The 144,179-nt window shown below is 42.2% G+C and overlaps 3 protein-coding genes and 2 long non-coding RNA genes across 6 annotated transcripts; 2 read left to right on the top strand and 3 right to left on the bottom strand.

Annotated features, from left to right (window-relative positions):
- Positions 1-25,876: 25,876 nt before the first annotated feature.
- Positions 25,877-31,035, bottom strand: ASCL1 (achaete-scute family bHLH transcription factor 1). The gene is made up of 2 exons (XM_020804402.3): positions 29,029-31,035; positions 25,877-27,262 (listed from the first exon to the last, which is right to left on the bottom strand). The coding sequence occupies exon 1, from the start codon at positions 29,807-29,809 to the stop codon at positions 29,069-29,071; it is 741 nt and encodes a 246-aa protein (XP_020660061.3). The 5' UTR covers positions 29,810-31,035; the 3' UTR covers positions 25,877-27,262; positions 29,029-29,068.
- Positions 31,036-44,166: 13,131 nt separating this feature from the next.
- Positions 44,167-52,131, bottom strand: LOC144583290 (uncharacterized). The gene is made up of 2 exons (XR_013537002.1): positions 51,240-52,131; positions 44,167-49,961 (listed from the first exon to the last, which is right to left on the bottom strand). It is a non-coding gene; the product is annotated as an uncharacterized LOC144583290 (long non-coding RNA).
- Positions 52,132-52,972: 841 nt separating this feature from the next.
- On the top strand, positions 52,973-109,114 carry PAH (phenylalanine hydroxylase). The gene is made up of 13 exons (XM_020804418.3): positions 52,973-55,999; positions 63,213-63,320; positions 72,908-73,091; positions 82,306-82,394; positions 85,499-85,566; positions 94,911-95,107; positions 95,494-95,629; positions 97,297-97,366; positions 98,411-98,467; positions 100,281-100,376; positions 100,831-100,964; positions 102,648-102,763; positions 104,547-109,114. The coding sequence occupies exons 1-13, from the start codon at positions 55,958-55,960 to the stop codon at positions 104,588-104,590; spliced, it is 1,341 nt and encodes a 446-aa protein (XP_020660077.2). The 5' UTR covers positions 52,973-55,957; the 3' UTR covers positions 104,591-109,114.
- Positions 87,756-93,692, bottom strand: LOC144583111 (uncharacterized). Its single transcript, XR_013536715.1, has 3 exons — positions 88,994-93,692; positions 88,792-88,833; positions 87,756-87,855 (listed from the first exon to the last, which is right to left on the bottom strand). It is a non-coding gene; the product is annotated as an uncharacterized LOC144583111 (long non-coding RNA).
- A 2,790-nt stretch (positions 109,115-111,904) lies between the features above and the next one.
- LOC110084772 (tyrosine 3-monooxygenase) lies at positions 111,905-142,221 on the top strand. Of its 2 annotated transcripts, XM_073000016.2 has the most exons (12): positions 111,905-112,113; positions 114,794-114,968; positions 118,007-118,095; positions 119,151-119,218; positions 121,347-121,397; positions 122,596-122,741; positions 127,783-127,918; positions 130,668-130,737; positions 131,263-131,319; positions 132,581-132,676; positions 137,634-137,767; positions 140,106-142,221. In XM_073000016.2, the coding sequence occupies exons 1-12, from the start codon at positions 112,000-112,002 to the stop codon at positions 140,251-140,253; spliced, it is 1,284 nt and encodes a 427-aa protein (XP_072856117.2). In that variant the 5' UTR covers positions 111,905-111,999; the 3' UTR covers positions 140,254-142,221. The 2 variants fall into 2 exon arrangements, with proteins under 2 accessions (XP_072856117.2, XP_078232338.1); XM_078376212.1 differs by lacking the exons at positions 111,905-112,113; positions 114,794-114,968 and having other exon boundaries at positions 116,307-118,095.
- The last annotated feature ends 1,958 nt before the right edge of the window (positions 142,222-144,179 follow it).

The raw sequence follows: 144,179 nt of genomic DNA, 5'->3' as shown, positions 1-144,179 counted from the left end.
CCCCTTGACCACAACAAGGCAGCAATCCGTGGAGCGGTTCTCATTATATACTGTTTACTTGATATAGTTAGGAATAAAATTTGATTCGTAAATATGTTATATATCAACGAACTATTATATTAGGTTTAGGCCCCTTTGGGGTACATCAGGCATGTGAATACATTTTGTTATATAGAGACAGGTATGTTAAGTTGATAGATTTTGTGTCGGTCTCTCTCTGCATGGTTTTATTTATTTTATTCATTTATTTATTCTATTTGTACCCCGCCTATCTGGTCAATTGGAAGGGTTTGTGTTCTGCTATAGCAGAATCAGATCATGTTCTTTGGGCAGAGCCTGCATACAGTATGAAATGTGGCCATGGCAGATGAAGCAGGCATTTGAAGAAGGCTGCAGGAATGCAGCCTGCATCCACTGTAGTGCTTCTTCTGAAAGGAGTGGGAGGGAGAGAGAGATGAAAAAGCAGCCGGGCACTGCTATTATGAGCCCCTCTCCAAATGAAATCTGTCACCCAGCTGCCTTGTTCAGCCATGACACTATTTATTTATTTATTTAAGCATTTCTATCAGCTTACATGATTAAAACTGTACTTAAATGCTAAAAATAGTAAGTATACAAATATTTAAAAAGAATTAAACAAGTATATTAAAATGGTAACTAAGATCAATATTAAAACACATTTAAAACAAAAAAAACCCTCTCAGAACACCAGTCATTAAAAAAAATCCCACCTGAAGAGAAAGGTGTGTGCCTATTTGTGGAAGGACAGCAAAGATGGGAGGCCAGCCTAACTTCCCATGGGAGGGAGTTGCAGAGTCTGGTAGCATCCACAGAGAAGACCCTCTCCTGTGTCCCCACCAAGCACACCTATGAAAGGGCAGCAGGCAGCAGTACAGAATATGTGTGTCTCTTCCAAGGAGGTGGCAGAGAAGCCTCTGGTCCAAGGTGGAACAGATCTGAGAGCCTCAGACATGTTCCAGTGCTGTCTTTGTGCAATCCAGCCAGGGCAAGGGGTCAAAAAATATAGCGAAGTAGTCATTTTTCTCCTCATGAGCTAATGTGCCTGAGAAGAGCAAGAATGGCATCAGCACTCTGACACTGTCAGTTTGGGCAGCAGCAATGTGGTTGGTGCTAACTGCTATTTGCCATGATCATCTCTCTGCTTCTGGCCCCATACTTTTAAGACACAAGACCCAAAAAAAACTGTCTCTGGTCTCTTGAGAATTATCACTGAAGCCAGGCAGGCAATTCTCAAAAAGGGCAAACGGCAAGCAACCTTTTCCATTCAGTCCAAAATAATCTGATGTCAATTCCACTGAAATGAATATTCTTCTTCTCCAGAGCTAGATCTTAAAATTGGCAGAATGGCCAGTAACATTTTCAAGCTATGCACCCATAGAACTATTTGCCTGTCAACAAGCTATGCTCCCCCCCCCACTTTGGAAACCTTTTTTGTTCATGCTTAAGTCCTTCCACATCCACCCGTCTCTTTCGATGAATCTGAGCACCCAAAAACAAAAACAAAAAAGTGAGTGTCCATTGTGCTGTCTATGGTACTGAAATGTTTGTGTTTGGTCCCAAGCCTTCAATAGTAAGGGCAAGGAGTTTTATAGAAGGCTAGCACTATAAGTACAAAGCTGAAAGTTAGGGAGATATGAGGGAATGATAATATATGTACAGTATAGGAAATTGGTTCAAATGCTTTTTTATTGACTGGTACAGCTGCATTAACAGCAGATACAGACAAGTTAAATTTTTGTTATCCTTTACAATAGATATGTATAATGTTGAAACTTCTTGAGTTTTTTTAAAAAAATGAATAATAAAAAAATAATTGAATTGAAAGTATTTATCCTGGTAAATGGCAACATTGAAATTATGGTCCCTGTGGCATGGATTATAAATAAGAAACAACCAAAATGATAAAAAAAACTTATTGGTCGTTTGTTTCTTGGTTTTGATATTTGGTTTTTGTTTTTGAGTAGAAAGAACAGCTCCTAGCAGTCTACTATACTGATAGCCATTCGATATCTTGATGCAATTCCTTGAAAATACTGTACCCTGCCTTTTTAATTTCAATTGCCTTTTTAATGAACACTAGTCTGAAGACTGTTTACAAGCATTTCATTCATGTTATTTTCTCCATCTTGTTACAAGAAGGAGGAAAAACTAGTGTTCTTTGGAATGATCTTAGTTTATTGAAAATTTATTGACCAAAGGCCTATTGCCATCTATTAATTCTTAGTGGTGCACTCAGCAGAAATGAGTCTTCTACAGTACCACACACAATGGATTTTCTTTAGTTTTTCTTCCCCAGATCAGTGGGGAAAGGTAGCTCTGTAGCAGAGCTGACCTTTGGAGAGGAGTCGGAGACAACACCTTCAGTTCACCTCTCCTCGCTCACAGTTAAGACACATTCAACAAAAAATGGCCTCTAGCTTTAGATAGCATCTTTGGCATGCTGTGGGTTTCTTGAGGATTTACTGACTGAGGCTCTTGGGTCAGTAGAGGCTCTCAAAAGCAGCTGGCATCTAATTTAAAGAAAAGAAAGAAAAGACAACTCCTGCCTTGTTTTTGTAACTGAAAGAAGACACAACGCAAAAAGGAAAGGAAAAGAAGAGGGAAAGGAAAACCACGGAAACGTTGGCACAGGTGCTGAACACGATCACATTCCTCAGTTGCTGGATGATAGATGAGCAAAAACTTCTGTTTTTATGAAATCCAAAACTGAGGGTGGGTAAAATACCTTTATTAAAAACCCCAAAATATCAAAAACAGACCTCTTTTGAGTCTTGTTGGGCAGTGCAGAGCTTGTGCTAGGGAAAGAAATGTCTCAGCTGTGGCATTCTGCACACAGATTGTTGTCCGATTCCATTCTGCTGTCTTGGTCACTGACCTATGCCAGAAGCTCTTTCACATGTATACATTCTGACTTTCTATGAAGGTTCAGCCTAGGCTGATCACTTGAGAGGAATACCCACCAGTTTCAGTGAGAATGACTCTCACGGCCACATAAGTGCACTCTGCATCTCAGCCACTGCCGTTTCTACTGGACCTGGTGTGTGGAATACCAAGCTAAGAAGACAACAGCAGCCTCACTTTCTTCCAGACCAGCCACTCGGCATGCTTTTGAGGAACAAGCCAGGGCACTGCCAATGAATCCAAAGGTCCACCTTGGCATGCGTCTTACTTCAGCACAGCCTCCTGTTGTTCGACGCTCTGTAGGGCGATTTGTGTGTCTACTTTCACTGTACAAATTCCAAGAGATGTCAATCTCTCCTTCCCTCTCTTTAGTACTTTACTAAATGAGTGTAATTTCTCTCCAACCCTTCATACCTCCCCCCCCCCTTCCCTCCAGGCTCCCTCTTCATCTATGAGCAGCATCACTAATTGCTTTTTAGAGTCTCTTTTCTACTCTCTGTTCAAAATTCACGGGGCATTCCCGGGCTCTTTTATGCTTCTGTTCTGAACCTTTTCAACTCCTTTTACAAACTTTGCACTTTCTGGGCCTCCCTCAATTCTTGGGGGGGGGGCGGAGGAGAGTTGATTTTTTTTTCCTTCCAAAAAAGCATCTACAATCATGAAGGCCTTCTCCTTTCTCCCCCTCCTCTCCCTCCAAAAAGCACACGCATTGTCCCGCCTCCCTTTGAATGGGGGGCTTTGTGTGTGGAATTTCCGGAACACAGCCCAGTGCTAGAGACACAGTGTGAGTGGAGGGGCTTTGGGCATGCAGCCTCGCTTAAGCCCACCCCATTACCACGGTCACTGTTTGCCCTGGACCTTCTAAAAGAACCATTGTTGCTTGTTGCCAGGTATTCCCTAGCAACATTGAAGCCAAACTGCCTTCTCTATTTATGACCCAAACTTTTCAATGGTTTCCAAAACATGTGCTTGTCAACTCAGTAGAATACGTTTCAAACAGACACATAAGCGCTCTCTCTCTATCTTTTTTTTTCTCTCTCTCTCTTTCTGCGCACCAATAGCCGCTGGGCTTTTGACTCATTAAAATATGTACGGGGGTGGGTGGTTTTCTTTTATATTTATATTTAAAAATCTTGTCATTTACCTAGGAACAGCAGCTCAAACAATTGCAATTAAAACTTTGCTTATTTTCCCCATCTTCTTTACCATCCACTTCTCATCTATAACTTAATAACATACGCTGGGAGCCCAGGATGATGAGAGAAGGTAGCAGTAATGGGAGAATTATAATTCTTCACCAAAGCTTTACTCCCATTCTTATTTTTCCTCCCCAAGGGCCAAATATTTTTTCATGCTTTCAAGTTCCCTGACTTCAGTTTTCATGTATGTGTTGTAGCTATTCATTTATTTGTTTGTTTATTTATAATATTTTTACCCTACCTTGTTCCTTTAAAAGGGCCAAAGCTAAAAACGGTAAGTATATAGAAATACTACTGGATCTAGCGTATGAAATGCCAAGCTGGGAAGGCAACAGTAGCCTTACATGAAGTTTGATGTAGGGTCAGCGCATATGATTACTATGTACGGACATGAAAACTGGACAAAAAAGAAAGCCAGCAGGAATATAAATCAACTCATATGAAGTGAGTTTTTGGAAGAGAGCTTTAGGGACCCTATGGGCCACCAGAAAGACAAATAAGTGGGTTCTAGAGCACATCCAGACTGAGCTTCCAATAATGGCAAAAATGACCTAAGCTTATGATATATTTGGATACATCATGAGAAAACAATACTCACTGGAAAAGGCAATAATGCTAGAAATAGTTGAAGGTAGTTGGAAAAGAGGAAAAGGTGAGATAAATGAAAGGAATTTATTTTACAAATAAAGCCACAGAATTTAGTTTGTAAGATCCAAACAGTTCTGTGAACAATAGGCCCTTTCGGAAGTCATTGCTTCATAGGATTGCCATAAGTCAGAAGTAACTTGGGGACAGATACAACACATAGATTCTAGTGGCTGAAATTCTGTAGTAAGTTTCACTAGGTCCATTGAATCAGTGCAAATTTGGTGTAAGCTCCCTTGATTTACATTGGCCAATTCCAATTACGACTTACTATAAAGCGATGACAAACTTCGACAGCATCTTAAAAAGCAGAGACATCACCTTGCCAACAAAAGTCTGAATAGTCAAAGCTATGGTTTTTCCTGTCGTGATGTATGGTAGTGAGAGCTGGACCATAAAGAAAGCAGACCGCCAAAGAATTGATGCCTTTCAATTGTGGTGCTGGAGGAGGCTCTTGAGAATCCCCTGGACTGCAAGGAGAACAAACCTATCAGTTCTAATCAACCCTGAGTGCTCACTGGAAGGACAGATCCTGAAGCTGAGGCTCCAGTACTTTGGCCATCTCACGAGAAGAGAATACTCCCTGGAAAAGACCCTGATGTTGGGAAAGTGTGAAGGCAAGAGGAGAAGGGGACGACAGAGGACGAGATGGTTGGACAGTGTCATCGAAGCAACCAACATGAAATTGACACAACTACAGGAAGCAGTGGAAGATAGGAGGGCCTGGCGTGCTCTGATCCATGGGGTCACGAAGAGTCGGACATGACTAAACGACTAAACGAATGAACGATGCTAAGCAACAGGATTTCTCTTTCAGCTTTGAGAATTGGAATCTTCCAGGTTCTTCCCTTTTGGATTTCCCATTCCTGTTTCTGATGCTACACTCAATTTAGCCCTACAGAATCCTCAAAGCCAATCTTTTTCCCCCACTCCAGAGAAAGGACAGGGGGCATCAGTTGAATCCAAGGCTCCTTTATATGACAGAGCCTGGAAAAAAAATATTATTTTTGCACCACACCTCTAAGAATCCTACAGTCAGTATTGTATATCGTTCTGGGAGCTGCAATCCAAAGGAGTAAACTTTCTAAATTCTACATGGCTTAATTTTTAGTCAATGATTAGTCAATAAATCAGGCTCATAAACCATGGTTTGCTCTCATATGTCAGAACTAACCAGAATTTAAACTAAGAAGAGTTCTCCTAATGGGTTAGACTTAGGGTACGTTTAAAAGTGGATGTGAGTTTAAAAGTAACTACCAACTAGCAAATCATGGCCATAGCAGACAGCAGACAGTCTAAGGCCCTTCTATATTATATGTAATTGTGACAGAGCTCAGAAAAGTTACTTTTGCTAATTCTCCAGCTAGCATAGCAGAGACCAAGAAACTCTGAAAGATTCAGCCCTCAAATGTAAGCTTTTCAAGCTCTAAACTTGTTTTGCACTATGTGCTAAGTCAGCATAGTTCCCTTGGTAGGGCTGAGAGAAGAAGATTGAAACATTTTCACAATCACTTTTAAATTAACTAATCCTAATTTATGGAAGCCATTGCCAATATTCTTAATTACCCATAAGCATCATTTCTGATAGCCTAAAAGTTACAGCCATCTCCACAATAGTCTTCAGTTACCCAAATGATTATCCTCATCCATGTCTGCATTTCATTTAAGTAGCAATCATCACAAGATTTGCTGTAGCATAAGCAATTTTTGCACTGGTGGATAAGTACTTTAGCACTTTAGATCCTGCTCCTTTCCTTCTAGAGTAAGCAAGAAACTAGGAAGCAATAACTTTGTGTGATAATATCTGAATCCAACATAAGTTCCTAGACAAGCCCAGGAAATCTAAATCAAGCACAAGTCCTAATTCAAAGGTGGCTTGTGATCCTGTTGTTGTTGTTGTTTTTTTTAAATAAATTTGACCAAAATTCTGGGTTCGAAATGTCATATAAAGCTATTCCTTCCTGTTTTGGTTAGCTACTTGTGTGAAGGGAAATGGTAAAGCAGAAGCAAAATGGCTGCAGGCTTGTGTCTTCGTCCATTCACATGGTGTATTATTAAGTCAGAATGCTGGGCTTAAAGCAACATGTGTGCTGACACCCAGGATAATTGCATCATTGACACATGGTAAATAGCCACATGGTTTAAGAGGCTGAAACAAGCAGCTGCTAAAAACGTCAAAGGATTCCAACAAGGGGCTGCATATGCATGCAATCACTTGAAATAAACGTGAACCAACACTGAAAAAAAGCCCATTCCAGTTTCCTCAAAATATCAAAAAGTGTCCTTGAAATACATAAATGATTTTAATGGACTGAGACCTCACAATACTTTGCTTATGAAGTTGATGGTTTTTTTTAAAAAAATGCACAAATAATTCCCACATGAACATTTTCAAAATCTCCAAATGACACCGGTGTTGGTGTTATTTTGGCAACAAGGAAAAATATATCTGTTCTTTTAAAACATGTGGGGATTGAGGATCTTAGCCAGTGCAAGCTTTAATGCAATGGTTTTAATGCTTTAACATTTTAACTGAATTTGCTTTAGACTGTCCAGTTTAAAATTATTTTAAAGATTTTACTTATTTCAGTTGTTTTATACAGCTGTGTAAGATGTTCTAGTCTGTCTGTATCCTTCTTAAAATGCAGTGTCCAAAATTAGACACAGCACTCAAGATGAAGCCTAACCAGTGCTGCATAGAGGGGAAATAGTACTTTATGAGATTTAGAGACTATATCTCTGTTAATGCAGCCTAAAATAGTGTTGGCCTTTTTTGCAGCCGCATCACACTGTTGGATTATATCTAGCATATTATCTACAATAATTCCAAGATCCTTCTTACTCGTGGTATTACTGAGCCAAGCATCCCCAGTCTTGTAACTGTAACTTTGACTTTTTCCTCCAGGTGTAGAAAAGTTCAAAAAAGTTATTGTTTTGGAGATGACAGCACTCAGACTCCTCCAGATACTGTAGCTAGTGGCCATGCAGGCTAGTGAATTTGGGGAGCTGTAGCCTGAAAAAGCAACTTTTTCAAGTTTCAACTAAAGTTACCACCAAATCAGTTATATTAAAACAGAATAGTTAAAAACAATTTTTAAACTCAGCTAAAAACTGTAATTTCAATTAACAGAACATTGCAGGACATTCTTTAAAGGCCCTGAACTTAGCAATGGGCCAGTTTCCAAAGACCTGTTAATTCCATAAATAGTTTTTTATTGTTCATCACTTTCAGAGGAAAAGTTGCAAATATGTGGGCTCAATAAATGAATATGTAAAATGCCACATGTATTTATAGTCAGCTGTACGTAATGTTGAACAATCTGAACATTTGTATATTAGAAAAAAGGTGAGATAAATATATTTTTAGATTTTAAAAAAATGATGATAATCATTTGCCATCAAGTTATGGTGACCTTTTTTGAGGTTTTCCAAGTAGAGAATACTGAGAAGTAGTTTACCATTCCCTTCTTCTGGGGACACTCTGGAACCTGTGCAGCTTGACCAAGGCCACCCAGGTTGGCTCTTCTCCTAGGAGGCACAGCTGGGAATTGAACTCCCAACTTTTGGCTTCTCAGCAAGATACCTAAACCAATATCCAGCCAGAAGATTTTAAATAATAGTTTATATTTTAAAAGTTAAATGGTACATACCCTATAAGGCCTAACCTGAAAATAAGACCTAGTAGGATTTTTCAGGATGCTCGTAATATAAGCCCTACCCCCAAAATAAGCTCTAGTTAAATGAAACCCAGCCCTCCACCATTGTGCAGCAACCAGATGACGACATGACAGTATTTAAATACATGTAGATGGTTGTACATGAAAAAAAATCCCCTGAAAATAAGCCCTAATGCATTTTTTGGAGGAAAAATTAATATAAGACCCTGTCTTATTTTTGGGAAAACAGAGTAGCTCTTTGTATATACTGATACCAACGCACAATCTTCAGGGGCAAGGAAGGGAAGAAAAGAAGGAAGGAAGTACTATTCTGTCTCTTTTCTTTTTATTAAATTAGGCTCTTTACTCTCAGCCTGCACATAATGTTTGCATCTCAAAACATTTGCATTGAGGACTGGGGGTAGGGAGAGGTTGTTATACTGCATAATTGTCTCTTAGGGTTCTTCCTTGTGCTCTTTCCTCTCTCTTTTTTTTAAAAAATAAGCAAATTATGTAAAAGTTCAGGTCACTGCAGATATACATTCATATATTTAAATGAGAGATTTAATGAAATTGTGACAATCTGCTTCAGAATTACAAGTGAAGTTATAATAAGAACCCTGCCTGGTTTTAAATCTGCTGAGATTTTTGGATTCTGTTTATGCCCTGGGCTTTGCGAGATTAACTTTTCTCTTTCAAATAGCATTAATAGCATTAGGGCTCAATTAATCAGATTTGAAATTTGGAAACAAAGAAAGTATTTTGTCGGCATAATCACTGAGGGGCCATACGCCGGGCTCCATTCTAACCAGCCTTTTTTAAACAATTATTTCAAGTCCTGATTTGGTTGGTGGTTGTTTTTTTCTTTCTTTCTTCCCCTTTCCCATTCTATTTTAGGTTGCAGGGGGTGCGGGGAGGGGGGAGAACTGAGAGGAAAAGTAAAAGAAAGAAACCACTGAAAACTGGGCTTTGAATTTTGTAAATGAGCTTGCTGCCCAACACACTCCTCAGCAAGATAAGGGCAGAATGGCATTTGCTGAAATGCTTAGCTATCTCTCCAACAATCCGTCTGGGCTGTGGGCCCCTTGGTAACAAGCTTGGCAAATCTGCAAAAGGAATGCGCCTATATAGTTTGTGTGTGGATGGTCGAGTCATTACAGGCTCCAAATTGCACAGCAGATCATTAATCATAGGCCAAGATAGGCAATCGCTGCCGAAACCTGATGAAAAGGCGCTCAGAATAATGCCTGCTAAATCATGTTTAACATGCAGACCCTGCCTGCACAGATATGGAAAGGGAAGGGAGGAGAAGGGAAGGGAGCAGGAGGGGAGGGAGGTGGCCTCCCTTTTAGGAAAAGAAAACTTCTACTTATCTTTAATTTGCATTCAGCCCTCCCCTCAATAGTCTTTAAGCCTGTGATTTAATTCATTTGGGTGCCAGGTCCCCATCACAAAGCAAAAAAAGAGAGGAAAAAAAGATCCCACAAGGGCCTATGAAGTCTATGACCACCAGCAGCAGCACACCAGACAGCCTCTCTCTCACACACACATACACACACACACAAACCCTTCACAAACTGCCTGTCTTTTCTTGTCAGTTCTGTGTCATTTGCGCCGTTGAACTCGACCAATTTGAAACGCTGACCTCTTCCATAGGCAAGCTTATTCTCCTTGAGTGAAAGAAAAGGCCGAGGCCTACAAACCACTCAAGCGAGAGACACCAAGGCGAGAGAAAAGTGGTTGACTCATATATCAATTTCCATAGGCCACCCAAAACCTTGTGTGGTGCTGGGGTTGTTCAATAAAGCAGGCAAACCTTTTGTGAGATTCATTTCTATGTAGCATATATACAGTATATATAAAAAATAAAAAGGTAAAGGTTCCCCTTGACGTTTTCAGTCCTGTGTTTTTCTGTTCCTTGTTCTTTTCCCTCTTTTTCTTCCAATAAAATTATGCATACTCTTAACCTACATACATACATATACATACATACATACATACATACATACATACATACATACATACATACATACATACATACATACATACATACACACACACACACACACACACACACACAATCTGTCTGTCTGTCTGTATGCATGCATGCATGCATGCATAATTTTATTGGAAGAAAAAGAGGGAGAAGAACAAGGAACAAGGGGGGTGGAAAACTTAGAGCCAGTCCTGCTCTACTCCTGCAACTCCCCTTTCCAGCTGTTCTCAAGAATCACAAAGGAAACGGCCATGCAAAATATGCGAACACGACTGTCAGGAAGAAGCAGCGACTGAAGAAAAGGGAGTTGACTGCGACAACAACAAAAAGTGGTACTCAGAAGGAAGAAGCGTATTTATAAATCTGTTGGTAGAGCAATGAACAGACCGACATGTGGAAGCAGCAACAAAATGTTGCAGTGTAGATTGTTTCTAGGCTGTCCACTATTCCAGCCAGCAGTATCTATTCCCATAATGCTCAGTTTAATTCCTCCTCCCACTTTCCTATTGATTTCTCCCAGTTCCGTCACCATTCTCTACGCTCTTCGGCTGTTTGGGTACCACCCAACATACAGTACATGTGCTTTAGAGTTATTTTACTTTACAATATATATTTATATTGTTTTTGTGTGCAGGTACATCACTTCCAACATATAACTACAAGGTCTATCATTAATTAGCCTGTTCAGGTATTGGAAACAAAGTCAGGCATATACACACACACACACACACACACACACACTCACTCTCTTTCTCTTCTGTCAGCCTTAGTTACTCAAACCCTACTGATACCTCACTCTTACCTATGCACAGTACTGATATTGCAACATCAGAAATAGTCACACTTGGAGATGAGTTTGCTATTAGCACAGTGGGCTAAACCGCAGAAGCCTGTGCTGCAGGGTCAGAAGATCCAGCAGTCGTAAGATCGAATCCACGCAACGGAATGAGCACCCGTCGCTTGTCCCAGCTCCCGCCAACCTAGCGGTTCGAAAGCATGCAAATGCGAGTAGATAAATAGGGACCACCTCAGTGGGAAGGTAAACAGCGTTCCGTGTCTAAATCACACTGGCCATGTGACCACGGAAAGATTGTCTTCGGACAAAAACGCTGGCTCTATGGCTTGAAGAGCGGGATGAGTGCCGCCCCCTAGAGTCGGACACGACTGGACAAAAACAAAATTGTCAAGGGGAACCTTTACCTTTTATAACACGGTGCAACTCTGTAGGTTTGCCAAACTTACAAATCAAATTAGGAAAACATGGTTGCAGTCCGAAATGGCAAGTTTGCATTTAATTCTTCCTCTACAGAATTCACCCATGTCCTTCTTAACAGCTCAGTGTGATCCATCTCACCACATATGTTTTGTAGCCACTGGAAAGATAGTAGCAGTCAAAAGAGAAAATAAAGCATGCAGTGCTGAGACATCGGTAACAAAGTATGTTATTCTAAATGATGAACTTTCTAAGTGTCATTTTGGGCATCAGATTCTCTTCCATTTAGTGGCATTTTCTCACATATTATCAAAACCCTATTTATGCATTCTTATACGATTAGCAAGGTGAATGTGCATATATTCATATACACAGGTACATATAAACGTATATCTACTTGAGCATATGTACATACAGATTTTTAAGTCAGTATGAACTGGATAAATACACTGCTAGATCAATAGATGGACAGAGAGAAAGAGAAAGATGGTCTAAAGAAAACATTTCTATTCATATATCTGAAGAAATGATTGAAGAAGGTCAAAAAAAGAGCTTACATTAAAATAAAACAATTAGTATTTAAGGTGCCACAATGTTTCTGTCTTTTTATGTTATTTTTTTAGTTTTTGTGTGATATGATTTGTGAATGAAAGAAACCGTTGTATTATGACTATGTCAAATTGATTTATGAATGAAATTGATTTACTTGTATCAATGTTCTGAACACTGAGAAGGATACACATGTGATGTAGAATTGTTCAGCCTTAGAACAGAGTAAGAAAGTGGAAATAAAGATGTATTGCCTGCTTCCATGTCCCTGTGTATACAGTTCCTTCAGTCTGAAGATTGTCTGTTATATACAGACACCTTCTCTTCCATACTTTTGTGTGAGGCATGTATTAACACCAGAACAGATGGGAAGTCTGAGTAAATGCAGTACATTTCAATTAGAGCACTGGTTCTTAACCTTGGGTTACTCAGGAGTTTTGGACTGCAACTCCAAGAAGCCTTCACCACCAGCTGTCCTGACTGGGGTTTCTGGGAGTTGCAGTTCAAAAGCATCTGAGTAACAAAGGTTAAGAACCACTGAATTAGAGCAAACATTTACATTTTGTGAAGTACATAGTACGTATGAGAGAAGAATGGAGGGCAAACATTCTTCTCTCATTTACAGCCCTGATAAATGTAATTACTTTATTTATTATTTATTTATCAATTGATTTAAATTGTTACATTCTGTGGGATCAAAAGCCTTTTCAACCTTTGCAAGCATTTTATATTTCTGGATATTTTCCTATTTTTGATAAACCACGTTTTTTTTTCAGCATCAAGATAGTAAAATACAGTATTAGGCAATAGGATTGTTTAAGTAGAATGTCAGTATTAATACCCAAATGTTGAGTCTTGATTTATCAGTGCTATCAATCTATATAAATGAAGCAATGAAAAATCTTAATTTGCTTTCTCTTTTTAATGGTTATTTGATTTCTAAACATAGCGTAGAACCATGATTTAGGTACGAAGTTATTATGTATAGATGTATGTGATTCTTAACACAAGACAACTGGAAAGAGCATCTAGCAGTGTCTCATAAAGGGACGTGGTCAGAAGCCTCTGTGCTGTAGGGTCAGAAGACCAGCCATCGTAAGATTGAATCCATGCAACACAGTGAGCTACCATTGTTTGTCCCAGCTCCTCGCCAACCTAGCAGTTTGAAAGCATGTAAAAATGTGAGTAGATAAATAGGTATGACCTTGTTGGGAAAGTAATGGCGTTCCATGTCTAGTTGTACTGGCCACATGACCATGGAAACTGTCTTTGGACAAACGCTGGCTGTATGGCTTGGAGACGGGAATGAGCACTGCGCCCTAGATTCGGACACGACTGGACTAAATGTCAAGGGGAACCTTTACCTTTACTTAGTGTCACATAAAATACCTTACTGAAGCAACTTGGACCAAATGACTGTTTTGTGGAATTATTCTTTCAAAAGATTTTGAAAGTATACCTAAATCAGAGTTTTAAAATTTGGGAATATGAAATACTGATTTTAAAATATTGATTTTCATGTTGTTATTCAGCACTGATTAGGCCTCACGTTGGGTATTGTGTCCAGTTCTGGACATGACACTTCAAGAAGGATGCTAACAAATTGGAACAAGTTCAGAGGAGGGCGACAACGATAGTCAGGGGAATGGAAATAAAGCCTTATGAGGAAAGGCTGAAAGAATTGGGCATGTTTAACCTTGAGAAAAGAAGGCTGAGGGGTAATATGATAACACTTTTCAAATATTTGAAAGGCTGTCATACAGAGGAAGGGCAAGATCTGTTCTCGATCATCAAAGAGTGCAGGACACGTAACAATGGGCTCAAGTTAAAGGATGCCAGATTTCAGTTGAATATCAGGAAAAGCTTCCTGTTAGAGCAGTGGAACCAGTTACCTTGGGAGTTGGTGAGGGCTCCAACACTGGAGGCATTCAAGAAAAAACTCAGATAATTACCTGGCAGACATGCTTTGGTTGTATTCCTGCGTTGAGGAGGGGTTAGACTTGATGGCCTTGTAGGTCCCTTCCAACTTCCCTTTTCTATTATTTTATGATTCTAGTAAGTGTGCTTTCCTACAAAATTTCCAAGGATTAAACAATCCTGGACTATGTGGATAGAGCAAAAGTCTAGAGAAATAAAATCCACACCAACTTGTATATAGCAAAAACAGTACATTAGGTTGCACATGCTATTTAATTCAAACATATCAATGCCGAGGGTCTAAGAGAGGAGACCATTAAACAGTGAGTGTCTAGAAGGGCTGGCTTCCTGAGGCTACAAGGGGCTAGTCTAGTTGATCCTAAGCCTTCAGAGAGATGGTGAGATAGAAATGGGAGACTGAGGGTTGTGAGAGAAGGAAACCACAGATAACCTAGATTGCTAGAAAGATAACCTAGTGTGCCAGAAAGACAAACAAGTAGGTCCTAGATCAAATCAAGCCTGAACTATCTCTGGAGGCAAAAATGTTGAAATTGAGTTTGCCTTACTTGGTCACATCATGAGAAGGCAAGATTCTCTGGAAAAGACAATGATGCTGAGAAAGTTTGAAGGTAGAAGGAAAAGAGGAAAACTCAATACAAGATGGACTGACTCTCTAAGGGAAAACCACAGGCTTAAGTTTGCAGGAGCTGAGCAGGACTCCTTGCAGGAGCTGAGGACAGGACGTTTGGGAGATTGCTCGTTCGTGGGGTCACTATAAGGTGATGACATGATGAAATACAACAACAACAACAACAACAACAGATGCAGAATGGTAGTAAATCCATGTGTTGGGTTACTGTGTCAAAAGGGGAGAATGCACCTATTGAGACAACTAAATCAGACATTCACACAAAAGAGATGTGTGCATGCACTACAGCTGTGTTTTGGACCTGCTGAAGTTTCCTGTACTTTCAGAAAGCAGCCCCACATAGAGAACAATTACAATTACGTTACATGTAACTGAGGCATGTGTCTCTGAGACCAGATCAGATCTCTCCAGGGACAGGAACAGCTGATGCATTAGTTTTAATTGTGCAAACACAACTCCTGACACCTTTGTTCTCCGTCTCAGGTAGAAAGCTGTCTTAGGCCACATTAGATGACAGACAGGTTCTCTCTCTCTCTCTCTCTCTCTCTCTCTCTCTCTCTATCTATCTATCTATCTATCTATCATTTCCCTTTGGCTTTCCAAGATTTCTACCAGGAAGACGTATGATTTGCTATGGCAGTTTTTCTGTCTGAAAAACAGGGAAAGGAAGGCGTAAATGACAGATGACCCCTAATTATTGCAGCCTTTTCTTACTCTTTTCTGTAAAATCCTGACTTAAGCAAGGAGCAGCATAACAAAATGGTCCTCTCTCAATATTAAGTCTGTAGATTTTCACAGTGCATTAATTCCCAATGAAATTTCAAGGCACACTTGTACAGTATATCTAACAATGATAGTTAAGAGTCATCTGAAACTTTTAGAACTATTATATTTTGTTTGGCATAAGCTTTCATGGATTATAATACAATTTTCCCTTTGTTGTTTCTACTGCAACAGGAGAACACAGCAACCTCCTTGAAAATGTTTTCTCCCATCAGTTTAATTTTTGGGGAATTGGTCCAGCTGATAAATTTGCTAGCATGCTGAGACAGTGTTAGCTGTACATATGCACACATAAACACAAATACACACCAGTACTTTAACACTGGACTGTGTTGGGCATGTGTAAATAGCAAGGGCAAATGTCTGAAGGGCCAAAGTTTTCCCATCCCAACAGGTATCTGCTTGTGGGAAATGATATATATACACGAGTAAACCTTACTCTGCACACAGAAGCAAAAGAAAGTAAGGATTTTTTTTTAAAAAAATTAACCAAATAATCACCATCCAGAAGCCTGAACTCTCTGGAAAAGAAAAAATCATGAAACTGAGGCTGTTGAACTTTGGGCAGGTCATGAGAACACAAGACCTGCTGAAAAAGACAATAATGTTAGGAAAACATGAATGTAGCAGAAAAAGCAGAAGACCAAGTATGAGATGGACTGAAGCGACAGCCTTCAGTTTTCAAGATCTGAGCAGGGCTGCCAAGGACAGGATATTATGGAGGCCACTCCTTCATACAGGCACCATAACTGGGAGGCAATAGATGGAAGTAGTTGCAGTTAACGCATTGGGATTGCCAGTCTTCCCAGAATGATCTACGTACAATACAGAGGGATAGCCTTAGTTAAACTCCCGAGTATTTTCTTGGCTTCGAACCCTCATCCAAGACCTAGTTGCTCTATAACTGAAGGTTGTGTGAACCTACAGTCGACACCCAACGTCTGGGACTAGTAAACAGCAATCGTCCGAACGAGCACAAGAAGCGCCTTTTTTCTTTTTCTTTGCAAAGTTGCAAAAGTTCCCACTGCCGGGATCGACTGATGATGGCCTTCTTTTTTCCGGTCCGTCTTTTGGAAGCCCTCCCAGGCCATTCTCAACACGATTCGCCTGCCCCGTTTCCCTCCGCCCTCCGTCTTCTCCTTCTCGCTCTCCCCGTCCCCGTCCCCTGATAAGCGCGGGCCCCTCTCTCGCCCCGGTTCTCTTAATGGCAGCGCTGGCCCAAGAGGGGCCTCGGGCGCGCGCAGATGACAGGGGGCGCATGCCTGCAGCCAATCAACGCCGAGCGCCGGCGGGGGCGGGCCCGTAACTTGAATCAATCAGGACGCCAGGCACGCGCCCTTGTCTCAGCCTCTCTCCCTGGGGCTTGGCGTCCGGGAGGGTTCCCTGCTCGCCTACGAAGTTTTTTTATGTCCTGGTACCGAGCGGGAAATAAATAAATAAATAAATAAATAAATAAATAAATAAATAAATAATCAATCAGTCAAGCTGATTGAGGAGTTCCCACCTGCTCCAAAGGAAAACGGGGTGTCTGCGTGTATAGGGGAACCTCTTTTTCTTCTTTTTTTTAAAATAAAGGCATATTTACCACTGTGATAGCTCGAGGCTCCGGGAGCTTACGCAGGAGTAAATTATTATTATTACTTAATTCAACTTTTATACCGCCCATCTGGCTACCAAGGCCACTCTCCGGGCAGTCCGCAGTGCGAGAAAATAATACAAAACCAAAATTAAACATAACAACCCCCACCCCCATCAAAATGACTAAAACCAATTTAAAAAGCAAAAACAAGACCTGGAGCTGATTGTGGCTCTGATCATCAGCTTCTCATAGCAAAATTCAAGCTTAAACTGAAGAGAGTAGGAAAAACCACTGGGCTACTCAGGTATAATCTAAATCAAATCCCTTATGAATACACAGTGGAAGTGAAGAACAGATTTAAGGAACTCGATTTGGTGGAGAGTGCCTGAAGAACTTTGGATAGAGGCTTGTAACATTGTACAGGAGGAAGCAACAAAAACCATCCCAAAGAAAAGGAAATGCAAGAAAGCAAAGTGGCTGTCCAAGGAAGCCTTACAAATAGCAGAGAGGAGAAGGGAAACAAAATGCAGGGGAGATAGGGAAAGTAACAGAAAATTGAATGCAGACTTCCAAAGAATAGCAAGGAGAGACAAGAGAGCCTTCTTAAATGAACAATGCAAAGAAATAGAGGAAAATAACAGAAAAGGAAAAACCAGAGATCTGTTCAGGAAAATTGGAGATATCAGTGGAACCTTTTGTGCAAGAATGGACATGATAAAGGACAAAAATGGAAGGGACCTCACAGAAGCAGAAGACATCAAGAAGAGGTGGCAAGAATACACAGAGGAATTATATCAGAAAGATTTGGATATCCCGGACAACCCAGACAATGTAGTTGCTGACCTTGAGCCAGACATCCTGGAGAGTGAAGTCAAGTGGGCCTTAGAAAGCCTGGCCAGTGGAGGTGATGGCATTCCAGTTGAACTATTTAAAATCTTAAAAGATGATGCTGTTAAGGTGCTACATTCAATATGCCAGCAAGTTTGGAAAACTCAACAGTGGCCAGAGGACTGGAAAAGATCAGTTTACATCCCAATCCCAAAGAAGGGAAGTGCCAAAGAATGCTCCAACTACCTCACAATTGCACTCATTTCACACGCTAGCAAGGTTATGCTCAAAATCCTACAAGGTAGGCTTCAGCAATATGTGGACCGAGAACTCCCAGAAGTACAAGCGGGATTCCGAAGGGGCAGAGGAACTCGAGACCAAATTGCTAACATGCGCTGGATTATGGAGAAAGCCAGAGAGTTCCAGAAAAACATCTACTTCTGCTTCATTGATTCTGCAAAAGCCTTTGACTGTGTGGACCACAGCAAACTATGGCAAGTTCTTAAAAAAATGGGCGTGCCTGACCACCTTATCCATCTCCTGAGAAACCTATATGTGGGACAGGAAGCAACAGTTAGAACTGGATATGGAACAACTGATTGGTTCAAAATTGGGAAAGGAGTACGACAAGGCTGTATATTGTCCCCCGGCTTATTTAATTTATATGCAGAATACATCATGCGGAAGGCTGGACTGGAGGAATACTAAAACAGAATTAAGATTGCCGGAAGAAATATCAACAACCTCCGATATGCAGATGATACCACTCTGATGGCAGAAAGTGAGGAGGAACTAAAGAACCTTGTAATGAGGGTGAAAGAGGAGAGTGCAAAAAATGATCTGAAACTCAACATCAAAAAAACTAAGATCATGGCCACTGGCCCCATCACCTCCTGGGAAATAGAAGGGGAAGATATGGAGACAGTGACAGATTTTACTTTCTTGGGCTCCATAATCACTGCAGATGGAGACAGCAGCCACGAAATTAAAAGACGCCTGCTTCTTGGGAAGAAAGCGATGACAAACCTTGAGAGCATCTTAAAAAGCAGAGATATCACCTTGCCAACAAAAGTCCGAATAGTCAAAGCTATGTTTTTTTCCTGTAGTGATGTATGGAAGTGAGAGCTGGACCATAAAGAAAGCTGACCGCCGAAGAATTGATGCCTTTGAATTGTGGTGCTGGAGGAGGCTCTTGAGAGTCCCCTGAACTGCAAGGAGAACAAACCTATCAATTCTAAAGGAAATCAACCCTTAGTGCTCACTGGAAGGACACATCCTGAAGCTGAGGCTCCAATACTTTGGCCATCTCATGAGAAGAGAGGACTCCCTGGAAAAGACCTTAACGTTCGGAAAGTGTGAAGGCAAGAGGAGAAGGGGACGACAGAGGATGAGATGGTTGGACAGTGTCACCGAAGCAACCAACATGAATCTGACCCAACTCCAGGAGGCAGTGGAAGATAGGAGGGCCTGGCGTGCTCTGGTCCATGGGGTCACGAAGAGTTGGACATGACTAAACGAAACGAAATTTAAAAAGACAAGATGGTGGGACAGATGACATAAGCGCTGAAAAGTTCCCCAGGTGAGGGCGCCTCGGGTCTTTCCAAGAGCAGAGGGGAGTCCAGGTAGCCCTGCTTTTTTTGTGGGCTGCCGCCCTGGATCGTCAGTCGCAGCAAGGAAGACCCTGGTGGCATCTCACAGGGCTAAGAAGTCTGGTTTGGCATAAGCCCCTGTGGACTGCAGCAGGTTGCCTTTGATGCCCCTTGGATTACAGCTGCTGACCTTATGGCAAATAAACATTTGCTAGCCTTCAAGGAGTCAGTGGGGTACACTGGATGGCGTGGCAAACTGGGATTCAGGGTTCAAATCCCCGTTTGGCCATGGAAATGTGCTGCGAGAGGGTGTGGCAGCGGTAAAACCACCCCTTGAATATCTCACATACTTTGGGAATCCTGCTGGGGTTGCCATAAGTTAGAATTGACAGGATGGCACATGGCACATGCCATTGTTTTCTCTGAAAGAGGTAACATCTCCAGCAGTTAGCTATACAGACATAGCTCAATAATTTGATTTGGAAATCATCATGATGATGTGCCATCAAGGGGATTCTGATTCATGGCAACCCCTTCCAGAGTTTGCCAGGCAGAGAATACTTACCAGTGGTTGACCCTTCCCTTCTTCCAGGGGCATCTTGGGATTGTGCAGCTTGCCCAAGGCCACACAGGCTGGCTGACCTTGCAGGAATAGGCCCAACCTCTGACTCTTCAGCCACATACCTAAACCACGGAGCTATCCAGCCAGCTTTGGAAATTGTGCTCTAGGAAAATGTAAAGACTTATCAAACGAGAGTGAACTAGGTAGATAAATCACTCCTGTTTCATACTCCGTTCCACCAGCAGCCCATCTTATCTGAAGGGGCCTCCGGATAATATTGGACTGCAACTGCCCACTGCCATAGCCAGCGCAGGCAATCATGAGGGGTTAAAGGAACTACAGTCTTACAACAGTTAAAATGCAACACTTCCCCCAGTCAGTGAGCATGGTGCAATGAGCACACCATCCTCTTCTCCCACCCCACCCCAAATGAAAGCCAACAAAACTTGCCAATAAAGTGAACACCATCTCTTATGTGCCAAGAATCCTCTTTCTCAGTGGATGACAGTGTGAGGGTTCAATTTTTTAAAACCAAGTCTCCACAAAAACATCCTCAGGCTTAGGTAACTTTGCAACAGGGGAAAGGTTTATTGGAGTGTTCAAGAATTCTTTATCAACAGAATTGCCCCATAACATTTCTCTTGTCACCAACGGGTCCGACAAGGGTCCTTTCGCTTCAACCAAGAACGGGTTTGTTTCTTCAGGATTCCAGCGCCCTGGCCAACCATGAACGGGGTCGTCTTTTAGATTCTCAATGTCCTCTCCTTCCAACAAGGGGACGGTCTCATCCTCCCCTGATCCATCCCACTCAACATCTCGTATGGTGGGAAATAGTGTCCATGGTCTCGGTGGCCCTCCCTCCTTCTCACCTCCTCCACTCTCCATTTCAGTCTTTCATGCCTTTCTCTTTCCACCTTTTCCTTCTCCTCTCTCAGTCACCTCTGCCACTCACGAGCCTCGGGTTCGCCCCAGTACAACAGATGTGGTGGAATCTCTCTTCTCCAATGATAGTCCACCTCTTCCCTGGTTACCCGGAGTCTTTCCCACTCTCCGGTCCAGGGATCTTGTGTCCAGATCCATTCTGGTAATCCCTTTCCTTCCCCTTTTATCTCCGCCATCCCCGCCTCAATCGCCACCTTCTTTTTCCTACCCGTTCCTGCCAAATGTTCTTCTGTTTGAATGGCAACTGTTAACCCAGGCATTTTGACTTCTAAATCCTGGATATTGGTACCCCTTTGTTCTTTTGCAACCAGGGATGGAGTGGGTGAGGTTTGCACCTTTCTGTAGTTGGTGGAAGGGACGGCACTCCAGCGAGGGGCTTCTTTCCCTCGCTTCCTTTCTCACAGACAGAAAGTAAGGCCTAGGGATGCATCCTTAGGGATTAAAAATTTGAAACAGGAATTGAGAAATTGTAGCCCTCCAGGTGTTTTGTACCCCACCCATCACTGAAGACCAAGGCTGCTGATGTTCATAATAGGGATTTTGAGATGTACAGTAGGACTCCCATATCAGTGAGACCAGTATCTGCTGATTCACATATCTACTTCCGGAAAATTTTTAAAAAATTGTAAATAAAAATCCTAGAAATATATATTTCTAAAGAGGAAGTTACCAGAACTGGCCGCTAGAGGCAGCCAAAAACCATGCTAAGTATGGTTTTCGGTATAATCTGCCTTTTTTTCAGCATCTGCGAGTTGGACTTGGAATAGATCCGTGTATCCGGAGTCCTGCTGTATATCTAATGGGAATATTTCGACATTTGGCAAGCAAGGTAAGTGAATGTTCCTGGACGGAAACTATTTTCCTTAAACAGAGCAGAATCCTTTTTGTGTTATGCAGGGCCGGACTGGCCATCTGGCAATTCTGGCAAATGCCAGAAGGGCCGATGGTCAGAAGGGCCGGTTTTTGCCTCAGCGCAGGGCCAGGCTGAGCCCCCCTCCCCAAAAGAGAGCGAGCGAGCGAGCGAGAGAGCGAAAGGGAGCCTTCCCTCCCCGCCCCCTTGCCTTGCCTTGCCTTGCCTCCTCCTCTTCCTCCTCCTTCCTCCTCCTCCCGCCCTTCCAGCTGGGGCATCCTCCCCAACCTCCCCACCCGGCCCAAGAGCGCACCCGCGCCCGAGGGGGGGCAACGCCGAGGCCCGGCTCCTAGCGCGGCGGCGAAGGCGGGCTCCGGGCGGCGGAGGCGATGGCCATGGGGACGCGGCCGCTCCGCCTGCCTCCCGCGCCCGCGGAGCCAGCGGCGCAGCTGCGCGCTTTGTTCGAGGCTAGCGCAGGCAGCCGAGATGCCGCGGCTTCCCAGCCCTGCCTGCCCGCCGGCTGCTCTCGGGCCGCGGCTGGTGCTGGTGGCCGGCGGGAGGGTCTGGCCGGTGCATCGCCCGCCCTGCTCGCTCGCTTCCTCGCCCTGGGTGGAGCGGGAGCAGTGGCAGGAGGAGGAGGAGGCAGCCTCGCCTCGGATCCTCCCCCACCGCCCGCTCACCCGGCCCAAAGGGAAGCGCGCCGCTGGGGGAGCGGGCGCCTCGGCCGGCCTTCCCTGGGCGGGCGGGTGAGGAGGGAAAGCGGGGGGGCCTGGAGAGGGGAGGAGGAGGAGGAAGGAGGCAAGGACTGGAAGAGGTGAGGAGGGCCGATCGGAAACTGGAAGCCGAGAAAGCCTCTCCTCCCGGGCAGGGGTGGCCATGCTGCCTCCCAGGAAAGCCCCTCTGATGAGGCTGGGCTGAAGTTTCGTCGGCAAGCCCAGCCTCGACCGGAGGGATCCTGACCTGCTCCCGGGAAGATCAACTTTCCTGGCCAGTTTTTTTTTTTAAGTGAAAATTTCCTCATCAGAGCTGGGCTACGCTGTCTTTGTTTCACCGTCCCCTGAGAATGTCACAACCCCGCTTTAGATACGAGTTGCCTTCTTATCCTGCTCCTTAGGATGCGCTGCGGCAGAAAAGATACACTCCTCTTGCACAGGGAGGTTCTGTTTATTCGTTTCGTTCATATCCTCGGCTCCCTCCCAAGTTTTATCCTCCTCTCTACAGCCCTGTGAGGTAGGCCAGGCTGATGGCGAGAGCACCTCGCTCAAAATCCCCCCGGTGCATTTCAGGGATCCATAGGGCCAATCCTGGCCCAAAGCCAGGTGGGCCTGTGTCCCCACAGCCGGTGGGCCTGTGTGCTCTAAATGCCAGGGCCGATTTTCGGTCCCAGTCCGGCCCTGGTGTTATGATCCCGTATATGGATCCTAAAAAAGAAAACGTGTCGATGATCGCCCTCAGTATTTATAAAGACGAAGATGGGCTGCACCAGAGTCTCTTTTCTTTCTTTTACTCTATCTCTCTCTCTCTTTTTTTTTTTAAGACTCAGGAAGGTAACCGAGAGATCCACCCATCTCTTTTTGCATATAGACCCCACCATCACCACCACATTGCTTCCTTTTTGCCATGAAAGCCACACAGCACAAGGAACCCAAGGGTTGGTTACACGGACATAATAAACGGCCTCGTTTCTTTTGTTTTTCTTCAGACGCCCCGCTCCTTCGCTTGCGTGTCGGCGGCGGCGTCTGCCCGCTTTATCTCCCCGATTCAAACCTCGAAGGAACCGCCAGGACATCAGGTCCGCTTCCATGACGCGCTCGGGAGTCTGGGCCTGCCTGTGCACAAGATCCGGTTGTGTGCCTGCCTTTCAAAGAGCGTGGATTGAATCGTCCCAGCTTTGTTAACTCGGACCGTCTTTAGAAACAGGTTTTTTTAAAAAAAAACCACGGTCAATGTGTATTTGTGAAGAGCTCCTTGCCATCATCCCACCCCCAGTGGAAACACCCCCACCCCTGAATTTCTGGTTAGTTTCTGTCTCTCCTGTCTTTTTTTTCTCTCTCTCTCTTTTTCACACACACATATTCCCCAGCAAAAACTCTCCCGGTCCTCAAGAGCGCGGGCTGGGCATCTCGGAAACTTCTCCTGCGATCAAACAAGATGCTCCAGATTTATGGAGTTTACTAAGGCTGAATTCGTCTTGTCAGGACCCATCAATAGCCCTGCTCCGAGCTCAAGAAAAGGCTGTATGTTGCTAAGCGATTAGAGCAGATGTAATGAGATTTGCTTCAATCCTGGTTTGCCCTTTTCCTATCTCCAGTAAACTGGTGTGGGTGTGTTGGGGGGGGGGGAGGAGATCTGTTTATATGCCTTTCTCTCTCTTTCTCTCTCTTTCTCTCTCTCTCTCTGTCTCTCTCTCTCTCCGAGGCGTAACTTTGCTCCTTGGTGCAGAAGCGCTGATGTTTTACTACACAGATATGAGCCAACGGGGGAGAACACTGAGAACAGAGTCGGGGTGGGGTGGGGGAAAACACCTGCCCACCTAAGGAAGAGAAATATTGATCTTTAGTATCATAACGTCGCCTTATCTTAATGCTAGATATCCACAGCCATAAATTAACCGGCTAAAAAACTTCCTTTGCATACCTTATCTCGACAACCCTGTCAAAAGCCGGGGAACAAATAAAAAACGAGGCCGCGCTTTTTGAAACGCCCGCACGCACGCCTGCGATGACCCAGAGGAGTCAGTGTAACCGTTATTATTTTCATAATCAAACAGTACTTCCACGATGGGCTGCAACAATGAGGGTTTGTTCTGCGGGACTGGGCAATCGAGGGATTTCTCGTTACCTTCCCTCAGCCTCCCCCCGCCAGCGTATTAACGGAGGAGGGGGCGAAGCGAGGGGGCGAATGTATGGCAATGCGGACAAATTAAATAAAATTCCTCTATAGTCTATTCTTATAGAATGTCTGGATGAATTAATCGCGTAAAGAATCGCTGTTTGTGCTGTATCGTGGTGTGTTTTTTTTAAAGCGACCTGGATATCTCCCCTTCCCCCCTTTTTTTTTTAAAAAGATGCGTTGACGGCCTCCTTTTTAGTTTTATTTTTATTTTATTAGATGCATTTTCCACTTCACTTTCCGCTCGGCTTGGTGCACGCACACTGAATTTGCAAGCGACGCGGGAGGAGCTGAGAAAGAAAAGAGGGGGAAACCGAAGGGTGGCGGCGGGGCGCGCGCGCGGGGGGGGGGGGAGAGAGAAACCAAGGCGGATTCTAGTCACGTCTTTCCTAACTGACAACAAGGAGGCTAGCCGAAAAAAGAAAAAGAGGGGAAAAAGGGGGGGGGGAGAGGAGGGACCCAATTTCTTTTTGAATCTTGGTAATTGGGTACTTTTACACGCAGATCACGCTGTTCGAGGAACGGGGGGAAAAAACCGCAGCAAGCTAGCTAGAACTGCATCTTCAATCCGAGGCGCGCATTTCTGCTTCATTGCTTGTTGGGTTTCATTTTTATCCCCTCTCCACCCGCACTGATTCAACGCGGTTTTGGGGATATTGCCTGATGAACACAGATGACATATTAAAGGCAATCCAGTAGTGGAATGTGGGGTTATATGCCTCTTCTGTTCCTGCCCCATCTCTCATAATTCTCTCCTGTACTCCCTGATTTATCAGGAGATGGACAAAATCGAAGAGACTAAAGATGCAGGAAACAGCTCCCTCTCTGTTAGGATTTATTCTTTGGGGAAAATACTTTTAAGTGTGTAGCAGTTCCTGGAGAGACATCCCTAGAGTAAAGGCATATTTGGAAACAAAAAAAAAGGAGTAGGCTGCAGTGCTATTGTGAATCTTACAGAATCCTTGACACATCCATCCCTCAACACATATTCAAACTGGCTTTCTCCCCAGATACATGGTTTTCCATATTCTCTATTCTCACACATGATTGGTCAATGGCAGAAAGGAGCATGACACACAAAAGGTGCTGCAGAACCAGGAAGACATTATTTAATTGAAACAAAAGTTTTATTACCAAACTAGTTTGTATAAAGCACAGTTATACATGATGACCTTTGTCAGTTGGTAATAAAACAGCATGAAAAGGCAGTGGTAAAAGAGCCCCCCCCACCCCTCCTTTTTATTTTTCTTCTTTCTTCAAAAGGCAGCAGCTTGTATAATAAATAGCTACAATTTTGCGTTTGGACAATAGCTGCATAAAGTTTGTTCACTCTGAACATTGTTTAATAACATTATTAATACATTAGCAAAGTTTCTATAAAAAAGTAAGACACGTTGGTGCTAAAGTACCTCTGGAGGCATTTCCAAGTCCTTTACAAAACCACATAACAAAAACATGGCAGTTGTAAGGTTGCATTGACTACTAATCTAGATATGAAGAGGTAATAAGCATTACATATTTTTTTAAAAAAGTTATCAAGATATACACATTTTAAAACATTTTGTACAAAAAGTTTATAAATTTCTCTGTCTCTTATATACAAAAATAGCTTAATATATCCCCCAAATTGGTTAGGATTGATACAAATAGATTTTTAATATATATAATAAAAAGTTCACAAGAAAAAATGGAAGCATTTTGTGGTGGGAATGGCAGTGGGAAAGCAGACAAAGGGGAGAGGGAGATATTTCAGAGGATTCTTTGAATTCAGCATAGTTTTGATTTGCAAAATCTCCACAATAATAGGCAACTAGGGTGGCAATGCTTTTCACATAGACCTAAGAGAAGGTCTCACTAAATTTAATAAGTGTGGATACAGGAAATCTACACAGCTGCAATCCTAAGGTCAATTACTAGGAAATAAGTCCTATTGTATACTGTTGGACTTACATCTGAGTAAAAATGTTTGAGATTGCACTGCATGTTCAGGAGCATTATCCAGTAGGTAAAACAGTCTTTCCAAAGGGCCAATACTGCATTCATATCAGCAGAAAGGGAAGCTCATTGCTCTATTGAAGACTGGTATGGAACAGGTAGTGCTGTTTTTAAAGTTTTGGGATAGACAATAGACTGAGAGATATCCCACCATGTCATGCACCCCTTCTTGTGTCTATGACCATAGTGTAGACTGAATCTGTGCATGTTTACTTGGATGTAAGTCACACCAGGCAATATAAGGCAAACCTACATACACTTATCTGAATGTAGGAAGTCTCATGAAACATACTGGGTCTTATTTCCAAGTAAACACTAATAGGGGCTGCATGTCATGTTGAACAGCCTGGAGTGCAAAGGCAGAATCTGGGAGTGCTTCAGGTTTCTTGGAGAAAAAGTCCAACTCCTTCTGTGCTTCACTGTCTTCGTTTCCTTTTCCCTTCCCATAATGAGAAGGGAAAGGCGGCAGTAAGATGTATCCATTTTTCAACAAATCCTAGTAAATGAGAGAGAAAAGAGGAGAAAGGTCAGTGTCAAGGCTTAGTCCAATGGGAGTAACTTCCAGACCCACTTTCAAGTACTTTTAGATCACATACTAGATTGAATTATCTGGATTTAACTCAAATACATGTAGATTTTTCAGGACCCTGATGGAACTCCCACTGACTTCAGTGGGGCCTGCTTCAAAATGATGCATCTACCCTAAATACAGTTATGCCCCTATCACATGTTTATTGAACTCGGAGAGAAGCTTCACAATGTTGAGTGGGACTTACTTCTAGGAAAGTGTTCATAAAAACCAAAGCCTTTGACTGAAACCCTAAACACAATATGGAGAAAGTGTACTGGAACACACAGGGTCTTCTTTGTAAACCTCCATTGTCTTATACAGTGGACCCTTGACTTACAGACGGCTTGACTTACAGACTTTTTGAGTTACAGACTTCTCTGGCTGCAAAATTTAGGTTTGACTTGCAGACTGAGATTTGACTTACAGACCAGAAAAAAACCAAAATGGAACAAAAACGGCCTGTTACGGGATTAATCGGTTTTCAATGCACTGTAGGTCAATGGAGACTTGACTTACAGACTTTTACCGCCTTCCAATACGGATTAAGTTCTCAAGTCAAGACCCCACTGTAGTACACGTAATAATTCATTTCATTAGTTACTGTATGTGTGGTTTTCTTTCACATAGACCTCCAGATGGTGTGCATAGGTTTATCTAACACTTACAGCACTTGTGTTAACTTGTGCAGAACTGACATTCAGGATACCAAACACATCTGGAAATCTCAGCCACAGTAGAGTTTTATGTAATAAGGCCTATCAGTTGGAAGATCTGCTGAACTCGAAGGCCTGCTGAAATCAATGCAACTTCTAAATGGTGGGCTTTGGGAGATTAAAATATCACTAGCAGAAATAAAGGTGTGCTGGCTTATGGTTTATAATATTTTCTCCATTGTTTTCTAGTGTTTTATGGGAGTTACATTGTCGTGAGGTGTGGAGTGTGAGGGGAAAGGGGAAACCAATAAAATGCATGAAATAAATTTAAATTTGAGCTGGTTTGGCTCCAATCTTTTAGCCAGACCAAATTCATTGAGATCTTTGGTCGTTGCGGTGATCCAATATTTAGGCCTACTTTGGGCAACATGTTTTGCTGACTGCAGAAGCCCAGTCTTGAGTACCAGGTCATATAATTGACAGCAGCAATGTTTTCCTAATCCAATCCAATCCACCCTCTGGAGTGTTTGGTGGTTTCTAGCAACTCCATCATAGAAGAAGTGGCAGTCCATGCCTAGTAGTAGCTGTCACCTCCCCTAAACTGGCGCTCAGACACACTCCAGTGATCTTGAAGCCAGAGACCTAGTGTCTTTCCCTATCAGTAGGTCAGAGGATTCCAACCTGAGAATTCAGCTCACTGTCATTCCAATCAAATGGAAGATCAGCCATTCCCTTCCTTGGAATGTAGCTCCCCCTGGTCTTAATTGATTTTATTGGGTGGGAATCCATGCCCCCATAACTAGATTTGAACACATTCTCCCTTCCCTGCCCAAATGAATGAATGACTGTAGGATTCTCGGGGCAGAGACCTTTAAACGTTGCTTTCACAGCTTGCTGTCTCTCCCGGTCAGGAAGGTACAAGCGCAGCCCATCTTTTCTTTCCATGGCCTCCGAGGCCGCTAACTCAGCCCTAACACGATCCCTCCTCCACCCGTGCCATGGCACCCCCACCCCAGGCGCAAGCTAAGCCAAACCCACCTGCTGCCAAGTCCCAGCCAAGAGGGCCACCCCAGGCCTCTCAGAACCAGTTGGTGAAGTCCAGGAGCTCTTGCTCTTCCGGGCTGAGGGGATCGTAGGATCCTTCGTCCGAGGAGTAGGAGGAGACAGGCGAGCCTGCCATGGAGTTCATGTCGTTGGGGTAGTTGGGGGAGATGGTGGGCGAGAGGACGCCCGCCTGGAAGGCGGCGCTGACGGCGTCGTGCTCGTCCAGGAGCTGCTGGAGGGCTCGGATGTACTCGACGGCGGAGCGGAGGGTCTCCACCTTGCTCATCTTCTTGTTGGCGGCGCCGTTGGGGACGTGCTCGCGCAGCGTGGCAAAGCCCAGGTTGACCAACTTGACGCGGTTCCTCTCCCGCTCGTTCCGCCGCGCCACCGCCGCCGGCTGCTGCTGCGGGAGGCTGTAGCCGAAGCCGCTGAAGTTGAGGCGCCGCTTGCAGCGCATCAACTCCGGCGACGAGGAGCGCTGCCGCTTGACCTGGGGCGCCTGGGGGGGCGGCGGCGGCGGCGGCTTTGGTCCAGCTGGAGCAGCGGTCGCTTTGGCGGCGCCCGGAGAGGGTTGGCTCGGTTGACTGCCCGGCGCTGGGCTCAGCTGCTGCGGCGGTGGCGGCGGCGGCGGCTGGGCGCTTTGGGAGGCGGCTACGGCGGCCGCTGCTGCCGCGGCTGCCGCGAAGAAACAGGCGGGCTGCAAGAACGGCGGTGGTGGCGGCGGCGGCGGCTGGCTGAGGGTGCTGTCCATCTTGGCGGAGCTGCCGCTGGCCATTGGGTGGGCAGCGGGCCGCGCGAAGGAGGGGGAAAAAAAGGCGCGCGCGGTGGGGCTCGCGGTTTGAGGAAAAAGAGAGAGAGAGAGAGAGAGAGATGGAAGGCGAAGGGAGCTGGAAAAGGGGTAGGAAGTAGGAGAGAGGGAACGAGCGGAGCAGGCGAGCAAGAGCAAAAGCTCAGGACGGCACCGCTGGCTTGCTTTCCCGCCTCCCTTTTCTTTGGAACCGAGGGAGGCTCGTGGCGCTCGCGTGTGCGCAGCCTGCTTCGCCAAAGCACTTTTGCCAAAAATGAGTCCAGAGATTGTCTCTCTTATAAGGGGCGGCGGGAGTGCCTCTTGCTCCCCCCCTTTCTTTTCACACTCTCAGCATCCCCCCCGCGCGCTCTTTTTACCACGCTCGCGCCGCCTCCGCCTCCTTCTATTGCTCCTCGGTCCAGCCACACAAGACAGACACTCCGACAGGCAGGCGCTCTCTCGCTCTCTCTCTCCCTCCCTCTCTCTCTCTCTCTCACACACACACACACACACAGTGCACCTTACGCCTTCCACACTCCCATGCTTTGCCCTCAGCGGCCGCGAGTCCAGGAGTGCGGCCGCCTTTTCCTGACGGGGTGGGGGGTGTGTGGAGAGGGGGGAAAATACAACACACAGGCCCGCGCTTTCCCCCGCCCCGCCACAAGACAGAAGGTGGGTGGGTTAAAAAAAAAAAAAAGCCCTCGTACCCACGCGCTGGCCCGGGCTCCGCCTCCGCTCGCCCTCCCCCTCCCGCGCTCCCCTTCCAAGGTTTGTTGTTGCAAGTGCGTGCGCCCGGCGCGTGCCGTTGGCCCAGCCACTGAATAAACAATTGGGCTCGGCCACCGCATGGGGATGAAGGAAGGCGGGGGCTCAGGCGGGGCCCGCTAGTGCTGATTGGCTGGGCTTAAGAATAGGCGGTAATAGAGCTCCGGCCGGGAGGGGGGGTCAGTTGATTGAGAAAGGGTGCAGGGAAGGCAGAGGGGAAGGAGCCGCAGGCTGCGCGGAGGGAGACGGGCGAAGCCCTGCTCGTGCAGAAGGGGCGAGGGAAGCGGGGGGTGGGGTGGGCTGCGGTATTGGGTCGGGGTCCGCAAAGGCTCTCGTTTTTGTTAGGCGGAGGGTGGTTCCGGAGGCGCCTGGACGTCTTCGGGCGCTCCTCAGGGGAACCAACATGGCAACCGTGTCGCCCAGAGTGCTGGCGGGGAGCGAGAAAACTGGACTCATGAACCGGGGCGAGCCGCCCTCAGGGGGAACCCTGCTAGGGGTAGAAACATGGAAGTGAGAGGGTGCCATTTGGAGAGCCCTGTGGTGCTTACGAGGGAAGGAACACTTCAGCAAAAAGCAGTGGATTCCCTTCGGTGAGAAGCGAATCCCTTTTTAAACGGGAGTCTCCAGTATCTTCCTTTCTGTCCTCCCCTTGTTTCTCTCGCCCGCCTGCCAGTGTGTAGGTTAAGGATAAACATAAATCAGCAGGTGTTTTTTTTTAAATAGAATTCATCGGTGGCAAGACTAAAACGCGCCTAACACACACAGTCCGAAAACACGTGGGATTTTTTTTTTCCTGCAAGGAGAGTACTCGGCTACCCCACTCCCATATCCTTCAAGTTAGACTTAAGTTGAAGTTTTCCCTTTTGAACAACACTTTTGAGGGACAGATTCAGAAGGAAAAGAATGCAGCACCATTTGTGCAATGTACAGCATAAGTAAATCAGTGTTCAAGGAGAATGACTTGCAGCTAAGAGTACAGAACTGCAACTCTGGAACCACCGACGAGGAGTTATTTTTCCAGTTGTGTATTTTTTTAAAAGGCATAGTATAAGTAACTTCAGGATGGAGTTCATACTTCAGAATTATTTTGCCAACTTCAGAAGGAATCTTTCACACACCCCACCCCACAAATCCACAGTTAATGCTTCCCCATCCGCCCCTTACTTTCTTCCACATTGTTGCTCCACCCCTTCGCTGCCTTTGTCTGCAAGCCCATACATAAGGGGGAAGTACATCAACTGAAATGAATAGGACTTATTTCTGACATGCTTAGGGCATCAAGCTGATAAAGATAATGAGCAGCTTGCATGGCACATGAATGGTTTCTCTAAAACTCCCTCTTATTGTGGATAGAGGAACTGGAGGGACTTTTTCACTGAATTTATTCAAGGAGAAGGGAAATTCTTCAGCAGTTTTGTGAGAATGGGGGTCCCAATGGTGAAGCACAGCTTCTTTCGCCTCACCTCTATGCCAGGCCACCGCCATTATGTTCCTTCAAGTGGGCAGTAATGTGCATCTTACAGTGCATCCAGACCTTGCAAAGGTCACTTTTGGAATGCAAATCTCATAATTCCCCAACCAGCATAGCCAGCGGCCAGTTCAGGAGATTCTGGGAGTTGTAGTCCCCAAAAGCACCTTTTTCTAATGCTAGGGTAGTGTGAGATGATGACTGGACCAGACTCTTCAGAGAAACTTTTGCAGAGTGCCATAGACAGCTTGTGCACAGGAGGTATAGCAATCCTCCCTGCCACTCCTGTAACATTCCTCTTTCAAGGGAACAAGTATCACAAATAACTTTTCTCTCCCCCTCAGAAGAGAGTAATCTGATAAATTCTGCCACAGCTTTTCCACTTAGAGAGCCAACCTGTTCGTGAACATATGCCAGAGTAACTCAGAATGTACTGGGTTTTGTTTTTTGTTTTTTTGAGATTCAAAAAACTCTTTACAGAGTTTCCTTTGCTTTTTGGACACAAATTGACTTCCCATAAGTGGGAGAAACATCTCTGAATATACCAAAGAGTATATTCTGAACTGTTCCCTTTACTGTAGTAAAGGGGGAACCCCATTTCTGCAGGTGCCCCATATTCCCTTGGAAATGCACATGGGGGTCTAGATTAAGAGCATAAGGATTCATCCAGTACTTTGAAGTCCTGCTGAAGTTAATAGGATTATAAAACACATTGTTAAGTGTCTGAATCTGGGAAAGTTTAGGAAAGTAGCATGAAGGTCTTAAAATCCCTTCTCGTCTCACTGCTGCTGGAGTATATTGGCAGGCACCGTTTAATTACCTCCCCCCCCCAAGGGCGAGCAGTCCTATGAATTGATCATCAACATTTATGACATAGAATACGTATATTTCTCAAATATTTTAATCCAAGAAGCACTTTACAGAGAACCGACATTGCCCAGTATTGTTATTCCAATTGTTAATTGAATAATTAAGACTCTGCTCTTCATGAGCGGGCTGGCCCTGTCTTTGGGCAGAATGAAATAATTATCTCGGATGCTAGATGTAGTGAGTGGCAATGGCAGTTTCTTGGCTGGACATCACAGCTGTTTTCTCTGCAATACAACTTGTTCTTGGCTCCCTAAATTAGCCTAATGTTTCTGGAACACTGAAAGATGCTTACCCTCCACCAGTGCTGAAGGGAGACTGAACTGCCAGTCCAGCTAGTCTCTGTATATGGAGTGGAGGGAGGGAATCCATCTTGCCCTTGCCCTCAGGCACCCAAGTATCTTAAGCTGACCTTGGCACTCAGCTTGAAGGGTGGTAAGCAAAATGTCTCCTCGTGGGCTGCCCCTTTTGTCATTTGTCCCTGGTATGTTTACCTTGATATGGGGGCAGTTACATTCTTGGATTAAAACTCCCAGAATACTTCCACCAGCATTGTCAGTGATCATTCTGTCTAAGGCAGTGGTTTCCAACCTTGAGTCCCTAGATGTTCTTGGACTACAATTCCCAGAAATCCTGGCCAGCACAGCTTGGTGGTGAATATTTCAAGGAATTTTAGTCCAAGAATACCTGGGAACCCAAGATTGGGAACCACTGGTCTAAAGTGTTCTGGGAGTCGTAATCTAAGAACAATTGGAGACATCTCTTAACTTCAGTTCCCCTATGGAGGAGAAGAGTGGGGCAGGAAAACCTTTCTACTTTATCTGCTGCCTTGAAAAAATTGATTGGTTTATGGGTAACATTAAAATAGCATTCTCCAATTTGTGCAGTTCTGCTCTTCTGTCTCTTATGCATTCGTTTAGTCGTGTCCGACTCTTCGTGACCCCATGGACCAGAGCATGCCAGGCCCGCCTGTCTTCCACTGCCTCCTGGAGTTGTGTCAAATTCATGTTGGTTGCTTCGCAGACACTGTCCAGCCATCTCATCCTCGGTCGTCCCCTTCTCCTCTTGCCTTCACACTTTCCTAACATCAAGATTTTTTCCAAGGAGTCTTTTCTTCTCATGAGATGGCCAAAGTACTGGAGCCTCAGCTTCAGGATCTGTCCTTCCAGTGAGCACTCAGGGTTGATTTCCTTTAGAATTGAATGGTTTGTTCTCCTTGCAATCCAGGGGATTCTTAAGAGCCTCCTCCAGCACCACAAGTCAAAGGCATCAATTCTTTGGTGGTCTGCTTTCTTTATGGTCCAGCTCTCACTTCCATACATCACTACAGGAAAAAACATAGCTTTGACGATTCGGACTTTTGTTGGCAAGGTGATGTCTCTGCTTTTTAAGATGCTGTCAAGATTTGTCATCGCTTTCCTCCCAAGAAGCAGGCGTCTTTTAATTTCATGGGTGCTGTCTCCATCTGCAGTGATCATGGAGCCCAGGAAAATAAAATCTGTCACTGCCTCCATGTCTTCCTCTTCTATTTCCCAGGAGGTGATGGGACCAGTGGTCATGATCTTAGTTTTTTTTTTATGTTGAGTTTCAGACTGTTTTTTGCACTCTCCTCTTTCACCCTCATTACAAGGTTCTTTAATTCCTCCTCTCTTATGCAGCCACCTCAAAAGTCTAGTACTTTACACTGATGCTCATGTGGAGCATGAGCTAATCCATCTCATATTTCTCCACAGGGAGGCTACTGTTCATGTAAGATAGATCACCCTTAACTCAGCTTATCCAGTTCTGGAACCTCAGCAGGAATAGGTCTGGCTAATGCTTGGAGGGAAGATCAGCATGAAAGATGGGAAGTCTCCTGGTGGGGCTAGGAAAACATCCTGTCTGGACCTCTTGACAGCTACTGCCAATCAAAGTTGACAGCACGTCACTAAATGGAGTTCAGTGGCAGCTATGGCAGGTTCCTGTGTTCCCACAAGAGGCAAAGTGGAATCCACACAGAGCAGATGCATGATCAGGACCTTGGACAAGACTAGGGAATGCTAGACTAGGGGCTGGATTTCAGGACCACAGCTAGCAATCCTGCAGCTAAGGCAAGTAGAGGAGTTACCTCAGCTCCAGCTCTGCCCTGGAAGTTTGATGCTCTGGCTAAGGAAGTACAGTAACTGGAAGTGGTGCCTTCATTTGGTTTCTTAAAGGTTAAACCCTTCGAAATGAGGTCTAAATTTGTGGCAAATGAGCAGTGAAGGCATAGCCCTCCAGATGTTTGGACTGCAGCTCCAACAATACCTAACCATTGTCACTGCAGACTAAGGTTCCTGGGAGTTGAAGCCTCAAACATCTGAAGGACCACAGCTTCCCCACTACAGTTTAAAAGCATGTCCTTCATGTGATGCAACTAGGAATATCGTATGATATGCATACAAGTTTTTGAAAATTGCACTCTGCCTTAGTTTGTTGCAGTGTAAAGTATTTTAGATGAGCATACAGAATCCTTGAAATCACAGTCCCATCAAATATACATTTGAATGCATACCTAAACATGTCTGTACTAAAAAAAAGTTCTACTCAATTCATTGAGGCTTTCTCCTAAATTAGTGGGTTTTACCATTTCTGGTTCTCCAGAGCTGCAGTTCTATGGGCCTTTATCTGGAAGTAACCCCACTGAAATTAATAGGCCTTCATTTGAGTAGATGTGCCTAAGATTTCCATATAAATGTGGTAAGAATGGCCCCCACAGGAGAGCCGGCAGGTCTGCCTCTTTGTTGTATCTATACTACAGAGACAAGTGCTTCAACCTATGATGGTTTAGTCCCAACATGAATGGCAAAACTTTCAATCCTGGAAAAGTTTTCAGATTTCAGCAGGAATTGCTTGTGAAGCACAAGAGTAATGCTTAAAATTCTACTTTTGATTTTGTTTTCTGCTGTTTTTTTGGCTCCAACTAAAGTAGCTATTGTTGAGAGTCGTAGATATAAACCTGTAGCCTCCCTTTCTCTCCTGCAGACCCCTTTTATGAGCTCTGCACCTGCAGTGAAGAGTCCTTGTTTTTCTGATGATGATAAATATTCTTTCACTGCTTCACCTAAAGAAGGTCCTTCACCATTATTTCATTGTTGTTTTTCTCGGGCAAATTGCAGCCGCAAAACCCTGGTTCTTTTTAGGCAACCCCCTGGCTTCTTTTACCTTTCCCTCCCCTCCCCAACTAAATTTTCCTCTGCCTTTTGTTGGGTTTTAAAACCCACCCACCCCACGCCTTTATGTGCGTTATGATGAACTGCCCGTCTCTGGGATCAGCAGAACGAAGTTCAGTGCGCCTATATAGATCTTCAAAAGAATCAATAGATTTTGGAGCTTACTGGGGTTGGGGCGGTAGGGCGATTTGTTACACTCTGTTTTGTTACAGTACTAGGCCGGCTCGCTTGGGTCCCGGGCGCATGTGCTCCCTCCCTCCCACGCCTCCCCATCTTTAAGAGTGAAAATAAAGTGTGTGGGTTTTTTTATTTTAAAAAAAGGTCTTTCATAGTAAACGTAACACACAAAACCCCAGCTTATTCTCCGCATAGAAGAGATGAATGGCAGGGGTGGGGGGAGAGAGAGGGAGAAAAGAAGGGAGAAGTTGTGGGGGAGAGGCCCTTAGACACAGGGCATTCTCCATCCCTCTTTCACTCCCAACTGCCCCCCTCTGCTGGGTACAGTATTCAAGAATCAGACCATTTTTTGCTCAGCAAGGGAGTTTAGAAAAGAAGCGTGGGGTCGATTGAGGGATCTTCCCCGCTCCCTTCTTGGCCATTGTGAGACTTCATGAAACCTATCTTCCATGCCTTTTTTTTTTCCAGGAGCCCAATTAGTGCTTTGTTGCAGAGGCTCTTTGGCTGAAATCTTTGAACAGGCAAGAAAAGAAGGGCGGGGAGGATAAGAATAATGGGGGGGGGGTGTGCGCTATTACGAAGCTGGAGGTGCGGTGGGGGGAGATGGGAGGAAAGGGGCCGGAGGAGAGGTCTCCCGCTTCTCTCCCTCTTATTTTGGACGATTTCGGTCCTTGCTCCGCGTCATAATTTATATGACAACTGGACGCCGCCGTTTGTATAGAAACACCTCGGCAACAGGCGAGAGCGTGCGGTGGGTGGTAAGGGAGCGAGAGGGCGGCGCTCCCACAGAGGAGTCGGGGGGGAAAAGACTGGAGGCGGGGGGGTGGGTGGAAGAGAGGGGAAGAAGAAAAATAAATAGTTGCCCCAACTTGGAGAGAGAGAGAGAGAGAGAGAAAGCAGGCGCGAAAGGCGAGAGCTAGCCAGCAGTTTAAGGAAGGCGGGCCTGAGAGCGAAAGGAAGGCACAGAGGAGTTAACTTCAGTTTGCATCACTTTCCTGATTCAAACGCCTGACCTCAAGACGTTGCGAATAATAAATAAAAGGGATTGGAGTAGGGACAACGAAGAGGGGCAATTTGTTAGACTCGCCTCGCACCCCCCCCCCAAATCGTGCTTTGTGGTTTTTATGCCCCCCCCCCCGGCTTGATAATTAATTCTTCTTTGCCAAAGCGGGGCGCCCCGCCGCCTCCCCGGTTTGTTTCCCTCCGCTCACCAACCCAAGCGTTCTCAACGGAGGGAGATCTACCCGAGCCGGGGGCGGGGCGGGGGGAGAGAGATGGTTCTAAAGTCTTCTTTCGGGTCCTGCCTCAGCCTTTTCGCCTGGGGTGGGGGGATTGGGGAGGAGCAGAGTGATGATGGGATGGGAAGAAGAGAACCAAGTTAGATCACTTCCCCCACTGGTCTCTTTCTCCCCCCCCCCCCCGGCACTACGACTTTCAGCGACGTCAGGATCGCCCTCCTTCTGGGGCTACCGTTTTTGCGGCTAGTTGCCCTTCCCTTGGAGGTATTGTTTTAAAAAAACATTTTTTTAAAAAACCGATCAACCAACCAACCCAACACACCTTGACAATGTCCCCCTTCCCCCACGCCATTCGAACATAGGACATTATCCGAGGGGGTTTACGCCTATTAGCCACAGCTCATGCTAATGAGCGGCCTCGGAGACCTCGAACTAACCCGAAGTGACAAGTTTGCATTGCAGGCAGGAGCGCGAGATGGGTCGCAAAGGGGAGCGCTCCCAGTGGCCGCTTCTTTCCATTAGCCTAACTGGGAGGTATGGGGTAAGCAAGGGGACTTGCAAAATAAATAAATAAATAAATAAATAAATAAATAAATAAATAAATAAATAAATAAATAAATAAATCGTTTGCTTTGGGGGTGATGTTTCCTGGCCGATGCTCTTGGCACGACGTAGGCCATTAGCCTGATGAGCGAAAGCTTAAGAATCCAGAATTCGTAAGAATCTCTCTCTTTGTGTGTGTGTGTGGGGGGGAGATGCTAACTGGGGAATTCTGGGAGTTGTAGTCCAATGGAGCAACTTCCCCGCTTGCTGGCTCCACTCTTGACAACAGCCGTCCCGAGATTGCTATGCAGGGCGCATCTCTGATGGCAGGGGGGGGTCGACGGCGGTGGGGGTCGGTGCTGCCCCCCCCTTTTCTCCTGCGAGAGGCACCTTTCGGCGCAAAGGACGCCGGGAGAGGGTCGGGGGCAGCTTGCCGACTTGGCGGAGGTCAGTCGTGTGTCTCCTTTGTGCGGCCACGTGTCCCGCGTCCATCAGCGGCCCCAGCCAGCCAGCCAGGCTGCCTTCTTGCAGCAGGGAGCGAAGGAAGTGGCCAGAAGAACCGAGCCAGGGGATTTCCAGCCAGGCTGCTGGGCTGGCGAGCGAAGCAGCTGATTCCAAAGTCAGGGCCAAAAAGAGCAGGGCTGCTGCTTTGACCAGCGCTTGGATTCTTTTGGGGAACTGTACCTCCCTGAAACAGCCAGCTAGCTTGCCTAGGTACTGTGCTGCCTGGCGGATTCTGGGAGTTGTAGTCTTTTAAAAAAGCAACTTTCCCAAGCTATAGCCTTGGGTGGCAGGGCAGAGTTCTCTTAAACTCTCTTTTGATGAAGTTAGGAGCCCCCATCCTTTCTTTTGTGGCTGGCCTTCCTAATGGAGTTTAGAGGAGAGGTGAAAAATGGGGTTATGATAGAAGTGTTTAAAATTATGCCTTGTGTGTCCAGAGTAGGCAGATGGAGAGCTCATTTCCTCTCCTATCATACTGGACTCAGGGGTCCAGCCATGAAACTGAAGGGTGGGAGAGGAAGGACAGAGAAAAGGGAGATTTAATTAATTAATTAAAATATATATTTACCCCTCCTTTCTCCTTCAAAAGGACCCAAGGCAGCTTCCATCATTAAAAGACAATGTTTAAAGCTAAAAGCAATGAAAATACAAAGGTGGCTTACACTATTAAAGGACAATATTTAAAGCTAAAAAGTTTATAAATATCAAAAATGATCAAACAAATACCACTCTGAGAAATGGTGAACAAAAGCAATGCTAAAAACACATTCAAGGCAATAAAGCATAACAATCCATTGCTTTTAAATAATGCAGCACATATTTGGTGCTCTAATACACAATTAAAAAAAAATTCCCCACTTCCTTGGCCCAATCACAAAGCCAGGTGTTTAATTTGCCAATATCATGAAGTGGTTCTCTATGATATTGGCTAATTCAAAGATGAAGGCTCCCTTTGGTTCATTTCTAGTGATTAGACCAGCTGGAAATGGCCCAAAACAGAGCAATCCTTACCCACATGAAAAGAAAAGAAGTCCTTGGAAGGGGCATGAATGGTAAAGGTAGAACCGGGGGGGGGGGGGGGCTGGCTTGTGCCAGCAAATATGTTCTCTAATCACCATGTTCTGCAGCAAACCAGTCTGCCCCAGCAAAAGAATGAATAGCAGACTAAGCAAACATGTAGTCATCCTCTCACTGAGCTACAAATCAAATTCTTGCCTGAGGAAAAAGTTCAGATCAAAACTGGGCAACCCTAGGGTTGGCCAATTCATTGACATGCTGACTCAGATGGGGTATCATAACCACAGACTGAGCTGAGGTCCTCAGGAAAGAAAAAGAGCTTGAAGTCTGCTATTATAAAGGGTTTCCTGTGCAGTTTTCACATTTCCCTATCTCGGCTGGGCTGCTAAACTGAAGTTTCAGTCCTGCAAAGAGACTACTTAAAATCACATAAGTTAGCAATTAAATTGTGTGCGCAAGGTTGGATTTTATGCAAACATTATGCAAATGATACCTTAGTGGCTCAGGATTATGAGTGGTCTTTAAATATTGACATAAAATAAAATTAAGCTAGGCATAGTTTAGGGCTTCAGCGTGTCTTCATCTTTATGTACAGGACTACAGTTCAGAAGAGTACAAATGTTCTTTCTCTCATGCAACCTGGCAAGACCGAGCTGATATGAACAGTTTGTTACCTGTAGGTAACCTATCTCTCAAGATGACCATTTGCTCAATGATCCTTCATAAAAGCATAGGAAGAACCATCCTAAGCCCCACTATACACTTATCATGTTCACATAGGTAAAAAAGGTTCCCCTTGACATTTAGTCCAGTCGTGGCTAACTCTAGGGCGCAGTGCTCATCCCCGTCTCCAAGCTGTAAAGCCAGTGTTTGTCCGAAGACAATTTCTGTGGTCATGTGGCCAGCGCAACTAGACATGGAATGCCGTTACCTTCCCACCGTGGTGATACCTGTTTATCTACTCACATTTGCATGCTTTCGAACTGCTAGGTTGGCAGGAGCTGGGACAAGCGATGGGAGCTCACTCCGTCACTTGAGTTCAATCTTACAACGGCTGGTCTTCTGACCTTGCAGCACAGAGGCTTCTGTGGTTTAACCCGCAGCGCCATCACGTCCCGTTTATCATGTTCACATACAGGAGCTCGTAACATTATTTATGGACCACAAGCACCCAGAGTTCCCCAGATGGCAATGGACATTCTGGGAATTGTAAACCAAAAGGCCACTTCCCCAAGTTCTGCCATACAATGGCTGTCCAGATTCCTCCAGAAAACCCACAATCGGGACTTGTTCACTAAAAATGTATTCAGATGAAGCTTGCTATTTCCAGTCCTGAAGGTACCTGCAGCCATCATAACTTGAATCTTCCTTTCATGACACTGCATTGGGAAGGTACATCAGAACATTCTAGCAAGATTCACAGTTTGTAGCCATAGCAGGGGGTTCCACACACTGAATTTTGGAAGAGAGACACTTTCTCCACCCAGTCACCCCAGGTAAATCTAATCTTCCATTGCATCTGGCTTTTTAAAAGTCATTCAGAAAAAGCTGAGGGCCACCAGTGGCTCAGATGACCTCAAAATTCTCTTTGACCAGTACTGGAGGAGACATGGTTAATCTGCACACTAACCTAGGAGTAAGCATTTTTTAACTTAATAGGGGATATACCTGGAGGATGAAACTCATAGCTTCTCATGGCCATCCGTTTCTTGGAAACCGATCCCACAATCACAGTCAACACAGAAAGGTACGATGGGCCATGCAGTATGAGACCAAAGACCTATCAACTGTAGCATTGTTTGTCTTGTGAGGTCTAAGCACACACCTCTGAGATGCCAGAAGTAAGCCAAGGGTGACATCTTGCATCTTCCACTTTTGTTCTCCAGCAAGTGGTATTCAGAAGAACCCAAACTAGAAATAATATATAGCCATCATGACCAGAACCCTGATGGCCTTAGATTTCACAGGTTGTTAGATGCATGCTTTAGGGTAGCATTTGCTAATCTGGAATTTCCCAGATGTCTTAGACTACCAATAAAGTTCCAGATTAGAAAATGCTGCCCCAACAACCTGTTATATTAAGTCTTTTCACTGATCTGCATCTCTTTTCCTTCTTTTCCTTCCTAGCAGCACAATGTTCACTTATTCTTCAAATACAATGGACTGCCAAAGGTTCATTTTAAAAACTGATGACTTGAGTCTATTTAGGCAGCAATGATCCAATGGAATATGAGTGGAGCAATATGTGCCTAGAAAGATCAGTCAGTAATTCAAGGTTCTTAATCAGAAATATTCTGAGTGCCTCTGATCCTATGCACTATATTTTCTACATTATTGAATAGCTGGATCTTCTTCCTTTCCAAACATGAAGAATTAAGAAGCAGGATTTCTGAGTGAAGCTCCTGGTTTTCTCTGACTCTCCCTCTCCCTGTTTCCTTTATTATCTCTTTAAATGTGTCCCCTGTTTGATGCACGCGTCTCACATTTGGTGCTCATCTTGCTCTGTTCCTGATGACTCCCATCCAACAGTGTCAGCTTCACACTGCAGCCAGAGCATTTAAAAGAAAAAGAGTCTGACCATTCCACAGTTGCTATAGCTGCTGTGATGAGGCCCCTTCTCCTCCTGGCTGTGGCTCAAACTTTTCTCCACCTTCATGCTGGTAGCAGCTGGGACAATACAAATTGACTGAAACTGTTAAAGCCATTGAAGTTGTGGGTGAATGCTAAACTAAAAAGGACTGAAGGAAGTTATCATATAAATTGTTATTGGCTGTCATAGAAATCAAGGTTAGCAAATTACCATAATTAGTTGAAACTAATTGCTTGATCCCAAACCTATCCAATAAGTCAGAGTTAGCCTTTGGAACCTTTAATTTACCAGATGTTTTGAAGTTCAGTCCCAGAGGTCCCAGCCAAAGTGGACAATGGTAAGGGATTCTGGGATTTGTAGTCCAAAATATGTGGAGCAGGAAAGTTTTACCCGCCTTGAAGAGCTCAGAATTCATTCATTCATTCATTCATTCATTCATTCATTCATTCATTCATTCATTCATTCATTCATTAGAATTCATAAAGTCCTCAATCAATCATGCTGTAGGGGGTGTTTAAAAAACTTTTTACTGCTATCCAGACCTGTAGCAGATGCCCATGCAGTTGCACAACAACCAGATAAGAAGCAGTTTAAATTACAATGGCATTGTCTTTTTTGAAGAATAGTTTCCCTTCAATTACCTACTGCTATTTGAGTGTTCAGAAAGCATGATCTGCCTCCAAACAAGAATGCTGTCTCTAGAAAAAAATGTGTGGGGCTCACAAAATACATTTCTTATGCTTGGGGACCAGTCTTCTGCAAGATAATGGAAAGGTATGAACCAGGAACGAGAACAGAGATATTGATCATACCATTCTAACATAGTATCTCCCATTTGGTTAAATTAAATACAGGCATGGTAGTGTCATGGCCACAGTTCTGGATTTGGACTTGAGAGATTCAGTGTGTGGGTCAGCTCTGTTTCAAAATTCCCAAGGGAGCATTGGGCCATTTATTCTCTCTCACCTGCTTTCTCCCCTCCCTCACAGCATTCTTGTGAGGATAAGTATACGTTTGTGAGGATATGTATACTTTGTTGAGTTAATCAGAAGAAAGGCAAGACAAAAATGAAGCAGACAGATAAATAAATGTAATGATTGTATTGTTACATTTACTAATGTAATACATTTAAGAGGGATAGTTATTACCTTGTACATAAATCAGGAAGCACAAAAGCTGGCGTTAGGGCAGGGATGTCTTTCAAAGGTTAAAGACAGATACACTCTGAGATACTCCCCAAATTATTGTTTCACCAAGCTGGCTGGATAGCCCAGTGGTTTAGGTGGGGTTCAATTCCCTACTGTACCTCCTATGAATACAGCCAGCCTGTGTGGCCTTGGGTAAGCTGCAGAGTCCCAGGGTAGCCCCGAAAAGAAAAGAAGGGGAAACCACTTCTGAGTATCCTCTACCTAGAAAGTTCTGAAAATGGCTATCATAAGTCAGAATTTCCTTGGCGGCACATAAGTATTATTAAAGTCCTCCAGTGTCCCAGTAGATTACATTTTATCCACATGCATCTAGTTCACATGCAGGATAGAGTGTATTTGTATAGAACTGGCTGTTATGCATGCACATAATGGCCAAAATCCTATTGCGCACATTAATGTCTGTGCAAAATGATGATGTCATTAGCTATAGGGTTTTGTTGGCTCATTTATTGCTCTCCTCTTCCCAAGTTCTGAAGGTCCAGGGACTGAGATTATTTGTGATGATTTGGGGCAAGTAATGGCTCCCCCATTTCCCAAGGCTCCCAAAGGCTTCACATGGTCAGAAGGGGTCCTGGAGGACCCTCAGATCCTGTGGGGAGGGTACAATGAGAAACTTTTGATGAATAATAAAAGCACACAGATGATAATGTCATCAGCTTATATGGGCATAAATTTGCACAGTAGGATTTTGACCAATGGATATATCAGTTTAGGTATTCTATTCAGACTTTAAAAAGAATTTTTTGGGATCCAGCTCTCAAGATCTCCAGACTGTGTAACCATGGGAATTCTATGAGTTTTATTCTCAGAAAATTAACTTCCATGCTCTGAGCCAGTACTTTACAAAGCTAGGCTAGAAGAATGTTTTATGCCGGCTGAACACAGCCAACATATTTTACCACCGGCTACTATTAGATTCTTCCATATTCCTTCTCAGCAGAGAAGATATCTCAGTTGTGGATCCGTGCCTTTGAGCAATGCAAAGCCTCTCCTGTGTTTTGTTTTGTTTTGCTTTACTTCTACTGGAAAGATCCACTCAAATGTAAGGTTGTATCTTAGCTTATGTTGTGCAAGGGTTTCTCTTGAAAGGTATCCTGCCTAATTGCACAACCAAGTACGCATATGGGAACCCACCTCCAGAAATATTAAAAAGTGCATTATAGGAATACTCCCCTTTTAGATTCAGTGTTCTTTCCATTTGATTGAGAAGCAAGAGCATTTTCTGAGTAGGGAAAAGTTATTTTGAAAAATCTGTTAACTGGTTGGGCTTTAATCACCTGTTCAGATTCTCCTCTTAGCATAGCATCACTATTTCCTTTCAGCCTGGGTTGTTCAAAACCAGTGTTCACAGAATTGTCAAACTCAATGCATGTTGAGTGGAAAAGATGGACTTTTATTGCGAGAGAAAGGGACAATAAACATTAGTTGTATTTCATAGCTCATATCAGAGCCATTTATACCTCCAAGATGCTGGTGTTTTACTGATATTTGTAGAGCTTTCACATTGCCCCCATCGTATAATCCCAGATAATCGGGGGGGGGAATCAAATGGGGGGGGAATCAAATTTGGCTAATGAACAATATCAGTGAAGGACAGTGAAGTTTTTTGCATTATTGTCACACTTATATGGGTTGGTAGAAAGGCATCAAAGGGACTGATGCCTCCATTTTGCAGTTGGTAGTTTTAATTGACCACCAACAGGGCACATGCAACTTTCATCCTAATCCAGCATTCATTACCTGTGGTCTGGAGGCAGGATGTAGCCCTGCAGTAGATCTCACACTTCGGATGCAATAGGTCAATCTCTGGCATCTCTAAGAAAGGATGGGAAAGCTGAAAAAAAATCTTGAACAACGCTCAGTCTGATGGGCCAATGATCTGCTACGAAATAGGGCAACTTCCTATGTTGAGAACTTGGGCAAGGTACTACTATGGACTCCAGCTGAACATGTCCCAGGGCTAAAGGGTTCTGGGAACCAGAGTTAAAAACAAGTCAATTTTCCAGCCTCTGCCTTTGTTCATAGTTGATAGGCTTTCATATTATTATAGTTCTCTGAACAAAAGCTCTGCTAAGTGGCAAGAATAGAGTCATTCAGAGTTGACCAGGAGCCTCGGAGAGAGGCTGTACTTGGGAGATTTTATGACCAGAGCTTGCTTCTTATTTATTTACTTATTTATTGCTTCTTAATAACTAGAGTGAAGAGGAGGGCAGGTTCTTGCAGAGAAGATGGAGTTCCCAACAGGAATGACGAGCCCTAGGATGAGAGATTTACATCCTGCATTCCTCTTTTTGTGATATCTCAAATGCTAAGAATACTCAGGGGAGAGGGGAAAGGGGGTTAGTATTTATACGTGAGCATAGTGCCATCTACTGGCTGATCATACCAAAGCAGCCAATACCTTTACTTAGACCACTAAAAATAAAACATTCAATGTAAGCTTTTCTTGAATAAAATTCACTTCCTAAGACATAGGGCAGAAAAATTATGAATGAAAGTCTCAACTTGTTCATGGCAGAAATCCACCAGGCATGCTGCTTGTTACTTATGGTGAGTTGAGAGCTGGTTTCAACCTGTTTGGGGGAGAATGTTTTTAGATGCCTCACCCCTTATGCCATTTGGTTGGAGTTTTCTACTTAGCCTCCAGGATAGGAGTTAGTCCCTACATGAGCCCCCTTCTTCCTCCTCCCCACTCATATTGCCTGTTTGGAAATTGGGGGGGGGCAGGGGAAGAAGGAAGGCCTCACAAAGACTCAGCCATCCTCATCCAAAAGCTGGGACAACTCTTGGTTAACTCGCCAGGTCAACAGCCATTCAAAACCAAATTATTTCCAACTACAGTGGTGCCTCGCATAACGAGCACACCGTTTAACGAAGAATCCGCATAGCGATGCGGATTTTGCGATCGAAAAAGTGACCACATTGCGATGCTTAGATAGGGTAAACATCTCATTGCGATGATCGGTAAGTTGTTCGCTTACCGATCTTCGCATTGTAATGTTTTGGAACAGCTGATTGGTGGTTCCAAAATGGCCACCGGAAGAAGAAAATGGCTGCCCACAGCATTTTTGCACCGATTCCTCGCTTACCGAGGCAGCGAAAATGGCAGCCGGATTGAGGATTCCCGCTTAGCGGTGAGTTTTGTCCCCATAGGAACACATTAAACAGAGCTTAATTTGTTCCTGTGGGGTTTTTTGCTCCGTATAGCGATGTTTCCGGATAGCGACGATTTATCCTGAACAGATTATCATCGCTATGCGGGGCACCACTGTATTATGTTCCTTGGTGAGTTCTGCAAATAGATGTGATTCTCGATTGCAGTCCAACTTGATGATGTATAAAGTCAGTCGGTGTGGTAATCTTGGTGTTGCCAAGACAGCTTTTTCTAGGCATTCGGTGTCACTTCCATCTCAAGCTTTGAGGCCCACGTCTGAAGATCAGAGCATCCCCCTCAAACACTGATAATGTCTCGGAAAGCACTGCCCCTCTCCGAAGTCAACATTGTTTGGAATTATTTAAGGAAAAAGTGATTAAAGTATTGGTTGGATAAAATGAGACTGAAGGATCAAATGAAACAATTTTTCAAAATAACAATATATCATAGCATATAATTTCTAAATTATATGCATTTAGAAAGATGGACTAATTAATGCGTAAAGAAGTACAAGCTGGATTTCGAAGGGGCAGAGGAACCGGAGACCAGATTGCTAATGTGCTGGATTATGGAGAAAACCAGAGAGTTCCAGAAAAACATCTCCTTCTGCTTCATTGACTGCGCAAAACCTTTGACTGTGTGGACCACAGCAAACTATGGCAAGTCCTTAAAGAAATGGGAGTGCTTGACCACCTTATCTATCTCCTGAGAAATCTATATGTGGTACAGGAAACAACAGTTAGAACGGGATATGGAACAACTGATTGATTCAAAATTGGGAAAGGAGTACAACAAGGCTGTATATTGTCCCCCAGCTTATTTAACTTATATGCAGAATACATCATGTGAAATGCTGGACTAGATGAGTCCCAAACCGGAATTAAGATTGCTGGAAGAAATATCAACAACCTCAGATATACAGATGATACTACTTTGATGGCAGAAAGTGAGGAGGAATTAAAGAATCTCTTAATGAGAGTGAAAGAGGAGAGCACCAAAAAAATGGTCTGAAGCTCGACATAAAAATATATACAAGAATCATTAAAAGATTTAGAAAGTAAATATATTATTGATACAGATAATAAGAAACTATTAGAGATTCAAGCTAAAAGGAAAGAGTTATAAAGCCTAGAGTTAGAAAAGGTTCAGAGGCATTTGATATATTTGAAGATAATTTTTTTTATTATAGTAATAAAAATTCAAAGCTTTTAGCCAGGGTATCTCAAACAAAAAAAAAAATGAAAAAATACAATTGGAGTGATTAGAGAAACACGTAAAACAGGAAAGAACTGATGAAAGAAAAATTAGTAATATTACAAGAATTTAATCCAAATTTATATAAAGGAAATAATATACCGAAAGAAGATATAGAAAGTTATATTAAAGAAAATGTAAAGAGTAAACTATTAGAGAATGATAAAAGAGAATTAGAAAAAGAGATAAAGGATGAAGAGATTGCAGAGGTTATCAATAAACTAAAAAAATTGTAAAACTCCAGGCTTTGATGGAATGGGATCTGAATATTATAAACCTTTTAAATCAATACTGATCCTGAAGTTGAAAATACTCTATAACTGAATACTAGAAGGTGAGAAAATACCAGAATCTTGGAAATATTCACTAACAACTCTTATCCCAAAATCCAATAAAGATCTGACAGATCCAAGTTAGTATAGGCCTATCTTGTTATTAAATCATGATGCAAAGATATTTACAGCAATTTTAGCAAATAGAATTAATAGGTTCATTACAAAATATATTAAAGAAGATCAGAATGTTTTTTAAAGGGATGACAAATGGTGAATTTAACTAGGAGGGTTTTGAATATTATACAGTGGTGCCTCGACTTACGAAATTAATCTGTATTGGAATGGTGGCCACAACTCGAAATTTTTGTAAGTCGAAGGAATGCACTGAAAACCAATTAATCTGTTCTGGCTGGTTTTGGTTCTTATGTTGAGGTGTGGTTCGTACATCGAAGCATTCGTTCCCATAGGAACTAATGCAAAGCCGGTTAATCCATACTCTACCACTAGGGGGAGAATTTTTCTTCTTTTAACCTAAGATAAACTTACGTAAAAAAAAAGGGCAGAAAGGGAGGGGGGAGGGAACACCTTTTAAACAGAAAACCTTTTAACCCAAGCACCTTTTAAAGCAAGCCAAGCACCTTTTAAACCAAGCCAAGCACCTTTTAGGTTTAAAAAAGGGCAGGAGAGGAGGGAGGGAGGGAGGGAGGGAGGGAGGGAGGGAAGGAAGGAACAATGGGGGAAAGAGGAAAGAAAGAAAGAAGGTCATGACTGGGGCACACAGACCCCTCAGACAAAGGTTTGTGGTGTTAAGCACAAAGACACACACACACAGAGAGACAGAGAGACAGAGAGAGAGAGAGAGAAGACAGTGGGGGGAGAGAGACTTGAGTCTACAGTAAACACCATTTTAAAGCCTGCCTGCCTGCCTGTATCAACAAGCACCGCAGCCCCTCACAGAATATTTTCTGATTTTAAAACAGACTTTGGAGCCACATTTTAAACACACATTTTAAAACTAAAGAGAGGTCACAGTACACAAACCCTAGAAGCCACAGAATCCAGCAAGCATTATTCCAGCACAGAACTCCTAATTACAAAAAGAGAGCAGAGAGAGAGAGAGAGAGAGAGAGAAGACAATTGGGGGGGAGAGACTTGAGTCTAAAATCCATTTTAGAGCAAACCAGCCAGACAGCCCCTCACAGAATATTTTCTGATTTTAAAAGAGACAGACATTGGAGCCACATTTTAAACATACACATTTAAAAACAAAAGAGAAGTCACAGTACACAAACCCTAGAAGCCACAGAATGCAAAAATAAATAAATAAATTTTACATTTTAAAATTACAGTCTAATTTTCACATTTAATTTTAATTTAATATTATAGTCTACTTTTCACATTTTAAATCCACACTGCAAGACCCATCAGAGCACAAAAACATAACCCCATCTAGCCCTATGCCCCCCACCAAGCTGCAAAAAACCCTGTACATACAGTACAATAAATGCAGTGTACTCACCCAGAACAGGCAGTCTCTCTGTTTTTTTAAAAGTCAAAAAAAAAAAAAAAGCCAAAAAAAAAAAACAGTCCATACAGTACCAGGCAGTATCAGCCAGTACTGTACAGTACCAGGCAATACTGTACCAGACAGTCTGAAGACTCTCTCCCTATCCACTCTCTAACACTGGGACGAGTGAGGTAGCAAACAAGCAGCCTCTTTGCTAGCCAGCGGTTAACTGGAAGTTCAAATTCTGCACTTTCCCCACCTCCCCCGTGGTTTTTTTTGTCCATAACTTGAAACTCTGGCTGCAAGTCGAAGCAATATTTTGTGGTCGGAGCTTTTCGTAACTCAAAATTTTCACAAGTAGGGATGTTCATAAGTCGAGGCACCACTGTATATAATATAGAAAAAGATGAGGTATTTTAACATTAGATGTTTTTAAGGCATTTGATTGTGTAGAATGGCCAACATTAAAGATTCTTTTAAAGGGTTGGGGGTTTGGAAATAAATTTAGGGGGGTTATAGATCAACTGTATTTGGAGAACACTTTCACAGTAATATTTAATGACTGGATGACATAACAGATAGCTCTAGGCCGAGGCACTAGACAAGGTTGCCCTCTTTCCCTAGTTTTGTTTTGTTTGATTATTGAAATGTTAGCAAATGCAATAAGGAATGATGAGTTAAATAGTGGTATAGGCGAGAATAACAAAATAAAGATTAACTTATTTGCTGATGATTCCCTTTTGACAGTTAAAAACCCATTAGAAAGTATGGACAAAATCAAAAATCATTTAGAAAAATTTGGAAAAAAATAACTGGATTATGTGTAAATTGACAAAATCTGAAATAATGTTGTTTAATCATAATAAATTAGAACAAGAAAGTTTACTGTTAAATACGATTTTAGGATATATAAATCTGTTAAATATTTAGGTATAGATTTAGTAAAGGATACTCAGAAAATAAAGGAACATAATTATAATAAACTGAAAAGGGATATCAAAAAGAAATTATAGGAATATTCCAGTTTGAAACTCTCTTGGTTTGGAAGGATTGCTCTGATGAAAATGAAGATTTTACCAAAGATTAATTTTTTATTTAGGATGTTATCAGTACAATTAACATAAGATGATTTTAGATTTTGGCAATGACTGATTAATAGATATTGTAATGAAGGGAAGAAGGCCAGAATAAATAAAAGGTATTGATATAAAGGCTTGGAGAAGGGGATGAGCACCGCACCTTAGAGTCGGACACGACTGGACTAAATGTCAAGAGGAACCTTTCCCTTTACCTTATTGATATAAGACAATAAAAAGGAGGTATAGGTGTACTAAATATTAAAAATTACTAATCAGCTGAGGTTTATTGGGGAAATTATATATAACCCAGAAAGGTTAATTTGGTGGAAAATGGAATCATCAGAACTACAGGTTGATATTGAAAAACATCTGTTTGGTGTAATTAAAAAACATAAAATAAGCGAAATCAATAACCTCTTTTAAAAAACTATGTTAAACGTGTGGTATAAGTAGAAAAAAAAAACACGCTCATCCAACTCTCCATTAGGATTAGTGACTGAAACAGAGAATTTCCCTGCCAATATTATTTCAATGCCTGCAATGTAGCCCCACAGTTCATCTTCAGGCAAGAAAGAGTCACTCACAGTTTCATGGACACAATCCACATGCTTCAGTGGAAGCACCTACTCCTTCCCCTCTATGTTGTTGCTTTCCACAGATGGAAAACAGCATGTCTTCACTGGAATATTTCCTCCCAAGTGTAAATTCTACACATGAGCGACAGCCCTACTTTCCCAGAACACTTGCTCATCCAAAATGCTTCCCTCACAAATGTTATCCATTTAAAAAGTGATGAAGGAAAGGGCCAGTCGTTCCACTTGACTTATGGCCATTGTTATCCGTGGAGGCAATCAGTAAATATTCCTATGGCACACCCCATTGTTTCAACATCAGGCACTGTCCCCTTCCTCTTTCTTCATTGACCACCTTGCCTGGTGAGCAGTTCTGTAGAACTCCAAAGCTTTCATGTTCTTTGGCAATCTTTTCAAACTGGCCACATGAATGTGTCGTCCTGCTACGGATTTTTGCAGCCCCTCCCCGCTTATGTCCACTTGAGTGCCCTTGACTTTTTGTCTAACAACAGTGTATCCAGTTCAGATGTTCAGTGTAAGGCTTGCTGGTGTCAGAAACTTAAGAAGTGAAGTTTTCCAAGGGCAAACTAACAAAACCAGAAATAATTGGAACATTTCGTGCTTCCTAGATCGATAAATAGTAGTCTTGTTTACAAGCCAATCCTCCTATCTTGGCCAATCAGTGTAGAATCCCGAAGGTAAACTCTGTGTATTTATTGCATCACTTTGGCTAATGTAATACTCATAATTCCTTTGTTGTTATGTGCACCAAGTTGCTCCCAACTCATGACAACCCGATGAACGAGCAATCTCTAGAATGTTCGGTCCTCAACTGACCTGCTCAGCTCCTGCAGATTTAAGCCTGTGGCTTCCTTTCGGGAGTCAGCCCATTTCATATTTGGTCTTCCCCTTATCTTGCTTCAAACTTTCCCAACATTATTGTTTTTTTCCAGAGAACCATGCCTTCTCCTGATGTGCCCAAAGTAGGACAGCTTCAGTTTCAATATTTATGCCTCCAGAGATAGTTCAGGCTTGATTTGATCTAGGACCCATTTGTTCATCTTCATGTCAATCCAGTGTACAGTGGTGCCTCGCATAACGAGTGCACCGTTTAACGACGAATCTGCATAGCGATCTGTTTTTTGGGATCGCTAATGCGATCGCATTACGATGTTCTGAATGGGCAAACATCGCATTGCGATGATCGGTAAGTGTTTCGCTTACCGATCTTCGCATTGTGATGTTTTTAGAACAGCTGATCGGTGGTTCCAAAATGGCTGCCGGTTGCCCAAAATGGCCACTGCAAGCATTTTTGCGCGCTGCCCTCGCTTACCGAGGTGGCAAAAATGGCAGCGCTATGGAGGATCTTCGCTGAATGGTGAGTTTGGGCCCCATAGGAACGCATTAAACGAAGTTTAATGTGTTCCTATGGGGTTTTTAGTTCCGTTGAGCGATGATTCCGGATAGCGACGATTAATCCGGAACAGATTAACGTCGCTATGTGGGGCACCACTGTATTCACAAAGCTCTCCTCCAACTGCACATTACAAGTGAATCAATTTTTCTCCTGTCAGCTTTTCTGGACAGCTTTCACACCCATACATGGGTACTGCAAATACAAGGGTGTGAATAATCTCCATTGACACTGCATTATGTTTGATTACACTTGATGATCCATACATTTGGTGTTTACATTTAGCTTCAGTGTTATTAGTTTTAGTATTGTTAGTTTTAAAGGCACCACTGTATTTTTCCTTTTTCCTTGTTTCCCTAATGGGCTAATAACAGCTACCTCTAGGAAAACTGGTACATTGGGGAATATCGAGTTAGTACAGTATTACACATTAGTGCTACTTCTGCAGAAAACTTAGGAGTTTTCTTAGTATTGTAAGAGGGGTTTAGTGTAGTTTGAATTTCCTGCACCCATTGGATGGATCAGCCAAAGAGTTTTTCTGGAAAGGAATATTATTTGCTGCCATTTTTCCAGCTTACTTAGGAATAATCTCTTCATATTGCAAGATGAGTATAATTTTCCATCCCCAGAGTTGTACTGCCGGATGCTATCATTACATGCCATCAGATCACTTCTAACTTATAGTTACCCTGGTAACGTTCTCAAAGTATGTGAGATAGTTAAGAAGTGCTTTAACATTGCTACTCCCCACCTGTAGGTTTCAATGACTGAGTGAAAATTTGAACCCAGGTCTTCTGAGTCCTAATCCAACATTCTGTCCACAATACCACAATGGCTTTCAAGCAGGAGGCTGGGAACTTTATTGTTCTGCTTCTCCTTCTCCAGCCAGGAATCTTCTTGGATAGTAGTATAATACACAGTGGCCTTGTACTTGCTTCACCCCTTCTCTGGCATTGTTGCCTGCTTGCATCTTTTGAGGATGGAATTGGGGCTGTCAGAAGGATGGCCTTGTTTGCTCCAGCTTTTCTGATCTTCCTTGATCTCATATCTCATGAACTCTACTAGTGGGCTCTGTTATCTAGTGTGTCCTCTGCCACACTAGTTAGTAGTCCATGCCAGGTTCCAGGCGCCTCCTGTCTCCTATTTTTTCTCACAGGGATCAGATAAGGCAGGTTGGGGACGGTGATTCCAATTTCATTGGCAGAAATGGCAAATCTACTCCACGTTTTACTCTGAACTTGGACAGCTCATTTAAAGTTCAGCCAAAACTCCAGAGTGTGTCCAATGCTCCTGTGAAACCAGAGTCTAATGAAAGAGAAGCAATCCCACAGCCTGAAATTGTTGCTGATCAGAACCTTGTGTCCCCAGATGTTTTTATACTACAACCCCAAGAAATCCTGGCCAGCACAGCTAGTGGGGAAGGCACCTGGCAGTTTCAGTCCAAGAACATCTGGGGACCCAAGGCTGGGAACCACTTTCTTAGAGGTGATTTTTTTACTTGATGAAGAACTAGCCTGGCTCCCTATACTCCTGATGGTGCACTGAAGATCAATCTGTGCAGCACTGCTAGCAACAGGGCCTGGCCTCATCACTGGAAAAGATGAGAGGAACCAAGTGTGAATCTGTGCCCTATACTCTTGCTAGATCAAGTTGCAGGTGTGGTGGTGGTAATATTTAGAAAAAGGCAGCTGAGATTTCTGCAGTAAGCATAGGTAATGTTTTCTCCCAGCAAAGTGTGCTGGCCCATGGCTTTGTGGCCATTATCTCCAAAGGGCGGAAGGGTGGGAGGCTTAACAGGGCGGAAAGCAAATTAAATGAGCCTCTAAATGTCATGTTGCCCCATGGGAAAGCTTGGGGATGTGATCCTGAAGCCTACTAGACCAAAAAGGCAAGGGTTGGATGTTTGAATTGAATTTACTTTATTGTCATTGTACTTCAGTACACTACAATGAATTAAATGCCATCTCTAGTACACATAATAATAAAACACACAACAACATAGCACCCATAACATGGAAACATAGCACATTACACGTGAAATACATCCCTCTCGTTCACATCCACATCCTTCACATTCAATTTCCTGTCACACAACCCATTAATATTGCACTATACAGTGGAATTCAATATAGCTGCAGCTCAGGGATAGAAACTGTTTTTCAACCTATTTGTCCTTGTTTTAATTATCCTATACCACCTACTAGATGGTAACAATTGAAGAAACCTTTGTTTGAAGAAACTCTCAAAGAGACATGATGGGTTGCATGTGGCAAAGTGGGCCAGTGGACAGTCTCAAAACTTTGTGGTAGCGTACAGCACTTACACCGGAGCAAGTCATACTGTCCATTTGGGAGATGGGATCTTGCTCACTGGTAGATCCTTCTTGCCAGCAGGTGTTTGTCCTCTTCAGACACATTGCTCTCCATGTGTCTAAAAGGACAGTAGATACAGGAGGGGCTAGTCTGAGAACAACCTCTCTTTTACCACTCCCCCCTCTCTCAAACACACATACACACAGAGAGACACACCATGATTATGCTTTGATGCTCAAATCCCCAACGCATTCCAAATCATTTCAGATCATGCTGACCCACACCTGCTCCAGATCAGTCTGAATCAGGCCAATTAGACTTAAAGATTCAGGATTTGGACTAAGCATATATTTTAAAGCACACCTATAATTGCCTTTGCTGGCTCTGTGAACTCTTTTTTCTTAAACATGTTTTTAAAAAGGCCAGTGGACTCCTAACTTAGTCACAAAATCCTGCCTTCACAAATTATGTGAGCAAATTATACCAAGTAATATGACATATCACCATCAGCATCATCATGTTGATTCCTTTGGATACAAAAATGAGGATGCTAACCACAGCTATTACGAGCAAACCAGGAGGTAAAATCCTATTGTTTTTTATTCATAAAAACATGAAGAAAAACTTAATTTTTTAAAAGAGCTGAAATTAAAATACTGCACAATAAAAACCACAAGAGAAGAAAATTCCACCCAAAGTGAAACCATGTGATGAAACTAAGAATTGCATCAGTTTTGTGGCCTGTGTTGGACGTGGGAGAAGCTATTTGTCCCTCTGGAGTCACAAGGGGGTTGGTGCAGAAAAGAGGTGTGTCAGGAAAAACCCAGCTCTGCTCTGGCTCTGCCACAGAAGGGAAAAGATCAAAGGGAAGGGGCTGGCTGTTCTGTTTCCACTCAAGTTTAAATATTTGTGTACACGGTACGCAGAAGTCACTGTAAACATAATACGGTCACCCATCTCTTTCTCCTGTAGGAAAAGTTCTGGTCGATATCTGTGGGAGGAAAATGGCTAACGGGGTCCACAGCATGAATGGAGATTGTTTGCAGGTAAGTCCACTGGGCCAAGAGAATTGTGTTATTGGGTGGTGAATAAATGTTATCAATAAATAAATGAAGAGTAAGGCGGGTTGGATAGCTCAGTGAGTAAGATATGTGGCTGTGGAGCCAGGGACTGGGAGTTTGATTCCCTCAGGTGCCTCTGAGAAATAGAGGCAGCCTGTGTAGTCTTGGACAAATTGCACAGTCCTCAAGCAAGCACACAAATAGTAAGCCATTTCTGAGTGTTGAATACCTTGAGAACTCTGGGAAGGGCTGCCACCAATCAGCATTGACTTGATGACAACCGTTATTATTATTATTATAGTACATAAAGAAAGAGTTTGCTGTAGTCACTACTTTTAGAGCTCTGATTAAAATAACTGTGTGACTAGTTTCTGTATTCCTACATGTTATGCAGCTGCTGTTAAATGCCTTGTTATTGCTGCAACTTGAAAAGCTGCAAACTGCATACAGTCTGATCGACATTAACGTGGTTGTTCTTTAGTAAGGGGAGCACAGCTTAGGTACATAGCACTTTTCCTGTCTGCTGGAGTTAACTGTCATCAATCTGTGAATAGTGGCATGAATGTTTCGTACAAGTAGTTTGAGTTGATAAACAGCTACTGTATACCCATTTGAAATATCATAAAGAAACACAGACTTAATAAGGGAAGCACAGCTTAGCTGCATAGTTCCTTTTCTGTTACAGTCCATTCTGTCCATAAGGATGTCATCTACAGGTGTTATACAAAAATGGCGTGGAAGAAGATGCTTGTGCACTGGTGTTCTAAAGATGCATGCCCATTTATCAGTGACATTCATTTCACAAATTATCTAGAAGGAAAAGCATGTACAAGAGCTGTCTCCATTTTCATGCATGCCATGTGCTTATTTTGATGACCATGAATAACACACCTGAGGTCAGTATTATGTACTTGCCATGCCAGAGGAGGCCAGGAAATCATCAACTAGAATTAGAGCCTTCTCAGCCCTGGCTCCATCCATGTGGAATGGGGTCCCAATGGAGCTACACCTGTCTCCCTCCCTCACAACATTCCAGAGGATGATCAAAGCAAGGCTTTTTACACAAGGTTTTCAGAGCATCCTCTCTTAACATAGTATAGAATGACTATTTTTATATTGTTTGTTCACCATCATTTGGTCTTCCATTGATTTTTTTGACGATTGCCTTAAATGGTTGTATGTTGTGTTTGTTTTTTGAAATTATATTTAAGCTTTAATTTATATTATACTGCTTCTCTCTGGATTTAAACCACCTAGAATGGTGTTTATCACTAACTGGCATGGTATACATAATTGGGGGATATGATGCTGATATGCTATAAGAAAACAGCAACCACTTTCAACAGAGCTTTGCAAATTTCATTTTTTTTGGATGCCAATTTCAGGATTCCACAACAAGCTTCAAGATTCTGGTAGCTTTCATCCAAAAATAGAAACTTTAAATGTAGAGCTACTGTATGTGCAGATAGCTTTTTGAAATCTTCTGCATGATTTGTAAGTAAAGAAAGCATGGGCAAAAGGATTCACCATTCTTCAGGGACGTAACTCCTTCTCTTTCTTCATGTCAGATGTTGAATGCTATGAAACCAATACAAACAAGGGTTCACAAATAGCATTCACTAGCTCTTCTTATCCTTGATGTATAGAGTTGAATAAGCAGGACTTTTAAGGTTGAGCAAGACCATGGGGATGAGTCAGCCACCCTTCTCCTGTATCTGGACTTTGGGAGAAAGGTCCAGGCTTATCCAGTCAGTCACACTGAGCATTAGAAACCTTGACCACCCCTACCCATTTGGTTCTGAAGGCCCTCAAGCTCAGCACAACCATTGTCAAGACTCTCCACAGTCTGGATTTTTGGAGTCAGGCTGACTGTGAGAATGAGCTGAGGTTAGCCAGAGACACTAAAAGCGACAAAAAAAGTGCAGTGTAGGTGGAGGGAATGAGATTGCAGCTGGAGATTGATAAACAAATACTCAATATTCACCTTATTACCTTGAACGAGTTCAAAACTCCAGGGCTGGATGAACTGCATCCAAGAGTGTTGAAAGAGCTGGCCGAAGAGCTCTCAGAACCACTCTCCATTATTTTCTTAAAATCATGGGAAATGGGGTGAGGTGCCAGATGACTGGAAGAGGACTAAGTTTGTCCCTATCTACAAAAAGGGCAAAAAGAAGGAACCTGAGAACTACGGACTAGTCAGTCTGACATCAGCCCCAGGGGAAATTCTGGAACAAATTATAAAGCGATCACTTTTTGATTGGGTAACTTCCCTGATAGACAGAGGGAATGATGCACGTATCGTATATGCTTCAGCAAAGCTTTTGACAATGTGTCCCATGATATTTTGATTAGCAAGTTAACTAGATGTGGGCTGAATAGAATAACTGTCAGATGGATACACAGTTGGCTACAGAATCATAGAGGGGGATGATTAATGGTTCCTCAAACTAGGAGGAAGTAACAAGTGAGGTACAGCAATGAAACCAATTACTTCAAGAGGTGCTGAGTGCTCGAACACTGGAGGTATTTAAGAGGAACTTAGACAACCACCTGGCAGATATCTTTTGATTTGTATTCCTGTACTGAGTGGCGGTTTGGACTCAATAGTCTTATAGGCCCCTTCCAACTTCATGATTCTATGGTCCTAAACATTTTGAGTGGATATGAAAGGCACACAAAACTTGTCCAGGTCTGAATATAAATCTAGAGGGCTGAATTGCTCATATTATCAAGCTGAGATAAGGAAAACTTTTGGGAACCACAAAGGGGATGCTATGGCCTTGTTGGACTGTGAATTCTGAAGCTATAGTCCAAAAAGATATAACATATCCAAGTTTTGTTTAATGGTTTCTTTTCTGTATTTTCTGAACAGTTTAAATGGACAAGTAAGCTTCTGTGGGTGAACTTCTCTCTCATCTAGCTACAGCATGTTGTAAAAGATAGCTTCCCCCCCCCCACGGGCTAAAATGATGTATTGACGTTGAAAGGCTTTTGAAAAGCCACAGTGGCATCTGAGTAATGGATTCCCATCTTTTCCAGCTGTCAAACTAAATGGTGTAAAAAAGATCAGACCAACAGAGAACTGGGATGGATTCCCAAATAAGTCCTTAATGGATGTTTTTAATAAAATTGTGCAATAGTCTTCTCATTCTTCACTATTTCTTCATGAACAAGTTCATGTTGAACTGAATGCCTTTGTAAGCATTCCAAGACATTTTGCCACCCTCCCACCAAAAACTTTTGACTACAGACCCACAAGAATGTTGAGCTTGTCCCAGCTGGTTTGAAGATGTCCTGTCTTTGGAAGAGACATTTGTGAGGAAAGAATTCTGGCAGAGTTTTAGTCTGATGTTTGGTAAGGCCTCCCTACCAGATTCACAGATCTAGTCTGTGCTGTTGGTTGAATGGCAAGGTGCCACTGTAGTCTTGTAGTGGTTAGAATGTTGGACTAGATCCATGGAGACCTGGGTTCAAAATCCCACTCAGATGTGAAGCTCATAGGCTGACTCTGGAACAGTCACACTCTTTCAGTTTGACCTATCTGACAGAATTCTTGTTTGCAGCTTTGAATTCATCAGAGGTGAAACAGGATGTACAGAATCAGGGGAAAGCAAAACAAAACACTTGCTTGGAAAAAGCTTAGCTTTTGTTAAACTCAGTACATGTTGTGAATTTATTGCTGGGCACAGAAGGATCAATAGGAAGCAATGCTGACCGTACATGTAAGAATTCTGAATGGGATGTTCTTTTTTATACCCAGAAAAATAAGAGTATGTTTCTAATCCTCAGTGCATAAAAATACATTGTCAGCTTTAAAATATGTGGCAGAGGTTCAGAATCAGGTTAAATCACAGAGGTCTCAAAGTACCCCTTACTCACCAAATGGGCCCCAAATTCTCACACTTTTAAAGACATCAAGAACCCAGCCAGCCACAATTTGGCCACCCCCAGAGCTCAAAACATCTTTTACTTGTTGACTGTTGGTCCGGTTGTGGCCCAGCGCATTCCCCCCCCCAGCACTGTAATCACACGAACCGCAGTGCTGGGAGGTCCGATGGGCTGTTAGTGTACCTGAGTTTGCAATGGAACTCACCTCAGCCACGCTTCTCGGACTGTAACCTTAATTGGGCTGGGTCCCTTTTCCAGGGGTACCCCCACCACCACTGGGTTTTTTGCCTCCTCCTGTGCCCTTGTTCTGGCGTTGAGCCCCAGCCCTGATGCATGATGTGTTTGTGTGTTAACCCCCACATGCAGAACACTCATGCCTGAAACAGCATGGTTTCCTGGTACAAACGCCCTTGGAGTTATACTCCCAACAGAGCAGGCGCTGCCCCGCTCCAATGCAGGGATTCTGACCCGGGGAGACTTTCCTATACAGTTGCCCGCTATCAAACCTATCCCCTACATTGGGTCTGGCTGGAGTCATGTGCTGGTGCCACAGACCCAGCAGGGGCTCATCCCAATGAAGATTTGGGTGAATCACACTCCACATATGGAACAATTCATCATAATGAAGCCACACCTGCCCAGCAAAATCTACATATGCCCTATAAATCAAATCCAGGTATTGGAAAAGAGATTGTGCCTGCCATGGCTGGGCCTTGACAACCACCCCGGCATAAATCAGAAACTCAGGCAGCCAATTAGACCATGTCCTATCAGGTTTCTTCTGCTCCATCTCTCCTCTTTGTCATCTTCCTTGTTAAGATCCTTTTTTTCTACAATTCTATTTAATAACTCAAATAAATCCACATATTGGTCCTTTCATATCTTTTCTTGTGTTGCCGGGGTGAGATGATTGCCCGAGGGCATTGAGAAGTCACCGTATGGCAACGCTTGTAAAGGCACTGTGTTATAGCCTGTGTCAGAAACCGATGGGTAAGGCCAAACCCCCATGCCAGCCATAGCGTTAAATTGGGCTGGTACTGTAAACTGAGGGTATGGTGTACCCCATCCACTGAACTGTGTGCTGGAACATGGCCACGGAGTGTTGGGAAGCCTACCACTCTGCATGTCGTATGGTGTATAAACTGTGGGGTTAAATTGTCCACCGCTTGCCCAAGGCCAAGCGGGGATCAGTGGATAGGTGCCCGGTGCAATGGCTGACTCACCTGACAAAGTTGTCACCATACTTGATTCCTTCCTGGCATATAGCCTGTCAGGGCTGGCCTCATTCGCTTCATCTTGCTTACCTTGGATCATGGTCGCTGGTTCAGGTGTTGTGGGGGTTGACAACCTTCTTCCCTTATCAGTCTGCCAAGGCCGTGGTGTCGGAGAAGGCCCATCTGCATCGCATCCCAGAGCTGCTGCTTTGCCTCGAGAATAGTAAATCTAGCCATTAGATTGTCAGCTATCGCCTTAAGTTTGGCCATAGGATGGTTCTTGGCATCCCTGGCTGATCAGCGTGGCTGCACCTCACATGGCTGTGGAGTTTGCCTCACCAGCCATTCAGCCTCCAATGCAGAAATCTTTCCCTGCAGTTGCTGCTAAACAGGCCAGGATTCCTCGTCAGAAGAGGATTGAGGAGGAGACACTTGGGGAACTGGCCTTTTCTTGGCAGACTGTTTCCCCTTCTTATTACTCTGACTCTTCTGAGATGCCGTATCTAATGCTCAAAATGAAGAGAAGCACAGAATTGTCTCAGAAGTACCAACTGCCAAATCAGATAGTAATTCTTACCTATGCACCCATAAAGAAGGGGGGGGGGTAACCAACTGATGGCTCTCAGCTATGCTCCTCCATTAAGAACACAAGCCAGACTATGTGGTAATTACCAGCTAGTCAAACCACATAAGCATTATTAATTGTTCCTATTTTAATTGATTTTGTAATTGCAATGAACTAAATTCCTTGATTAAATCCCTTTAAATAACTTACCAATTCAATGAGCCCCAACTAGGAAGCAAGTCCACAATTAATTTAATTAACAATTCAGGACTCAACCCTTATTTCCTCAACTATCCTTAATCAATACCAATCTCAACTCCTTTGCTGGTGCTCTATACCCAATTAATTAAATGATTCTCCTCATCAAGGAAACATCCTAATTAATTACTCTTATATATAATAACTTATCAAATTTAAAATACTCTAATTTATTCAAATTTTATTAATTATTTATTATGAAACAATTATTATTAATATTAAAATTATTATAATTTAATATTTAGATATGTATTTATTAATATCCTAATTTTATTTAATTTATTTTATTCTATTTTATTTATAATTCTTATTACTATTGTTGTTATATATTTTATATGTTATATTGAGTGACACAGGCTGGTAACACCTGCGAGGCCACTTAAATTACTGCACCTCGCAGCCAAGGCCAGCTCTCGCAGGGCTAGTACACCACTCCGGCTGTTGAAGAAGGGAAGGGGTTAAGAGTGAAGAAAATGAAATAGTCAGGGCTCGGGAGCCGCACGGTGCCCACACACGCCAAACAGCTGAAGCTCAATGGGCCCGCACCTCACTTCCTCTCCTACGAGCCTACCCAAACCTCAACATAAGCCTTGCGACCCGTTGGAAGGTATCAGCATCTCTACCTGACCTGCCTCCTATAGCTAGCCTTTATTCCTTTTTTTAAAAAAACTTGAGGTGTTCGTAAGCCCTGCACAAACCACCCCGCTGCGGCCACCCTCCCCCGAACTTCCTTGTTGTCAATAATACAGTAAATTAAAAAACTCAACTTGTCTTCGCTTACATAGAAATTAAATATGAGTAACAAAAATGTCAACAAAACCGTGGGAGGGAGCCGATGCTACCCTCCCCTCCTCCTGGATGCTGTTCCACAAGGCCTTGATCCGTGACACAGCTGGTAGCAACCGAGCAGCGTAGCTCTATCCTTTGCCGTTGCCAGAAAAGGAAGAGGGTGGAGAGAGGAGGGAACGTCCCTTAAATAACCTAATGTTACCCCCCTCTCACCCAACTGCTCTTGTGAGACCTAGGGTCTTGCCTTATCCAGGGAGGCAAAGGCGAGTCACGCTGCCGAAGCTTTAGCTCAGCAGCGGCTTGAGCAATTGCATTGTATTGTTAAACCACCAGAAGGAAGAAATCTTTGTTGATATCCTCCACACATTCAAGATCAACAGCTGGTCTAGCTTTATTTTCTGTCCACCCCTTTGAACTTCATCTATGGGTACCATTAATTTCCAGGTGTAGAAAACAAATAATTAACTGCACATTTGTTTTATAGGAATCCAGCTACATTGAAGAAAGCAGTGGTCTGAATGATGCCATCTCCTTGATTTTTTCCCTCAGAGAAGAAGTTGGAGCTTTAGCTAAAGTTCTGCGCATATTTGAGGTATGTGTTTAACTACCCTTATCTGGGAAAAGAAATCCCACAGATATTTCAGAAGCAAAGTCCCGCTGTCAAAAGTCCTATGATGACTGGCTCATGAATAAGATGTTGGTTCCCTGTTACCTTGTTTTGCATGCATGTTTATGAGTAGAGATGGGCACAAACCAGGAAAATGGTGGTTTGCGATGGTTTGTGGTTCACCTATTCATGAACCATGAACTTTCAGAACCTTTCCAATGAAATGAACGGTTTTGTGGTTTTTGTAATTTAGTACTTCCAGAAACAGTAGAATGACCCCTGCATGAGTAGAGACACCAAACTTGCAGAGATTTTTCCGATGACTCTCCTCCCCACCCTCTCCATGGTTGCTGAAGATTGGATTTGGGATATCCGAGTTATAGCCCCCCAAAGCAGCCCACCCCAGGAAAGTGCTCTTTAGCAGTTGGGGGTCTACTTTGGGGGGGCTATAACTTAAATAGCCCAAGTCCAAACTTTGCCACACTTAGAGGGGAAGGTGAAGAGAGACAACTGAAGACTCACAGTGGGTTTGATATCTCTAATTCATGCAGGGACCATTCTATCACTCCTGGAAATCCCATATCCCACAAACCTCAAAATGTATGAATTGCCCACATTGATAATAGCTTGGTGTTTCATTTCATTTTGGGCATGCATATTTTCCCAAAGCATCCCAAAATGAACCACGAAACAGCCCAATTTGTGGGTTTTTGTTTGTTTCATGTTTTATTTTGGGCTCATCTCTATTCATGATGCACTACCTAAAATGCTTAAAAGGGTTGTTGTGCTTCAACACTACAACACTTGTTTTTTTCCCACTGTAATTTCTAGATAATTGGCTACAGAGAGTTTTGTGGCACTGTAAAGTCTAGCAGGTTTTATTCATGGACTTCAGTCCACTTCACAATGTGCATCGAGTGCAGTCTCAGTCTAACATGCCTGTGTTCCTAGAAATGTCATGGGCAGTCACTGGTGATGGTGAGAAGATTTTTATTGATTGGCAATGTGATGTGGTATAAGAGTCTTACAAGTATCAGGGAGGACAAATTAAGTGGGTTATGGATCAAAGCAAGTCTGAACACTCACTAGAAACATACACCAAATGGTTTGAAGAAAAGACTCATTGGAAAAGACATAATGCTAGGAAACGCTGAGAGTAGAAGGAAAAGAAGATCTGTTATGAGATGGATTGACTCAGTAAAGAAAGCCACAGCCCTTTACTGAGCAGGGCAGTTAATGATAGGACTTTTGGAAATCATTATATTGTAGGGCTGCCATAAGTCAGAGCCAACTGATTGGTATATTGCACGCAATGTACATTGCTCTAGACCATGTAGGGTTACAACTCTCATGAGGCCTAGCCACCGGAGCCAATGATGTGGGATGATGGGAATTACAGTAAAAAATGTCTAATGCAGGGGCTACACATCTCCCATCCTTGTTCTACTAGATACTGCAGATACTATAACTAGATGTGTAACAGTAGCTCTTTGTAGCTGCAGCTATGCATTGTATGCTATTATGACCTCTTTGGGAAGAGAAGTGATTTTCCATTGTAAGATGTATTTCACTGTGACTCCAACAAAACTTTCCAAAATAGCATTGATGGTGTGTGTATGTTTAAACGCCATGAACATAACAATAGAGTTAATGATGTCCCATTCCCAGCCTGTCTTGCTGGAGACAAGATTCTTCTTTTGAAACCCCACATTTTATTGTCTGTGGGTTTGTTTGTTTCCTTTGAGAATGTCATGTCTGTTCTAAAAGGAAATTCATTTGAGAAGAACATTTTTGAATCAATAATAAAATAGTGTAATAAAGTGTGCACCATTATTTTTTTTTATTTTGAGGGGAGAAATGAATTAACTAGAAACTACAAGGGAAATAAGAGGTGGAAAAATACAAGTAGGGAAAATGTACCTAATCATCTTCTCTTTATTAACCCAGGGAAAAGTTAACAATTAGCCAGAAGAATGATAATTTTCAAGTCCCTTTCCAGAAGTGTAATTTGTTTATATGTGTGCAGAGGTGAGGAAATTACTTTTTTGGACCAGAACCCCTAGAATATCCCAGCCAGTGGGGCCACTTTCTCTGTATAAACAACTCCAGAAAGTTTATTTTTAAAAAATATTTTTAGCCCACCTTTCTTCTTAAAAAGGACCCAAGGCAGCTTACATCAGTAAAAGACAATACGATACTTAAAAGCTAAAAACAGTAAGTATATGTTTTTTTTTAAAAAAAGAGTCAGACAAATTCCAAACTAACACAGTAAACAAAATCAGTACCAAAAACACATTCAAAGCAATGAAGCACAAAAATCTGTTTTAAAAACTTCTCTCAGATGGACAGTCACTACGGGAAAGCCTGCTTGAAGAGGAAAATCTTTGTCTACTTGTGGAAGGACAGCAAACCTGGGACCAGCCTGGCCTCCAATGGGAGGGGGTTCCAGAATCTGGGAGCAGCTTCTCCCTTATGGTTTCTTGCTCAAGAGCTACTGTGAGCCTCAGTGACCCTCACCTGGTCTGTGGGTGGCGCCCCCTCCACTCCCATATTCACGGAGTCAACACATTTTTACAGCAACAGCAGGGTTTATTAACACTTGGGGTGGGGGATCAACACTCAGTAAACCAGCTAACAGTCCATCTGTGGGGCTAGTTGACTTTACTGCCACACATCAGTCTTGTGTATCTGTGGCTCCCCTGCTGGATGCTGAGAACCCTCCAGCTATTACTATTCTTATTGGATGTGCTTTCTGGCCTCCAGTTCTGTGGCTGGGTTGGTGTTAGCTCTCCCTCACTCGTTCCCTGAGAGGTTTGAGGACTTCATCTTCAATACAGTGGTGCCTCGCTAGACAGTTACCTCGCTAGACATTGAGTTTTTGTGATCGCTATAGCAATTTGCAAAACAGTGATTCCTTTGGAAGAATTTTGCTGGACAATGTTTGGTCCCTGCTTCGCAAACCAATTTTTGCTAGAAAACGATTTTGACAGCTCCCTCCACACTCGCAAAATGGGTATTTTCAGGACCTAAGCTTCACAAGGCAGCTACTTAAACAGCTGATCGGCAGTTCGCAAAGCGGCTTTCCTATGGCCGATCTTCGCTAGACAACGACGATTCTTCCCCATTGGAATGCGTTAAACAGGTTTCAGTGCATTCCAATGGGGAAATGCTTTTCGCTAGGCGATGATTTCGCTAAACAGCGATTTCAGTGGAATGGATTATCATCGTTTAGCGAGGCACCACTTTTATGAATGAGGATGAAAATACTGATGTTTGGCTCCATCTCTTTTAGGGAACCTCAGTTCAACCAGCTTCTAGATCCAGGGATCTTCTTTCACAACATGATGTCACACTCTAGGGGGGCTCTGGCTGGTTTCACTTGACCTCTTCAGCCTAAAAAGCCTCCCTTGATTCTTATATCTATAGGTCTCAGCTTCCTTCACCATCACCAGGTCTCACCTCCAGCTCCCTCTGTCTCCAGCTTCCCTTCCACCTCTTCCAGTGCCTCTTTTATATTGTTCACCCCCCAACTCTGTTCTTCCCAGGAAGGACCTCTGCTTGGCTTGCACTGTCCTGAATGACATGTGCAAACACTAGGTCTCCTCAGTTGTCTGCTGTGGCCACACGTCAGAGGGCTGAGTTCCCCCCCCCCTGCATGTTAAAATGAAGCAAGTAATTTTTTCCAAGCTCTGGTGACATTCCCTTTAAAGCTGGAGAGATGGTGGAGTTACAGGTTCCTCTGTCCATGGAGATTCCTCAGATCATTTGAAACCCTGAAAATGTCAAAGGCATCAAAATGGGGTGGTGGGGAGGCAGTAAAAATTAGCAGCTTTAAAAATAATCACAACATTAGCATTTAAAAAAAAAACAGTTTAATGAAATAGCCATTTACAAACCAAAAAGCTATTCCAGGAATGGTGATGGTTTGCATACCGACTTCCAAGAGGCCATCAAAAAGGAACAAGCAGAAGTCCCAAACTGTCAGTGCAATTAATATAATGGGCATATGAGGGTGGTCATTTGTGGCCGTAGTGCTCCTTGTGACTCTTAGACCAACTTCCAAATCTGCCTGCAAGCGATCAGCTTGGATCCCTAGCAAGGAGTATCTACTAAGTATCCCCTCCTTTGGAGCCCATCTGGCAAGAGGGAGAAGGAAGGGGGTGGGAAAGAAAGGAGCGATCCCACTCACTTGGAACCCATCACTGTTTCATCCAAAGCCAGTAGGTAGTCTCTCTCCTGCTCCCAATGCATAGCCCCAGACTCTTATGGGAGTCTGTAGTAGAGCAGATAACTTCGGACTTTGCCTTCATTCCACCCCACAAAATCATTAAGCAACCTTCAAAGCCATCGCTATCTAGTTCAGTGGTTCTGATGCTATTAGCCCCAGCAATGTTTGCTTTCCTTAGGAAAACCATTCTAGTTGAACTTGGACAAGTCACACATGTGGGGTTGTTTGGCCTCAGCCAAAGGGTTAACCCTGGATGGCTTTCCAGAGGGGGCCTGGTGTTTGTAGATTGATGCAACTGGCACAGGATATCACGTCCTGCTCAGGCCAGCTAAAAATTAACTTTATATTATTTCAATGGGAGAAATGCAAAAAGGCATACCTTCTAAAAAGAAAAAACCTCCTATTCCTCAGGTAGGGTGTGTGTGTGTGTGTGTGTGTGTGTCCTTGTGTGTGAATCTATGTAGTACATAGCCCAAATAGGAGATAGTAGCAATCTCAGATAGCAGATGATGAAGGGAAAAAGCTGGTCTTCTATGAGTTGTAATTTTAGCATTACACACTAGATGGAGGATGAGTGCTGAATGTTGATATTCAAACAGTTATCTAGACCCTCACCACTGTAAATATCTTTAATCAAAGTACTCAGTAGTAGGAGACAGGTAAAATGCATTTTTTCTCAACAATCCAAAGAAGCTGGTGATTTAATACAGACAGCTGGCTGAGTTGGGTAAAGGTAAAGGTAAAGGTTCCCCTTGACAATTTTTGTCCAGTCGTGTTCGACTCTAGGGGGCGGCGCTCATGCCCGTTTCCAAGCCATAGAGCCAGCGTTTGTCCGAAGACTATCTTCCGTGGTCACATGGCCAGTGCGACTTAGACACGGAACGCTGTTACCTTCCCACTGAAGTGGTCCCTATTTATCTAGTTGCATTTGCATGCTTTCGAACCGCTAGGTTGGCTGGAGCTGGGACAAGTGACGGGCACTCATTCCATCACGTGGATTCGATCTTATGACTGCTTGGTCTTCTGACCCTGCAGCATAGGCTTCTGCGGTTTAGCCCACAGCGCCACCACATCCCTTCAGGCTGAGTTGGGTACTTGGCTGGAAAGACAGAGGTCAGTGGTTCGATTCCAACTGTGTCTCCTTGGAGAAGAGTCAGCCTGTGTGGCCTTGGGCAAGCTGCACAGTCCCAGGGCACCTTCAGAAGAAGGGAATAGGAAACCACTTCTGTGTACTCTAAACTCTAGAAGGGGTTGCCATATGTCATAACTGACTTGATGGCATGGATTTATCATTATTTATTGAATTCCAGCTGAGAGCGGATTAAGAAAGGGAACACAGCCTCAAAATGTCTTGGTTGTGGGTGGGCGTTTCCTTGTCTGTTTGCTTTTAGTGGCTCGGTTCTCTATATATTTTCTCAAATCAATTTCCACTATGTTCAGTGAGCATAACAACATACATATTGAAAGGGGAAATAGAAAATTCAAAATGATGACATAGGTTTGCACAAAATATATGCATGCTAATTTATATGAGTGGGACACATTTGGAATTATTATAATATAAATCAGGGGTGGGCAACTTTGGTGGGTCTGGGGGGGCCTTATAGATTGCCAAAAGTACCAAAAATATATTTTTAAAGGGGAAAAGGACAGCAAAACAAAGCAAAGTAGATGATGAAATCAGAAGTGTTGAGAAGTCCTGTTCCAGTTTTGAAATCTGCCATTTTTGAGAGTGTCAAATGTAAGGACAGTTGTCTTTTAAAAAGTAACTTTTCCCATTTCTGGTGATGTCAGGTGGAGCCAAGCGCAGTCATTTTGCTTCTGCAATATATGTAACAGATTTTATGGATTACAAAGGATTAAATATCAAGACTCAAATCATCTTCTCTCTCCAACCCACATGACATTATGGCTTTTTGAATAAAAAAAATCATCTCTCTCTCTGTTTGTTTGTTTGTTTGTTTGTTTGTTTGTTTGTTTGTTTGTTTGTTTGTTTGTTTGTTTGTTTGTTTGTTTGTTTGTTTGTTTGAGAATTACTTTGGGGGTTTAGAAGTTCAAACTTAAAAATCCCACAGATCTCACATAACATACAATATAGCAATTTCGAAAATCATATAAAAAGGAAGAGAAAAAGAACATAAAAATTAAATACAGTATTGATATTAACAGCATCCGGAGACTCAGTTGTTGAAGACAACTTTGAATAAATCTGTTTTCAGTTATTTCCTCAAATTAAGGTGGGAAGAAGTTTGTTGTATCTCTGTTGTTAACCTATTCCAGAAGGCCACCACTGAGAATCCCCTATTCCTTGTATTCTCCTTTTTTTGGTCTCCCTCCCTTTTAGCAAGGAGGAGCAGATGGAATGGGCAGCTGATTTCTGGGAGGGGCAAGTATTGAGGTCCTAAACCGTTAAGGACTTTATAGGTCAACCAGCACCTTGAATGGAGCATGGAAACCTGACAGCAAACTGATATTCCGTTAATCCTTCCATTTCCACAGCAGCAGGAGCCTCAGTCCCCTTTCCCATATCATCAATTCCCCTTTGCAGTGGGCACCAAGAAGGCCACTGGGTGTTTCACTCTGCTCATGTGGGCACAACTGGTAGAAGTCACCACTGCTGTACACTGACACTGCCATCAAAGCCTGACAGCAATAGTCGGATGGCAGAGACGAGATCTGGGTTGTGCAAATTTTCACCTGTGCTACTTAACCAGAGATGATGGTCTAAAATGTAACTTTCAAAGGCTCTGTGAATTGGTTGAGATAAATCTTTTAATGTAAGATTATTCAAGAAGGGACGTGGTGGCGCTGTGGGCTAAACCGCAGAAGCCTGTGCTGCAGGGTCAGAAGACCAAGCAGTCGTAAGATCGAATCTACACGATGGAGCGAGCTCCCGTCGCTTGTCCCAGCTGCCGCCAACCTAGCGGTTCGAAAGCATGCAAATGCGAGTAGATTAATAGGGACCACTTCGGTGGGAAGGTAACAGTGTTCCGTGTCTAAGTCGCACTGGCCACGTGACAACGGAAACTGTCTTCAGACAAACGCTGGTTCTATGGTTTGGAAACGGGGATGAGCACCGCCCCCTAGAGTCGAACACGACTGGACAAAAATTGTCAAGGGGAACCTTAACCTTAACCTAAGATTATTCAAAATGAGGACACCGGAGCAGGGTAGGGTTGCTTTTAGGAAGGGCAATTGCAACTTCCAGCGGCCATGCTGGCTAGGGGATACTGGGAACTGTAGTCCCCAAAAGGAACAATTCCAAGGTCAGATTAACTTAGTGACCTCCTGAAACCCTTGAAGATAAATCTCCAATAGAAACTGAAACTTTTCGTCCCAGTAACGTTATTATGAAAGATCCTCGTGCAGTATCCCCAGACTGTGACTCCCTGAGTCTGGTCTCGATCATAATAAATCAGGCCTGGAGCAACTGTAGCTTTTCTTAACTCTGGAGTCCTCCAGTGATTTGTGAGCATCTAATTAAATTGCACACAGAAAGCCTTGTCTGTTTGTGATACAGGCCTTTGCAGAGCTAAAACAACTTGACCTCGGGCCTCAACTGAGTGGAAGGCATTCTTGGCATGTAGGCTGCCTCCATTAGGAGAACATCTCTCCAGAGCCACAGGATTTGAATGCAGTTCTGACCTTTTCAACTTTGTTGTGTTGGTATGTGACCACATAATATAAGTTCATCTGCGGTGTCTATGGCTAAGAGTATAGGATAAAAAACATCCAGTGATGGTCACTACTGATTTGCAAGGTTTGACTTTGAATCTACTATCATGTGAGCATATAGTGTATTCCTAATTATGTCTATGGGCTTGTTCATGCATATATTCAAAATTTCATGTGTATATTTATAAAGCCACTTTTTCTGTACAGACGGGAAAAACTGTCTGGTTTTCTTCCACATTTACAACTCCTTGTTCTTTTCAACAAGTTCATGAAGACATTTGAAAAACTCAGAAAGTTCTTACCAAAAAATGAACTGAACAGAATTCTTTCCCATCTACACTGACCACATTCAATAGGAACAAGCATTCCCAGTGATGAGAAAATCATGTTTATCTACCTGTGATGTGTTTGTTGAAGCTGAGGCACCCAGCAGAAAAAAAAGAGGTGGCAACTTAGTTCAATATTCACAAGCTTTAACATACAGGAATTAAAACACAGACCTGTTCAAGCTAAACACCCAAAGCCTCTGTATCTGTCAATTTAGCTTTCTCTCACTCCAACTTTTTTAAAAAAATCCCTAGATGCCTGTTGGGCATGAAGTCAATAATACTTTCTTCCCATTGTTGTTCCCCAGCAGTGGTGATGTGGAGTCCAGGAGCTAAAGCATTGCCACATTTTTTATTAGCAGGAATCATAATGTCACCTGCTATTCCTCTCAAATTTCTCTTTACCTTCGGAACCATCTTTTGCAGCAGTGAGCAAACATCCCAGGAATGCAAAGGAAAGAAAAGTAAGGAAAGAAAATTTTCCCAGCAAAAATATACAGTCACTAGCCACCCCCCATGTTGATGCTAAGCACTTGGAATCCAGTTCTAATACTAAGAACTTTGAGGAGTGGCTTTGTCTGGAATGGGCAGATAAAACCCCTTAGCTGCTCCTGGAGAGAGAGAAAAAATTAGCTAGAACTTCTTTGTTGATATGGGTCAAGACAATTACCCGGATTGTGGAAGAGCCACTAAACCCCAGCAGCTGGCATCCAGAGGTTATCTCTAAGTCTGCAGGTAAATCTATAGCCATCAAGCTTGTCATTTCTTTGATGTGCTTTACCAGAATGGAGGGAAACATGGAAGGAGCTGCTAAATGGAATGAAAGGCTGCTGTAGTATCTCCTTTGTCTTGGAGAGAGGCCAGTTCTTGCCTTCACAGAATGACACTTCTGATGCTACAAGCGGTTACTGATTTTTATCCATTTCTTTTACATGGCTCTCAAAGACTTACATGCAATGTTTTTTTTAAAAAGCAAGATTATTGACTCTAGTATAGCGTGTCTGCACTATATTCACAAAGCAGTTTGATGTCATTCTTGGCTTCACTTTACATAATCCCAAGTTTCTAGGTTGGTCAAATACTTAGAATCCTCTGCTGCAATTCAAGGGAGATTTCTAAAGCAGTCTAGCAGAGAATTTCCATCATTAAAAAAAAAACCCCACAGAATTCCACAGAATGGAGAGATGACCATTTAATTTGTATCAAGCTGCTACAAAGGTGCAGCATGCATACAAAGGGACATTGTCTGCTAGATTTGTTCATATGCCTTGTGATATGCATTAACCAGAAGCAAATACATTTGTGAAGTAACTTTTGAGGCTAGCACATGTCTGCTTTTCTAGGAAAAGGAGGTAAACCTAACCCACATTGAGTCCAGACCTTCCCGACTGAACAAAGATGAGTATGAATTTTTCATCAACTTGGAAAACAAGAGCATTCCTGCACTTGAAGAAATAATCAGATCTCTGAGAGAAGGCATCGGAGCCAACGTTCATGAGCTCTCACGTGAAAAGCGGAAGGATGCCGGTAAGAAAACATTGTTCAGGATAATAATGTCTTTCCCTCTCCAACAGTATAGAGATCTTGTATTGCAGTTACTACTTAGGTGAAAACTACTGGTGCTGTCTCAGGATGCTTCAAAGATTTCACTGAGCTAGCATGTTTGAGGAAATCAAATTTATTTATACCTTTCAGACTAAAACTTCAATCAGAAGGCATGTATCCATTGGCTTTTACATAATGTGCAAAATGACTGTCGTCTCCAGAATGTATTAAAGTGCATGTTACATATTCAGTTAGATGAAAATGATAATCAATCTGATATGGCCAGTTCTGGAAGTTGACCAAACCAATGTGGATATTGCCAAAGCAGAGTGAGTCTGAATCTAAACACTCTTCAAGATGTGTTAGGAATTAAGATTCGGAAGGACATAGAGACTAGACACAGGTTATTTGTATCCCTGGAATATGAATAGAGGCACAACAGGGGCCATGGAGGCCCATTCTGCCCCCCACCTCTGAACCAGCCAGTTCACTCACCATTTGCAGTGTGGTGTTCAGCTCTGCTGCTGTTGTTGTCACCCCAATCATAGAAGGAGCCAGGCTGGCTCTTCCCCACCTCCCCATGCAGCCAACCACTGTGGTGTGGAGACAGGCCAGGGAGTCTCCCAGCTCAGGTGATGAGTGGTTGGCTGTGTGGGGAGGCGGTGAAGAGCTGGCCAGGTTCCTTCCACAATTGGCACAATAAGAACAACAGAGTTGGGTGCTGCTCTGTGAATAGTATGTGGACTGGCCAGTTCTGGGGGGAGGGAATGGGCCTCTGTGGTGTCGCTATTCATATTCATATCTCCAGGGACACAAATACAAATAGTCGATGTCTAATAGAGAGTAGTTCAATAAAGAAAGTTACACCCTTGAATTTGCAAGACCTGAGGGCCACCACAAGTTGGCACTGACTTGGTGACACAGAACAATAACAGAGGCACACACATTGTAAGAATGTTTTCAAGTTTTTAAGTATAATGGCCTTTGTTCTATTTGACAGTTTCATAACAATTACCCCTCCCTGTCTCTACAAAGCTGATCGGTTGTTTATTTGTTTAAACTGCTCTTACACAGACTCTCTGTGCTTATTCTTCCCAAATGTAGCAGGCTTGATTACTCCATAGGGGATAACTATCACTGGAAATTTCATCCACTTTTTCCAAGAAAGATTTTCAGCAGTTCCCTTTAATTAAATGGGGGGTGGGGTGGGTCAAAATGTAACAGCATGCAGCTTTAAATGTGCTGTAGCTATTTTACCTCTGGCTTAGAGATGATTGGAATAATTTCCTCCCCTGGACTCTGTTAGTGGCAAGTATGTCCGCCCATATCACCTTACCCAATGAACGGAATATAAACAATATTCATGCAGGGGAGTGATATCAGGAGACAGGTATCTAGTTGTCTTGTGTGCTCCCAAGAGGCATCTGGTGGGGCCACTGTGGGATACAGGAAGCTGGACTAGATGGGCCCTTGGCCTGATCCAGCAGGGCTCTTCTGATCTTCTTATGTAAATATAGTGTTTGAACCAGCTCAGGCCAACAGTCTAGGTAGCCCAACCGATGTTTATAACAGTAGCGATTCAGAGACTTTCAAATGCATGCTTTCAGAGCACTGGTGAAGTATTAAGCCCAAGGTGTGTAGCCGGTACATTTTAGACTACAATTCCCAGGATCGTGCAGCAAGAATATAATAATAAAACTTACGATCTCTTAAGTCAGTTCTGACTTATGGTCACCCCTGCCAGGGTTTCCTAGCCATAAAATACTTCCAAAAGGTTTACATAGTCCACTCCTTCCAATGGTACAGTGGGAAAAAGAATTCTTAACCCACTGAGCTATCCAGCCAGCATGGCCAATGGCTATGCTAGCTAGGGGACTCTGGTAATTGTAGTCCAAAAAAGTAACTTTCCCAAGCTCTGATAAAGCCATCTAGATTTATTCAGAACTCTTCATTTACAAATTCTCCCCCCCCCCCCCCCGATTAAATTAGCAGGTATCACAGAGAAGAGGCAGTTTCTAGGCACAGCTGATCACTTACTAATGCAGTTATACATTTGTACAAAATCTGAATGCACGGTATATTCTATTTCCTGCCAGTGCATCCAAGTCTTATGAATACTGTTGTGGCTTTCTGGACTACAGATGTATTCCTAATAGGATTTTGGTTAAGGTTGGCTTTCAGTGCTTTCGGTTTGCTGCCTCTTCTTCCTTCCTGGGAGCAACATGAAAGGCCAAGAATATCTTCCTGAAATGAATCCCCATAATCTCCTTACCCTCTCTTTTGTGTCCCATCCATGACATCACAAGGGGAAAAGAGAAATATTTGAAGGAGTCAGACTCATCCATTCAGGAAGGGGGCCTGACAGACAATGGGTTATGGATGGCAGGGAGTCACATTCACTTAAAATCAAAGGTCTAATTACTTTTTGCTTTTGGAATGGTGCCTCAGTTCCTCTCTCTCTGAATTATAAAGAAATGTATGCCTTAGAAAGAAACCTTCAAAAGGTAACAGAAAAGTTCTATTGAACATCTTATGTAGGTTTATTTGGGAGTAGTCCTACTGAAAGGAGTGGGTGTAATTTTCAAATAAACACAGTTAAGACTGGGATATTGGAGGGTGATTCACATAGATGTTTGGTACCGGAGGTGGGGAAAGCTACTTACCCGGACTATAGTTCCCACTAGCCATGCTGCCTTAAGTATATTCAAAGTTGCAGTCCAAGAAACTAAAATCTTTCCCATGTCTTGTACAGAGTGTTGTGAAGCTCCGATGAACAGAGCCAGACTTTATTATTCAGAAACATTGCATTGGTGGGTGCAGTTCAGGACTGATGTCATTTTAAAGCCTCCAGTATCTGTGCATCATTTTTAAAAAGTGGGTTCTAGTCCAAAGCTACAGATCATTTGCCCTTCCCTACAATCCTAGATTTCCTGCTAATTTTGGTAGGGAAAACTAGTCTGATTAACAACCTGTGGAGCACTGAGTGCCCAGAAGGCAGTGGTTCCTGCACTTTTAATTCCGCAGAAGAGATTTCAAATCTTCTTATGGCTACCCACAGTACAGAAGCTTGCCCTCTTTTCCATTTGACTTAGAAGATGTAATCAGGTTAGTCTGCGTGAGCATATCAGGCAAAACCAGAAGAAAAATAACAAAATAAAAAAGACAAAAATGTGGATGCTGAAAGACTCGCTGCTATAACTTAATGTGAACTTTTGTGGACAAATCCACAGCCTCAGACATAAGAGTGGGACTACATGCCATACTACAGATGATTTTAACTGTGGCTTTAAACAAGTCACTTCAAGCTATGGCTTAAGAAACTGGCTTGTAATATTAAACTGTGGTTAATCACCACTCTCCCATTACCCCAACTAGGCATACCAATTTAACTATCCAATTTAACTACACTGACTTTCATGACCAAATCAAGCATCTGAAACTATCTCTGGCATCAATAATATAAAGCTTCATACTTAGTGTTGTAGCATCTGTCCTGATGAAGAGACAGTAACTTCGAAGACCTTCATAATTTTGTTGTGTCGTTTTAAGTTGGCTCAATCAAAGTAACCTCTAGTATGGATTTTGGAACTTGTTTTTGCCAGCGTGGCTCTCCCTGCTTTTATTTATACTTGGGGGGAAAAGTAACTTCTCTATTCCTGAGTCAATCTGCACATTAGGAGTCTTGTTTTTTTAAGGGTTCAAATGGTGTATCATCAAAACACTGCCATCCCTCTGCAAAATCTTTTAAAAATCTGCAACAAATTTAATTTTAGATCCCTTGGAGCCTTGAATTAAAAATATTAAATATGCTCTTTCGGCAGGGGGAAAATTTTCAATTTATTGTTGTATGGGGAGAGGAGCTGGAGGCTGAGGGTCTGTAGAAGCCTTGTTTGCTAACACCCTGGGGCAGAACAGAGCAGTTGGCTGAAACCTGTATTGAGAAATGACAATAAATTTTGAAGTCCTGTGTTTGACCCCCCACTTCTGCCCAGAATGGGCAGAGTTCTTCTGCAGAACTTCTGGAGCCCTTTCGATTGGTTACCCCTCATATAAATAGCTGATTAGTATCCTATTAAGCAGCTGACCCCAAGTTAAATTAGTTGCCACCTCTTGGGTCTCCCCAGTAGGATCATAAAATACTGCTGTTCTGCTGGCAGGCAAATCAATATTTATTACTGATCAGCTCGGCCTCGCGTGCCCTGGAGAGCTTGGTGGAGGGTCAATCTTGCGACATCTTGGGTCTGGTCATTCATTAACGGAAGCCAGAAGAGACAGCTTGTCTGGCACTCTGGGGCATGTGCAGAAGGGCCACGTTTTTCAACTTATCTGGGAAAGGGATAATAAGATGCTACCTCCATTTTTAAAGGATTGTTTGGAGGGCTGCTGAAGCTTGTCCTTAGCAGAGATGAGACAATTTGCTTTCTTGAACTTCATCTCCCAGAAACCATGCTGATTCTGGGAATAAATAAGTAACTTTTCCAGGCTCTGGATATTGATGGTATTGCTATAGGAACTGGGAATAAGTTAGGCAGTCCACTACAGATTTATTGGAGCAAGCCTATTAATTTGTTGAGCCCAGCCTTTCCCAACCTGGGTGCGTTCCAGGTGTGTTGGATTACCACTCTGGTCATCTCCAGGCAATGTGGCTGCTGGCTAATATACCTCAACACAAGCAATGAAGATGATTGCAAGTCCTCCCCTTTATCTGGATCCTCCAGTTCTGTACTGTTTTTTATTATAGAGGTTCTGTTATGTCATCTGCAATCCTCTCTTCATTTGTATTAAGTATTATTGAACTCAGTGGGCTTACTTATGAGTATGCATGTATTATTTTATTGCAGTAGTTCCCAATCTTAGGTCCCCAGATGTTCTTAGACTACAGTTCCCAGAAATCCTGGCCAGCACAGCTTGTGGTAAAGGCTGCTAGGAGTTTTAGTCCAAGAACATCTGGGGACACAAGGTTGGGAACCACTGCTTTATTGGCTACAGCCATAGGCCATTACAAAATAACTAACATGCTAAGAAGAAAATGTTCACTTTATATAATCTCAATCTCAATCGTCTAGGCTCATTAGCGCAAACCATAGTCAACAACAGAAATTAAGTAGCTTCATAGCCTTTAATAATATTTTAAGGAACTCACCAAAGTCTTCTTCACTACAAAAAAAAAAAAGATTCTAGACCATTATGTACAGGAATGTTTATGCAGATGTCCCTTAGAGAGAAAATGCCCTGAAAACAAATATCATCATATTCTATACAAGAAAATGGGATACAATATAAAAACAACATAAGGAAATCCAAAAATCAACTTAAAATAATAAGATATGGGAAAACCTACTTTGGGGAACTATAGTTGCACATGTCCGTTTAGAAGAGAACAGCAAATGGAGAATTTTCCTCCATGATCTGCACAATGGTGCCCAACTTTGGGTCCCCAGATGTTCTTGAACTAAAACTCCCAGAAGCCTTCACTTTTATCTGTGTTGGCCAGGATTTCTGGGAGTTGTGGCCCAAGAATATCTGTGGACCCAAGGTTGAGAACTAGTGTATTCTATCATGTGTATTGTACAGGCCTCCCAGACAGAGCTTCTTGATGCATTCTTTACTCAATCCTTCTCTGGCTTGTGATGATTGTGATGGCTCTGGGTTTTGCAGGGTGGGGTTATGTTTCTGTGCTGTGCTGTTGTTTGTTTTTTGGTGATTTTTTTTCAGTCCCAAAGTGGGACTTGCTCTGGTGTTTATTTTTGGTTTGTTTTTGTTTTTTAAGCCCCTGCACCTTCAAGGCTTGCTCTGTTCATTTTTGGTTGTTTTTTTCAAAGCCCCAGCACCTTTCTGTGCTTTATTTTTTATTTTGTTTTTTGGTATTTTTTTTTAAATGCTGGAACGTATTAATTGTGTTCCCATGCATTCTTATAGGAAATGGTGCTTCGACTTACGATCATTTCGAGTTACGTCCATCTTCTGGAAGGGATTATGGTCGTAAATTGAGGCACTACTGTACATCAATTTGCAGACATTTTTAAAAGGAAATGCTACCCTGTAAAATCTGGAAGAGTGTACAGACTAAAATATATTTGCATTCCAGTTTGTAGAGTAACTTGAATGCTAATCTTTGGTTGCTCCTGTGATGAGATGGGTTTTTGAGTTAAAATCTTTTAAGGCATATGGGTTTTGTAATTAAGAAATGAGCCAGAGAGGTTCCATCTTGTTTCTTTGTATAAAGTATCTTTGCTATGCTGACAAGTTGTTTTCTAGGCGAGCAGAGAGTAATTAAAATCTGATAGCTCCATGTTAAAATAAAAATGAATCCATCCGTATCACACATAAGAGGATACTGGGGATTACTTTGTCTGAACATAATTTTTGTAATTCTCATAATTTTTATTATTATTTTTATTAGTAGTAGTAAAAATATTTAACCTAACTTTTTTGTCCGAAAAAAAGGACCCAAGGTGGCATTAAAAGACAATATTTAAAAACCATTATAACAGTATGTATACACATATTAAAAAAAGAATTTAAAAATACCACTCTGAAAATGGTAAATAAAATCAACACCAAAAAATGGATTCAAAACAACAAGGCAAAACACTCCATTTAAAAACTCCTCTCAGACAGCCAATCACTAAGGGAAAGGCTATCTGAAGAGGAAGGTCTTCATCTGCTTGTGGAAGGACAGCAAAGATGAGGCCAGCCTGGCCTCCTGTGGGAGGGAGCTCCAGAGTCTGTGTGTGTGTGTGTGTGTGTGTGTGTGTGTGTGTGTGTGTGTGTGTGTGTGTGTGTGTGTGTGTGTTTCTGTGTGTGTGTCTGTGTGTGCGTCTGTGTGTGTGTGTGTTGTGTGATCCCTGTGGCCAGCAATGTGCACAGCTGGTGTGCAAGTTTTAACACTTTTGACATAATGTGATTATATACTGTACAATAATGTGGATCTAAAATTAATAGTAAAATTCTTGATAGAGCTTGGTTTCTCTCTTTGTCTGTTTTGGGGTGCAGATTCCAGGCTCGCCCAGCCAGCAACGCCCAGAGCTCATGTTGGCCAGCTGATGATTCTGCCAGCCAACCTGAATAGTCCTCTAGCTCTCATCCTATGGAGATCTTACCAGAAGCCCCATTGAACTCAGCAGACTCTGTTGAGTTTGTTTCCAAGATAAACTGCTGAAGAATCAGAAAAAAGGTGGGGTGGGGGGCACAAATTACTGCATCAGTTTTTCACAATCACCTTTCCCCACAAATAACAGTTTTAATGACAACTGTGCACGCCTTATAGGTCTTTAAAACACAGCTGCTACTTCAAAGAATGTATAAAGGCCCTAAAATAAAGAAGTACTGTATTCAGGTGCCCAAAAATAAATGGCCAAGACTGTGATGCATTTTGCTGCTGCTGCCATCTAATGGTGAAGTTTAGAATATATCCTAGATTTCTGGGGGCAAACACAATGATGCTTTCATCTTTTTAATGGATAGAGGTCTTTTCCATTAACCTTAAAATAAAACTCTTAATGTTAATAAGATAGCACATGAAACTACCTATGCCTTTGTTAATATATGGATTCCCATCCCCCACCCCGAATACTTCCCAAAATACCACACAAATGCTATGTGTCATATGGCTAGCTTCCTTAAATCTTCCCCAACCCGGTGACTTCCAGATCTTTTTGGTTAAATGCCAGTTAAGGATGATGGGGGTTGTCGTCCAACACATCTCAAATGCATCAAATTGGAGAAAAGCTGACTTTGCATCCCAAACAGCATTATTTGTCAGGTCTTTAGCTCTTAAATGGGTTTTCCATCTCTTTTTAAATAATGCTTTGCCTCTCTTCTGTGTTACATAACGTAATTTTATTGTACATGGCTTTGAAAGGGCAAGAAAGTGATTTACAAATACTTGTAGAATTAGTGGTGATAGTTATTAGCAGTAGTGTAGTGGCAGCGTTAGTAGTATTAGCATTAGTGTTATTTCCTGGAACTGTAAACCCCATGTAGCTTGGCGAGAGTCGATTTTCAGTAAATATGCATAAGATTGCATTGTTAAATCTACAGGACTGGTGCAAAAGTAGATCTGAGGTAGGAAGTGAAATTCCACTCCTGTCTTGCTGCTGCGTCCATCACGCATTGTTCCTCCACTCATGCTGCTAGTTATGTGCAACAGTGCAGCCAGAAAATTACCAGATCACCGAGCCTCAAAGGGAGAGGGACCGGCAGGAGGCAGTAGCAATGCCTCTGTCCCAGTCCCGGTATGTCACTGAAAGAGAAGGAAGAGGCAGGTGCAGGCAAGTTCTTAAGTCACTCTTCCCATAGTGCCTTTGGCTCTGATGGGGCTCTAGGAGGCAAATATGCACGGAACAGCTTCCAGTAACTTGGCTTGTTTGTCACACTGTGTCTACCTTCCTTTTCTGCCCTCTTTGGTGGTGCATGGGAAAGAGTGAGGTCCTCCTTCTCCAGGGCATGGCAGGTCTGTACAGTGGTTCTGGACAGCAGTTCACAACAGCAGCAGTCTCGAAAGGACAAGGAGCATTCCTGAAGGAGCAATTTGGGGTGGGGGGCTTTTTTTTCCTGCCGACTGAGCCAAAGGTGAAGCATCTCTTCCACTGTGGTGGTGGCATTTCCCACATCATGTTGATGGTGCTTCATTTCCCACCAGAGGGGTGGGAGAGAGAGGGAGGGGCTTAGTAGAGGTAATGATGGGCCAAAGTTTTTTTAAAAAGTTCTCTGACTTGGTATACCAAAAATAAACAAGTTTTAATAACAAGTAGGTCCCCTCTCCCCCTCACAATCATCCCCATGGGCAAGGAGGCAGCTGCATCAGCATGAACAACGTTTCACGTGTTGTTTGGTTTCGTTTCTTTGGATTTTTGCCTGATACACTTGCACAGACTAACATGGCTACGTCCTCCAATAAGTTTCACTTATGGCTCTTTATAGAGTCCAAAGAGCATGATGTAAATGGCAACCTTCCTGGCACCAAAGAAATGGAAAGCAAGATGAAGAAAGTTGTGCCAGCCATGAAGAAAGCTGTTTAGGTCTTTCACAACACTCTTGGTCCATTCTTCTCATCCTTGTTTCTTCAAGGAACTGGTGAACAAATAGTTCGAAATTAGAACCTCATTCCTTTTGTATAAAGTAACAAAAAGAGAAAGAGCAATAAAGAAAAACTAAACTCAGGAGACCTTATATTCCTTTTCCTGTTGTCTAGTACCGTGGTTCCCAAGAAGTATTCAAGAACTGGACAGATTTGCCAATCAGATTCTGAGCTATGGAGCAGAACTGGACGCTGACCATCCGGTAAGAATAAACAAATAAATAATGGTATGGCCTCTCTATTCAAAAATGAAGGGGGAAAAAAAGAGGAAGTTTCACTTTCCAGCTGAAAAAAGATATTTGTGGTTGAACTGCCTGGATAGGTCAATGGGTTTTAGATATCTGCAGAGCCTGAGGTTGAGAATTTGATTCTCCACTGCATCTCCCAGAAGGTCCCAGAGGACCTCAAGAGGAGATGACTTCATTTAGCCCTATGACAGACCAACCCTGTGTTCTGATGTGGCTCAACAGTGAAACCTAAAGTCTCTTGGATTTTGGAACCCCACTATGAAGTCTAAATGCTGTACTTTTTTTAAAAAAAACAACCAGATGTTTAGCTCTCTCTTTTTTTTTTTTACAGCACTGCTTTAAATACGAAATAGCCAGCTTATTTGAGATGTAGTTTCAGAAAGAGGTGTATCTAATTGCACATAATTGTCCCACTGGCCATCCAGATCACTACGACTGGAAAAGAGCAATTGCCTCATTGGGCAAAAGAACAGCTGGATTTCAACAGAAGGACCATTTCAGATTCCTATAAATAAACTGACCTTGCTGTCGATTTTGCTTTTTCCTCCAACCCTATTGCCAATTTTCTTCCAATTCATTCTCTCCATGCAAGTGTCTCTGCGTATACTTTGTAACCCAATATTTTTCTCAAGGTAAAACAGAATAATGTTAAATTACGTTTACTGGTGTTTGTGTGTGATCCTGCCTTTATTTTGCAACTTTAAACTTCATTTTTTAAATTATTATTCCTGGGATTTTTAGAAGGAAGTTTCTTACTAAAACCTTCTGGACATGAAAGACTGAATAGCTGCTAAGCTACCCTTCACATTCTTATGATAATTTGCATGCTATTATTAAGTTCTGAGGTCCCAGGCTTTGAATTAAAAAGTACAAATGGCTTTCTTTTTACTTATGTATCCTTCCCACCCCAAGAGCAGGCTGGGTGAAGGACTCTTAGCAATATGATCCAGCACCTTCCTCATATAACCAGGCAGTCTAGAGTGTTGAGCAAAGGTGGCTATTGAGTCCCAATTCTTTCAGAAATTCAGAGGTCCACCAGAAGCTCATCTTTCCTCCATAGATCCATTATATGGATGCCTCTGGCTGACAAGTGAAATTTTTATATAGCACACCATCCATCAAAATGCACAGGACAGGAAAGCATGCTTTATTGTGATAGCAGGAACATGCAACCTATATGCCACATGCTGTTAATTTAAGCCAAGCTGTGTGCTTGTAAATAAATTATATAGGATGCATCAGAAAAGTTGCAGGAATAATAATAACATTTCCTGCTATTATACTAATTGGGAGAGAGTAAATAGGCTTTTGCTAGCTCATGTGTTTAACGGTGGGTCCCATACAGTATTTGGCAAGGTGCTAGAAGACAGGACGGTGAATAGAGACCCAATTGCTCTGAAGAGTGGGCAAATCAAAGAGGCCCCTCAGAGCTTCTGTCAGGATAAAAGAGCTGAGTTGCTCAAAGCAGGACAAAACCATCAGCAAAACTGAGCCAAAGCTCAATGTGTTGAAATGAAATATGTACTCCAGATTCAGCTGCTAGTATTAATTCGATGGTGGTCCTTTTTCTGTGGACTATTTTTTATTTTTTGGGAGGGAATCAAAAAGCAGTTAGGTACAACCTATAATAAAATTTGGAAGATGAGGAAAGAAAGCTAAATGTGCTGTTCTGTACAAGACAGAAGAATTTTCTACTCATGTGCCATAGAGCCACATCATGTTTTTAACTGCATATTGATACCTAACCCATTGGGTCTCTTAATTTAGTTTCAGTCTGTTTAGGTATTAAATTCATACTGGACAAAGAAGTTTTGTTTTGTTTTGTTTTGTATAGACATCTTGTGCCAGAGCTAGGATGCCACAGAGCCATTGCCTGTTCCCCTCTTAAATGGGTTCACACCCTCCTAGTCTATAGAGTAGGACTCTCATATTCACAGGGGAATAATTCCAAGTCCCCCTCACAGATGCTTAAAAACAGTGATTATAACTACCCTGTTTCCCCGAAAATAAGACCTGACCTGAAAAATGATGCTTTTTTCAGGATGCTCGTAATATAAGGCCTACCCCAAAAATATGCCCCAGTTAAGTGAAACCCTACCCTCCACCATTGTGCAGCAACCAGAAGAAGAACATATGACTGTATTTGAATAAGTGTAGATTGTTGTACATGAAAAAAAAAATCCCCTGAAAATAAGCCCTAATGCGTTCTTTGGAGCAAAAATTAATATAAGACCCTGTCTTATATTCAGGGAAACAGGGTAACACTATACATAGTGTGATCTCTGTCTGCCTCTAGTGGCCAGGTCTGGAAATGATGTTGTGGAAATACAGTATACAGTGGTGGCCCGCATAGCGAGGTTAATCCGTTCTGGATTAACCTTCGCTATGGGGAAACATCGCTAAATGGAACGGGGAAACCCCGCTATGCGGATTCATCGTTAAACGGTGCGCTTGTTATGCAAGGCACCACTGTATTTGTCCTGCAAGTGCTATACATAGCATGGTTTCTGGCTCCCTCTAGTGACCATTTCTGGTAACTTCATCTTTAGAAATATATATTCCTAGAATTTTTTAAAAAAATATTTTTTTATATTTTCAGACTATGGGTAAGTGAATCAGTGGATACTGATCCTGTGGATAAGGGGGTTCTGAGGCACTTCTATATAAACACTTCTAAATGTTTCCCACTGTGTGCCCAAATAAGTAAATTGTAATCTGTGGAAGTTTACACTGAAATAAATCTTTTGGTTTTTAAGGTGCCATGACTCTTTCCATATGCATTTTTGTTTTACTTGCTTGTCCTATGGGGCTAAATCTTTGAAAATTTGTATCTCTGGTTACTGGTACATGTGAAGAGGCAATCACTCTTTCAGCCTGAGTTCGTTTCCAAGTTTACTGTGAGACTAAGTGGGCGAAGCAGAACTGTTAAGCTCATTCAAAGAAAGGTGGGGAATACTGCAACTTCTAATAAATATATTTTCTTCAGCTTGAAATACTGTGTATTTCCCAAAAGGGCATAAAGTGTACACAATGCAATACTTTTTGTGCTATTTCTACAGGGTTTCAAAGATCCTGTTTACCGGGCCAGAAGAAAGGAGTTTGCGGACATAGCCTACAACTACAGGCAGTAAGTGTACAGAAGAAACAAAATTTACCCTAAAGAAGAACATTTACGATGTAGAAGGGACATTCCCCTTTCTTTGTGTAATAGAGATTTGAGGGAGAAGGGGGTCTCAGCAGTTTTACAGATGTTAGATCCTTTTGCCTCTTTCTCTTTTCACTGGATCTTCCTCTGTGCTGACTGGATGACTCACCGGTTTGGGTATGGAGTTTGATTCTCCTCTATGCCTCCTGTGAGTAGAGTCAGCCTGTGTGGCTTTGGGCAAGCCACACAGTCCCAGGGTGCTGCAGAAGAAGGGAACCGAAAACTACCTAGAAACCCCTGGAAAAGCTTGCTATCAGTAGGAACCAACTTGATGGCACACAATTATCTTCCTCTCAGCCATGTTCAGTCCCTGTGCACATCTATCATAGGATGTGGGAATGGGTGAAGGGGGAAAAATACTTTTATTTGCTGTTGAAAATACATTTGAATGCTACAAAATGATGGGTGCTTGTAGAAAACACTTTGAATGGCGCCACCATTCACAACAGAACCTTGAAAAGCCAGCTTGAGAACACAGGACTTGAGTAGAGATGGGTGTGAACCACAAAAATGGTGGTTTGTTATTTGTGGGTAGCCAAGAACCATGAATATTTTTTTTAAAAAAATGAACCACAAAATGGTAGATTTTTTTTTTAAAGTTCATGCCTGGGAGGAGGGGAAACTAAGCTGGCACTCCTTTCCCACTGCCTCATTGCCTCACTACCTGGTCCTGCCACCCCCTCCTCTTCCTCCATCACTGCAAATGGGCAATCTGGCAACACACCATCCTGTTTCAGGGCTGTGTGGTGCTGGACCACCCATATGTAGCCCCCACCGTCTGCCCGTTGCCCCTGGCCCCTCCCTCCCTGGTCCTGTCACATCCTCCTCTTCCTCATTATACTGCTCATGTTCCACCACTGCCATCTTGAGAGCCAGCAGCTGAGTTTTCCTTCCAGAAGCCAGGCCTGCTGTCTCTGCACATGTGTCCCAAAAGGGAAGCCAGACCTGCTGTCTCTCAAGATGGCGGGGGAGGTGGAGCACGAAGAATAGAAGGAAACAGGATCAGCTAGGAGGCAAAAGGCAGTAGGAAAGGAGAGGCAGGCGGTAGTGGTGGCAGGGAGCGAACCAGGAAGTTCATTAAAATGGATTTAAAAAGTTGTGATGCAGGTCGGTTCAGGTTTCAATGAATCTGAACCAACCCAAACCAAGAAACCAGCAACTTTTAACAAACCTCCTGGCTCGTTTTTTAGTTCATGCTCATCTCTAGACTTGAGCAGTGTTTTACTTTGTTCTTCTTCATGGCCTCTGAGAATCACACCCTGGGTGATCCGCGCCTGTGCGGAGCCTCATCGGAAAGTTCTAGAACTTCTGCGGTAGCAAAAAACACATTAGAATAAGGCCCCTCCCCCTTCCTATAAGTACCTTGATGCCATGCAACTCATAGCAAAAATTCCAACATGATCCTCCAAAACAAACATCTTATACACCCAATTTCAGAAATCAAAGAAATAAACCCCGCCAATAACCCATTACTCTGCCCAACGACTGTAAGCCCAAACATAATGTTTAATGCTCTTATGGCCAAGATCGCACACCACTCCAGCCATCCTGCCCTCTGAAAACACCTACCTGTCTGGGAATCCATTACTACAAATGTCTGGGTACTGTCCATCATCTGTGACAGCTACCGCACCCATTTCTTCCAACTTCCTCCAGCAACACACGTCATCACTCCACCATCTCCAACCTTACAAGAGGAAATAAGAAATTTACTCCTCAAAGATGCCATACAACCTGTCTCACAAGACAACAAAGGGTTTCCCCGTCGCTATTTTACTGTACCCTAAAAGGACAGAGGTCTTTGCCCTATCTTAGACCTATAAGACTTAAACAAATACATAATTACCACAAAATTCTGTAGGGTTACCCTCGAATCAGTTCTCCCTTTACTCCACAAAAATGACTGGTTCACTGTCATAGATTTCAAAGACGCATACTTCCCTATTTCCATATATCCTTCACACAGAAAATTCCTTCAATTTCAGCTAGCATCACAAGCCTACAAATTCAAAAGGCTTTCTTTCTGCCTTGCAACAGCTCCAGGAGTATTCACCAAGTACATGGCACCGGTAGCTGCTTACCTCAGGTTGCAAAAATTTCTCATTTTTCCATATATCGATGGTTGGCTCCTTGTAGCTCATTCCAGTTGCAAGGCCCAATGAGACACTCACTTCACCCTTACCCTCCTTCACAATCTTGGTCTCGCTGTCACTGAAAAAAAAAATCAAATTTGAAACCTACAAAGATTATTCATTATATAGGGGCATGCATAGATTCCACACAAGCTCACGCCTTTCTTCCTCTGGAAAAGAGAGAAAATCTCATAGCATTACTTCAGGTTTTCACCCCTCATGCTATGGCACTCACCTTCACTGTGCAACATCTACTAGGCACCATGGCCTCTATGACTTCAGTAGTGCAGCACGTATGTCTCAAGATGAGTTCTCTTCAGTCATGGTTTCTCGCCCTCTTCGACCCTCTCACAGACTCTCCTCACACTCTTTTAAAGGTCACCCCAGAACTTGCCTCCCAACTTCAGTGATGGCATTTTCCTCCCAACCTATCCGTCGGGCGGCCATTCCAACAACCACGACCACAAATATTGGTCACCACCGATGCCAGCCTCACAGGCTGGGGAGCTCACTGCAAATATCTCAAAATCCATGCCAAGTGGTCTTCCAGAGAGAAATTGCTTCACATCAATGAATTAGAGCTGTTGGCGGTTATAAAAGCTCGCAAAGCTTTCAGAAATCTCCTTGCTGGCAAGATGGTACAAATTGCTACCGACAACACCACAGTGATGTACTATATTCTGAAACAAGGTGGCACCCGCTCTCCAAGTCTCCTCTATTTCACAGTTGACCTCTGGGAGTGGTGCCTGGCACATCATATCTGCCTCATGACTTTACACATTGCCGGCCACGACAACAACTTGGCTGATCTACTCAGCCGCACCAACTCACAACCTCATGAATGGGAGCTAGACCAATCAGTTTTTCTTTGCCTATGTGAACGATGAGGCAAACCAACTCTCGACCTCTTCACCGCCCGTGTGAATCGGAAGTGCAAACGATACTGCTCCTGAGCCAGCACTGGCAAACACTCCCAAGGAGATGCATTTGTCAGCTGATGGCCCAAGACCCTCACCTTTTTCCACCGTTCCCGCTTCTCCACAAGGTCATGGTTCACCTACAACAAAACAAACCCGATGCCATCGTTATAGCCCCTTGGTGGCTGAGACAACCCTGGTTTCCAGTCCTTCACAATCTCTCATCAGACATTCACCACCTCCATCACCTGCCCCACCTCCTCACGCAGAACAATGTCCAAGTACTCTACCCAGACTTACCTGTTCTGCACCTGGCAGCGTGGAGGATTCCACTTCACTAATGAACGTCCTCCGTCAATCAAAGAAGCCCTCCACTAGATTCAGATCTTTCACTGAAGCTTCTTCATTGCCCTCTATCAACCCCTCACTTGCTACTGTTCTCTGTTTTTTGTTTTTTTTTGCTTCATCTCAAGTCTAATGGCCTTTCCCTCTCTTCCTTGAGAATTTACCTCTCAGCCATAGTTTCTTATCAGCCCCCTAACTCTCTGGCAGCTGATTTCTTCAAACATCCAACATTGAAATGTTTTCTTAAAGGTCTATCCCATATCTACCCAGATACCTGCCCGCCTTCCCCTCAATGGTCACTAACACTAGAAGCTAAAGGCTCCTTTCGAACCTTTAGCTTCAACCGATTTATGGCTACTTACCTTTAAAACAGTTTTCCTCGTTGGCATCACCTCAGCTCGACGAGCTAGTGATTTAGCAGCCTTACATCACGACTATCCTTATTTACATTTTTTTTCCGGACAAAGTCAAACTATCCATGGATATTTCTTTCCTCCCCAAAGTTGTATCTCAATTCCATCTCTCTCACCTGTTTATCCTTTCTTCCTTCTTCCTGTCACCGTCCACAACTCAAGAAAGAATCCTCCATACTTTAGACATTAGGCGAGCCCTTGCCTTTTACGTTCAATGCACCCAGGCTTTCAGGTGTTCACCTCGACTTTTCATAAGTCACCAGCTACCTACTACAGGTTGCCAGATAATGTCTGAAACTATATCTAGATGGGTCGCTTCAACCATTCACCTCGCATATAAGCTGGCATGCAAACCAGTCCCGAAGGTGATTCGCCCTCACTCCACCAGAGCAGTGGTGACCTCCTATGTAGCGTACCTCTTCCAGATGTCTGTGCTTCTGCCACCTGGGCACAGCTGTCCACTTTCATCCGGCATGATAGACTTGATATCTGGCAGAAGTCTGATGTGGCCTTTGGACGTGCTGTTCTAGCCTCTACCTTGGCATGACACCCTGCCTCCGGGTAAGACAGCTTTTTAGTCACCCAAGGTGTGATTCACAGAGGCCACAAAGAAGAACGACAGGTTACCCACCTGCAATTGTAGTCTTTCAAGTGGACCTCTGTGATTCACACATCCCGCCCATCCTCCCCACTGTCACGCTATTCTGCTTAATGTAGTGGCAGTTGACACAACTGAAAGGGGAGCCTTGGCACCAAGGTACTTATATGAGGTGGGACGGACCTCATTTTAATGTGTTTTTTGCTACTGCAAAAGCTCTCTCTCTATAAAACCTTTATTGGCATTGTAAAATACAAGTAAGTGCACAGCATAGTTACATTCCAGTCCCAGGTAGGGGGAGGAGCAGGCTAGGGGTTATAGTAGGTAAGGTTCGAGAAAGTTTATGGGGATATGGGGAGGGGGGAGGCCTTTATAACAATGAGGAGGAATTCGGCTACTTGATTGGTAATAGAAGTCGAGAAATCGCTCAGTAGTATGGGGGAAGGGTCAGGGAAAGAGGAGAAGAGGGAAGAGAGAAGTGGCAAAAGCTCTAGAACTTTCCAATGAGGCTCCTCGCAGGCGCGGATCACCCAGGGTGAATCACAGAGGTCCACTTGAAGAACTACAATTACAGGTGGGTAACCTGTCAGTTCTACTCATAAGTGAGGCCACAGTCTCATAACTATCTTGTAGTTAAAACGGCTACAGTTACACCACAAAAAGAATGAAGCTACCTTTGGTTAAGTTACAGTTGTAATATAGTTATAGTTTTATCTTTGGAAAAAGAAGTTGGTTCTCCCTTGAAAAGGGAAGGAGGGAGGAAGGGAGGGCATGCCATCTTGGCCACTAGCCATGTCGATTGGGGGATTCTGTGCATTGTAAGTCCAAAAAATATCTTTTTTTGTCATTTTACATTCCAAATTAGACTGGCCACTTCTTGTTTCATCAAAGCAGTTCCTTCCTAAAGAGTTCATTTTTCCATTGCTGGCTTTCTTTCTGCTTGAGGCTTAAATTTTTCTTTGATTGTATTTATCCTAAAATTACCACTCACCAGAAAAAAAAATATTTCATTCAGATGAAGACCTTGCTTCAGAACCACAAAGCTTTGTTATTTAATTGCACTGCAGTAGCACAGGCAACTACAAAGCCAGGAAGACCAAATAATGTAGCATCTCATGTGCGTCACATTAAATGGGAGAGGAAGGCATACATGTGTGCAATTAACATTAAAAGAGACTGAAATAATGAACCACTTATGGTCCGGGATCTAATATTTTGTGTTGGTCATTTCTGAGGCAAGTACATTAGGAAATGTGTAGTGGGTTGCCTACTGCTGAATATTTTGCACACCAGGGGGAGGGTGATGAAGAGGACATATTATTTTCTTAAATTAATGTGACGTATTGTTGAGCTGGTTTATCAAAGGTCAGCTGAGAACTAACAGAACTAAATCATCAGATTATTCATATACAGTACTTGTTTATTGCCAAATTCTAGTTTCAAGGCTATAAACCTACTCATGGTCCCAGTTAGAACAGTCCTTTTCAAACAGGAAGATTGACAGTAGTGTTGACTCACCAACAATTGATTCTATAGGTCTGCTCTAACTAAGACCAGCAATAGGGTTTAGGCCAGAATGGCTACCATTCAGCCTCAAGACCAGCCCCATCATAAGGCAGAATGACTGTAATATGTTACATGTTAATTATGAGTAAAATTGTCTGTTGATTTTTAAAAGTGAAAAAAAAAAAAACCAATTTTCTTAAATACTACCATGTTAACTTTTTTAAATTGCAAACATTCTTTGAAGCGGTGTTTGTCTGAATTCTCCCAGTGATGTCAAAACCTTTCAGCCCTGTTGCACAACATGGCCTCGTCCAAAAGTTAGGAACAAAGCAAGGAAACTAGGCAACTTGTATGTAGATGCACTTGAATCTCTTATGCCATTTGGAGCAAGGCTGGAGTGGAGCACCAGCACTATGACTCATGAACCTTCTTGTTGTATGAGCTCTAGGAACAGCAGTGCAGAACCTAGAAAAATCACCAATGGAATTATGCTGAACCTTCCACAGGTCTCAACAGATGTGTAGAACTGAGGAAATCACACCATATGTTCTTGCGGCTGTTGGGAAGGTTGTGTGAAATGCAAGACCTGTCAAGTACAGCAGTAATCACAACAGGTTGCTGTTTAACCAGCTATCAAAAAACATTATCTTCTCTATTGTTGTTTAGTCGTTAAGTCGTGTCTGACTCTTTGTGACCCCATGGACCAGAGCACGCCAGGCCCTCCTGTCTTCCACTGCCTCCTGGAGTTGGGTTAAATTCATATTGGTAACTTCGATGACACTGTCCAACCATCTCATCCTCTGTCGTCCCCTTCTCCTCCTGCCTTCACACTTTCCCAACATCAGCATCTTTTCCAGGGAGTCTTCTCTTCTCATGAGATGGCCAAAGTACTGGAGCCTCAGCTTCAGGATCTGTCCTTCCAGTGAGCACTGAGGGTTGATTTCCTTTAGAATTGATAAATCTTCTCTAGATCACCTCAATATCCCAGAAGTCTGGGCCCATTTATCCAGATTCCTCATGTATCTGTTGGCCCAGAAGCAGTTTTGACGTCCTCTCAGTCCTTGCGCTCAAAGGATCTGGTCACTGGTCTCATGTTTGGCCTTGAAATGTCAGGAGACAGGATGCTCCCAGTCTGGCAAACCTGTTTAGTCAATGGGATGCTCCCAACCTATTGAATGATTGGGTTGTTTTAAATAGAAAATCTTGTCTGTATATTAATCAACTTGTTATTCCAAAAGGCATCAGCCTGCAATCCAGTGTGAAAATAAAGCAGTTCATTATAGGGGCTTTGAATGTAAAATTGTAGCCTCACTGAGGTTTGTCCTTAGAAAGGATGGACAATTTACAATAGTATTCAAAGATTCCCAGGTTTTGTTTTTTAAAAAGAAAAAAACCTTCAGGCATTCATCTTTATCCCCCACCATTTCCAACCCTGGTTTCCTCTCATCCTCTCTCACCTGCTACCCCTAGCACTGCTCTATTGATCTCGGCTGCTTTCAAATTGGTGTCTGACAGAGCCTTAAGCTCCTGTTCTTTTCTCCAGGCCTACGAAGGTGGCCTAAGGATTAATTAGAAAAGGTCAATGCTATAGAAACCACAGCCGTCCTGAAGGCCCCCTCTTTCTCTTTCAAAATCATGTTTAAAGCTCCAGAGATCAAGGAGGACTGGTGCAGAGACACAGAAAATTGCACAATTATTGGGGTGCAGGCTCAAATGGAGAGGGTGGAGAATTAGTAGGGGTATCCCTGGTATTTTGACCCAAAGCCTGCCGCTTTGGAAATCTCTCACATTATCTCAGCAGTGCCCCCAACCCTATTAAATTGCCGGAAAAGAATTTTTGATTTGAAGAATGGGGAGAGAAAACCTGGGGTGGGGGGAATGGAGAGTCTTGCTGGTTCATTTTTAAAATTATTTTTTCTGAGGACCTGACCTCCTTCAAGCAACAAAGCCGAACAGGTCAAAGGACTCCCTTTCTGGCTTGATGCAGGGCAAAACTGACAGCTCTGTAACTGTATTTGGGGCAAGAGATGGATTTTGGGGCTCCTGCTGAGCCATTACTTTAGCTGGCTTCTAGGACCACAGCATTTTAGGGCCGGGAGAGATTTAAGGGGTTATCTGCCTAAGCTAACCCCTTTGTCCTGTGGCTAGGTTCTCTGTGGCTAGATCACACATACTAGGTATCCAGGTTACCAAAATCTGGAAAGAGAGAAGTGGAAGGAAGCATAATTGTCCAGCTATTGCTCCCTGTAGAATAACAAAGACAGAGATAGTTCAGGGTATTGTTCTTGTTTGCTTTCAGAGCTTGGAAGTCACTACTTACAAATCAGTAGCAATCAGTTCCTTTTGCCCATAGGTAACTGCAACATGACTGCAAATATTTTATTTATTTATTTATTTATTCAATTTATATGCCGCCCAAACTACCCAGAGGTCTGCAATTAACAATTGCAGTGAAGGATGGTTTCACTCCTTTTGCAGTGTGCATGTAACTTTCAATACCAACGGCAGCTCATGGTCTAAGCAAGGGGTTGCCCTGCTCCAGTGGTTACCTATGGGTTTTACCTCACAAAATGGTTGAGGAGGAGTATCAACTGTTTCAGGTCCCTTCCACAACTAACCTGTTGTCTCTAGTAGTTACTGAGGTTATATTGAAGTGGGTGGGAGAAGAGTATGTTCTGTGCTGCAGGCCAGGATTCAAATATTTTTAATGGGGAAACACAAAAATAAAACTTTATTTTCTTAAAATGGCAAGTTTATTGTCAGCCATAACTATGTTGTGGCCCTGGAACTGGAAGTGTACCTAATTATTTTTCAAACATAATGTAGCTGAATACAGGAGGATCCAAAGTCCTCAAAGCCTGGATGGATAAATCCATTAATTCTGGTTTTTCCAACTTATTTGTTTTGGTTTTTGTGTGAGTGTGTGTTTTTTTTTTTAAGTTATTTCTATCACCCTGTCAAAACAATTGTGAATTTTGGTAAATTTTTGCAATAAACTGCAACAAAATACTTTCCCATTCTAGAAAGAGCATAGAATTTTGCATGCAGAACATCACATGTTCAGTTCCGAGCATCTGTTACTGAAAGATGAGTCAGAGTGTAAAACCAATATGGCTCAGAGCCAAAAATTACTTACCTGTCACCAGGGCTTCGAAAAACTCCTTCTGAGGACTATAATTCCTAGGATTCCCAGGTCAGCTGTATGGGGGTTTCTGGGACTGCTCCAAATCCAAGCTGCAATACCTAAAGAGAATGAAACTACTTTTGGGCGGAACCTGTGCTTGTGGGAATCGGTGTTGAGCTCTGATTTTACTATAGATTAAATTTCTCTCTCTTTCTTCCCCCCCCCCCCAAGTGGCCAGCCTATCCCTAGGGTAACGTACACCGAGGAAGAGAAAAGAACATGGGGAACAGTCTTCAGGGAGCTCAAGACTCTGTATCCCTCTCATGCTTGTTATGAACACAACCACATCTTCCCCCTTCTGGAGAAATACTGCGGTTACCAAGAAGACAACATTCCACAGTTGGAAGATGTCTCAGTTTTCTTAAAAAGTAAGCAAAGCTGCGGGCGGGGGGGGGGGAGAGAGATCCTGTTTCACTAGCACAACATGGTAAATACGATCCTAATAATTCAGGGATGGTCAAAATATAGCCAAGTTGGGCCTCACAAGGAGTCCCCACATGAGCAACTAGTTTAAAAAAATCTATTTTCACTCCAGTTGTCCAGACACTTTATTTTCTTTTGTATTGTTTGTATTTTTTTTAATCAGTCCCTGTAATATCTGAAGTAGTTACTAAGGCTACAATCCTGCCCATACTTAGCTGGAGTAGAGCTGTGTTCAATTGCACTGCATAATTTATCCTTAGCACTCACGTTTACATCTGTCAGAACACATGTTCAGCCAGAGTATAATATGGAGCTTTGCTATTCCTTCAAGGTTGCACCGGATTTCGCCTACGTCCTGTGGCAGGTCTGCTGTCATCACGAGATTTTTTGGCTGGCTTGGCTTTCAGAGTATTTCACTCTACCCAGTACATTCGCCATTCATCAAGACCAATGTACACACCAGAACCGTACGTTTTTCCAAAAGCTCCAGACATTCTACCTGGACAATGGACTTTGATGCCCGAGCTGTGGGCAGAGCTTAGAAATATTAATCTTTGAACTACCATTCCCAGAATCTTGCCTGGGAGTTGTAGCCCCTCAAACACTAATGTGTTTCCAAATTGGGAAAGAATTTCATTACATTCAACAGTCTTTATGGATGTAGCCTTTTTTGCACCTCTCCTGTGAGAACAAACACACCTCACCTCAAGAATCTGATCATTTGCAAGGTTCACTATGAACTCCAAGTGAGGACTTGGAGAATTCACTGTGCTGTGATACAGATACAGTGGTGCCTCGCATTACGATGTTAATTCTTTCCAGAGAAATCGTTGTAGAACGAAAACGTCGTAATGCGAAAATAAAAAGCCAATTGAAATGCATTTAAACCCCTTCAATGCATTCCAATGCGCTGGAAACTCACCGTCCAGCGAAGATCCTCCATAGGGCAACCATTTTTGGTGCCTGTGCAGCGAGGAATCCTTCCCAGAAAACAGCGCAAAAAGATTGTCATAATGTGGTTTTGTCATAATGTGGGGCAATCGTTAAGCAAGACACCACTGTAGCTTTTATGGTTTTTTCCCATGGTTTCTGAGATCCAAAGGCCCCTTGTAACCCAGTACTCAACTGAAGCCGTGGTCACACTAGAAAAATGTCCCTCTTTTTTTCTCACATCTTCTGCTCCCTGTATAGTCATGCATTGTGGTCCCACGTTAGTGGTTCTTAATCATTGGTTTTTAACCCTTCCACCTTAGAGGTTTTTAACTGTTCCACCTTTTTAAGGGAAAATTGGATGCAGTGCATTCATCTGCATCCCTCAAGTGAGACACATTCCCTTCCTTTTCTGTGTGTTTCTCTGTTCCCCTTTCCTTTAAAAAAATGGTGTGGGTACACCAGTGTGTTAGTAAATTATCCATGCTGCAAGAATACCTTGAAAGCGCATTGTCTTCTTAGCACCACCTGATGAGAGCATGTTGTGGGTGGCAGGTTAAGAAAACTCTCTGAGAGTACTTCAAGCCGTTTTTGACAGAAGCATATCAACAGAAGTGCCAACATCCCTGTTAGAAAACTGATTTTTAAAAAATTAAGAGAGTTGAACAACCTGCATGTTGAAAGTTGTTTACTGATAGGATGAAGGAAGGAGAAACAGAAGCTACAGTAAAGGAAAAACAGCCCCAAATTCCATATGAAGCTCTTTCTGAAATCTTCCTCCTACCTACAGAGAGCTAACTAAAGACCAGAAGAAAGAGGGAGATGATGTTCACCATCCATCTTTCCCACCACACTGACTAAAGATTGTTGATGAGAATAATGTCCCAGTCTGGAAGTCAGAAGCTGTCAATGGGAAATATTCTGGCTCCACTTTTCCTCTTCCCATCCTGATACTTTCTTTATATGGTGCAATTTACAACATTTTGTCTTGTACTATGTTTATATTGCCAAATCAGTCTGATATGTTTCAGACTTGGCCTGATCTCACCACAATCCAGACTAGTCCAATCCAGTTTGGACTTGATGCACATAGTTCTCAGTTCATTCCCCCCCCCCCCCAAATGCAATTGATTTTATTTCTGTATTTGAAGCAATGAATAGTGTTTGTCACCAATAAAACTCACATGTATTGCTTTTCTTCTAGTGATGTTTGTCACGAACTCTTAGGCCATGTCCCTCTTTTTGCTGATCCCAGTTTTGCTCAATTTTCACAAGTAAGTAAAACCTTTTATTTTAAATATAATAACAAAGAAAGATCATTAAGAAATAAACGGTAGTGTTTAGTTTAACTATTTATATAAGGAAGAAAAACTCAAACACAGTTTCCAGGAAATCTGCGTTCTCCATCTAAGACTACAGCCTTATACACACTTACCGGGGCACATAGACAAACAGGATAAGACTGCTAATTAGTTTTCCTAAGCTGTAGAAGCCATTCAATGAAAGTAATTAGCAAAACCTTTTCAGGCTCTTGCAAGCTAATTATGTTTCAAAAATCATTGGCCCAAATCCTGTTGTTTAGCATAGTAAATTGCATTAGAGTAGGCCCATTGAATCATTAGGGATTTGATCAATCAACTCCTCCATAGGTTACTTTGATTCAAATGGCTTATTTGAACTGCAATTTATTTTATTGTAATAAGTTGCAGTTAGACTAGGCCCATTTGAATCAGCTTACAGAGAAACTGAGTCACTAACTCTCTACTGATTCAATACTCTACTGTAATTTACTACATTAAACAACAGGATTTTGGCCTATGTCACACTGAGCTGTTGTAAGCTAATTGCTGCTCAAATATTCAACATGTCCAAGAATACAACTAGCCACCAGAAATACAAGGGTTTCATTGACTTAACATGATTTGAATGTTCTAACTGATATTTATAGAAATTTGCTTTAAGACCAGAGCCTTAAATGAAGGGCAAGAAATCTCTGAAATCCAGATTTTTTAAAAAAAAGTGTGGAGGGAGAAAATGGGACAGTATTTTCAGTGCATGCCATTCCAGAGCTTGGAAATGTTATTTTTGAGCTAAAAACATTTTGATTTCAGAATGCTCCCATGAGCATTGCCCATACAGATGGCAGATTCTGGAAATGTACTCTGAAACAATAACATTTCCAAACTCAGATCAAATCGGCCCATTTCTACATTGTGTGTATTTTCTTTTTAAAGCTAGATGGGGGAAAATCATATATAAATAACATTTAAAGAGTGTGCTAAAAAGAAACACACAATAATAGTATTTCATTTTTATAGGAGATTGGATTGGCGTCCCTGGGAGCACCGGATGAATACATTGAAAAACTTGCTACGGTAATTGTAGAAGTCTGGTAGCCGTTTCAGCATCATCCAATACCAAGTTCATGACAAAAACTCTAGACTCATAGAATACAGAATGCTACCCCTTCACACAAAACCTGGCTTCATGTATAGATAGATATTGACTGGACTGGCTTCTGAACCTTCATTCAACACTAGAAAAGGGACAGCACCCTCTAGCGTACCTACGTGGAGGTTGGTTGACTGTTGAAGGGGCAGTGAATCCACACTGGGATTTAGTCTGAACTTTACAAAGCCTATCCAATGTACTGAAAATGATCGCCTAAAGAGGGGCAATGCCATGGATATCTCATCTAAAGGTCAGGCTAAATCTCAGAGCAGATTCACCACCTCTGTGAAATCAGAGTCATGTGATACCACTGTGCAGGATTCATAAGTCACATCTGTCCCATATCTGTATCAACCAGCTGTGTATTCTAAATCAAGTAACCGGTGCATTATTTTCACCTCAAATACACCTTTATCCTAAAATATATATCCTATTCACATGAATATTAAAATTGAAATAAACAAGTTGTGGAACTCTAGAGACCAAGAGATGTATTTCTGTGTGAGCTTTGGTAGATTACAGCCCCGAAGGAAGTGGACTTTGATTCAGAAAAGGTTACACTGAAATAGGTTTTAGTTCTTCAGGTGCCACAAAACCTTTTGCTTCTAATTTTTAGATACATGCTGAAATAGCTACCGCTCTGAAAACATTTTATACGTGCTTGTTTGTGCATGCGCACACATGTACACATGTCTGTGCAATCTCTCTCCTTGTGTGTGTGTGTGTGTGTGTGTGTGTGTGTGTGTGTGTGTGTGTATACCAAGATATTTACTACAAAATGTACTAAATATTTAAATCTTAAATCTGGGCTGCCAGATTTAAGTAGCAGGCTCTGGAGAATGGAACTTGCCTCCAAACCAACTGTTTGTAGAATCAACCCTGAGGGTTACATACCTAAATAACTCAAACACCAGACAAAGCAACCAAAATAGGTAATAATAACAGCCCAGACTAGGTGTTTTCATGGCTGAACCTATGGCAACATGCACCCAGCACTGCAGAAATTCCTGCCAAGTTTGCTGGGCCTCACATCCCATAAGTGATATCTTGGGAGTTTTCCAGAACCCATACTGTTGTTGGGCCTTTTGCTGCTGCTGCGCCCACTGCTGCTGCCCGGTTGTGCGCAACAAGAAGGGTCACAAGTCACAAGACTGGTGCTTCAGACCCAAAGTTGCTTCAAGTGAAACGATAGGCCTGTGCATGCATCCTTTGCATCTCTCACCAGTCTCCTACCTTTATTGGTGAAACACACCTAAAAACACTGTCACACCAAGCCAGTGATCCCTGGTGCCAGCTGTGTACATGTAGATGTGGGTGATCAGGTTTTTTTCAGTCAGCACAAGAATGGAACTTACTGCTGATCCAACACCACCATCCCGAGATTAGTCTCTCCTTCTGGGGATGCCGTGAAGCACAACAGTATCTCGAGACCTCCACTGGCCCCTTGAGGCCTGGTGACCCAAGAGCGGGAGTGGTGGGCCAAGTCATCTTCCCTCTTTTTTCTAGATGTCAAGCAAATATTATAATGACCTGTATTTCATTTATTGAAAAGCGAAGGTCTGAAAAATGACACCTGGCCCGAACCAAATAAACTAGATGATCATATCCTAACATTAGGAAGCTGGCCATTAGTGTTGCAAAATATACATTGTCTAATGTGGTGCCAAATGTATCTCTTCGTAGTATCACCTGTGCAATAACAGACACAGATAATCTTTGCACCTTCTTTTCTCCCAGGTGTATTGGTTTACAGTAGAGTTTGGACTGTGTAAAGAAGGCAATGCCATTAGAGCCTATGGGGCTGGACTGCTGTCATCATTTGGAGAATTACAGGTACGGATCCGGCTTGAGCAAATGAAAATTGCATCCTGCCCCTGCAAAAAGTAAAAATGTGTAGAATAATTTTTCTACAGCTTTCTGCAGACCGTATTTCCAAGTTTCTAGATCAGCCTGATGGCACTCACACTTGAAAAGCAATGATCAGATTGAGAAAAGATTGCAGCAGGATCACAGTGTCCACAGGGAATTGGTTCCAAGCCAACCTGAGCAGATGCAGAAAAATGCAGAAGTATCAAACACTGTACATTGCATGGTCTCTCGCTCCCTCTAGTGCTCTGTTCTGGTAAATACAACCTGGAAATGCATGTAAATAGATTTTTAATTAATATTTTCAGCCATCAGATTAGTGTATCAGCTGATATTGTTCCCACAGATAGGGGTGTCCTACTGTATTCTGTGCCGAGGCAACAATAATAATTTCTAACTGTTTTATGCCTTTCTCTTATAGTACTGCTTATCAGAGAAACCTACCATTGAACCTCTCAACTTGGAAAAGACAGCAGTTCAGAAATACCTTGTCACGGAATTCCAGCCTATTTATTATGTTGCTGAAAGTTTTAAGGATGCAAAGCAAAAAATAAGGTAATTGCTTTCTTTGCATTAGGGCTTGGCTGAATTATTTGGGCATCTTTTCACATTTCTATAAGCAGAGCTCAGGAAGAGGGAAATGAAACCTCTTTCCTAGCTACTCCTTCCCCAATTACCACAATTAAATGCCAGTAAAATTAATCCTTTTTTATGCCTCCAATGTGGTAAGAGTGTTGGATGTAGGTGCAAGCTGCTGGATATGGATTCTACTTGTGCATAGTGGGTCAACCCCACAATTACTTATAAGTTAAAAAATAATGTATTTCAGCTTAGGGACACAGTACACATTTAACCAAGGTGTAGAATTCTACAGCACTGTATCTGTAATTTCTGGAATCTTCTGGCTAACAGGGTGAGATCCAGGGAAAAAAAACAAGAAAATATAAGTGGCCATGCTGGCTGACAAAATTCTAAGTCCAAAAAAGTGATTTTTCCAGGTTCTGGGTAGCTTTTTATCTGGTCCAGCCAAGATTCTCTCATGTTTTGATGAAAGCATGGAGTTGATTTTTTAAAGAGGCTATGACCATGATGTTCATGGAATTCTAGGAATCATAGTCCAAAACAGTAATTTTTCCAAGCTACTTCCATTATACAGGAATGTCACAGAGGCCGAGGTTATTTCATGAAAGGCACCTACCAGCAATTACAGACCCTTTTGCTTAAAAAGTGACAGCAAGACCAGCTCAATATATTGTGCCGCCTAAGGCAAAAGACAAGATGGCATCCTTGTCCATCTACAGAGAGGAACTGACTAGACTGGCAGTTGAATTCCACTTTGACACTACCCTTATTCAATCATTGTATAATCTGGAATCATTAACAGAGTTATGAAAGAGAAGGGTTCTCTGTTGTCACTTTGCTCATGCAGGTAGCAGTATGTCTGAATAGAAGAGAAAGGCCCAGATTTTCCAGTATTTTTGCTCAGATGTAGAGCCTACACATGAGCAGGAACATCTCTTCTGAACTATCATTGCTTGTGTGAGCAAAACTATGAGAGTAGGAGTAGGGCTGGCTTCTCTCCTGTAACCATTATGATAATTCCAGATTAAAGGACCAGTGAATAGGGCAACTGGTAATGTGACAACATCTTTAACTGCATCGGAGGCAGCGGACGAGACTGAGGGAGGTGCTGAAAGATGGTAGAGCATGCACCACCTGGTCTTCTAGCAGAGAAGAACAGCGAGATACTACAAGAAGAACAGATGGAAGGCGACTACCACATTCCTTCCCCCAATCATCTACCACCTGAGGTGGTTGCCTCATGATGGCTCATGACAGGGACTAGACCTGGGTAGACCTCTAATTTAATGAATACATATTGTATATTAAAAAGCCATCAAAGCTGACACTGAAATAGCCTATGCCATCTGAGGGTGGTGGTGGTCGTGAGGAGAACATGTTGAGAAAAGGATGAAAATGTGAAGTTCCAACCAATGCATGGAACCGTCTCACAAACAATTATCTCCCATCCCAAATCAAGGAAGAGATATTGTTTCCCATCCACATGTACACATGCACTGTTACTATTGGTGTGATTTATTGTGCAGGTCCTCTGTTTTCTCTTTCACCTTTCCATTCTTGCATGTCATAAAATCCTACTTTTCCCATTTTTGTATGATGGCGTTTGGTAGGAACACAGACTTCAGGTTGCATTGAAACTTCTGTTTTCTCCTTCAGGAAATATGCCTCAACCATCCCTCGTCCGTTCTCGGTCCGTTACAACCCTTACACTGAAAGAATCGAAGTCCTGGATAATGTGAAGCAACTGAAGAATTTAGCAGATGCCATCACCAGTAAGAAATCCCACTTCACAAAAAAAGTAGCAGAATCCAGACTACTGAATCGGTTTTCTTTGATGTTCGCCAATGGTACACATTTTTTGCTCCATTCATCTGAATGGAACCCAAAGGGCAAAAGATCCAGAGGATGACACTTAATAATATCTGATCATATGAATGGGAGGGAGTTGGCACCAGTCATAGGGTAAATTATAACCCGACCACAGGAACTCACATCTACATAAGCAGATATATACAGTTTAATTACAATATTGCATTGCAGTAGGACCTCCATATCCATTGGCTTAGTATCCACTGATTCACTTATCCACAGTCTGAAAATATTAAAAATATTAGAAGAAAAATCTGAGAAATATGACGTTACCAGAACTGACCACTAGAGACCATGCTATTTATAGTGTTCACTATTAAATAGTGTTTGCTGCAATCCACATTTTCTGTATCCATGCGGGGACTTGGAACCAATCCCTACAGATATGAAGATCCTTCTGTATTCACATACTATAGAATTTAGCTTCAATTCATACAAGATTTTCAAAACTGATACAGTTTTTTTAAATGAAGTCAAATGTTATGGTAGCCCCATTGTTTTTTTGCCATACACACATTTGCCCCCACTTCATCTTTTGATCTTTTAGGAAAGATATCAGAAATCAATGCAAAGAATTTGTGTAATAAATAAACTTAAGAAGTAAATTTATCATGGAGAAAAAAAACTATATGCAAATCCATCCTGGTCTAAAAAAATTCTAAGCACGGATAGCTGTATCTCATATTCACAAAATTTAAAATTTCCTTCAATAGCAGACTGCCTGGGTGTGCTCACGACAACACAATGGAGAAGCTTAGATTAAGAAATCATGATCTGTCCAACACCCTTCAAGAACACTCAGGATAATAATAATAATAATAATAATAATAATAATAATAATAATAATAATAATAATAATAATAATAATAATAATAATAATAATAATAATAATAATAAATAATAATAATAATAATCACCATCACCATCACCATCACCATCACCATCACCATCACCATCGCCATCGCCATAATCATTATCATTATCACTACTACTACTACTACTACTACTACTACTACTACTACTACTACTACTACTACTACTACTACTACTAAACTCGATTGTAAAATTTGGAAGGATAACATCCAAGCATAGCATCCTTTTTTCTTACCTAACTCTGATTTGTCCTGTGAGGAAGAGCCTCTAGCAGATGCATTCCCATTGGCAGATTCACAGACTACCTTGGCAATCCATAGACAAAGAAGCTAAACTCAAAGGATTCTGGTATTGCTTCTCATCCAGTATAATTACTATTGTCGAGATGCAGTTTTACGATAAGCTGGCTGCAACCTTTCCTCTAATTTTGTGGAACTCTGCGGTGAGGCTTTGCCTCCGGCAGTTACAATTCTGGCCACAAGTGAAAGCAAATGGATACAAACACTCTTGGCTGTGTACACGCAGTGCAGAGCTGCATGTCTGCGCACCCGTACCACCTCTGAGGAAACATTGCCTGGCTGTCATACATTCAATTTAAGTACAACCGTTCAAGTTAATTCAAGTCAATAGAGCACTAGACTTTGACTGAGGTAGTTTGAGTTCAAATCCCTCTATGTCCAGCCTACCTATGAGGGCTACTGTTAAGATAAAATGGGAATAACAGACACCACTTTACGCTCCTTGAAAGAGGGTTGGGACACAAATGGAATGAATGAGCCAGACAAAAGATGGGCTTTCTTTATCTCTTTGTAGATGACATGGGACTTCTGTGCAATGCCCTCCAGAAGGTAAAATGAAGAAGATGACCTGAGACATTGCAGCTTGCTTCTGAGATCTGTGTGGCAAAAGAAATAGGTCTTGTCTAAACAAGAAATGATACTTAACTCCACTGAAACTAAATCAAATAGATGGTAATTACTCTAAGATGTACTGAGAAGGGTGCCAGAAACTACAGTAGCTACTTATTTTCATATGTGTTGAGAATGTGAGGATATATTGAAATTTTGGCAAATGGTTTTAAGGAAGTAAATGAAACAAGCAAACTTTCCTTAGCTGTAGATCCTAAAATAGTGGTTTTATTAATATTTGGAAAGGAGGGAGGTAATTGGATAACTGAAGAATTAATTTCCAATTTGTTAACAGTGGAGAAATTGATTATTGTCAGGAATTGGAAAACAGTGTATAATTTCCAATTAAGTGATTGGTTAAGGGAAGTTTAGGATATAGCTATTATAACAAGCTTACATGTAATATAGCTGGCTAGCTGCCTCCTGTGAGCAGAGCCAGCCTATGTGGCCTTGGACCTCCTGCACAGCCCCAAGGCACCCCCAGAAGAAGAGAATGGTAAACCACTTCTGAATATTCTCTACCTGGAAAACCCTGAAGAGAGTTGTCATAACTTGACTTGACAGCATATGGTTGATATTACATGTAATATAAAAGCTAAAAGGATGTAACAGGCAAGGATGAACTTATATGGGGAGAAATCACTGATTTTGTATTAACAAAAGGGAAGGAGCAAAGCCCATCACAAGAGTCAAAATAATTCTGGAAGAGAAATGGGGCATCACAAGGGTAAATACTTCCACATGATCCCAGAAAGGGTGAGCACTATGTATTTAGACATTCGTCTATTAGATTTCTTTTCTCTTTGTTTTTGTTTTCTGTATAACTAAAATTAATACAATATTTTAAACAAATAAAAAAATCAGAATATCACTAATTAACATGAAGCAGAAATGTTTCATATATTTAATGTGCTTACAATGTATATTTTATTATAACAACATATGGAAATGTTACTATAATAATCTATGGCAATATTAGCGAGCAGATCTACATTTTTACCTGTAACATTAGTATTAGGAAACTCAGATATCAGTAGATAAGTCATTTACATTCTTACATTGGAATTCTACTCATAAGAAGTCCCACTGAGTTGAATGGAACTTACTCTAATGCAAGAGAGCATGGGATTGCAGCCAGGGATATGATGAATACTCTAGATTCCTTCCTTTTGCCGAGAAAAAGACAAAAGTATTTGTTAGTGTCTATGTAATCATACACAATAATTTTTTGTATTTTATTAAATTTCTACACCGCTCCTCTAGACCATGTCTACTTGGGGCGGCTTACAACATAAAATAAGACAATATAAAATGTAAATACCGTAATCATAAAATACAATTGATATATTAGTTAATACAGTTAGATTAAAATTAGCAGAATGGAATGAGATGAGAGAAAGAAAATAAAAGACTTAGCTGGACTGGCTGGTTGTTAAGAAAGACATGAACAACCCATCTGAGGCTTAAAATTGGTAAATGTCTGTGAAATAAAGGACCAGTTATCTCTATATACGGTACTTTGTTTCCGTCTTCTGTTGTGTTGTTTATTGCTTTATCTTGCACAAAAAATGTCATCCTTGCAAATGTGAGGAAGAGTGTAATAAAATATCCAGCTGAATTTGGCACCCAGCACTAGTTTTCCCATATGATATTCATGCTGAAGGGTGGGAGGATAACAGACTTGGTTTAAGGAAAGGGCAGGCAGCTTAATCTGGGCGGAAGTAAGTCATTTTAATCAAAGTAGCTCCCACAAGAACACGTATAGTTCCACAGACAAAACCCATATAAAGGATGAAAAAAAATCTATCTAAATGGGTGAAAGGGCCTTTGAGCAAGACATATCTTAGTAGGCAGGCACATGTTTTTATGTAGTTTCCCTTGGGTTTAGTCCTCTGCTGTTTCCACTTAGAAGATCACTTGACAGATGTTGGGAATAACCTCTGAAAGAAAACACAAAAAGTTGCAGTTTGTCAGAATAGCCACTACCAAGCAGGTTTAACAAACACACACAGGGGTGACATTTTGTCTATGGACTGCATGTAGGGTCCAAATCATCTCAGCAACTGCACGCCCCCAATTTTGTTTGTGGAAAAAAAAAATTAGATCAAAATGTTCTTTTGTGCCCTTTTCAGGATAAGGGGGCAATTTTGTCATGTCTTGAGGGCCCTCTACCTTTCGTCCCAACTCCCCAAATACAAATATATTTTTGGCCCCTAGGGGGCTTTTGCGGTTTGAAAAACTCAATTTTTGTAAGATTTTTTGTTTGTTTGTGGGATGTTGGTTATAGAAGCCAATGCAGCTCTTCAAGGTCCAGCGTGAGGTGTGTGTGGCCTATAACTTCCCAGAAATTGCCTGTCTCTGGTTTAATGAGACATATGTTCAAACTAAGGGCACAGTCCTATAATCCTGTTCTACCAGTGGAGGAACTGCAAGAGTAAGTGGTATAATGGTAAATGTTAACGTGTCCGTAGCTACACCTGCAAAGAGGCTCCAAAACTGCAGACAGCTGTATTAATCATACATATACCTGAATCATTCCCAGGAGTTTTCCCCAAGAAGAATATGGTACATCAGGATCACATTTTTCTAATGTAATGAACATGAATTTTTCTTTTAAGACAAAGACCCCCACCCTTATTTGCATTTTAAGTAAACTCACAGTAACATGCTGTTGCTGGAGAAAGCTATTCCTTGCCGTTCCCTATTACTACTACAGTATGATAAACTCAAGACTGAAACCAATGTCATTGCTGAACAATATGACCCAGCAGAAGCCCTACTGTGCTGGCAGGACTTGAGATACCCCACTAACATAAAAACTGCACCAGTACAAATGTTCAGATACATCAGTGGCTCACCTATATCAAAGGAAGCATTCCATTGGAAAAGATGGGAAACAAGAATAGGCAAGAGACCACCAAAAAGTATAATCATCGTGTGCCACCAAGACAGTTCTAACTTATGAGACCCTTCATCAAAGTTTTCCAGGTAGAGAATACTCAGACGTGGTTTATCATTTGCTTCTTCTGGGGTCACCCAAGGCTGCACAGATTGGCTCTACTCCAGTGTGGGAATCAAACTCCCAACCTCTGGGTCCACAGCCAGATACCTAAACCACTAAGCTATCCAGAAGAATATGGCACAATAACTATTACAACAGCATTACTCTTTTACACCTAAGTATTTTGAGCAACGCAGATTGATTTGTAGTCTTTAAGCAAAAATGTAAAATAGCTATTTCATTTAAATAAAATGCAACTATCATCCCAAACTTCATATCTTGACCTTTATCTTTTTACACATACCCTCCATCAACACATACCAGTCAGTAGATTTTGAACTGATTCATTTTAAAGGTTTGTTTTCCTAGCCATCTTTCAATGGAGCAAGAAAGTAACATCTCTTCTTTGTGTGTGCTTCAAAGTTTTTTGAAATGGGTTCTTGAAACTTAAAAGCAATGCAATATTGTGTAAATATACTCATTCAACAACAGAAGAGGAGACAAATGCTTTGAAATGGAAACTCTGTCCGGATGTTGTTAAGTGTGATTTTCAATTTGTGCAAAATATTGGAAATGATTACATAATCCCAATTAGAGATGAGTCAACCAAAGCCATATGGGGATGTCAAAGATCTTCTGAACAGAGTGTGCAAAGCATGACTTCAGGCTGTGGGTGGATTCTAACTTTGCTTTTGGTTGGTTTGGGTTTTTGGTTTTTTTTTGGTTTTTTGCTTTGTTGTTGAATGAGAGAGGGAGGGACCTGCTCTCATTCAAACTCAGCATAAGCAGGGATTCTCCCTTTAAAGGGATACTAGCCCCCTTCAGTCTTTAACACCTCCAAATATGAATTTTTTAAAAATAAAAAAAAACTAGAAGTGGTCTTTCCCTCATATTTTTGGCAGGCTGTGTGTCTCTGGAGGATCACAGGGGTGGAAAATTGCTGCTCATCCTTTGATGGTGGTATGATTTGGGCAAATATAAGAATTACACTCTGTTGGCGGTGGGGAAAATGTTGGAACCTCTCTAGGTCATTCCCAATTAACAGAGCATATATTTCTCCATATTATGTGTCCATTGACTGATGGGAGAGGGTAGTTTAAAAACCACCATGAAATTTAATATAAATAAAATAACTGAAAGGAAGAGGCTACCCCTGGTCCTCTGGGAGGATTATTACAATTTGACGTTAATTAACTCATAGCAGTTGGGAAAGATGGTATGGCTCAGCTCCTTGGATAGCAACGTCTATGGGGAGAGAATTGCTGCGGAAAAATCAGCACGACGGACAGCGACTTCAATGAGACTAAACAAAGAGCCGTGGGGGGGGGGAGAACTTTATCGCTTTAATTTAACTTCTGACATGGGGACAAATGATCGCCACAATTGATTTTGCACTAGGCTGTAATCCTTTTTCCTTGGGAGTAAGCCCGACCGAAATTAAGGGTACATAGGTGAAATTGCGCATATAGACCCCCCAAAAAAGAAAAAAAAGACAGATACAGAAGTATCCCAACGCCCTCCGCCTTCTGCAACACGCAACAGATGATAAGATGCTGCTAACATCCTTCCCCTACCTCTTTCTTTCCACGATTTTGGACTATAATTCCCATCAGCACGAGCCACTGTGGCCAATGATCGGAGATGTTGGGAGCCGTACTTCACAGCTTTCCAGATTCAATTTTCGTCCCCGTCCCCCCAACCCCATCCGCTTCTTTTCACCCTTTATCTTTAGGAAGAAATAACAGAAATAACAGAAATATTTCCCCGATTTCCTGGAGCTTCCAACTTCTGCCTTTAACAGTAGTCAGAGCGAGCGAGTGAGATGCATTTAAAAAAATAAAAAATGAATTACAAAACATCGTCAAATATGCACCGTTGAGTACGCTCCGCTGTGCCATGGAAGGACTGACGTTGGATTGAATAGGCAGAGTTATTCCGTGCAGGGCGCTTCCCAAGCGGTGCAGGAGCGCCGTCGTCTAAGTGCCTTGTGCTTGGTACAGGATAAGGCAGATCCAGAGAGACTTGGTTTTTTCCCCCCAAGGTCTCTTGTTAACTTTCAGGCCACTGCAGGCGATTTCTGGCGGATGCTACAACCCCGCACCAGCTTGCTAAACTGAAATCCGAAGCCAATTGTACAATTGGGGCGAAATGGGTTCCCTCGGCTATGGCATTGCTGGCTTCTTTCCTCCTTGGTTGACGTCCGAAGGAGTTTGGAAACTTCCCGTACAAATCCGATCTTCCGTCTCCCTCACCCCAGATGATCGCATAGACCTCTCTGTCTCTCTCTGTGTGTATGTGTATTTTAAAGAAACATCCAGGGTATTTTATGTTTGAACCCGCCTCCATCCGAGTAGATTGGTACTGGTAGGGTTTAAACTCAGAAAGGGGTAGTTCTAAATGAATGAATATATATTTGCTGTTTTTCCCAATTTTTCCCCAAATATTATATTCCACTTTTCCCCTGGAAATCCTTGAAAAGGGTTGCACATATGACTATTTTTTATTGACTATGCTTTACTTTGAAGTTTAGATACTTATATGTGTGCTGTCCAATTGTAAGGGGCAAGTATCATCAACTGCGTGGCAAACGGTGGCTATTTTATCATCTGATTCAGAAATTTTAAGTATAAATATAGGTATGTGCTTTTCTCTTAATTTTATATGTAACATTTTTCAGTCTTGGTATTTTGGACTGATGGACGGATAGTTAGAGAGTTTTATTATCCCTTCCCTTCTTTGCCTTGGAGATGAAAGTGGAAAAATAGGATGCACTCTTTTTTTGAAGTAAAGAACAAATCACAGTTCACTCTGCAATGGAATAAACTAAAAATGCAGATGACGTTTTCTTTTGAATTGAAATTGTGTTTCAGACACGGACAGATCAGGCATTAAAGCAAACACGTATTTCCTCGGGTTATAATGTTCTCTTGAGACACTCGGTCCTATTGTGTATGAAACACGGCAGGCGCAAACAAAGCTATGCTATCTCGCAATTGACCACTTATAAAACAAAAGCAAACTACTTTGCCAAATGAAAACGAAGCAAAGTAGAATAAACTTTTTTTTTCCTGTCAAGGCGCACTGTCAGTAACTAGTGACCAACCTCCGATTAGTGAGTTAAACCTAAATAGCTAATTTGAGTCTGTTTTACGCACAGCAAATCTAATTTGGCCGATGGTCCGGTTGGACTCAGTGAGAGATATCTCTGAGTGAGTTGTTCTGCAAATGTGTTCAAAGTTTGAACAAGACTTCCAAAGAGCCATTGTAGCACCTTGGAGACTAACGGGTTTATTCCAGAGTAAATTTCCTGGGTTACAATCGACTTGATTTCAAAAGCCTTGCATCTTTGGTTCAACTTCAACCATGGTTGTCGAAGGGAACAAAAGCGTGGTGTGTTTCGATCTGGCAGTGGCAGTTTAAATTTGTCAGGCCTCCTACAGGTGCGGCGCACAGGCCTCCCCCCTCGAGAGACTACAATCGAACTGTTCCTTTGCGGATATTCTTGAACGCCATTGAGTATCTCCGTTGAACGTAAAAACAGCTCACAAAGCAAGACCTCGAAATACGCCGTTGCCTTCTGAAGACAGACTTTCTTCCTCCGTAGACAAACGCACCTGGGAAGTCGGGCTCCATGTCTCGTGCGCGACGGTGCTAGCGCCTACATGCGCGCTGCGGAGCCTACGAAGAATTCTGTGGCACCTTTAAGCCTGCCCAGTTCGATCTGGCATAAGCTTCCGTAGACTGGCAGCCGCTTCTGCAAAGGCCAGAAGGTGTGTTTCGTGTTTTCGTCAAACACGTAGAATCTTTTTGAGTTTTGGAACCAAACAGTTCCCAGAGCAAAGAGCACCATCCGTCCATCCGATGCGAACCGAAAGATTTCAACACTAAACACCAACCAAGTGAAAAGGAGATCAAATCAGGGACACGCCTGTCTCTTTACACAAAAGAGCGAACACGAAAGCAATTAATAAGAAGCGGCCCGATCTTGCAGCCCTACCGATGCGCCGCACCACACCTTTTACTGCCTCCAGCCAGCAGGGTGGGGGAGGAAGACCAGAGACGTGGACGGTTCTGGCTCGGAGGAGGCGGCCTCTTTGGGGTTGTGCCCCCCACTGCCAAGTGCTGGAGGGCTCCCAAAGTCCTAGCGGTGCGGGGGAGGTTCCCCTTGTCCCCCTGCCGAAAGGAGGGGCGCCAGGATTCATCCCCGGGGGAAAAAGCAGCTGCGCCACCGACAGTCTTCTTCGTGGTCCAGGCAACTGCGGAGCTCTCGACGGTGCCCGTTCCTCTACCTCCTCTTCCGAGGGAGATCCTGCCTCTACCTGAGCCGAAACGGGACGAGCCACGACGATCGGCAGACATGGAGCTGTCGGGCAAAGGAGGAGGAAGTCGGGAGAGAGCCGCGCTTGGCCTGACCTTCGTCCTCCGCCACGGGAGGAGAACCGGCCTGGCCAGCGCCGCCCGCCTACTCCAGGTACGCCTTGCTTGGATCTCAACGTCTCCCGCATCGAGTGCGAGCAAATCAAGGTGGGGGCACTCTCAGGAAGGGGAGAAGGGGATGCTCTTTTTGGACTCCGACTCCAATAATCCCCCAGCCAGCATTCTGGGAACTGTAGCCCAATAAAAGCAGCGTTCTCCTCTCAAATCCCAGGGTTTGGTCTCCTTCACCCGGGAAACCTCCCCCAGCTTGGTGGACTTCATTGGTGTGGGACTCCAACTTTCCAGGGCAAGACCGTCCTCAAGGGGAAGGGAGATTTCCAAATAGTTTTGGAAATATCCTAAGTGAGAGATCTGTAGTTCAATGCCTATCTCACTTACTGTACTCTGAAAACTGTATAATGGTTGCTATAAATAGACACAACCTATAAAAACCAAAAACATCTAAAGGGTCCCGGGTTGGGCAAGGATGGTCTGAACTGGGGCGGAGGAGAGAGATGGTAATAACAGTAGAGGGTGTTAGACTTAGTAGAGGGTGTTAGACTTAGGGATGTGGTGTAAAGACAGTGGAGCGAAAACACCCACCCACCCCATTTCTATCTTTCCTGGCATGCCAACATTTTGGATGGCTAAAAGACATAGAAGGGGTTGGGTGAAGGAAAAGAACACAGCCTGTTTTCTCAGATAAATCTGCAGTTTATTTCTTTGTAGTCCTAGAAAACACACCGGTCAATGGGCAAAGTTATGTTGCCCTTCATACATGAAGAGGGCACCTAAAGGTGTCTAAGGCTGCACTCCAAGACACAGCCAGGAACATAAGAACATAAGAACATGGGATGAGTCCCGCTGGATCAGGCCAAGGGCCCATCTCGTCCAGCTTCCTGTGTCTCAGATGCCTCTTCAGAGCACAGGAGACAACTAGGTACTGTACCTGCCTCCTGATACCCCTCCCCTGCATCTGGCACTTGGAGGTCCCTTCCTTTTAAGCCTGGAGATTATACATCCCCCTCATGGCTTGTAAACTGCAATGGACTTTTCCTCCAGGAATCTGTCCAATCCCCTTTTAAAGGCATCTAGGCCAGATGCCATCACCACATCCTGTGGCAAGGAGTTCCACAGACTAACAACATGCTGGGTCAAGAAATGTTTTCTTCTGTCTGTTCTCACGCTGCCAACACTCAATTGGAGTGGATGTCCCCAAGAACTGTTCAGTGGTTTAGGCAGAGGTTGACAGTTCAGTTCCCCAGTGCCTTCTTGACAGGGGCTGGACTTGATGTCCCATAAGGTTGCTTCCAGCTGTACAGCTCTAAGGTCTAAGGAGACTTACATGAGAAAAACTCCTTTCTCTGACTTTTTCCTGAGTAGAGGAATATAGGGTAATGTTGCAGGTGTACAAGCATCCTGCTGAATCATAATGTACTATATTCATTGTGGTATTTAGCCTATTTATATGACTATATAAGGTTGATTCTTATTAAATTATTTGGAAATATCTCTCTCCTCTTTTTTCAGATTTTAAGCTGCCTTGTGGATGGTATTACCCTGGGAAGTGGCATTCCTGAGGAGGAGAGAAGGGTTTTTTTGGTTCCTAAAAGTGTCTCATATTAAAGATCAAGCAGTTCAGTATATATAAAATATTTATTACTTAGCTGCTTCCTCTGATCAGGGAACAGCAAAGCTTTAACTATTTTAAGATTATTAAATCTGCTCTTAAGCATTTCATTCTACAAGGCTTTTGGCTTTTAAAAAACAATCATTTTCATAGCTTAAGCAGGCCTGAGTTCGCCTTGCTTTTCAGTACTCCAGACTGATCTTCTAATTGTTAATTTTTAGCAAGTGAATAGTAATGAATCAGTACTAAGAAAAATATTAGTTTCTAGAGAGCAAAATGATTAATCTTTTAATGAAAGTTTGTGGAGAGTTTGTGGACAGTGGCATAGTAAGTAATAATTAATGATTGCTAAGAAAAATATTAGTCTTTTAGGGATCAAAATAATTCATTTTTTTAAAAATTTAAGTTCCCAAAGAGTAAGAGCAAAATAATACCCTGAACAGAGGGCAAGGGAAATGACTGGAGAGAATTCATAGGACATCCAGCCTCCTCACCATGTATAGTTTAAACCAGGAATGCGAACATGTGGTGCTCCAAATATTCCTGGAACACAGAACCAATGGTGATGGGAGATGCAGGAGCAGTGCAATAACATCTGGAGGTCTATATATTCTCCATCACAGATGTAAATGGCACTGACACAGGGTTACTCGAATATGAACTTTATTATGAGTAATTAATGCCTCTGAGTGGATGGCTTAAGCTCCAGTCCTGTGTACACTTACATCAGAGTAAATCTCAAGAATAACAGTGAGACTTACATAGAAGTGAGAACCTGAATACAAATGCAGTCAACATTCTTTTATTTATTTATTTATTTATTTATTTATTTATTTATTTATTTATTTATTCATTCATTCATTCATTCATTCATTCATTCATTCATTCATTCATTCATTCATTTAATTAATTTATATGCCACCCACACTACCCAAAGGTCTCTTTTGCTGAAAAGGGTCTGCCTCCAGATTGCTCCTCACAGTTCCTTCTCTTGAAGAAGGTGTACGGGCTACAATTTGGCTTTATTGTTGGTATTTTTCCTTCTGTGAACAACCATGGGCAAATCTAAAAATAGTGTATATAATAATGACTTTGCTTTTTACAGCTGTTTGACGTAAAAATCCATCATATTGAAACCAGACCAGCTAGAATGCCTCAAAACCCAGCTGAGGACCTTGAATTCTTTGTGAAGTGTGAAGTCCTGGACTGCAAAGTCAGCAGCCTCATCAGTTCCCTAAAGAAGGTGGCAGAGGACGTGGAAGGTAACAGAGAGGGAAAAGGTATGTGCACTGGTTAATGATGATTCCCCTTCACTTTCCTACATGACACTCACCTGTTAACAGCAGTAAAATATTAGTTAGGAATATTTAAAAGTAATAAGGATTTTTTAAAAATGATTTAGTCCTTTGGGTCAGGATCCAAAGTACCACTTGTCATCTAAATGCATATTATCCCACATCTACTTTGTCTGTTGTTGTTGGTTTTTTAATGTGAAATTCTATGCCCAGACTGCAAAAGTCTTAAATTTGAATTTCTGAATATCCAGAAGAGGGAATCCATGACAATGATTTCTTATCCTGAAATAAAAGAACCATGGTCATAGCACTGGAACGGAGCTCAAGAAATTAGAACCCAACTCTCCACTTGACTTTGAAAATCACTAGATAGCCTACCTCACTGGGCTATTGTGAAGATAAATGGAGAGGAGAATTGACATGTAAAATTGCCCTGAACTCTGGAAGGAAAGGCAGGATATAAATGTGAATAACAAAAGTAGTAGCAGCAGCAACAACAACAACATTGTTGTTTGACATATGTTTGATTTAGCAGTAATAGCATTCATAGTGGCACTTTAATAGTAATAATAACAAGTGATTTGTCAAGTCACTTATGGCTTACCACAATAAGGCTTTTGAGGACTGTGAGATGTTGAAGGAATGGTTTACCGGCAAAAGCTATGTACCATTGAGTTACCATGGCTGAACAAAGATCTGAACTCAGGTCTCCAGAGACCTAGTCTAACACTCTATCCACTACACCAGTGATCCTCAACCTTGGGCCTCCAGATGTTCTTGGACTATAGCTCCCAGAAGCCTTCACCACCACCTCTGCTGGCCAGGATTTCTGGGAGTTGAAGTCCAAGAACATCTGGAGGCCCAAGGTTGGGGACCACTGCACTTACACCATGCTGACTATTAATGGCAATGCAAAATGTATGATGGGCAGAGTAATCTTTTTCTATTGGGAGAGAAGAATGTGTGACCCTCCAAGTGTTTTGGACTACAATTTACTGACTGATTAGTTTTATATCATTTGTAGGCCAGCAAGGGGACCCAAGACAGCTCACAATGTTAAAACAAGTAACACTAAAAACACTAAAACACTAACAACAACAACAACAACAATAATAATAATAATAATAATAATAATAATAATAATAATAATAATAATGTGTTCTATACCAGAGTGCATTCCAATAGTCAAAAACAGTTAAAATACAACCATAACATAATTACAATGATAAAAACCATACAGTGAGCAATTATCATTCAATAAGACAACAATCAAAATAACTATATTAACAATATAATGATTGAAATACAGTAATTCTATTTATTTTTATTTATTTATTTATTAGATTTTTACCCCACCCCTCTAGACCATGTCTAATCAGGGCGGCTTACATAGATAAAAACGGAACAATATAAAATATATAAAATCATAAAATTACGATTATAACAATTAATTTGAAGCAAACATTACCAAGATGGCATGAATCAAAAGAAAAAAGAAATAAGAATCACTTAATTGACTGGAGGGAAGGCCTGCTTGAATAGCCAAGTTTTCTATCCTAATAATTGCCTATTTTCATGGTCAGCTTTAAAATCATGGCTTTAAAAGCAATTATATGTGAAATAATAATTTAAATGTCAATTAATTAATTAAAAAGCATTTAAAACTTTAAAATAGATTTAGAGGGGGGGGGAAACAGCAATCACAACTCCCATGATCTTTTATTACTGGCCACCCTGCAAAGACCTGGATGCACTGATGCAGTCCAAAAGAACCCACAGTGTAATGGTGGCTCTCTGATATTATATGGGAATATGCCATGACTGAGAGCTGGGTTACACCATATCCTGTGGTCTGTTCATGGTGATGTAAGGTAACTGACATGAGGAGCAGCTTTAAGGGGGGAAAAACAACTCTCTCTCACCGAAGTCAATGGAGGAAAATTCCTTTCAGCAGGTCAGAGGTTGCTCTGTGCTCTGGGGTGTACAGTAGATGACATGACTTTGCTCTTTCCCTGTCCCACCCCTTCCCACAACCAGTGCTTTCGGCGATTCTGCAGGCATATATTTGCAAGAGAAGGTCTGTGAGTCTAACTATATGATACGTATTCCTGAAGTATACAGTATCTGTTCCTACAGACCCCCCATCTGTTCTGCCAATAGAGCAGGAATACCATCAAATCCTATTTGTCGCGAATCTATCTCATTTCAGCACTTTTAAACCAACCTTAAGCTGTAGTAATACCAAGGTAATGCATAAAAGTGAAGCAACAAAACATAAATAATCAGAATAATGCAAACTGAAAATGGGATCTCAAAACACAAAGAGGCAATGAAACAATTAAATCAGCAGAGCCATTTTTACAGGTCTTAAGGGTAATCATTATGTGCCATTAAGTGAATTCTAATTTATGGCGATCCTTTTCAGGGTTTTCCAAGCGGAGAATACAGAAGTGGTTTGCTATTCCCTCCTTCTGGGGACATCCTGGGACAGTGCAGCTTGCCTAAGGCCACATAGGCTCACTGGAAGAACAATAGGGAACAGAATTCCCAACTTCTGGCTCTGCAGCCACAGAGCTAAAACACTAGGGCTAGGGCTTCGTGGACAAAAAAAAAAAGGTGTCCTAGTGCTGAAATGACTGCAATGTTGACATCCATTGCACCTGCGTAGGCAGAGCATTCCATAGCCGGGATGCCACCACTGAGAAAGTTGCCTCTTTTGTTGATACATATTGTACATAAAGTGCCCACAGAGGACCCCTCCACCGCCTCCCTGATGATCTTAAGACACAAATCAATTCGAATTGTATGGGATTTCCCTGCAGATATTTGGGTCCTAAAAGCTCTGACTGGCATACCTCCGGTATACAATTGCTCTGTTAGATATCTAATTTTCAGCATCTTTGCAAGGACTGCAAACTGTATTATGGTAACTCTGAACAGTGTCACCTGTGTTCGTCCTGAATGCCCACTGAATATGTGGATACCCTGTACTAACAGTCTGCTCTTTATAATCTCACCAACAGCCCCTTGGTTCCCCACAAAAATACGAGATCTTGACCGATGCCATCATCTTGTCACCAAATACAATCCTGATTTGGACTGTGAGCATCCGGTGAGTTATAAATGTTAATCACATATAATTGTTAATCACATAGTATCCTCTTGCAGAGCTCCACAGGCATAATTGGAATGATGTCGCTAGCAGATGGGTGCTCATTAGAGAGTTCCTTTTTTGAGGCTCTGAGTGACTAGTATGTAGTGAGACAAGGTTGTATGTACCTTGATTATTTTTAAAAGGAGCTCTTTAATCGACAGCAATCTTTGCTGTCAGTGACTTCATTACCATCCAGCCAGTACAGCTCTGCAAGAGGATACTGTGCACTATCATTCAACTGCTATGACATAGAATAATGCAGCCGCTAACCCCATACAATGTGATAATCAAATATTGGAAAAGGTGTTTTATTCTGTGACATAATGGTCCAACTGGCATCAGTTTACTGGTTTTCTTCTCTTCTGCTATAAGAACTTCTGGTGTCAGCTCACAAACTCTTCAAAGTATACGTTCTTTGAGGTAGGTGGTTTGGATTCAATTGGATCCAATCTCATTTTATTTCATTTCACTGATCATGGTTGAAGAAAGGAATACAGTACAGATCTAGATTTTGTGGGGGTTTTTATTTTTGGTTCAGTGAGTTATTTTGAGGTTTTTAGGCTAAAAACCTTGGCTTAAACAAAACCCAAATGTCCATCCTTAATATACAATAAACAACGTTGTTGTTTAGTTGTTAAGTTGTGTCCAATTCTTTGTGACTCCATGGACCAGAGCACGCCAGGCCCTCCTGTCTTCCACTGCCTCCCGGAGTTGGGTCAAATTCATGTTGGTCGCTTCGATGATACTGTCCAACCATCTCATCCTCTGTTGTCCCTTTCTCCTCTAGCCTTCACAACTTACTGTGTCTTCATTACAGTCTGCAAAGATTCTCAAGAGGGCCATAAAATCTGTTTGGTTATCCAAACTCCCCTATTTTAAATTAAGTGGCTACTGTGGAGTTTCAGATTTCAAAATCCACGTCTCAGTTTCACCACCAAATTTAGGTCCTAAGAATTTTGATGTGAATATTTTGACTTTGCAATGAAGTAACATCTCTTTCTTTCCCCTTGCAGGGATATACTGATCCAGAATACCGGAAGCGGAGGGCTTTTATTGCTGATCTGGCTTTTAACTTCAGGCAGTACGTAAAATGTAGCAAAGCTGCAACATCATTTTTAAATAGGAACCTTCAACATTTTTCAGTGTTTGTGCTTGCACAGTTTGCAGTCTGGTTGTCTGTGTTTATAAGCAGATGCAGAAGCAGAAGTTTGATAGAAATTAGATCCTTGGTCAAGATATCCACAGCACTATTCCTCTGAAAACTGAGATATAATCATCAAAAGAAAGGGAGATTTCTAAAAGATATTCGGTTCTGTGTCTAATTTTAAATAATTTGGCTCAATAAAGCTCTTTCATCTTTCATGTGTGTATTAGAGATGGGCATGAACCATGTTTCCCCACCTCCCTGGCCAACAACCCGTTCACCAGTCCAAAATTGCTCCTCTCCACCTCCCCTTCAGCTGCTTGGCCAGTCCCCAGCAGGAGCACAGGTTTGTCTGTCTTGCCCCCTTGTTTGAGTGGGCAATCAACCAAGGAGGTGGGGCAGGGAAAACAAAGAGCCAAGAGGGAGGAGCCAAAGAGAGGAGGAGAGGACAGGATGCCAGCTGATGAGTGGGGGATCCAGATGGCGAGATGGTGGAAGGGAACCGCCGCATGTACAAACTGGCATGAACCTCTGAACCAAGGTTTATTCCCATCTCTATTGTGTACACATAAAGCTTAAATTGACTTTAAATACATTCGCCCAGCTTGTAATGAGTGACACACCGATGGCTAGTGATCCATCCGGAACAGGCTACTTGGGATTTGAGATTACAATTCCTTGTAGGCTCAGCCAGCTTGGACACTTTAGAGGACAGGACAGAGTGCTGTCCTCTGAAGATGCCGGCCACAGAGACTGTTGAAACGTTAGGAAGAACAACCTTCAGAACATGGCCAAAGAGCCCGAAAAACCCACAACAACCATTAGATCCCAGCCGTGAAAGCCTTTGCAAATACTTTGGACACTTTGTTGCTAGTTTTGTGCTGTATTATTCACATTTCATTCCCAATTCACCCTCTCCAAAATGTAGCTTTGCACCAGGAGTCATCAATGTGTGAGCTACTGGCCATGCTTGTGTGTGCGTGGGGTCTTTCAATTTTTGTAAACCTTTGAGGATCTTCTCACACATGCATGATGAAAAAGTATTCCCTTTCCCAGCACCTTTCCCCCCAATTAAAACAAGATGTGCACTCTTCATGCATCTTGTTTACAGTGGGGTCTCGACTTACAAACTTAATCCGAATTGGAAGGAAGTTTGTAAGTCGAAAAGTTTGTAAGTCGAATCAGCATTTCCCATAGGAATACACTGAAAACCATTTAATCTGTTCCGGCTGTTTTTGGTTCTTAGGTTGAGGGGCATTTCCCATAGGAACTAATGCAAAGCCGGTTCCTACCACTAGGGGCAGAATTTTTTTTTTTTCCTTTTAACCTAAATGACTTAGGTTTTTAAAAAAGGAAAGAAAAGAGGGAGAGAAGGAGGGAACAGACACCTTTTCAACAGAACATCCTGAAAAGCACATTTTCAGCCAAGACAAGCACCTTCTGGGAAAAACCAAGTACCTTTCAGAGAACAGATCACCTTGAAAAGCACCTTTTCAATCAAGACAAGCCAATACAAGCACCTTTTGGGGAAAAGGGGGGCAGCAAAGGAGGGAGGGAACACCTTTTAAAAATTCAAAAATCAAAAATTAAAAAAGTGCCAAAAAATAAAAATACAGTCTGTACCGCACTGTACTAGGCAACACCAGCAATACCAGGCAGTACCAGGCAGTCTGAAGACTGTCTCCAAATCCACTCTCAAAACGCTGGGAAGCGCGAGGAAGCAGATAAGCACCCTCTTCACTGGCCAACGGTTAACTGAAAGTTCGAATTTCATGCTTTCCCCACCTCAAACACATTTTTTTTGTTTGTAACTCGAATCTAAGTGTGCAAGTCGAGTCAATATTTTTCTATCAGAGTGGTTTGTAAGTCGAAATGTTTGTAACTCGAGCCGTTTGTAAGTCGAGGGTTGACTGTACAAGCATGGTTGTTAGGCTCCCAGAAGTTTCTTTGGTAACACTGTTCTATATGTAAAATTTTTAGGGGGTTTTAAACACTCTTCCTTGGTATCTGCTCCATCTGAGGCATGCAAATGAATTCTAACCAAATATCCTGTTCTCTTCTACAGTGGGGATCCCTTACCAAGAGTTGAGTATACTCCCCAAGAAATTGCTACATGGTAAGGTCACCATTTTGCATCGTAAAGGGAAACTCAGTGTCTAAAATGCCTTCTCTTATCTCTCTATGTTGATAATGCCCTATATTGGGGTAAACAGAGTGTGGCCTTCCAGAGGTTGTTGGACTCCAACTTCCAGTATTCCTCATCAGTGGCTATGCAATAAATAGAAACAAATGCAATAAATAAAAACAAATAAAAACGAGCAGGCTGGTTTGGGCTAAACAGGGTCTCTTAAGATCAGGTAGAGATCTGCTATGTCATGTGGTTTGGCCTTTGCTTCTACATGGCATATGCATCTCAAGCACTACTATTGGGTCTGTCTTCTTTAAAATAAGCTGTAAAGAAAAGGAAAAAGTCCGCTTCATGTCTCCTCTGACTTATGGGAGGAAGACTTCATTCAAAAAAAAAAAATCAAAGATGCAACACATCAGCACTGTTCTAACTGTTTAAAAACCAAAAACAACAAAATACTTCCTCCCTCTGCTCCATGAAGGAGGAGTAGAAGAAAGTTTTTAATTTCCCAGTTTCCCAATTAAGTGGTTAAGCTGTCTGTTTAAGACACTAATGATACTGAGAAATTGAAAGCAGCTGAGTAATTAAAAGCAGGAACCTTGTTTCTTCATAGCAATCACACATTCTGGAAACAACCCAAAATGTGGCAATTCTACCCACACTTTAAAAACAATAGCCCCTGACAGGGACTCAAGAAGGTGCAGGTAGGAATGTTTTGGGGGCAGGCTGGTTCACTCTGACAAATACATTGTCTGATCAGCAGCAAAAGGAGTGAACCAGCCCACCTCACAGTGGACCAATCAGTGTGCTAAATACTCATGTCCTCTCCTTTAAAGATTATTTCATTTGCTACATAGGATTCATAAAAAAATGGCACAGAAGTTCCAAATTTCCTATTAAAATTCATCTTAAAAACCCCTTTAAATAAAACGGTTTTTCAATGTAACTTTTGAAGGTATTTATATTTTGCTCATTATACCTCTAATTTTATAATCACATACTAATTATATCACTCATTATTACTAAAAAGAAACAGTGTTACTTCCACAGTGAAGCAAGGTCAATGGGATTCTGGGAACTGATATGCAAAACATCTTATGGAGGGTCAAACTGTGTAAGCTGATTGTGTTTTTAAAACGCTGCTCTTACTGGAGTTAATTGTCCGGCTAATGATGGTTGTTTTCAGGAGAGAAGTCTATGAAAAGCTGAGCAGCCTGTACCCCACTCATGCCTGCAAGCAATATTTAGATGCCTTCCATGAGCTAGAAAAATATTGTGGTTATCAAGCAGACTCCATCCCTCAGCTGCATGAGGTTTCTGCATTTTTGTCAGGTAAACTGCTGTATTACTCTCTCTGCAGTACAAGTACCATCATCTAGTACCCTAGTTTGGACCTGACACAGCTCCACTCTGGAGCATCCTAGGAATTTAAAGGAGTTGGTCCTTTGTCAGGAAAAAAGGCATGTAAAAATTCACATGGATTTTCATGCATAAGAAAATGTGCCTGCCTTTGTTTAAAATATGCTTAAAATATATACTTTTTTGTACTCAGTTTTTCTATCGTGTGCAATTCTGAACAGATAACTGCCTTGCAAAATTCAGAGGAAAGCAATTACCAAGATACCTGGTTTACATATCAAATTAAGCCAGCTGTATTAAACGGGAAACTAAACAAAATCCTCCCAGAATCCCTAAACTGAGGCCTAATTAATGAATCCATGGCTGAACTGAGTTCTGAACTAGCAACCTCCCGAACATCTCCGCTAAAAGTTCCTCACCCCTCTCTCTGTTGCTTAGGATAATTCATTATGCAAGTTCTACTGACCTGCAGTGAGTTTTCCAAACAGCATTCTCTCTTAGGACCAAACTGTATGTTACAGAGAGTACTTCATTAGAAGAGGGAAATTCACTATGTTCTAAAAGAAGTCTGATTGTCGCAATCAGAGCTTTCACATCTCTCATAATTTTCACATTAGCTTGCTTTGTTTTGCAATTGGTCAATAGGAGGTGAAAGGATGCAGCTCAGTGTATGGTCTTAAAGCAATTTCTTCCCAGTTTCATGAAATGTAGAAGGAATTAGGTACAGAATTTTAAAGCCCAGCTGTGAATCAAACCAAGGGAAGGTCACAATTCCATCATCACCATCAACAACATCAACCCTGTGAAAAGTTTCTGTGTGTGCTACCTAAATGCAAACATGTAGCTTCATTTTTGTACAAGTAGCAAATGAGGAACAGAGAAAAAAAGAGAGTAGGGTATGTATTCTGGAATGCATATATATTTTATAGTGAATTCATTTAATTTCTAGCCATGAAAAATGACATCCAAAGAGTAACAGTTTTATGTTGCAGCCATACTTTGAGAGATCTTAGTGCCATAGGTTTCTTTAAGGCAGCCAGCCATGCCTTTACTTTCAACTCCCTTTGGGTTTCCAGAAGATATTTAGCAACCTGTCCAAGCTGGCTTTGTCTCAATTCCAGTTCTTTATTGAAACCCCTTTTTTTTCCAAACGATGAGCAATAAACTGCAATTACATTTCTCTGAATTGCTTCTCCTCTCTCCCACATGATAAACATAAACACACAAAGCCTTTGGGACATCACTGTTTAGGAATATAATATTATTTCACTTTTAAACATGAATGAAATAAACTTTTGCAAGGAGTTATATATGAAGAGTTGTTAACCTGAGAAGGCTGTAGAGTACATTTAGCAAAGGGAGAAGGGCCATATAGTTAGGCCTTACATGGAGAAGTGTACAGATCTAAAAGGAAAAGCCTTGGCTAAAACAATAGTTCTAGGTTTAGAACAAAACTAAGATCATGGCCACTGGTCCCATCACCTCCTGGGAAATAAAAGGGGAAGATGTGGAGGCAGTGACAGATTTTACTTTCTTGGGCTCCATGATCATTGCAGATGGTGACAGCAGCCACAAAATTAAAAGACACCTGCTTCTTGGGAGGAAAGCAATGACAAACCTAGACAACATCTTAAAAAGTAGAGGCATCACCTTGCTGACAAAGGTCTGCATAGTCAAAGCAATGGTTTTTCCAGTAATGATGTATGGAAGTGAGAGCTGGACCATAAAGAAGGCCGACCGCCGAAGAATTTATGCTTTTGAATTGTGGTGCTGGAGGAGACTGTTGTGAGTCCCCTGGACTGCAGAGAACAAACCTATCCATTTTGAAGGGAATCAAGCCTGAGTGCTCCCTGGAAGGACAGATCCTGAAACTGAGGCTCCAATAATTTGGCCATCTCATGAGAAGAGAAGACTCCCTGGAAAAGACCCTGATGTTGGGAAAGTATGACGGCGAGAGGAGAAGGGGACGACAGAGGATGAGATGGTTGGACAGTGTCATTGAAGATACCAACATGCATTTGACTCAACTCCGGGAGGCAGTGGAAGACAGGAGGGCCTGGCATGCTGTGGTCCATAGGGTCATGAAGAGCTGAACACAATGACTAAAAAGAAAAAGAACATTAGTGTATATAACATCTGATGTCAGAATTCAATTTCTTCTTCTATGCACAGAGTCATGGAAGCTGTCATGGCTAATCAATGAGATGTGGTTTGCATGTTGGTCACATGCCTCATCATTAAGTTGAGCATCCAGCACCTTGTCAATTAGCTACAATTATCCATAATGGCTTCCTTGATTTCACCTCAATGAACAGAAAAATGATATTGTTAATATTGAAATGCTAGGGAATACCTCAATCCAAATGGAAACTGCAGCCAAGAAATCAGAATAAGACTGAAACTCAGAATGGCAGCAATGAACAAATTAGAAAAGTTCATCAAGTGTAAGAATGTGTCACTGGAGATAAAGACCCAAATCATCCATACTATCGTATTTCTAGTCACCATGTATGGGCGTGAAAGCTGGACAGTAAAAAAAAGCTGACAGAAAAAGAAATGATTCATTTGAAATGTGGTGATGGAGATATTTTCTGATACCCTGAAAGACAAATAAGTGTGTCCTCGATCAAATCAACTCTGAATTATTAAATGTTGAAATTGAAGCAAAAATGTTGAAACTGAAGCTGTCCTACTTTGGGCATAATGCTAGGAAAGGTTGAAGGCAGCAGGAAAAGAGGAAGACCAAATATGAGTTGGACTGACTTCCTAAAGGAAAGTACATGCTTTAGTTTGCAAGAGCAGGGCTGTTGAAGGCAGCTTGTGCATTCGTAGGGTTATGGATGATTTGTCGGCACATAAAGGACAACATCGAAATGCTTTCATGTCAGGATAGCATGCATGAAAATTAAATGGGGGCAAAATGGCAGGAATGCTTTAGAGGTTGCATTCAGTTTTGATTGATAGTAGTGCCTGATTGACTGACTGAATCATTCATTCATTCATTCATTCATTCATTCATTCATTCATTCATTCATTCATTCATTCATTCACTGGTTACATATACTCCACTCCTCCTTAGGTAATAATGGACTGTTCAAATAAAGTCTCTGTCCTGTACAGAGACAGTGGGCATCTCCAGCAGTTCTGGGTGCAAATCCTCCCAACCTCAACTATTATGAGTTACATTCTCCAGCTGCACAGCATGCTGGTGTAATCCAGCAGAAGGAAGAAACATGCACCACCTGCAGTAGCCCAGAAATTGATTTTTTTACTTAAATAAGTTTCATGTAGCTTGGTTACATTAATACTATATGCACAGTTTGTGGCCATACCTTACATATTCCACCCTCCACATGATTGCACCCCACTGTATAACACCAATGCAATTATTAAATTTGCGGATGATACGACAGTGGTGGGGCTCATAAATAAGAACAATGAGTCTGCTTATAGAAAGGAAGTACAAAGGTTGATACTTTGGTGTAAAGAAAATCATCTCACACTTAACATCAAAAAAACTAAAGAACTCATAATTGATTTTAGGAGGAAGAGATATGTACATTTACCACTGTACATAAATGGTGAGGAAGTGGAGAGAGTTGGTAGTTTTAAATTTCTGGGTACTTACATCTCAGAGGACCTCTCATGGACTATAAATGCCAACATGCTAATGAAGAAGGCACAGAAGAGGCTGTATTTCCTGAGAATGCTCGGCAAGTTAAATTTATCTCAGCATTTGCTTCTGTCATACTATCGTAGCACCATTGAGAGTGTCCTAACCTATGGCATTCTGGCATGGTTTGGGAGTAGCTCTGTAGCGGACAAAAAAGCTCTACAGAGAACCATTAAAATTGCTCAGAATATCATCGGGCTCCAGCTACCAACCCTGGATGACATCTTCACATCCCGCTGTCTAAGGAAATCACATAGCATCCTGAGAGACTCTTCCCATCCTGCTTATAACTTTTTTGAACTGTTACCATCTGGCAGAAGATATAGAACAATTAAGACTCGGACCACACGTTTTCTCAATAGTTTTTATCCCAGAGCTATAATTGCAATTAATAATGAGCTTAAAGACCACCAGTAGTGAATAATTAGTTGGACTGTGTAACTTGGCCTGCGGTGTAGATGTTTGTATTTTTAGTGGGGGACTTTTAGTGGGTGGGGAGTGTTTGGGAATTTTATGTGTGTGCATGTGTCTGGTCTCTGGGTGTCTGTGAATTTCGTTGTATGTGTATATACTTACAATGACAATAAATTATTATTATTATTATTATTATTATTATCCTTGTGGAATAAGAAAGCCATCTGCTCACACAAGCACATTTTGGGATTTTGATCACAACCTATGCTTTCCTGAGCTCTTCTGTCACACTTAATACCACATAGGGAAGCAACTAGTGACAAGTAATGAGTTACTTGCAGTTAATTCATCTTTGCAACAACAAAAGGATAACTGAGTTATGCTATGATGTAATTAAATGACAGATAATTTCATTTCTTTTCAGGGTAACTGTTCCTGGTTTCAATGGTTTTTCACCTGGCTTTATTGACTAGCTTTCTTCTACACTACAGCTCAAGGGCTTGTAGCATTCTGGTGTGTGAGTGTGTCTAAAAAAATACCTAAAAGTAACTATTCCAGTTACTTCTAGTAACAAGGAAAGAGGTACCATTCATAAATAGTAACCATAATCACAGTTACATCAAACACCTGTGAACTTGAATGGTAACTATTCATCCCATAAAATATTTTTCCAAACTCTTCTTTTTAAAATATGTGGATATTTTTTAAAGCTATTCAAAAAACATCATAATTTCATGCCTCACTTGGAATTTTTTAATACTGTAATCCTATAGAAGGGTGGATGCCCCAGTTTGAGAACCACTGATTCGAGACAGTGTAGAAAGCTACACTCTCTCTCTCTCTCTCTCTCTCTCTCTCTCTCTCTTGTTTATGTGTGTTCTGTTCCTTCCTTACCACATGTGACTCCTCTGCTTATTTTTCTTCCAGAAAGGACAGGCTTTACACTGAGGCCAGCTGCAGGGCTTCTCTCCGCTCGGGATTTCCTGGCTGGCTTCGCCTTCCGTGTCTTCCAAAGTACACAGTACATCAGGCACTCATCATCCCCCATGCATTCCCCAGAACCGTGAGTAGGACAATCACTCACTCGTTCTCAGAAAAGTTTGAGAAAGAAAGATTTGGGGGATTGTATCTCCCAGAATATCCCTGATACCATGGGCCTCAGATCACGTGGTTTATGGGATTCAAAGTGACCTGACAAGCTAAGGTGGATATCAAGGTATAAAACTGCAACCTGAAGAATCAGTGAGAACTCTTGGCAGAATGTTAGATTTTGAGGCTTAAAAACTTCTAGCTTTATAGTGGAAACCTATAGAGCACATTTAGCTTCATGTCTCTCCATAGGAGACCACCCCTTTATTTCTGAGTTCTCCTTAACTGGCACTTACTGTCTCAATAACTTACTCGGAGACACTGGTAAGAGAAAGAATAAAAAGTTCCATTTACTCATAGTTCTGAATAGATTAAAAATAACATACTGTAGAAAATGATTGTAGAAATGATTGTAGAAAAATAATGACTGGTTACAGGAGCAGAACTTAACCGATTCATAGTCTGCTTACTGACTACATATCAGTAGTAGACCATTGACTCTGACTGACTACATAACTCAGTCTAACTAACCACTGACAGAAAAAAAGAGTGGGAAAAGAAGACTTAAGTAGAGAGGTGTGGCTCTCTTTAAAATCTGAGACAGAGAGGGAACAATTGATTGATTGATTGATTGATTGATTGATTGATTGATTGATTGATTGATTGATTGATTGATTGTCATTCCACCCTAGAAAGGTCTCTCCCAGACAACATCTCTTAAAGGCAGCCTACAAAAGTTGCAATAATTCCAGCAAAAACCAGTGGCTATGCTGGCTGAAGCATTCTGTGGTCTGTTGTCCGAAAGTGCAACATAACCAAATTGTAGTTGCTATCAGATCATGAAATTGCCATAAGGAGAATGAGCATAAGCTATTGGCCATGCCGGCCTGAAGATTGTGCGACTTGTAGTTTTAAAAGTATTATCTGTAAGTTCTGGTTTTCACACCATGACCCATAAGGGCAGTTGTACCTCTGTAGGCTGGATTGGTGCTTCACAGAATGTAGCATTTCAGTTCTGCCAGGACTGGGGCCTGAGGCAAATAACTCAGGCATTTTAGAATTCTTTGTGATTCTCATAGGGTTTGGCACGAGTTCAATTTTGACTGTCAGTCTCAATCACTTAGGATACATTTACACATAACAGCCTTCTCTGGCCACACTGTAAGTTCTTGGATCTTTCATATTTTGGGCCTGTATTTTATTACAGTCAGCTTGTTTTCGAAGCTTGGCATCGGAATCAAAGATCAGCAATTCAAATTGCCAAATAACTGTTTGTTTAAAAAGTTGCGTCCGTTTATATGAGACTCAAACTACATATGTGGTGCTCTGTGATAATTTCCCCTCTCCTTTCTTTTATTTCTTTTGTTAATTCCAGTCAGGCTGCAAACTCCAGTCCACTAGATAACTGTAAATTATGTCTTCACTTTTCTCTCATCACAGTTTGGCACATAACCCTCAGCCTAATTCACACCTTGATTAAAATACAGAGACAAGATTTAGATTTTAATTTGCATTTGGTTTGATCTACTGAGTTGCTGAGAATGGTCTACTCTTTCTCATAGTGGAGTTTTTGAGCCACTTGTAGATAGATTTGAAGATTTAGAGCTAAGATAAATAGGGAGAGTGTTTCTTCCTGAGCTGGAAGATAATTGTGGAAGTGCCGGCCTTCTCTTGAAGGGAAAGAGTTCACCTCCTGGAAATGGGTAATTATAAAACAGCAAAGGAACAGCTCCAAAGAGTTAGCAGCAGGAGGGAAAGTTTGTCCCAGCAGGAGAATGTAAAGAAGGATGTGAAAAGCGAAAAGCACTGGCCAGTTCCTTAGTTGGTGTATAACTTTATCTAGTTGAAGTGCATAACAGTAGTCAATCCAGTGGAGTGATTTATAGGACCTTCTTCTTCCAGTTAGGATTGTATCTATTTGGTGAAGTTGTTCAGTGATCATTGAAATTTGGGTTCTCCTGCTGTTCAATCAGGGGGTTATCAGAGCTTAGAAAAGTTCCATTTTTGGACTAAAATTCCCAGAATTCCCTAAGTAGCATGGTCAATAATCATGGGAGAGATTCTGAGAACCGTAGTAAAAGGGCGGAAAAAAAGGTAAGTAATTTTCCCAAGTTGTGAAGATTATAGCATCCCAAATTTGCCACAGCAACAACCTTTATGTTGTCCACGATCTGGGGAGAAAGCAATTACCTGTTCTCTTATCTGATGTTTTTCTCTTGTCTTTTTTACTCATCCCATGGCATAATAATGAGTAGAACAACAGAATGGCATAAAACATCTGGCGGAGAACAGTAGGTAAGAGGGCAGAAGGAAAGGATGGTCAAGAGAAGCCATGGAATAGTAAGGAAAGGATCAAATGTACTTTCTCGGAGTTGTGATCTGGCCATCGAGTCTTGTCAAGGAAAAACAAGACACCCATTTTGCATCACAAAAAAGGAGCCTTGGGGCACAGTGTTTAAACTGCAGTACTGCAGCCAAAACTCTGCTCACAATGCAGGTTCAATCCCAGGTAGCTGGCTTGAGGTTCACTCAGCTTTCCATCCTTCCCAGGTTGATAAACTGAGTATCCACTTGCTGATGAGATGTGTGTGTTTGTATGTATGTGAATGTGTAGCCTGCATAATTAAAATTATAAACACACCCAGAAAGCGCTTTAAGTACTATGAGATGGTATATAAGCATGACACTTTTTTCATGTTTTAAATACGATTTTGTTTTCACAGGGATTGTTGCCACGAATTGCTGGGTCATGTACCTATGCTAGCTGATAAAGAATTTGCCCTGTTCTCACAGGTAATATTCTTAGCACTGTAACAGAAGGAAGGGGGAACAGCTTCAGGAGAGATCTCATGTTCTATATGCCGGAAACATCTGCTCCAGTCTCTAGAATTAGTACCCTACATGATCTAATCAATTGAATGGGCTAGATGGCTCAGAGGAATCCAGAACTACACAGATCTTTATTCTTAACCAAAAGACCATACAGTCTCACAGATGAGCTCAATAAATAGGGGGCCATCAATTCCTATTAGGCCAAGAACCTTCAAATTTTGAGGCCATATACCAGTTGCTGGCAGTGACAGCACAAAGGGTATATCCTTCTCATACCCTGCTGGTGGATTCCTGCCAATCTGGCTGTATCATATTAGAAACAGTATGCTGGATTAAATGGACACACACTATACGTAAATTAGTAAGAGTGTTCTTGTATTCTTACATGCTTGTGTCTGTCTTGACCAGATGCCATTTTCAGGGGGGCTTTTGAGGAATGGAAGTGTGGTTCGTACATTTTAATATAAACGGGTCTGTTTGATTTAGGATATTGGGCTGGCTTCTCTTGGAGCATCTGATCTGGATATAGAAAAACTATCAGCAGTGAGTATGCATCTCATATTATTGGGCAGATACCATCTGTATTCCACAATGCATTCCATACAATGCAATATTGCTACACTGTATTAGCAAGATGAAGACATAAAGCCAAACACAAGTCTAGTGCAAAACCTGGCAATGTTACATGTTTGGAATATAACTCCCAGTATCTCCCAGCTAGGCTGGCCATACTAACTGTGGTTAGTTGGACAACTCCATTTGCGCAATAGGAATGATATAGTCAGTGGCAGATTGCTACTGATTAAATTTCTTGATTTTTGAGATGTGCACATCTAGTGTATAATGAGATGAAACATTGAAAAAAGAAGTCTTTAATCAGTGGTGATCTTCCTCTGATGATAATATCAGTACTGTGGAACACACATAACAGGATTTTAGCCTGGGAGTTGTAGTTCAAGAAAGAACCATTTCCAAGCTCTGGCCCAAGAACTGAAAAAGAAGGGCACTGCAGGAAGGGGCAGATAAGCTCCCCACTCTGATCCATGCACTTGTAATCTCGAGATTAGACTACTGTAATGCACTCTATGTGGGGCTGCCCTTGATATTGATGTGGAAAGGACAAATGGTCCAGAACATGGCCTCCAGACTATTAACTGAGGTGAAAAAATATCATATTTCCCCTTACTCTGGCAGCCTTACACTGGTTGCCCATTCGTTTCCGCATTGACGTCAAGGTATTAATGCTTACATATAAAGTCCTAAACAGTTTAGAACCTCGATACCACCTGCTCCCAACTAGCTCTACTCATGTCACTCAATCTAGCCAGGCTGGGTGGCCGAGGGGCTAGATTCCCAAGAGAGGCCCGGAAGGAGAGAACTAGAAACTGGGCCTTCTCAGCAGTGGCCCTTTGCCTCTGGAACATCTTGCTCCCTGAGATTCGCCTGGCACCCTCGCTGGGAGCTTTCAAGAACAAGCTGAAAACTTGGTTCTTCAAGCAGGCCTTTCCCTCTTCCATCACTTAGTTATCTGTGTTTTCCCATCTTGGATTCTGCTCATCTCTCTTTTGTTCTGATATTGTCTGTTTTAATTCTTGGTTTTATATTGCTCAGACTGTAAGCTGCCCAGAGTAGATTCATTTAGAATCTAGTTGGGTGGGGTAAAAGCTGAACAAACGAACGAACGAACGAACGAACGAATGAATGATAGACAATCAGGGTGCAGGTACATGGTGGAGGACACCGTTTCTCCCATGGAGCTTTCCAAATCTATTCAATTTCATTTTGTGTTTTATGGTTCTCTCAGCTCTACTGGTTTACTGTTGAGTTTGGCCTCTGCAAACAAAATGGAGCTATCAAAGCCTATGGAGCAGGTCTTCTTTCTTCCTATGGAGAGCTGATGGTAAGTTGTAATAGTACTGATGTTTTTATGATGCGTGGAATTTTCAAGGGGTTCGATCTTTTGAAGATGTTTATATCACCAGCATTATATTAACTTACAAGCTGCAAACACTGCAGGACAGCAGTAAGCCTGACATCCATATGGTTCATTTTGAAATAACACCATTTATTATTTATTTATTTATTTGACTTATATCCCGCCCATCTGATAAGTCTATATCACTCTGAGCGGCTAACAACAACAACATATATACAATTATAATAACATAAATCGAAAATATCAATTAACAAAACATAACATAAATCATAAATAATAGATAGATCACACCATGTGTGATGTTTCTAACTAAAACTGAGAAAGACACTTCCTTAAGGACCAAGCATGATGATGATGATGGGATCTCAGGCTATTGAAATCTTTACTGGGTGTTTTTCATCCTGATTCTTATAAATTTAGTCCAAGTTGCAGTCAAACTAGATGTTAAGGGTAGAAATGTTCATAGATGTGTTTCTGGACTACAGTTCCCAGAATTCCTAAGGCAGTACGGCCAGTGACTAGGCCAGCTGTCAGGGTCCTAAAAACTGTAGGTCAACAGAGTCTTTATCCCAGGGTAACAAAATTTAGATGGTACCAAAATGTGGTGATGAATTTACCAGTGAATATCTGGAAAATAAATGGCAACACCTCCTGGTTCTAGTCACTCTCCTGTCTTTGAAATCATATACTTTATTTTAAGGAGAAACCACATCATCCTTCTCCTTTTTCTTTGGTGTGGATTATGCCCATGCCTCAGAGTGGTGGTAGGGGGGGGGTAGAAGATGCTGCCACTTGCCCAGTGTGCCAAAATTGTTACTGATGCCTAGAGAATGTGTCATAGTATCCCCCCCTCCACAAAAAACCTCCACATGTCTCCAGTTATGGGTCTTTATATTCCTTCCATTAACCTATATTTTATCTCACAGCCAGATCTCCTGATAGAAATGTAGCCAAGTAATTAGATTTGCAAATTAATTCCATGTTTACCCTCCAGTGACCAAAAACACAACAAAGTATGTTAAATTCAAGATACAAAGACAGGAGAAATCACGTGTCAGGTAGAGCTGACCCTTTGAAGCAATGGAATGTATGGAGGAACTAAGTCACAAAATCTTCACTGATTCAATGGGCCCAATCCGGCTGCAATCTACCATGCTAAAGAAGAAGTTTTCGGCCATTGTCTGGTCTGATCTCCAGTGTTCAGACAGTTCTTTGCATTGATAGTATATCTCTAATTATTTATATCAAGATGCTATGCAAATGAATGTGTTGGATCCAGACATAAGACACATCTAGTTAAAGCACTAAGACTTGAATTACTCATTAGTTCAGTAGTGAGCAGGTAACTCTGGAATTGCAGGTGTTCATAATGCTCCTCATGGCCAACATCCCCACAAGGAGGGTCCATATATGCAGGTAGTTGGATCAGTGCATATAAGCAATTGAAGAGCAAATCTTTTGTACAATTAATGACATTGGCTGAAATCCTGTTGTACTGTTACTCAAATGGTGCAACTTTCTGTAGATATTACCTATTGTATATTGAGCTCCACAACTCATTGTGGAACAGATAATGCCTACAGAGATTTCTTAACTTACTGGAATGTGCAACAGGATTTCAGCCTCCAAATTATCAATTCAAGACCAAGCTATTCTCTAATACTTTGCATTACAACAGTGATAGCTTGCAACAATGTGCTGTTGCAGGAAAATCTATGTATCTTCTAACTACTGAGAGGATTGCAGCTAAGTTCGGAGGGAACAGGGATGCCTTAGAAGGGTGGCAGATGATGTTATGGTCCCTGCCAGCCAGAAAGTGTTGGGGCTTTGACCCTGTGAGTACTGGCTCCATTACACCAGTGCTTATGTTGCACTGATTCAGTGGGTTGATTCTAACAGGTCTTATGTTTACTTAGTAGATCTGCTTTAATCAGTCTTACTCTGAGGCAAGGATGGCTAACCTATAACCCTCTGGATGTTGTTAGACTACAGATTTCATCAGCCTCAGCCAACATAGATGACAGTGAAGGATGATTAAGAAAATGAAATTAATTGACATCTGTAGAGTCAAAATTTTCCCAGTTCCATTCAGTAACTGAGTCTGGATCTGAGTCAGTATGTTTTCACACAGAAGGAAAATCCTTGTAATGAATGCCCAAGATTTATTGTGCACACACTGCAGGTCATTGTTGTGTAAATACAATGCAGGGGGACATTACAATGATGTAACCTGAAAGTTTCTGTGGTGTTCTTCATTGTGTGTAAGTCATGTGAGACACTGCAAACAAAAAGGAAACCTGTGGAAACTTGTTAACTAGCAGCTCTTCCTTGTTGCCATTTATGTCATTGTACCTCTGTTGGATTCTAGCCATTAAATACAGTGGTGCCTCGCTTAACGGCGATAATCCGTTCCAGGAAAATCACCGTTAAGCAAAAATATCGTAAAGCGAAAAAAACCCATTGAAACCCATTGAAACCCCTTCGTCGCAATGCAGTTTCATCATAATGCAGGGCAATCATAAAGCGAGGCACGACTGTATTCACTTTAAGGAACAAGTAAGAATCAGTCCTATTTCTTAGCATATGTGGGTCAGAAAGGTCACGTTGGTCTTCAAAATGGGAGATGGGATCTGTACAACAGGGTCTGAGTCCACAGCTAACACATCAGTTTTTGCCTGTTGGCCAACCTTGTGCAGGAATGCAGCTGAGATGCTCAGTTTGGCACTGTAATTTTACTGTACTGTCAGCTGTTCTGCATTATGTGAAATGAATTTTATGTTAACACCCACCCTGGAGTCTAGCCTATATGTACAGTAAAATGAAATGGCCCATACTTTGTGATTGGCAGACCTCAACCTTTGCATGCTTCACTTGTAGAAAAACAAGGCTTCTTGGCTCCTACGGGGTTATATCAGGTCATCTGAACATTTTAAAGCATAAATTCCCAGAGCAAAGAATTAAAGATTCTGCTGGTACAATATGTGCTTGAGATTCTAAAATCTTTCAACGAGTGTTCACAAGGCCTGAAATACAATATTGCTGCTTATTATGACTAATGCATCTGGTTTAGATTTAGAGCATTCTCAGGGGTAAAGTCTGTGTACTACACACAGCTCACTAAGGAGTCAGTATTCAGTCTACATAAAATATGGCTTTTCATATCAGCTTTGGATAGACAGAGTCAAGTTGAGGAATATAAATCTTTACTTATTTCTTCCTTAGGTGTGGGAACAAAAGGGTTTTTTTCTCTTTCTACTAGGCAAAATTACAATTGTTTTTGTGCATTTTCTCCATTTTGCAAGTATTTTTCTCTTCTGGACCAGGCAGAAAAATGGGGGCACCACTAATGCAAATGTATAAACTGCTCGCCCAGGTGCTTTTTGGAGGCCCAGTTTGGGCTTTTTAAAATGTTACAAAATTGGAATCTGTTCAACATAAATTTTTAACCAGAGCACTATGGGTACCAAGATCTACTTCCACTCTGAGATGTCATGCTACTCTGCGGGTACTGGCTTAAGGCAGTGTTCCATATGGCCTCACCGCTGGTCTCACTGGAAAGATGTCCACCCACAACTATATCAAAGCTGGGTTACTCCCCAACCTACCTCCACAGGACGGAGTATGAGGCAGGCCAAGAAGATATCATTAAATGATTATATGATATTGATGTCCAGACTACCATAGCATCTGTAGCTAGCTGCGGTTCCAATAGGATATACAAAGGCTTTCTTGGGGCCCTTTGGAAAGCTGCCCCCATATTTGTCCCTTATTAGCACACATGAGCTGAAACATCTGCTAACTAAATGCAGACTGAACTCACTACACTTGGAAGAGATTCAAGGACACTACATGGACCAACATGGTACAGGCATCATGGTACAGGCAGACATTGCCCAGTTTGTTTGTTTGTTTAGTCATGTCCAACTCTTCATGACACCATGGACCAGAGCATGCCAGGCCCTCCTGTCTTCCACTGCCTCCCAGAGTTGGGTCAAATTCATGTTGGTTGCTTCGATGACACTGTACAACCATCTCATCCTCTGTCGTCCCCTTCTCCTCTTGCCTTCACACTTTCCCAACATCAGGGTCTTTTCCAGGGAGTCTTCTCTTCTCATGAGATGGCCAAAGTACTGGAGCCTCAGCTTCAGGATCTGTCCTTCCAGGGAGCACTCATGGTTGATTGCCTTCAGAATGGATAGGTTTGTTCTCCTTGCAGTCCAGGGGACTCTCAAGAGTCTCCTCCAGCACCACAATTCAAAAGCATCAATTCTTGGGGGGACTCAAGGTTGGGAATGACTGGTCTATAGCTGTCATGCTGCCACTCATATTCTGGCTGTGTAATTCTGAGAATTTTTTAAAAAAGGAAACATTTCCCATCTCTAGGAAAATATATATATATATATAACTTTTGTTTTGTTCTAAAAATCTTCTTAACACTGAATTGGTGTTTTGAGTCTTTGTAATCAGTCAGCCTATCCTGTTGTGCTTGCTGTGTTTGTGTGCTTAGCTTCACAAAGAATAAAGCACCAAATTTTCATGTTTACAGGAATTTTAAGCCACATATATTTTGCAGAATTGAAGAAATCATGACAGGAGAGGGGAAGCCAGCCACTTGGCATCTCAGTCTTGCATGCTTCCAAGATTTCTTGAGTAGGCTGGGCAGTTCTTGAAGTGCTCTCTTGTCATGCCAGGATTTATAGTCTTGACAAAAATCTTGGCAGTGGCAAGATTGCTTCTCATTCCCAATCCCATGCTATGCAGGCTAGGGGATTTGTGGATTTGTAGTTCAAAAATTAGCTATCCTCAACTTTTTGTGATAATAATAAAAATTTGGTGGTGTTGGAACCAGTGCAGACAAGGAGACATCTTTGACTGGCATGTCAATATATTCTTAACACTCTTGATGTTTTCTTTCTAAAAGTATGCATTATCAAACAAACCAGAATACAAACCCTTTGACCCAGATGTGATGGTGATCCAGCCATACCAAGACCAGAACTTTCAGCAGATCTACTTTGTAGCAGAAGATTTTGAAGAAGCAAAGTCTGAGTTTCAGTAAGTGCAATTAAAATGGTCCATATTTTAGCAGATTGAACCCATGGTTAAACCCAGAGGATTTAGTCTTTGGAATGTCTTCAGTGAAATATATTGACTATAGCTGGATGGGAAACTGCACGAAACTGCCATTCCTCATCATATCTGCTACAGAACTTGGAAATATTCTACTTTTGACCTGAAATGCCTATGCTGGATGTGGGACTCAGAGAGATTCTAAGAGGTATAGTGTTACCCCTGTGTACCAACTCGATTCTCACCTTTGTTTGTGAACCAAGAGTAGAGGCAGAGGGAAGAAATAGAATTATGATGAGTTTATTAGGAATTCCTTTATTTGCAGCTACTGTACCCACAGTAGAAAGGATAATCTCAGGCATGGAATGTAAGAGAATTGCAGGAGGCACATCAACCCTACTTTGTTATTTTAAGATGTCCATGGGCAATGGATGCAGCCCTCAATCCAATCCCTTGTGGCCCTCAGCCTATTTTCAAAATTTCTCCGTTATCACTCAGTCCAGACTTCCAGTTAGACAGACAGACAGACAGACAGACAGACAGACAGACAGACAGACAGACAGACAGACAGACAGACAGACAGACAGACAGACAGATAGATATTGGAATAAAGAAGTATATACAAATACAGTATGGTGAAAATAATTGCATTTGCATGTAGCTGTGGTTCCTGATCTGGCAGTCTTAGATATTTATGAATTAAAGTTTCTGTGACAACCTGACCATTGCCTATGTTGGCTATGGCTACTGGGATTTTCAATTCAAAAAAATACCCAAATCCAGATAGGGGAACCTGAGGTACAAAAATGGAAGATGCTGCAGTTGTTTCTGGATGTTGTAGTCTTGCTGTCCTTTAGGCTCCAGAGAGGGTGCTTCCTGAAAAACTGCAATGCAGAGAAAGCATGGCAGCTTTCATTTTTTAACATTACTAATAGGAAGTACAGTCTAGCTGGACAATAGAGAGTACACACTACAACATCCTCTGGTGGGATGCTCAGCCCCAACACAGAAGCAGCGCTAGAGGTGGGAGCACCAGCATGAGAGAGTATTGAAGCTGGCCAGTGAGCATTAGGAGCAGGGGAACTGGCTGCCATATGAGCATATTGATATTCACTGAGAGAAGCCCATTCAGTGCAGCAAGTGATAAAAATTCAGCCCCAGCTGTGGACTGTGAGTGGCATGGACCTGTGGTGTTGACTAGGGTCCATGCAGGTGGATTTCAAGTAGGTTGGGATGGGAGAAGACCAAAGTTGAGTGCCGGCCTACCTGACTGTACAATAGTGTCTGAATTTGACACATGGCAAAATGGCAGATTTCTGTTGGTTACATTTCTGAATAGAGATGGTGCTTCAGTGCAGTTTGGCGGATCTGGCCCACAGGTGTTGTGTAGGCATCCCGGATTCCCTGACCTGCCTCCTCCCACAGACACACACTCAGAGACATTACCTCAGTTTCCCTTTCCCTGCCTCCTCTTCTGACTGGGCACCCACAGAAAGAGGCAAGGTGAGGAATCTAGGGTCCCTGTGCAACACCGGTGGGCCCAATCCACTGAAGCGCTGAAACAAGTAGGCAAGCAAGTTGTTCAACAGCATTGTAAGAATATTTGATTGTATTAGCACAATGGACAGGAACACAATATTGGGTCATTTATTCCCTCAGGAAGCATTTAGTTGTTAATAAGGTCGCCTCGTGCCTGTTTTATAGATAGGATAATTTTTAGCATTTTCTGCCTGCAAAGCCTCCAGTCCAAATCCAGTGTAAAGGTAAAGGAAGGACAGGAACTTTGAAGTTATCCAACCACAGTTAGCAGTACCTGAAAAAGAGCATATTGAGCAGGTTAGAGAAGTCCACTGGACATACTCTTCCTCACCATGATGAGATTATGTATTGTATTCCTTGATATTTAGCTTACGTCATTTCTCGGTTTGTGTATAAACACAGCTTTGTTGCTATTGTGTACCAACAAGTCACCTCCAACCCACGGTGACTCTGAATGAGTGACCTCCAAAATGTTGTATCTTTAGCATCCCTGTCAAGCTCTTGCAAACTCCAGATCATGGCTGTCTTTATTTAAAAATTAGCATATGCAGATTTGGGACAATGTAGTAGCCTGCTTTGTCCTCATCTGCGCAGATGTGTAAAGGGTCACCCTACTATTGCCAAACTTCCTAAGCTATGAAGCTATTTCTCAAAGGTCACAGAGTTCACTTTTTCTATTAAGTTGTCATAAAATTGGGAAATGTCCTCTAAATGCCACTGTCTACACTTTGGAAAAAAAATGGGAACCTGTCTTTCATAATAAAGTTATTATTCTCCTCCACAGGAAATATGCCATGAAGATCAAGAAACCTTTTCCTCTCCATTATGATCCCTTTACCTGCACTGTTGAGGTCCTTGATTCACCACAGAAAATCAAGGAAATCACCAGCCATGTGAAAGAGGAACTGAAAAGCTTTGAGAAGCTTTCTTAAGAGTTTGATGTGATCTTTCACAGATACAAGGTGATAATTAGATAAATGTTATTTAGGGTGTTGAAGCTTGCATGCACAGGTGTTTGTATTCCTTGTTTGTTGATTTCATTTATATTCTGTTTCTCTCCTGATGCAAGAGGCAAAGCAGATCAAAACATGAATTAATAACATTTATGATTAAAAATACAAGTTTATAATGTAGAAAGACAAATACATTATCTTGTTAAAAACAAGCAATAGATCTAGCATGTATATATACTGTGTGGGTGTGCGCAATTATATTTATTTTTCTGAAATGTGACTTTCCAGATTCTGAGAGGTGAGAAACTCCCCAGAATATAGAGACTGACACCTTTCTTAGCAAGAGAGTGTGCCCATTTGTTTTCACACAAGGATTGCCTCACTCCTAGACACATTACGTCATCTTCCAAAGAAGTAGCTGTATTCATCTGTCTTAGCATGTTGACAAAACAAATGCAATAGGGAGAAATAAGCCCCCAAATATTGTAGTGCTTTAAATACCAACAGTTGCATTTCAGCGTGACCTTTTGTGGACCAAAGGCCACTTTCTCAGACCGTGAACGGAAAGTGAACTTTGATCCATAAAAACTCACAGGGGGAAAAACTGATTGTCTCTTAAAGAGCTACAATATTAGGGGGCATACTCTTAAGGACACTGACCTCTGGACTTATTTCAAGGCACACAGTATATATACATGTAGCCTTTCCTCTGTAGACATCCACACTTTATGTGGAGCCAGACGAACATCCACAGTAATACATGATCACATTGGACCCCTCCTTCACACATTATACATTATATGTACATGCAGTTAATAGTGCTTTCCCTTGTATTCCACACAATTCCACAAGTAGGCAAAGACCTTTCTCTTCAGGCAGGCTTTCCTTAGTGGCGGATTATCTAGGATAGTGGTTCCCAACTTCGGGTAACCCTGTTCTTGGACTACCGCTCCTGGAAATCCTGGCCAGCGCAACTTGTGGTGAAGGTTTCTGGGAGTTATAGTCCAAGAACATCTGGGGATCCAAGCTTGGGAACCAGTGGTAGGAGACAATAGAAAATAAACAAGATGGTTTACGTTTTGTTGCTTCTAAATCTGTTTTTAGTCATGGTTTTGCCTAACATTTTAAATGTAATGTTTTAATTCTTCTTTATATTTGAATATTCCATTGCTTTTTGCTTTTAAAATTGTGTTTTTAATGTTGTAAGCTGCCTTGGGTCCTTTTTAAGAAGAAAGTCAGGGTAAAAATATTTTAAATTTTTAAAAAACCACATAGTTTTTTACGCACATTTGTCATGGGCCCTCTGAGGATTTATTTATTTATTTATTTATTTATTTATTTATTTATTTATTTATTTATTTATTTATTTATTTATTTATATCCCGCCCATCTGGTCTGGTTGACAAATCACATCATTTATGTGATTATTTATGCTGTTCCACCCCATTCATTTAATGGGAGAAGGATGATACACACATCTAGTTCTGACTCCACCATTAGAATAGCAAGATGAGAAGCACACTGCATACTAAGTCACGTTTCCCTAAATGCACCTAGTTTGGTTATATAACATCGGTTTCTTTTCTTGGTATTTAGCAACTAGGGTCAAAGATTTTCGGAGAGGCTCCATGTATAAATGACTTTAACAAATTCATTTCAGTTGCATTTTCTGATTTCACTTAGTCCCAAGGACAGTACAGTTCTTGCTCAAGAGGTAGACATTTGCAAACCTTTGGCTCTATAATTGAAGGCTGGAAGGTGGTGCTACCTGTGCACATAGGATGTGGGACATTGCAACCCCTTCGGCTTCTTACTTCGGATTCCCTTTGCTAACATATTCTACAATGGTGTTGTTACAATATCCTGCTGATGATTCTGCTTTGCCCGCAAGATGGCACTGTAAGATTACCATCGATAATCTCAACCTCCTAAATAAAATAAAATAAAGTCCCTTCTTCTGTGCTGGTTTCCTGGTTATGAACAGAAAAGGTTCTGTCTGGGTTACAGAAGCACGAGTGTGGGGAGGAGGAGAGATAATGAAAGGACAGCAAATGGGGAGTAATTTCATTTATTGTAGATTTGCCTTTGGAAAGTATTCAGAAACTTCAGTGGGTCTAAAATGCTGCAGCTAACTTGCTAAATAAAGCTGGTTACAGGGAACATATATAACTCCCCTGTTTCAGCAGCTCCACTGGCTACCTATCTGTTTCCAGGTACAATTCAAAGTGCTGGTTTTCACCTATGAAGCCCTAAACAGCTTGGGTTCAAGCTATCTAAAAGACCATTTCTCCCTCTATGAGCCTGCCTGGGCATAAAGACCACCAAGTGAGATCTTCTCTCAGTCCCACCACCCTCACAGGTGTGTTTGGTGGAACATGGGAGAGGGTCTTCTCCGTCTCTGCTCCAAGACTTTGGAGCTCCTTCCCATGGGAAGCTAGGCTGGCCCCATCTTTGCTGTCCTTCCACATACAGACACCATTTTCTTCCGGCAGGCTTTTTCTTAAGAAGTGGAGCTCTGGGAAGATTGTTGTATTCTGTTGTTTTAAAATGTGTTTTTAGTATTGATTTTATTTACCATTTCAAATATAATACTTGTTTAATTCTTTCATATTTGTATGCTTACTCTTTTTAGCTTTTAAATATTGTCTTTTTAATTATATAAGCCAATGAAGGGACCATGGCACTACAGTGGTGCCCCGCATAGCGACATTAATCCGTTCCCAATTAATCGTCGCTATCCGGAAACATCGCTAAACGGAACTAAAAACCCCATAGGAAAGCATTCAACTTCGTTTAATGCGTTCCTATGGGGCGAAAACTCACTGTTCAGCAAAGATCCTCCATAGCACCGCCATTTTTGCCGCCTCGGTAAGTGAGGCAACTGCGCAAAAATGCTTGCGGCAGCCATTTTGGGCACCGGGCGGCCATTTTGGAACCGCCAATCAGCTGTTTTAAAAACATCGCAATGCCAAGATCGGTAAGCGAAAAGCTTATCGATCATCACAATGCAATTTTTTCCCATTCAAAACATCGCAATGCGATCGCATTAGTGATCGCAAAAAATAGATCGCTATGCGGATTCGTCGTTAAACGGTGTGCTCGTTATGCGAGGCACCACTGTACATGAAACATGCAAGAACACACCTCTAATCAGATCATGCAGAACACAGTTTGGAAAGATAAAACACAGCCGGATTTATACATATATGTACATGTTTCTTGTTTCCTCAAAGAGTTTCTATAAAGTTTCCTTCACTAGGGCTGGTTATCTCATCTTCCAATCTAGATTGGAGGAGCAAAACAGACACAGCAGGGGTCATTCCTTCCACCTGGGTTTTTGTCTCTCTTCCCCTAGGCAAATATGAACAATCCTATGCAAATTGAACTCCAGCACCTTTCCTATACAAACATCATTTCCTATCACCTTGGAAGTCTCCAACCTTGTAACTAACTTGCAAGATAATAAATTGTTTTCCTGTCAATGGACTACAACAATGTACCCATGTATTTCCATAATTGCTGTCTGTTGACCCACCTGTTGACCAACCCTGTTGTAAAATTCCATCCTTCCTGTGCTTCCCACTCAGATAAAGTTTTGGGTTCCTTTGTAACCCCATTCCTTCTGGCAGAAGGCATGGGGTTACAAAGGAATCCAAAATTTTGTCTCTCTTCCCCTAGGCAAATATGAACAATCCTATGCAAATCAAACTCCAGCACCTTTCCTATACAAACATCATTTCCTATCACCTTGGAAGTCTCCAACCTTGTAACCAAGGAAGTTACAAGGTTGATGTAGAACCAATGTGGAAGATCGGAGATAAAGCTGCAGTTAATCCAGCTTGTGAATTGCTACTTCCGCTGGAAGCAGGAGCGAAGGCTCCAATTAAGGTGGGAAGGAATGCACA

This window comes from Pogona vitticeps, chromosome 5, assembly GCF_051106095.1.
Source record: "Pogona vitticeps strain Pit_001003342236 chromosome 5, PviZW2.1, whole genome shotgun sequence".
NCBI classification, from domain to species: domain Eukaryota; kingdom Metazoa; phylum Chordata; class Lepidosauria; order Squamata; family Agamidae; genus Pogona; species Pogona vitticeps.
This window is presented reverse-complemented; position numbering and strand designations above follow the sequence as displayed.

Coding starts and splice junctions, on each gene's coding strand:
- ASCL1 (XM_020804402.3), bottom strand. CDS start 29,809: ATGGCCAGCGGCAGCTCCGCCAAGATGGACAGCACCCTCAGCCAGCCG.
- PAH (XM_020804418.3), top strand. CDS start 55,958: ATGGCTAACGGGGTCCACAGCATGAATGGAGATTGTTTGCAG. Junction 56,000..63,212: donor TGAATGGAGATTGTTTGCAG/GTAAGTCCACTG, acceptor TTTGTTTTATAG/GAATCCAGCTACATTGAAGA. Junction 100,377..100,830: donor CATCATTTGGAGAATTACAG/GTACGGATCCGG, acceptor TTTCTCTTATAG/TACTGCTTATCAGAGAAACC.
- LOC110084772 (XM_078376212.1), top strand. CDS start 117,673: ATGCCACCACTGAGAAAGTTGCCTCTTTTGTTGATACATATTGTACAT. Junction 118,096..119,150: donor ATTTGGACTGTGAGCATCCG/GTGAGTTATAAA, acceptor TTCCCCTTGCAG/GGATATACTGATCCAGAATA. Junction 122,742..127,782: donor GGTTTCTGCATTTTTGTCAG/GTAAACTGCTGT, acceptor TTTTTCTTCCAG/AAAGGACAGGCTTTACACTG.